This window comes from Perca fluviatilis, chromosome 6 (assembly GCF_010015445.1).
Source record: "Perca fluviatilis chromosome 6, GENO_Pfluv_1.0, whole genome shotgun sequence".
Lineage (NCBI taxonomy): Eukaryota > Metazoa > Chordata > Actinopteri > Perciformes > Percidae > Perca > Perca fluviatilis.
The window spans coordinates 1,329,668-1,473,846 of record NC_053117.1 but is presented as its reverse complement, the minus strand read 5'-3'; the positions used below and the strand labels follow the sequence as shown (position 1 = coordinate 1,473,846).

The 144,179-nt window shown below is 42.0% G+C and overlaps 3 protein-coding genes across 5 annotated transcripts; 2 read left to right on the top strand and 1 right to left on the bottom strand.

Moving 5' to 3' along the window:
* Positions 1-42,890: 42,890 nt before the first annotated feature.
* Positions 42,891-77,128, top strand: LOC120561424 (transmembrane protein 132D). The gene is made up of 9 exons (XM_039804540.1): positions 42,891-43,573; positions 49,011-49,887; positions 58,595-58,732; positions 65,038-65,230; positions 67,361-67,504; positions 73,501-73,706; positions 73,981-74,245; positions 74,449-74,640; positions 75,273-77,128. Exons 1-9 carry the CDS (start codon positions 43,501-43,503, stop codon positions 76,587-76,589), a joined length of 3,405 nt encoding a protein of 1,134 aa, XP_039660474.1. The 5' UTR covers positions 42,891-43,500; the 3' UTR covers positions 76,590-77,128.
* Positions 77,129-77,651: 523 nt separating this feature from the next.
* glt1d1 (glycosyltransferase 1 domain containing 1) lies at positions 77,652-102,063 on the bottom strand. 2 transcript variants are annotated; one of them, XM_039804544.1, is made up of 12 exons: positions 101,690-102,063; positions 100,820-100,971; positions 100,562-100,667; positions 95,255-95,306; positions 94,340-94,376; positions 93,262-93,318; positions 85,453-85,551; positions 84,511-84,560; positions 81,692-81,735; positions 81,090-81,210; positions 80,374-80,472; positions 77,652-78,183 (listed from the first exon to the last, which is right to left on the bottom strand). In XM_039804544.1, exons 1-12 carry the CDS (start codon positions 101,755-101,757, stop codon positions 78,037-78,039), a joined length of 1,032 nt encoding a protein of 343 aa, XP_039660478.1. In that variant the 5' UTR covers positions 101,758-102,063; the 3' UTR covers positions 77,652-78,036. The 2 variants fall into 2 exon arrangements, with proteins under 2 accessions (XP_039660478.1, XP_039660479.1); XM_039804545.1 differs by having other exon boundaries at positions 78,051-78,183; positions 81,090-81,205.
* Positions 102,064-102,213: 150 nt separating this feature from the next.
* Positions 102,214-133,165, top strand: slc15a4 (solute carrier family 15 member 4). Of its 2 annotated transcripts, XM_039804542.1 has the most exons (10): positions 102,214-102,336; positions 102,477-102,526; positions 102,721-103,350; positions 105,522-105,814; positions 106,526-106,667; positions 106,920-107,000; positions 109,558-109,738; positions 115,563-115,721; positions 119,985-120,143; positions 132,608-132,759. In XM_039804542.1, the coding sequence occupies exons 3-10, from the start codon at positions 102,772-102,774 to the stop codon at positions 132,757-132,759; spliced, it is 1,746 nt and encodes a 581-aa protein (XP_039660476.1). In that variant the 5' UTR covers positions 102,214-102,336; positions 102,477-102,526; positions 102,721-102,771. The 2 variants fall into 2 exon arrangements, with proteins under 2 accessions (XP_039660476.1, XP_039660477.1); XM_039804543.1 differs by lacking the exon at positions 102,214-102,336 and having other exon boundaries at positions 102,343-102,526; positions 132,608-133,165.
* Positions 133,166-144,179: the final 11,014 nt, after the last annotated feature.

The window sequence follows — 144,179 nt, the reverse complement described above, 5'->3', positions numbered from 1 at the left end:
TTCATTCTTCACATCTTAATAAGCTCAAGTGTCTGTGGCACTGTGCTGCAGAGAATATTTTTGGGTGTGATTTACCATGTTGTGTAAGCTTGGTGATGAAACCTTCTCAGAGGAAGATGTTTTTAATTAATAAAATGAAGTAATTAATGATATTACTCAACAGCATTCATAAAGCAATGGGTCCAATCAGTGATGATTGTTCTCCCGCTGAGAAGAAAGGCACAAACAAACCGCCACCGTTGGTTGAACCGGGATAATTCACTTCAGCTTCCCCTCGAGAAAACTTTATTTTGAGCTCATTTGTTATGATTGCGCAGTGAATCAGTGGTTACTAATAAAGTGGAGTTGTTTTTTGTTTTTTTTTGCATTTTCACCAAGCGCTGCTTTCGTGAAACGAATGGTGAAATGACCGTCTCCCCATGAGTATGGATGTATTACACTTACTATATACTGTATGCGTTAGCCCTGTCCAGCAGATATCCTGTCTCTTGCATGGGATAGGCTCCAGCCCCCTGTGACCCTGGACAGGATAAGTGCTTTAGAAAATGAATGAATGGATGTGCTTTTATTAGCCTATTAAAGCGAAACAATTCCTGTAGAGAGCCGGGCCTGCATAAGACACAGCACAAAAGTCACAGTGTGTCATAAAATAAACCGCATACAACACATCGACACAGACCGCTGCAATAAACGGCGCACGTAAACCCTGATGGTGCATTGTTGTTACAGTGAGTAACAACAATGCAACTCCATCTTGGTTTTATATTGCGTCGGTCTGTTCGTGGAGGAGCTGGGTGGCGTGACAGAAGAACAGGTTATGAGGCCTTTTACCTTTTTTTTTATGTGTGTGAGATCCTCCAGACCTCACTCACATTACCTTGTAAAAAGTTTGTGGCGGTAAGATTTTGGCCGTGGTCTTCATCGGGGTGAAATACTGATCACAAGTAAACAGGGGGGCTTTTAGTAAGTTTTTACAAGAGTCACCAAAGTGCTTTTAGAAGTATTTCCGAAATGTGTTTGGACAAGATGAGAAACCTGGCACCAGCGTGCCTAAATGGTTTAAGCACAGCATATCTCAGTGGTGGCATTTCAGCTGTTAGCGCTCAGTGTGTGGAGCAGAAGCATAAATATAGGGTATGAGTACACTTATGAACACAATACCCTCCTCCTATGCAGCACATGTGCTTCTCAGATTCCACGTATCCAGCTGTTAACGTTTGAAGGGGCTTGGTCCGAAAAAATATCTCACATTCATCACTTCATTTCAAAATGGCAAATGCTAATATCTTCCCAGTTTGTAAGCAATGCTTTTAGCTGCCATGCTTACATTTTCCTGACGGATACCTAACCCAGTCTCATGGCAGTACGTCAAATGGTCACGTTATTTTAATCTATAGATACATGTTCACAGGGACGTTTTTGTCGTTTGTTTCGTGGTGGCCAGTAAACTAATGTATTTAAATGGGAAGCATATGTCCCAGCACGTCTACGGTAGCGAGTAGTAGCCTATTAAATGCCGAAAATCCGCGTAAGGAGGTTGGTTGGGGTGGTGAATGGGTCAAACAATTCCGGACTTTACCCAGGAGGCCGGGGATCACGTCCCGTGTGTGGCGTTTTGTTTCCCCGTTAACCGTCCCGTTATTGTCGCGTGTTCCCCGCGTCCGTCTCCCGGCGTGTGAGGCGTCCTCCCCCAGGGTGTGGCGTTTGCTTTCCCCGTTAATCTCCGTATAGACCATTTCGTGCTGGCCACCACAAAACAAAACAAACAAAAATGTCCCTGTGAACACGTATCAATAGATTAAAAATAATGTGACCATTACACAAACTGCCGTGAGACCGTGTTGGCATACCATACTGTTAACCTGGCAGTAATTTTGTGTTGTGTTAAAATCAGTTCAGTGGCAAATTCAGAATGATATGCAAAGCATTTTTCTTTGTCAAACAACAACAACAAAAAAAAGCCCAGATGTAGTAGCAGGCTGCATGTGACATATTCTGACCCCTCATAAAGACAAGGGCAACAGCTGACATGCGTGCTCTGTCCCTCCCTCTTCACTAGAGCTTTATCATGTAGCTGATGTGTAGAGGAAGAACAAAAAGACACAAAAAGTGTAGGAGAAGAAAAAAAAGACATGACCGCTTTAATGTGAAGAAGAATAATGTTAATAGCAATGTGTTTCCAGAGCCAGGGCCAGTTCTGCTCTCCATTGACTGATCGTTCAGCTTTTAGGAAACCCTGTCTGGCATATTTCAAAGCAAATATCTGCCCTTATTATCGCTGTCTTTGGTGTAATGAAGCCGACGAGATAATACTGTCACACAGTCTAATAAGAAGACACAGTCTACTGGTTTGTTGTAATTCATCGCCTTTGTTCTGTTCTCGCTCCTGTCTTTTCCTCCTGCCTCCCACTCCTTCATGATTGTTTTGGTCATGATGATATGTCTTTGAAAATGAGAAGAAAAGGGGAGGAATCAGGCCTGTTCAGTCTTTAGCATCTGTAGCCTCAGCAGCTACCGTCTCTTTTATAATTTTTTTTTCTCTCTCTGTCTACCACCCCGTTTCATATACAGCCCCCTTCTATAGCTAATTTCTACTCACACAAGTGCATAACACACACACACACACACACACACACACACACACACACACACACACACACACACACACACACACACACACACACACACACACACACACACACACACACACACACATATACTTTCACACACACAGCAACTTTATCTCATCTTTGCAACCACAACAGTACGATGAAGAAAAAGCAGCGCAGCTCCATCTCTGAGAAATCAGCAACTGTGAGATAATTCTGTAACTAATAAAGTGAAAGGGGGGGGCGGGAGGGGTGAGGGGGGGGGGGCTCTTTGATGGCTGAAGCTGAAAAGATATTTTATTTTTTTGTGTGTGGGATTTGCGATGTGTGATTCTATGGAGCGAGCTGGCTCCCCTGCTGCTCGGCTCTGGCTGGAAGCTGGCCCCCCTCTGGCTAATGTTATGGAGAATCGGAGGAATTTTATGGCTGTCTTTTCCCTCAGCCGCCTTTTTTCTTTTGTTCCCCTTTGAAGAATGACTTTAGACATTTTATTTACATATTTAACCATGGATGAAAGAAATGAAGGGGTGAGGAAGCAAACCTCCTTGGGATCTTTAGGGAATTTTGATCAGTAAAAATGAGTTGAAGCTAATACATTTTTCTCTGCGTAGCCCGAAATGAGATTGGTATCAAACACGCCACTGTGATGGGTACATTTCTGAACTTGACGGCATCGGTTCTTTGAGGGGAAAAACATAATCTGCTTACACCAACTCCGTATCAGTAAGAGTAATCATAGTTTTTTTTCTCTTAATTGCTGTGGTTAGATGCCTCGCATGCTGTTCCAACATGTGAGGTATGCTATGGGAGAAATGGGGGACGTTTTAGACATGTTTGGCATTGTTGTCGGCGCTGAAAGGGCATGTTGATTAAACGTACGGGTGGGGTAGGGCTATAATCTTCTTAACCAAGGCCCTCCTCTTCTCTTTCAGAGGGCACAAAGGGAAGAAACAACACACTCGGCTGGAGGTGAGACTATTTGTCCACATGCCCTGCACATTGTCCGAGGATCCTGTTCTCCCTCCTGATCGCACGCATTCAGCGTTTAGCTCAGGATGATCCTATTTATCAACATAATCTGTTATTTTCTCTCTTATTGCCACTCCACATTTTGTGAAGAGGTTGGTGCGAAAAAAGAAGAAGAAAAAAGTAAACTGGGTCCTATCCCAGTTTAAAAGAAACCTCCCCCCCCCCTTTTTTTCTTTTTGCAACTGCAAGCAAAGATAATTGTCTTTAATATCACACATGGTATTTTTTCTGTCCCGTTTGAAATGCAGGAGCTTTAATAAGAGCGCCAGTTTTAGTAAAGGGTCAGACGTTTTGAGGAAACGCATATGAATCAAGCAATTAATTATTGAAGAGCCCTGTCAACATCAAAGCAGCAGTATTCTTTGCTCATATGGTTTAAATGAAAGTTCAATGAAGTAACTTATTAATGAGGACTAATTTCTTTCACTCTTCTTTTCACTTTGCTGCATTAAAACCTGCTTTGTTTCACCCGCCGTTATTATGGGTAGAGTCCCACCTGACCTCATTCATTGCGTCTTGTGGTTGATAAGAGGATGTCACTGTGTCGTTGTAACCTTTCAAGTGCTTATAGAGTAGATTAGTATCGTTGTAAGGATGGTGGACCAATATAGGACTGGGAAAGCTGTCAGCCAATCTGCAATAAACAGCGTTGTGATGAATGTTGTTTGTTATGAAGCCCAATGACATCTGGGTTGAGGCTGCTTTGACACAGCAATATTAGTTTAGTGGGGCGTTCTTACATCATACTCTTTCATGTGGAGGCCGTTTAACAGCAAAGAGAAGAGGAAGGGAGGAAGAAGTGGTGGAAGAGGAGGATAGGAGGAGGAGGAGGAGGAGGAGGAGGGGGAGGAGGAGGGGGATTGCTGGAGTTCAGCGGCTTGAGACGAAGCAATGAACCAAAAACAGTTGCAGTCAAACACATTTTTTTTTGTTTTAGAAAGTCCCATAAGACCCAGCTGAGACGTGCGAGAGCTGGTTCTGCAAAGTTCTTTTAAAACATGGCGAGCAATTAGTAGACGTTCAAGACGAAGGAGAAGGGGAAGGGGGAATTTATTTTATTGCCTGGGTCGGTGAAGGACGCTGATGGCAATATTATTAGCCGAGGTCCTCGTGGGGGCACTTGAGTGTGAATTGCTAATCAGGAAGGCCTTCTTCTGGTCTAATCCCTCTTTGAGTGGCCGGCCTGGAATCAGCGCGGCTGGGGAGACTCCCCACTGCTTCTGGCTCTGGAGGTTCCATTCAATAGCACAGCCCTCCTGTTCCATTCCCACAGTCCCCTCACACTGTGCATTGCAGGCGTGCATGTGCACGCTCATACACGTACATGCACACACACACACACACACACACACACACACACACACACACACACACACACACACACACACACACACACACACACACACACACACACACACACACACGTCCTCCTCTAACCAAATTAGATTAGACCCTTCCCTTTCTCCCCAGCAAGGCACTGGTCTTTTCTCTGCCTGGTCATTTATCCTACCCTTTTGTCTCTGCTTTATAAAAGAGAAACAAATTCCCAAACAACTCCCCTCCCTAAGAATGCACCGGTTTGGAAAAGGATGAGGGAAGGGCAGACATCTTTAGCAGACCTGAGGTGATGCTATACTATCGCTAACCCTTTGGTGTGTCAGCTCTAATGATGTGTAAGGGAGAAGAGTGGTGTGGCAGAGCAGTGAGAACAACGCCAGCTGTGCATCATGTCAACCTGTTACCCCAAAACAACACTGAGCCCTTTCTGACAGCAACACTAAGGATCTCTTTATTGTGGCCCGCTCGCTAACATTGTCCAACATTTGCTCTGCTTGGCCGTAAATACTCCCTGACTAGAATAGATAAAGTGCAGTTGGCGAATTGTCTGCATGAGACGTGCACCATGTGTCTCCGAGTCCTGTAGTATTTGCTGTTTTGATTTTGTGTATCTTTATTCCTTGCAAACCAGTAATGGACACTGACGCATATAGGCAAAATAAAGGCCTCTTTTGAAAGGGTCTTTTGTAAGAAAGCCCTGGTGGAAGCTTATTCCTCCTGGTTCAGTGTGCAGCCAAGCTATCCCAAAAGCAGCAAATTGAGATCAAAGCTAAATTAAAGCTGACTCGTTCAAAGCAAGATAAAAATGTGTGAGCCTGCAGCAATATTTTCTCTATTGATTTCCTCCTTTCCTCGCGCTCCGTGGGACTGTGCTGTGCTCAGCGCCAGCGTCGGAGATTCTAAGGCTGCTGCGGGGAGAAAGGAAATGACTATCGATACAGACAGAAAAACACTGTCATAATGATCGGGGATAAATGGATTTCACACAGCGCTTGACATCTAAGCGATTGGGTAACTTTTCATTGCCGTCCAAGTCTGTTTTCACTTTGCATTAAGACACAGGGAAGAATAATGAGAACATCTAATGGCAAGCATGAGAGTGGCATGAACAGCGAGCATGGGAACGGCATTGTCTTCTTGTGCTGTTATTAGCTGTGATTCTCTGGATGGAAGCAGGCGCGTAGAGCCAAGTTTTGCCATTGTCTTCTCATCCAGTTGCACAGATCTCTTTTTTAAGGAACCACATGTGGAGTCTATCTCTCTGAAGTTTATTTAGATTGCCAGAACATTTGAAGAGCTTCTTTCACAGACATTTCTCTGGCCCGCTTTCTTTTTTTGCTTTTATGTTCAGCACTAAAACAAAGAATCCGGCAAAGATGAAGTTTTCTCAGTGCTGCACAGCAGATAACTGCACATCGGAAAGATGTCAGCTTTAATTAGTGAGAGCTAGCTCCAATGTGATGTTTCAACGATAACACAACAGCAAAGAACATGTCTTTGTTACGCTGATCTCAAATCTCGGTAATTATGGGTAATTTACAATCGCTCTGCTTGCGCTACAGGTTGCCGGCAAAGGTGTGAAGGCACGAGTGAAGGTAAAGGTGAAGAATTCAGTGCTGCGTTTGAAGTCCTGGGAGGGATTGACAAGCCTTGCAGTGAAACCTAAGCAGGTATGAAGACAAGCTGGAGCAATCATTGTCTGCACACATTGCAGACCAAGAGCCTTTCTGATGTAATTCTCATGTTGGATCTGCACACTGTCTTGCACATCAATCTTTATCTACAGCAGAACAATGTAGCAAAAGATGTCGGAAAGCCGATCAGAAATCCAAAATGTCTGTCAGTCGACACTGGAGCCTTCAACAACTGACAAAATGTGAACTCTTCTTTGTTTTCCGTGTCTAATGCAAGAGTGCATTTGCACATCTTTTATGCTCTCTTCACCTCTCTGTTGTGAGGTGTAACACCTGAGCGAGCTGAAAGGAACATGAATCAAGTTGAGGAAAATGTCTTTCAATCTGTTTCAGATATTGTTTCATAGCTGTAAGCAGTCTTACCTCATCTGTGAGGCTTTCTCTTCAGACAGAGGGATCACTGTATCTGTAAGCATTCCTCAGGCTCAAATATCAAAACAGCACTAAATAACCTGTCATTCTTATCCCCAGAACATAGGCGTTGCTGCGTGATCAAGCTTGTGGTCCATTTTTTAAGGGAAGAATTAACCCACAATGGTACAACCTATGAAGTTCAAAGGTTACACCATTGTGGGGGTGATTTACAGACAAAAAAACAGTAAAACACGTTCTAAAAAAATTGGGCCGTAATCTAAAAAATAAAGGGGTGTTGTTGTTTAAAAATTGCCTTGGAAATAATAGCAGCAGATAGTAGCAGTACATTTTTTTTTCCACACAGTTAAGGCCTTGTCAAAGAGACAGCTGTTGTTAACCCAGTTATGGAATGTGCCTATGGGCTCCCCCCCCCCCGACACACACACACACACACACACACACACACACACACACACACACACACACACACACACACACACACACACACACACACACACACTCTGAGCAAGTGCAATGGCTGTTTGACTTCTACACATTTGGTGTTCCAGAGATGTCCCTGATATTAAACATAATACCAAGTGAATTTCACCTCAGTGCCTTCTGAGTGATCAGTGTGCTTCTAAGCCCTGCTATGCCCTGCCTTGCCACGCAGTGCCCTGCCACGCCCTGCTACGTCCAGCTACGTCCAGCTACGCCCTGCAGTGCCCTGCTACGCCCGCTACGACCGGCTACGTCATGCCATGTCCTGCTACACCCTGCTATGCCTGCAGTGCTACACCATGAACTACTATTTCTAGTCATAGTTCCATTATCTTTATTGTGACTATAACTGCCACTGTTCATCACACCCCCAACCGCCACCGGTAGACAACCGTCCACCAAGAGCCTGGGTCTGTCCCAGGTTTCTCCCTAAAAGGAAGTTTTACTCACCACTCGAGGTTTCTGCCTAAAAGGGAGTTTTTCCTCGCTACTGTCGCACTAAATGCTTGCTCTTGTGGGAATTACTGGAATTGTTGGGTCTTTGTAAATTTGAGGGCGCATTCACACCTGCCTCGTTTAGTTCGGTTGAATCGACCTAGAGTTCGTTTGCCCCGCTGGTGCGGTTCATTTAGGCAGGTGAGAACGCAGCAATCGAACTCTGGTGCCCACCGAAAGCGGACCAAACAAGCGCACAGAGACCTGCTTGATACGCTTTCAATCGAACTCTGGAGCAGTTAATTTGTGTAGGAGAACGTGATCCATACTCGAACTGCACCAACTATATGCAATCCGCAAGTCTGAGCTAATGTCTCCTGTAGTCAGGTGTGTTTAGCAATCTGCCATGCGGCAGAGCAGCAAACTGTAGCAGCTTGCAGTGTTTCTATCACAGAAATAGACTCCGGTCAAGCTCACCGTCCGTCACTCGCATTTCCGTGGTGCCGCTAAATTTGGAGACAGACGCTGGCAGAGCAGAGCGGGCGACCAGAGCAGACGTAGCAACGTCTCTCGCGAAACAATGTCTGATCGTTTTAATGAAATGAGCTGGTTTGACCACTAGACCAGAACACAGGACCTTCTTCCTGTATTTGCTATCTTGCTCCCGCCCCCAGACACATCCGACCAATAAGAGGAGTGGACGTTCTTGTGTGATTTGTAATGATGCATTTTGGTAGGCTTGGATTTTTCCAGGTGTGAAACCAAACCAAACCAAACCGAACCCAGGGCAAATCGCTCCAAGTTTACAAACTCACCAACTGATTCGGACCAAAGCAAACGAACTACAGGTGTGAAAACGCCCTTAGTGTGGTCTAGACCTACTCTATTTGTAAAGGGATTTGAGATAACTCTTGTTATGATTTGATTCTATGAATAAAATTCAATTCAATTCAATTGATCGAACGGGGAACCTGCAACATAATCTAACACCGTCAAAAGAAAGAGCCACTACGACAGTGAAGACTAAACTCGTCCTGTTTGAAACTGTCTGACATGCCCTTTTAATACATCCTGTTTGATACGCTTCAGCTTTATCTCCAAAGTATTCGGGATGGTAAACAACACATTAAAACAATATGCATTCATGTCTTTCTACCACACATTTCTTTTTCTGCTTCATAGTTTGTGCAGACAAGGCCACTGCTGCCTCCCGTCACAGGAAAGGTTGTTGATGTGGAGGCTTTAGAGGAGGGATTTGAAAGCAGGTTTATTGGGGAGGGGGAGGGGTGTCTCCGATAAGAAGCCAGGGACTCAAGCAAAGACAAAGTGCACACTGAATGTTCAAAGATGGCTGATGTTACGATGTACAAGAGCCCGGTGCAGATTGGGTGTGACAGACTCAGGCCAGGTTTGAGCTCTTAAGCTCGTTAGTAAAAGCATTCGTGGACAAAAGCTTACAGCAGTTCTTTGTCTGCCTTTAAAGTCATCATTATTTCATTTAAAACAAAGTGTCTCATTACAAACAATCATGGGAACCCAGTCAAGAAGTTTTTTTTTTTGTTAGGTGTGTTCAGACTGAAGCAAATTTTCACTGGAATCTTCGCTTGATGTCTTAGCTTAACAATCCGTACTGTGACTGTCACTGTACTGACTTAAAGCAACAAATAAATGGATAATATGTTTTCTTGATAAGACTTAAGATGGACACCAATCTTATATCTGTCCCGTAAATATAACACTACAGCCAGCAGCCCATTAGCTTAACTACAGAGCAAAGAGGGGGAATGGCTCCGTTCAAAGGCCAGATGTCTACACCTGTTTGTTGTCGCTATGTTAAGCTAAGCCAAGCTGACTTGCTCTTAGCTATAGCTGTATATTTACCACAAAGACATGAAAGAGGTATCTTTTTATATAACTTTCTGCAAGAAAGTACTGTATATTGCGTATTTCCCAAAATGACACAATGTTCCTTAAAAGCTGTAGTGCGGAACTTTTAGATCTTATTGAACGTCTGTTGCGTGATCACGGAAGGCTTGTAACGCACGTGTGTGTGTGTGTTTGTGTGTGTGTGTGGAGTGTGTGTGTGTTTGTGTGTGTGTGTGTGTGTGTGTGTTTGTGTGTGTGTGTGTGTGTGTGTGTGTGTGTGTGGAGTGTGCCTGTCGGGTCAGTATACTTCCTGCAACACTTTATACAAAAGTGTTGCATGAAGTATGTTTAAGTACGTTTGTTTGAACCATGAACCCTTTCTTTATTTGTTTATTTGACTAAAGGTGTAATCCGACTGACCATGAAGCAGATTTCTTTCTCCGTTAATCCGACGTGATTTATTGGGTGACAACTGAGCATCTGACTGATCTCAGAACTCTTCAGTAATATCTTTTTTTCTGCTATCTCTAGACATTAGGGCTGTACCTGACTCAGAATGTTCTCAGTCGAGTCGGATTTAGCTGTTCAATAACAATTTTCATACTTTTTTTTCCCATATAGGCTATCAAGCTTTATTTTTGAACAGGGTTTGGTGGGACGTTCAGGGTGACAGCAATGTTCACGTAATATAGTAAACAAGCCAAGCCAACATGCATTCTAACTACGACAGATCGGAAATGTGCACCAAAGATTTTTGCCGACACTAACAAAAGCTATAGACTAAATCATATTACTGCAAGTTGCTGTGAGCTGTAAATTCGCCACTTCTAAGCAGCCTCAGACTCACCCTGGGTCCGAGTCAGCAGCTGCCTGTAGGCCAACCGGAGAGCAGCGTGGAAGCAAGGAGCACTCACTCTGTAGCTACTTCTGAAGAAGATGTCCCCAGAAGTGCACTGCACACTGACTGACAAATCAAAACAAAACAAAAAAGACTTCTCGACTGAGGGGTTCGATTGATGATTTGTATCTTCATCTTTCAGGGGGGAAGCCCTACTGTGGGCTACATTTATTATCTAAATAAGCCTATATTTTCCCATGAGGTTGACACATTTTCAACTCATGTGCGTGTCTTGGCTTCAGTTTGTGGCGCCCAGAGCCATTTCAAGTCTGTTTGCGCAATCGTTCTGCATCTAAAATTCGCTGTGTCTAGTCAGAACAACATGGAAAACCTAACTGGAACTTGACACACCTCTAAGGTTGATGCATTTTAATTGGTGCTCACGTTGTTACGTAATGGACAACATTTCACAATTGAGATGTGTTTGTGTCTGTTTGTGCAAGTTGCAACTTCTATTTGCTGTAACAACCCATCTAACTTCTAAATCCCTCCTTAATCATCTAAAAGGTGTTACTACAAAAAGGACGCACTCTGTGTGAACCTCACAAGGACAGCCGCCTTTTTAATGGTTGGCATCCAATTATTATTCTTTTTCATCCTCACTACAGATGTTGAGAAGATCTGTGCTTTCATTCATCTGACAGGAAGACCAAAAGGAGAGTAAACAAAACTTCTGTGTCTTAAGTGCCGTTCTTGAGTGTCAAGTGCTGTTGACAGTCTGGGTTCAGAGTGAGCCCAGTGTTAGCTGTCTGTCTCTAAACAGGGTGACAGAGGACGGCCCACTGTAGTGCAAACAGGTCAGCAGGAGTGAAAGAGGACACCGGCATCGACTGGCCCACTGTCCTCTGGGAGCTGACACAACCTTGTTGGTGCCCCCCCCACCACCACCCTCAAGCCCCCCAACTCTTCTCCCTGGTGACAACTGACACCCTTGTCCCCTATCCTCTAGCTATCGCCATAAAGAATAGGACATGCTGTCACCACCATGACCCTCTCTGTCTGGACAGACAAGTGTAGCCTCTCTACGTATCTGTGTCCGTTTCTCCCTCACTCTCTCACCTCCTCTCCCTCTGTGGTTTTGACAGAGAGGCTGGTGTTTCAGATTCAGGACGTTTCCATTAGCACCTTTTGGTGAAGTCCTTTCATCCAGCCGTCACGGCCCTTGTGATCTGACCACGGCCCGGGCTGTTAACCTGCCGCTGTGACAACGTCAAAGCAGACAGGGCCGACAACACCGGGAGGAAGTTCAGCAAAGACTCGTTCTGTTTGCTCCCTCTCTAATGATTGTTTGCTCCGCTGTCTGGAGGTGTTTGTTTATGCCTGTTGACATTTGGCTCAGTGTTGACATCTGATATGTGTTGGTGATATCTGTCATTCCTGAGTGCAGTACAGTCCATTGTGTGAGATGTGAAGTTTGACACTGTTGTTTTAGCTCAGAAGTAAGATAACATTTATGTTTTGGCATCCTGCCACGCATTTTAATGTATCATTTTACTTTGCATACATGTTCACACATAGTAATGAGAGCTGAAGTCAGGCTAGCCTGTGTTCCACTAGCTTCTGTCATTTCAATCTCTCATGCAGCATTTTTTTTAATTTATTTTTTTAGTTTATTTAAATAGGGACAGATACAAAAAACATAGATTATTACATAAATAACAATCCGATGCCTGTATCACAGTGTTTATAGCCATGGCTAATTTGCAACACCTGTCTTTCATCAGTCTTCATCAGAAAAGTTAAATTATCATCTACTATCGCAACTGCCATTAGAAGTTACATTTTCCTTATTTTAAAGCAACATTGCATAACTATTTTCCCTTAAAATAACAGCTTCAAAATCATTTTGATGCTACACACTTGTAATAGGAAGAATGGTGCCTCCGTCATTCTGGACGCCCCGATTGCCTGTTCTTGCAGAAGTACACTTTAGGCCGGTTACACACTGCCGGCGTGGCGTGAGCGTGGCGTGAGCGTGGCGTTTCTGTTGCGTGTCAGATGCGTGGATTTTTCTGTCTTTACACACCAGAAAGGTGTCTGACGCGGCGCTGCTGCTGCTAGCCTTGTCTGGACACATGTATGTTTCCCATTGATAAAATGAAATACCATTTTTTTTTATTAGATTAGATTTTTATAGATTTTTTAAATTAGATTTATATATCTGCATTTATATCAAAACCTAGAGACTATCAAACATCAACATGTCATTTATTAATATGTTTTCGTGTCTAAATGACATATAAACATATTTTCCTATTCTATTTTGCCTGGAAACGCTTCCAACACACTCGTGTCTCCCGTGAAAAATAGGCGTCGGTTCTATTTCTAGCAGGCACGCGTCTCACGCCAGCAGTGTGTAACCGGCCTTATGGCACAACCACTGATTTTGGTGAAACTGGATTATATCTTGTGGAGAAAATGTTTTCTGGTTTTGGTTCTGCCTCTTTTTTTTATTTAAATTTGTTTTTATTAGATAGTGCAGATAGACAGGAAAGGGGGAAGAGAGTGAGGGGATGACACGCAGCAAAGGGCTGCAGGTCGGATTCCAACCCGGGCCGCTGCCAAGGACTCTGACTACATGGGGTGCACACTCTACCGGGTGAGCTAGAGGACGCCCGACTCTGTAATTGATAGAGTTTCCTGATGGATAGAAAGATGTACTTGTTGCTTAAAGGAACACGCCGACTTATTGGGACTTTAGCTTATTCACCGTGACCCCCAGAATTAGACAAGTCGATACATACCCTTCTCATCTCCGTGCCTGTTGTAACTCTGTCTGACGCCCCAGCGCTAGCTAAGCCTAGCACAGATCCTGGAGGTAACCGGTTCCAACTAGCCTACTGCTCCGAATAAGAGACAAAATAACGGCAACATGTTCCTGTTTACATGTGATTTGTATAGTCACAGCGTGTACAAATAACAAGGCCACTATGCTTTTACTATGTAGTAATTGTTGACTCTATTATTCCAACTCTGAGCGAACTCTCTGCTCCTCACCACAGGGCTTCAGGTGCTGCTAGCAAATCACTCCGCCCAAGTAGCAGAAGTAGCAGTGTTTCGCCTTTCTGAGAATATAGTTCCCAGTTTGTATACGGTTAGAAGACGGCTGTGTCTCATATATTTGTACACGCTGTGAATTTACAAATCACAACATGTAAATAGGAAAATGTTGGCATTATTTTGTCACTTATTGGGAGCAGTAGGCTAGATGGAGCCGGTTACCTCCAGGATCTGTGCTAGGCTTAGCTAGCGCTGGGGGCGTTACAACAGGCACGGAGATGAGGAGGGTATGTATTGACTTGTCTAACTCTGGGGGTTACGGTGTATAAGCTAAAGTCCCAATAAACAGTGTTGCCACAGTTACTTTGAAAAAGTAACTTAGTTACTTTACAGATTACTTGATTATAAAAGTAATTTAGTTACTTTACAGATTACTTGATTTTAAAAGTAACGAAGTTAGATTACAAGTTACTTTATTAGTTACATTCAGCAGCTGCCGACAACCCCCCCCCAGCCTCAACATAAACATGACAACCGGTTTACTGTGAGGCAGCTCAGCGTCGCCAGTAGTAGGATCTGGTTTATTATGGCACGAAAGAGAGCGAGTCAACCGTGTTTAAAGGCAGCATTTCCTCTACAACATACTGCCCGACCAACTTCTCCAACTCTCCCCCACTTACTGGTTTTGCACCGATGTCCAGCTTTTGTTGTTTGGGTGGTGGGGGGCCTCCTGCTCTCTGCTTCGCACCACCTGCTGGGACTTTTTCTGTAAGTTTGACTGCATTGCTGCAACTCCAAATGTTTCTTCAAATTTGACGTAGTGTTTTCGTAGCTAGATAGCACTTTGTCGCCACCAGCACAGAGTGTACAACTAACCTTAATATTGCCATCTTTAGCTGACACAAACTCTAAATAGTGACTGTATTTCCAGCTAGAAAGCGCGCATCTCTCTCCTCCCTCCATTGTTGTTTACGTTTGTGTCGCTGCGTGGAACACGTGACCTGTCCTCGTGCTGAAAACGTGACTTGTCGCATACGTGACTTCACTCCCCGAGACGCAAGAAGAAAGCAAAAATATATATATTTTTATGACAAAAATAGTAACGCACAGTGACTTGGATAAGTAACTTTAATCTGATTACTGGTTTGAAAATAGTAACGCGTTAGATTACTCGTTACTGAAAAAAGTGGTCAGATTAGAGTAACGCGTTACAAGTAATGCGTTACGTGGCATCACTGCCAATAAGTCAGTGTGTTCCTTTAAGTGGTTAGTGCGCAGGCTAACCGCTAACTGTAGCTGTATAGCCAGAGCAGCACGCTGAGGGCTTGGCTGTGCTGGGGGATGCTGGCGGTTGGCGGCGCTGGTGTCTGGGGTCAGGTCGCCAGACGATAGCCGATGGGTTCAGAGCATAGACTGTATGATATTAATGGACCAAGATACCCATTGGTATGTGGAGATCTGCTATGAGTCATCGAGTTTGCCGTTACGGCCGCAGCCATCCTGGTTGCGGATGTGACGATTTTAGACGAGAGGGAGGAGTGAGGGAGGACCTCTACTATGTTACACAGATTTCACTGGCAATCACATCATAGCCATGCCCTAAAACACCCCCTGCTTTATCGCCGATTTTAAAATCAACGAGACCATAATTCAAAAAATTAACATCATTCTGTGTTGCAGAAGACTTAAAACTAGTGATTGAGACCATAAACTCATTATGAAAATGTTTACTGAGGTAATAAATCAAGTGAGAAGTGGGTCACTTTCTCATAGACTTCTACAGAAACCGAACTCCTTTTGCAACCGCACGTGTCGCCCCCTGCAGGAATTCAGATAGAATGCAGGTTTAAGGCACTTCCGCATTTGCAGCACTTTGGCGAACTGGATGCTTTGTCCATTAATATTATGCAGTTGATGATTAAGAGATTGCATTTCGGCCAATGCGTTCCGGCTCTTTTGCTCTACACACAGACTGTTTACATGTGTGCAACCAAAGGCCGATTAAACACAATACTACTCGGACTACAAACTGACTACAAACGGAAACCGGAACACTTCCGGTACCAAAATCTTGTCCCGCTGCCTACAGATTCTGCTTTTATATGCAAATATCAGTTTACAGTAGAACTGGATTAGCTGTCTTAAGCCTGGCCTCTGCATGGTAATGTGGGCTTCAACCAGTCATTTGTTCCTTGCCAGACATTTTATCTCTCCTCATTGGCATCCAATAAGTCAAACCATTAAAATGATTAATCAAGTTCTCACTGAATACCAAGGGACATACTTCAATTGATGGGGCAAACAATTAATGGCATCCTGTTTATTTGAAGTGATTATACTGGGTTTGTTCCCATCTGTCTCGTGGGAGGAAGTGGCGTCCCTGGTGCAGATGCTGTTTGTCAGAAGTCAGAACGGTGGAGCAGCGAGCCAGCATGCAACAGAGGAGATTCAAGCAAACTGAAATAGAACAATGGCTCTTCCAAACCTGTATCCTATTTCATAGGAAACAATGCCTAGTTTGTGGCACTTTTCCATACACATAAAAGGCAAGCCACGCATCTATAGCCGCACACTGTACGCATTTTTGTGATATTTTGGTTCAGTGTGTTTTGAAGTGTGTTAGGGGAAAGACAAGCCTCTGCATAGCATCAAATGCTTTACTCACTTTAAAGGATTTGTGATGCGGATATAATCATTTAGTTCCAGACTGTGTTTAAATGCGTATACGTTCAGTGTATTTATGATTGGCTGCTGCACCTCAGGCCTCTGTCTCGTAGGCCCAGGACTGTTTGAGAAGCAACTACAGTACATTTCTTTAGTTCTTTTTTATTCCCAAATTGTTGCAGTTCATACCATAGCTGTTTTTGTTATACAGTATATATGATTATATAACGCCATGCTGTCTTTGACAAATCTATCCCCAGGCAGGCCCCGAAGATAATTCCAGACCCCACCCATGTCCTCCACAATGAGTACCAGCTTCTCCCTTCAGGCAGACACTTCAGAGTCCCCCGGTGCAGACTCATCGGCTTTAAGAACTCATTTGGCCCGTCAGACACCGCCTACCAAGAGTCTGGGTCTGCCGAGGTTTCTTCCTAAAAGGGAGTTTTTCCTCTCCACTGTCGCAATAGCCACTGCTAATGCTTGCTCTTGAGGGAATTACTGTAATTGTTGGGGTTTTGGAATTTATAGAGTGTGGTCTAGACCTACTCTATCTGTAAAGTGTCTCGAGATAACTCTGTTATGATTTGATACTATAAATAAAATTGAATTGAATTGAATTGAATTCGTCCCCCTGTCCATCAAAGCCCTGAATGGCAAGCCAGCCTAACTCCTGAAACACACACATGTACATTTTTACTTCTCTTTTACCAGGATTTTATGTTGGCAGGTTACCCTTACTGCACATATTATGACGACTATTATGATTTGTTGAACAACGGGAACTGTACAATTTTGTTGGTTAGTGGCAGTCTCTGCATGCAACATGAGCATGTCCATGCAGAGTGTTGCAACAGTCTGTGTCTGTGTACATAATGTATGTGTGTATGTACTGTATGTATATGCACTATGTTGCGTTGTATTCTTTAAACAGCAGATATTGTTTGTTTGTCGAAGAAAAATTTCCTTCGGGACAATAAAATCTTATCTTATCTTTATCTTATTTTATTACAAAAGAGATTGAATTCAAGACATACAAAAGAGCAAGCACTAGAGAAGTTTAGTAACTGCCCTCTTCGTTGTGAGGACCCCCCTGGCCAAACTCTGGTTCCAGGCGACTCCTCCTCCACTTATTGTCCAATGGCATGATTGTTTGTTGTCACTGTGGTATTGTTTTCACTATCACTTTCTGATCTTGGTTTATGGTCACAGATGTTGGCAGAGGGGTGCAGTCCCACAGAAAAGACATTTCAGGGCTGCGTCTGATGTTCTCTGTGGTGTAGTGCTGCTAAAACAGCAAACACAGACTCTTGCTACAAAAACACCAAGCAGCCATAAAGAAATGTGGCTTGAGTCTGTGGCAACCTGTTTTGTTGACCAAGTGAATAGTTTTTTAAATTTTTTTTTATTGTTTTGCAATTAGAGATGTCCACCCAGATTCTGAGACACGGTAGATTTGTATCAACACACCATGTCGACTACCACTACGATTAGGCTTCAGCTACAGTACTACTGATAATACCTGTTTTTCTACAGTTTGTTTAGCAGCTGCTGTTGTTTCTACGTATAAATGCTCGGAGTCCTGCACCCGTTTCCTCTCTCTAGGTGACTCCCACCTCACTCCTCTTGTTGCTGTCTGATTGGTGTGAGGAGGCCACCCTGGTCTTTTTCTACTTCTGTAAAGGTTAGGAGATGTGAATGAATCAGTTCTGTGTGTGCCCAGGGAAGAGGCAGCACAAAAGCCTGTTTTGGGGTTGAGATGGCCCCAGTATAGCTTCTTACCACCAATCAGCAGTGATAAAAAAAAGAGGAGAGTGAGCCAGAGGCGGCAAGGGGAGTAGAGCTCCTCTGTAATTACAACATGGTCTTAAAAAGCAAATACCAAGCCCTAGCAACCTCAGCCGGGAGACAGAGAAAAAAAAAAGAGGGGGGGGGGACAGTGGAGAGGAGGGGTAGAAAATAAAATAGGCAAGGGGAGTTAAGAAGCGCCACAGAGAGCGACCCCGCAATGACCTCGGCTCTCCAACAATCGTCCCCTGCCAGCTGGAGCCAGGGTTAGGGGCGAGAGCGAGGGGCCGGGCAGGATCCCCTCCGATTTATGACTGACTATAAGGTCCCTGAAAGAAACCCAATCACCCAGGATTCCTGCGCAGCATGACTCTGGCTGGAGAGAATAGATAGCCCAGGAGAGTGTGGGACTGGGGCTTCGGCGGCAGAGCCAACAGCTCATACACAGGCACTGACACAGAGGGCCACTTTACCAAGGGGAGGGCCAGTGGGCACTGGCTCTATTATCTGCAGCTCTCCGCATTGAGCATGATATCATTACACTGTACTGACTCAGCTGCGCTCAACGACTGCCCAAACTCATCCTCTGAACTCTCTTTGTCCGACATATTTCACAACCTGGATTTACATGCACCCGGGCTAATTGCTCTATCTGTCTAATTAGTAGATATTTAATGATTATTCAATTTCAACCTGCTATCAATGTAGAGTGGGAAAGAGAGAGGCAGGCTGAGAGTAGGGCATGAAAAGAAAGCGAGAAGGCAGCTGTCTTTTAAAGCGGGGTAAGCCGCGCTTGGAGCTACCCCGCTGATCCATTAGCATATCTGAATGATCCTGTTCCTGCACAGCCACCACCACGCTGCAAGGTGGCACATCTGAGGAACGCGCCCTTTGAATGCGCTTGCAAGCTGGGGAAACTCTTATTTTTCAGCCCGTTTGAAAATCCGGAGACAACTTGATGTTTGAGAAGCCAACAAAAATAAAAGAGGGAGAGAAAAGTGGAGAGGGGAAGAAAAAAGTTTGAGGTTTTGAGGAGGACAGAGTTTTACAAGCTTTTTGAAGCTGGATACTTAATAATTCACTTGATGCTACAAGCAGCAGTGAGGCAGTATGGAAACGAACTCATGCATGACAACAGTTATCATCGCCTATGTGTTTAAAAAAAAAAAAAAGTGTGTCACAACCCCTGGTTCAGGCAACACAAATGTAGTATTTTGTAGGAAAGTGGTGTTTCAGGTATCCTCAAAAGCAAATCCATGTTCGAAAATGGATTTTAGTAATGGTGCTTGCAAAATGTAAAGAATCTTGAACGTCAACGTTTTCTTTTTAAATTCTAGCTCAATTTGTTTTTGATAGTATCTGTAATTATGTTATTGCCACCATCATAACTATTACCTCCACTTTATCCCCTCATAGACTTTCAGAAAACAACCACAATGGTTCTGTGACACCATGAACCGCCTGCCTCACGCTGCAAGAGAATTTGCAACATGTAAATAATTATTAACAAAATGTAAACAGGTTTGGCTGGATGCATCCCTTTGGTGAGACACACCCACTATCTGTTGCACGAGTTGTAGCCATTCTGAATTTTGAAATGTATAATATATCTGTGCGTTCTGATCCTGATCTTATTTGATAAATGTGTCAGAGCGTAGGCTTTTTTTTTTTCCTTTTTTTTTTTTTTTGGATCACCCTTGAAGTTGGTCTCCCCTCGGCCACAAAGCGGGCTTCTATTGACTGGTTCCAGGGAGCGTATTGATGGTTCCATAATTTGGGCACAGGAACACAAAAAGCCTGACCCCCGCTGGGCTCAGCACGACAGCCCAGTCAGCAGGGAGGCTTGCATTTATTAGCCTGGGAGAGGAGCTCCTGCAGAATTAAAGCACATTCACCCAGCCATTGATCTCTGTCATGAAAACAATACTCGCCTCCCGCTCTGGCAGCGAGGCACTGAGCGCTCTGAGGTAATTCGGCAGCCATAGAAAACCGGATGGCTCACACCCTCGGGCTCCAAGTAAACTATTTGAAAAGTGAGGGGAATAGGATAAAAAAACTATAGATTAGATTATCAATCCACCTGTCCAATTGTATTATGCCATGAATTGGGATGAATGGGGGAAGGGGGGGGGGGGTGAATATGAATGCAGCTGTTGTATGTGTGTGTGTGTGTGTGTGTGTGTGTGTGTGTGTGTGTGTGTGTGTGTGTGTGAGCGCAGAAACCAGTCTTTGTTTTTTTGGCTGTGTTGTGATATGTTGAATGCTACTTTATGTGCCTCTGGAGGATTCTGAGCCCAGGTTTTTCTCTATTTTAGTGAAAATCTGTCCGTGGATTGGAGCATGGATCAGCTTTACGCAGTTTACTGAACTTGCCTTTTACTTTTGGCTCTGGCATTATGGTCATATGAGAGGTGCAGCGCGTGGTTGCATAGCTTCCGTCTCTCCAAGGGATCTTATCTGCTGTCCAGTGGACAAGGGTAATAAATGGGATACAGGCGAGGGAGAATTAGGGCAGTATGTTCCAACACTGTGAGCCCCCACCATCTTAGTTTCTGTTAATCCACTGATAATGGCCTTCATCACCTCCAAAAATACCAGAGAGTCAGTCACAAGGCAGGAGCATGCCTTCCAGTATCTCCTATCTGATAGGGTGCACATGTGCGTGAAACATAGACCCTAAAATGGCTTTACAGTTGACCGGCACAGCCTCCCAAGAAGGATTCATGAGAATTGAGATATCAGTTGATGGTTTGGTCTGCAGGCCTTCCTCTCTGGACACAGAAGAAACAATCTTGAGGAAGCTACGAGGGGGAGGGCTGCACCAAAACTGTGTGTGTGTGTGTACACGGCCCTGACTGTTGACCTCAGGAACTCGCCGGGCTTTGATACTGCCCTCAGTGGCTAGTGTCCAAGGAGCGGGGGCTGTCTGGATTTTCCGGTCAACTCCTCACACACAGTGTCAACACAAGACACAAGAAGACAGAGAATGTCACACTTCACACATAGTTGAAAGGAGTGATGCGTCTCATTATGCCACCTAGAGCTGCTTTTGTCAGCTGGGGTTTGATGTGTGCAGGGGAAGAGCTCGGGGAGACGCCATGGCCTGGTATGGGGCCTGCTGCTGCCACCTTTGAAGTCACTTGTGGGACAAGGTCTTTCATATTTGCAGAAAAGAGAGGAAAACTCAAGGGACAGCCGTGATTGGCACACTGTTTTGTTAGCCCAATAAATGGCTTGAGCTAATCACCATTTGCACCCGCCCTGTTCATCAACCCTCTTGCAGCCCCAGGAGTTTTAAAAACAGTGCTTTGCAGGCACTTTTTTTTGGCTCCTCAAGCATGAAACTGCCTTTAATCTATTCTTACTCAAAAGCCATTCAAACATCTTACATAAATTATGCTCTTAGCATTAGAATCAAAGGCAAGCAACATCTCTCCTCATGCTGTCAGTGAACCTTTTGATGGACAGATATATTGAGGCTTGCTTGATGGGAGGCATATGCGTATTGTAATTCCAAAAGCAACATCGAAACTCGACTACATCCCTTGGTTACAGTGAGAATGACCTCCTAAACACCATCACAGTTTTCCTTTGTTCATTTCATGTCAGAAGAATAGTGGTAAAAATGTAAAGGGACACCAATTTGTGCAATATCTTCTGCTCTGTATATCAAACTAGTGCACCATGGAAATTGTTCACTTTACTACAAGACTGGGGAATACAATGCATCAATTGCTTGCTGCATTATCATCTAGATGTGATATATTAACCTCTACTGTAATTATCTGTTCTTGAAAATGTATATACCTCTGGATACACTGGTTAGTTAAACATAAGTCTCTAATATACACATGTACACACAGATACATATATAACATGCATTAGTCTCGCATTGCCAGACCTATCTCCAGGTCTCTGGTGCAACATTTGCACCCAGCAAAAGAAAACACCACATATTAAATGAAGTTAACTGTTCACACAACACAGTAACATGAGCTATTTCAATTTGCTGGATACATGGTTAAATGTAATTTGTTCTTACCAGTGTATCATTGTGTGCACTTCTTCAATAGCAATCCCCATCCAATCGGCCCCAAAACCTCCCAGTTAGAGAGGAAATGCCCTAAACATATTCTTTGTAAATCTTTACAATCATTCCCCGAAAAAATCAAGCAGACGTGTCTTGTTGCACGATCCAAATTCCCTTCAAAACTAGCCATTTTCAGCGTGTAGCTTGCTAGTACAGAGGTTTCCCGAAGCGAACCGAGTTTAAGAATGGCAACACACGCGCCGGATGTCAAGCTATTATCCTGGAAATGTACTTCTGTTGATCCAGACTACATATGCATGACTACTAAAGCAATGTACTGTATATGAACTATGGCCTACCTTAAATCATTACAGAGCATTCCTGTTACAGTAATACTATATCTTATCTACCAAACTAACAGATTGACAATGTGGGAAATACGCTGATAGGTTTCTTCTGAATCCTGCTTTCACTCTCATATCTGTCCATCAAATATGAAGCTACAGCCAGGAGACTGTTAGCTTAGCTTAACTTAAAGACAGGGGGAAACAGCTAGCTTCACTCTGTCAGAAGGTATGGCTAAGAAATCGTCCTGCACATAGTTTCGCATTGCCAGCTCTGTCTTCACAGAGCTGCGGAGTAGGGTCTGACTACTCCACACATACATTCTGGGATAGGAGAAAGAAATTGCTCTGGTTTGTTTGTATTTCTTTAAACCAATCACAATCGTCTTAGGCAGCACTAAGCAGCAACAGTGGCTCTGCAAAATAGTATGGGGAAGGAACTTTCCCGCACCCCACAAAAGAAAACATCATATGCAATATTATATGAAGTTAACTGTTCCACACAATACAGTAACACACTCCCCGTAAGAACCAAGCAGGCCTGCCTTGTTGCACGATCCAAATTTTCTTCATAACTTGTCATTTTTAGCGTCAGTTTCAGTTTGAGAACGGCAACACCGAGAGAGTGGAAGGTGAGGGACATCCAGCGTGTACTGTACTGAACTGTTCCAGACTATCCTGCACATAACCCCTGTGAAATCACAAATTGTCTTTGTTTTTCCCCCCAATAAGATATAACGTGTTAATAATAACTGAGCTTTAGCATTAGCTAACCTTTAGCTAGCCTGGCTTTATGCGTAGGTACCATAGACTGTATACAACTAGGTAGGTACAGGCTAGCTGTTTCCCCCCTGTTAAGCTAACAGGCTGCTGGATCCAGCTTCATATTGAACAAACAGATGTGAGAGAGGTATCGATCTTCTCATCAAACTCTTGGCAAGAAAGTCAATAAGAGTATTTGCCAAAAACTATTCATTTAATGTTAGTTTTGGGCATATTATTTACAATTATACCTAGTAGTAGTATCTAGCACTCTCACGTCTGATACATGGTGCGCTTCAAATTACTTTTCCCTCTTTATTTGGGCTTTATGCTGCACATAATTGGTGAGATTAAAGGCCTAAGTGTTCCTCCTCTTCCTGCTGTCCAAGTTAGTTCTTTGTACGTAATCTTTATAATAATGTTTAACAGGAAGAGCATCCATATGCTTTGTATTCAGAATAAAAAGTATGATCCTTCCTCTTTATTGCAAATGAGAGAAATATTTAGTGTTGTTGAGTAGTACACCGCAAACTGCCATGGAAGGTCATGGTCAGGGCCTCTCTTTGTAATAAACACAAGGCTTCTTTCACAAACAAAAGAGCGAGAAAAAATGAAGAGAGAGAGAGAGAGAGAGAGAGAGAGAGAGAGAGAGAGAGAGAGTGTGTGTGTGTGTCTGTGTGTGTGATGGGGTGGGGAGGGGAGGGGGGTGTAAATAGACTCTGCTCTTATCTTTGTTCAAATAGTGTGGAAAGGGAAAGTCAGGAAACACACAAAAGGGAGAAATGAGGGTGGAAACAAAGCAAGGTACAAGATAATGACAAGGTCAAGTGTGCGCTCAATGGCTCAGTTCAGTGGGAGAGAGATAAGGCCCAACCTGCTGACAAGGTGTGTGTGGCAGAGGGGAATGGGAGGTCAGGTAAAACTCTGGGGATAGTTCCCTCTTCTACACACACACACACACACACACACACACACACACACACACACACACACACACACACACACACACACACACACACACACACACACACACACACACACAGTCTCCAACTTCATTTGAGGGCTTGTCTGTGGGAACACCAGCTCTCTAGCACCACCTGCTGGCCAAGTTAGCCATCACAGCAGATAAGTGCACAATGTGAATGACCGCAATTTGAGCTCAAATGATAAAGCAAAGCAGAAACCAAAAAAAAGAAGAAAAAAAGTCTGATCTTCAGCTTCGTAGTGTATCAGTAGTCAGATTAACCTGTGAAGGTGTTCTTATGGATGCTCCCGAGATGGATACAGGAGAAAGTTTAATTTTATTCATGGTGGCCTTGCGTGGATCATTCCCTGCTGTCTGGAGTCCAGTGTTGTATAATGACAGCAGTGTGGGAAGCTTTCAAAACCATAAAACAATGCCGCCTTGACAGGCACGCTGCCAATGCATTCACCAACCATTTCCTGGAGCAACTCCAACAATAACCAACAGTTTGACTGGAAGAATTCTTGTCTCGCTTTGATGTTTAAGTTTCTTCTGTTCCTGAGGGGCACATCACTGGCTGAGTGAATTTTAAAAAGGCACAGAGCTCCCATCTGACGTCGAGCATGACATTAAGTATGATTTCAAACGACAACAAATAAAGTGCGAAAAAAAGGGGCACAGGCTCACAACTTACTTTCACTAAGCATAAAGGATCGGATTAGTTGAAGGCTATCTCTGATGTGTCACTCATCTCCAGGAGAGAGAAGAAGAGGTTCACAAGATAAAACGTCTTTTTGGTGGACCAGCAAAGCCAGAGAAGAGAAAAAGGGATGGATAGATATGCTTCAATAGATATCTGATACAACTGATCCAGACACTGACCCTAATCCTGATCTGGAATTCTGATCTCATGCCTGGATAAAGGGATATACAGCCGTTGGTGGGTTTCAGGCGAAAAGGGGAGGCCTTGGACACGTACTCAGAGGTGGGCTGGGTCAGTGGGACGTCAGGCAACACTTTGACCGCACAGAGCCTTGAAGATGCGAGGGGCCCTCATCTAAGTCTCATCCAACACAGCCAGGCACAGGGTGAGCACTGAGAGAAAGCACCAGGAGAGTGGGATTGAAGTGAACTACAGGGAGCAGGCTGGCTGTGCTGTTGTGACTGATAAAGCTGTGAGTCTGAAGCTCTTTGCTCTTCTTCATTTGACTATGGAGTAGTGTTGCGGAAGCAGGGATTAAGGGGAATAAAACAACTATGAAAAAAAATATATAATTTCCCATTTAAAATCATTTCAAATGAACATGGCAGGTGGTGCCAATGAAGGAGTAGCCTACATGAGTTTGTCTGACAGGACTGTAGCAGTATGTCTGAAGCAAAAGCTGTGGGGAACAACTTAAATGTTTTTCTCTTAAATGTTGTCATCCAGGCTTTACATAACCGGTCGAGGCAGATGGCCGCCCACCCAGAGCCGTCTGGTTCTATTCAAGGTTTCTAAGCGTTAAAGAGGAAAAAAAAGTCTTGCCCCTGTTGCTCATGGCGGAATGTTGTGTCTCTGTGAATTATAGAGTTCTAGACCTTTGGATATTTAAAGATTCTCCTAGCCTTTTTCTTGCAGTGCCTGGTGTAAATGTCCTTTAGGCAGGGTAGGGCACCGCCTATTGTATGTTCAGCCTTGCGGCCCTGTTCGGTGCTGTGTCCGTACCAGGCAGTGATGTTCCCCGTCAGGATGCTCTCAATGATGCAGAAGTATAAATTCTTCAGTATTAAATATATGTAAAGTGTTCTGAGATAACTTCAGTTATGATTTGACACTATAAATAAAATGTAATTGAACATACAGTCACATTAAATTCATAAAGACAGAGCATGATTGAACTAATCTGTTTTACTGTCATTTAAAAATGACCACATTTGTTTTAGCTGATATTGCCATCTAGTGGTGACACCAACGTTTATGATTATAGCAGGTAATAGAGGACTCCAGATCATTTTCTTGGCTTTATATCATGGGAAGGCACCCATGCCAACATGAACCATGACAGCTTGCTTCCAGGAGGAGGCAGTCTTAGGTCAGAGTTGGAGGCTTACCCAAACACACACACACACAAAATCCCTGGCAGAGCCTCTACTCCGTGTGCCGAGGATTAATCGGCCAAAGCAGGGGCCCTGATTGAGGGGGAGCTGAGCATAGAGAACATGGCTGGCTCTCACTCTATCAATCAGACAACTCTTTTTCAACCCAAACCAAATTGACCTGCCGATGCACTGGCCACGTCCGAGCTCTGTGTGGAAATAAATCACATTGAATCAGAGGTAGGTACCTGTCAGCTCCAGTGAATGCACCATTCCTCCCTGTGCTCTTCCCGGATGGAAAGCTGTGTCTGCCTGCTTGGCTTGTACCTCACACAAGGCAGATTGAACAGTTGACTGAACTGCACATGCAGACAATTATTGAAAGAGCTTTGTTAACGTATGATGGGCTTTGGCTGGGTCAGTGATCATGTGTACATCTATTTTGACGCAGACGTGGGATAAAGGAGTTACAATGCATTTTTTTAATCCCGTCGAATGTTCCATTGGCTCAAACACAGCTGTTCGAAACATCTGCAGCAAAAACTATCTGTGTGAAGTAGAAGTTTTGTAATCAAACTGTAACCCCTCCACCCCCCACACCCCCTCTCTATACTGAACTTTGTCTAGCTGGCACTGGTGCAGAGTTGTCGATATGTCCTTGCATCAGTGCTGACAAGACAAATTCCCCGACACTCATTGTACTTGATGAATACAGTGATTTGGAGTCAAATTCTCATTAGAAATACAACCACAACCACGTCGCATGCCTCCCGTCATCCTTCAGCTGTCCTTTTATTCCACCGGTTGTAAAAATGTGTTCCAGTGGCTCTTAGCGCCAGGAAGTTTCATAACATGAGCAATGGTGTGAGGGGAGATAATGTGAGGAAGGCCAGGCTCTAAATCTCAGTTCTGCTCATCTCCTCTCATCCTCCGGTTCACCTACGCGGCCGGCTGACAGATGACACAGTGTGCGGCCCAGGCTGCATCTCTGTTCCTCGGTCATCCATTGCTTCTGGAGTGATAAGTGGCTCTGTCCTGGTGTGGCTCATCCTGCTGCATACACAATCAATCACAGGGCAGAGTCACAGTACAACAGCAGCCTGTGGAGGACAGCAGAGCAATAACAAAACTCGAGGTGACGTCTGTATCACCTGAAGTGACAAACAGATTTGCTACTGTAGGTCCAATAAAGGACTAGTTGTGCTACTTCTAATTCTACCACCATAATTGCTAAATGACACAGCTAGTTTCTAGTTCTGTTGATGTCGTCTTGTTAAATGAGATGAAAGGGGAACGCTACCTAAATAAAAAAAAAAAATTCAAATATGTTAAAGTTCAATCAATATTTGGGAACATGAACTATCTCTCTTTCAAAGCACGAAACCAGAGAAGTAAGTCACAAACGTGTGATGTCATCAAGTATTGGAGCTGCTCCAGAGACAATGGGCGTTTCTCAATACCAAGAATGCAAAGTACGGACTTGTGTTCTTGGGGAGAACGTTCTTGCTGGTTGTTCTTGGAAGAATGAACTCGCAAGTTCACAAGCACAGAAAACACTGTTAACAGTTTGAGACGATGCGTTCTTCCTGTTATTGCTCAACACCCCCCAGCACAGAGGCTACCTGCAAGGCTCCAAAATATCAGCTAGAAATAAAAACCACAACAATATAACCACTTTGTATTAAAACAATCTCCGGACAAGAAAACCTCATAATGCTAGAACTATTGCAATAATATTGAAAAATAAAACTAATTGAGCTTTAATTTTATTGTTTATGGTTTAGCTCAAACACCCCTTACTCATTCAAAAGTGGAACGTGATCCCTACTATTATTAGCATATAATTTTAAATCAGTTTAAATTAAACAAATAAATAAGCATATGCACTGGTGTGTCCTATGTGTTCCTATTAGTGTTATGTGGAATTATCATTCCTATATTATTGTAGTGCACTGTATATGCCCAGGGAGATGGAAATTAGAAATTCAAATTATAAAGGTTGGTGTCTCCCCTTTAGTCTACATAACATGTCATAGTATGTTACCACTTTATGTACAACTGTTCATTTATCATAAAGACTGAAACTCAACTTCTAATAAATCAGAAAACAAATACACCAAAAATATGAACTAAATACAAAATATAATGTAGGCTATATCCTATGGCATAATTTAAACAAGTCTCCCGAAAAGAAACGGGTATATCTCATAGACTAATAATATACAGTCTATGGTATATCTCTCTGCTCTGCTGGCTGTGTGTGTGTGTGTGTGTGTGTGTGTGTGTGTGTGTGTGTGTGTGTGTGTGTGTGTGTGTGTGTGTGTGTGCTTGTTGAGTTTAACTCCGAAAAGACAGTTAACCAGATGTGTTGTGATATTTAAACAAACGATCCGAAACGGCGAAATAAAAGCCTCTTATTTACGGGACCGGTCTTAAAGACCTCCGTCTTACAGTGTAGAGAGTGACTGTCCGAGCGCCGAGCAAGCGGCCCCGGCAGGCGCAAGATGGCGGCCGCGTCATTTTATGGAGCTCCGAAAACTCCGAAAACTTTGGAGCAAATTGTCAATTCGGCAAAGATTTTCGCAAGACTGTCTATATTCGAAATATAAACCGTTCATTTCTCGCCTAAAATGTTCTCAGAAGTGAATTGTTTTTGGGCTGTCTACGTACTGGAAATCCAACCATCATTGAATGCCGAAATGAATGTTGGGATACAGGTGCTGCGAAGTTCATATATATATAATACAAGTTACCACCCGATGTATCCTCGGTAAATGGGCGTGTCAAGAATACATCCGGGAATTTTAACTGTTCTTGGCGAAATGCAAACTTGTGTATTGGGACAGTTTCAGACGTTTCACAGGGACACAAGCACACAAGTCAATAGAAGAACACATATTGGGAAACGCCCACAGAATGGGAGACAGATTTTTTCTTTATTCTATTGTAGTATTCTCAGGTTGGTCCCATAAACATGGTGCTCTTTGGATCCTTTTATATAGGCCTTAGTGGTCCCCTAATACTGTATCTGAAGTCTCTTTTATATAGACCTTAGTGGTCCCCTAATACTGTATCTGAAGTCTCTTTTATATAGACCTTACTGGTCTCCTAATACTGTATCTGAAGTCTCTTTTATATAGACCTTAGTGGTCTCCTAATACTGTATCTGAAGTCTCTTTTATATAGACCTTACTGGTCTCCTAATACTGTATCTGAAGTCTCTTTTATATAGACCTTAGTGGTCCCCTAATACTGTATCTGAAGTCTCTCTTATATAGGCCTTAGAGGTCCCCTAATACTGTATCTGAAGTCTCTTTTATATAGACCATAGTGGTCCCCTAATACTGTATCTGAAGTCTCTTTTATATAGACCTCAGTGGTCCCCTAATACTGTATCTGAAGTCTCTTTTATATAGACCTCAGTGGTCCCCTAATACTGTATCTGAAGTCTCTTTTATATAGACCTCAGTGGTCCCCTAATACTGTATCTGAAGTCTCTTTCCCGGAATTCAGCCTTGGTGCAGAATTACAGCCACTAGAGCCAGTCCCACAATGAGCTTTCCTTAGGATGTGCCATTTCTGTGTCTGTAGCTATTGAGGAGGAGAGAGAGGGAGGGGGGAAAGCGATGATGAAGGCCATGATGTCTCTCTCTCATGGGTGGGCCAAATTCTTTGGGTGGGCAAAGCAGAGAAAGGGGAGGTAACCTTTCCCTTTATGACCTCATAAGGAGAAGATTCCAGATCGGCCCATCTGAGCTTTCATTTTCTCAAAGGCAGAGCAGGATACCCAGGGCTCTGTTTACACCTATCATCATTTCTAGCCACTGGGGGACCATAGGCAGGCTGGGGGAACTCATATTAATGTAAAAAAAAAACTCATAAAGTGAAATGTTCCCATATACTCAGAACATTACCCTGGGGGCTCTCAGTGTCATATAACAATTCATTATCTATGGAGCAGTTCTTTATACTTGATCATCAAAAATTTGAGCACACTCATTTTTGGATTTGGGAGTGTTGTTTATGTTAACTAATATTTTTGGAATGTGCTAGATCATAGGAATAACATGTATTTCGCGAATGGACGTTAAAGTTATGAGGATGTTAAGCAAGTAAGAATACACATTGAGTTACCACATTTGGGACAATGCTTGTAGACCATATAGGGTATGCTAACACATAAACATAGATTAAGAGATCAGTTAGAGGGAGATTTGCTTGTTTGTTGACCAACACACTAATTAGTGCCTAATGTATTTCTTTAAAGGGTTGGTTCACTCAAGATAGAAAAAAAATTATGTTTTCTAAGGTATGACCCGTATGCAGCCATTCACATAGTGTTTGGCCCAGGTTTTGAGATTAATTTCACCATCGCAATACAATGGAGGTGAAGCTAACTTCATTTGTGGTAGTCAAACCAAACCACATAAAAAGGCTGCAGTAACTTGTCCATCCAGAAAATGCCCTATTACTGAATATCCACAGAATACATTGTGGATTTTTTTCAGTTCATAGCAAGTATTAGTTCAGTAGAAAGTTGTTTCAAAGTTGACTTTTAAAAAAAAATTTAACATTCATGTATTGGGGATGTGCCAAACATCTCAGAGACTAATGTTTGAAAAACGAGGCAAATAAAACCCCAAACAACACTATCTGCATGGTTAGATAGCACTAGAGGTATGTCAGATTTTTTTATTTAATTTAATTTATTTTTTGTGATGTGGGTGAACTGCAAACCATCAATGTCAAACGTGTGGGTACATAAATGCACTGTGAAGGTAAATGGATAGAGCATGGCAATAACACTGCCAGGACTGTGGCTTTGATTCCCTCTGGGATTACCCTTGCTGGAGACGTGTGCACTCCTGGCACTGTAAAATGCTCTGAAAAAAAGTGTGTGCAAAGGCGCAATCCCAACACACACACACACACACACACACACACACACACACACACACACACACACACACACACACACACACTCACACACACACACACACACACACACACACACACACACACACACACACACACACACACACACACACACACACACACACACACACACACACACACACACACACACACACACACACACACACACACACACACACACACACACACTCACACACACACACACACACAACACACACACACTCACACCCACCACACAACACACACACACACACACACACACACCACACACACTCACACACACACACACACACACACACACACACCACACACACACACACACACACACACACACACACACACACACACACACACACAACACACACACACACACACACACACACACACAAAAACACACACACACACACACACACACACACACACACACACACACACACACACTGCTTCACAGCAGATAAATGAAAAGAAAATGAATGCAGTCCAGAGCTGAATTCATTTTACATCCCATTGGAAGCTGCCCGACAAGCAGCGAGGTGCAGCCTTAAAGCACTAGATGGCAGCACAGCTGCACTTCTGATTCCTAATTGAATATTTAGACATTCACCTGATCATTTCTATGACATAACATGATTACATACAGTGCCGTATTTGTCCATTCACCTGCTGTTAGATTGACACGTTGCCTGCCCTAAAACTCCTCATGTGTGCACCATCCTCTCTGGTAAGAAAAAAAAAAAAATCTAATAACATGGCTGGCTAACTGCTCAGCCTACAAGTCATGCTGTTGTGAGCTTGCACGAAAAGAAATATACATAAATTAAAGTTGAGCTCTGACATCAACTCATTGGCCTTTTCCTAAACCGCCCTCTGGAGATGAAAAAAAAAAAAAGAACACAGTCTGACTTTTGGAAGAGAATATTGCTGTTAATCCTCTGGACCTGATCGCAGTTTGCCAGGTAATTCCTGGAACTTGGCACTCTATCAGTGAAAGGGAAATTGGGCTTAAGATGTAGAGCCCCTCAGGTCTTGCAGAGAGTCTTTAAGAATGCTGAAGGGGAAGACTTGGAAGTTTGATGTTTACAGTCTGCACTACTTACCGCTTTACTACTTAGGCTGCTGTTTCTGTTCGTGTGCAGAAATTGCAAAACTGAATGCTGTTTTTTTCAGCATTAATTAAAGAGTAGCTCCCAGTAAATGACAACAGATGACAAATTGCATCCATACCGTGCATATTCTTGATACATAATTAGACTTCAGGAACTCCATGCATCCAGGACTGCAAGAACCCAATGGACATGTTCGATTACAGACCATGGGCTGTCCTTATTGTGTTTGTGAATGCATCATGTGGTGTATATACTAATCTGACTCTGAGATTCCTGCCTGTCATGATTCCTTCCATCACGGCTGACTGTGTTCCCTAGAGCGTGAGGGAGAAGCTTATCATCTGTCTCCTCATTTCATGCCCTGTAGCAGGCTGCCTTCAGCAATGGAACAAACTCAGGATGTAGCCATCATTGACACACCCTCCATTGCTACACAGGAGAAATATAAGGGAAGCAGCAGGCACAAATTTAATCATCATATTCAAAAGGAGTTTCAGGTGTGATATTCTCACAAAAATGTAACCTTTCCGCTGCAGCGTTTTCAGGATAAGGTGAGCTGGCTACAACCTTAAAATGTGCTGTAAGCTGAGATAACCTATCCAATATCAGCAACTAATGAGGCAGAAAGAGGAGCTGGCGCAGACAGACACTATCATTTCGGCTCCATACGTTTTCTTGTGCAAGATAAGCTTTGTCAGAGGTCAGATCCTGTGTGATATTTGACCAATTTTCAGCACTATTTCTGGCAACGGCTGTCGATTTGAAGGCAGCTTGGATTGCCAGCCATGGTGAACGAGCAGCTGCAGTGCTTTTAGCTCACAGGGGAAATCTGTTTTGGGCTGCCTGGAGTTGAACTGCCGAGCACTTTTACTCCTGGTGAGAAGATTGCTCTCATGTTTTATTGAACGTTGCCACCGGCACCTCTCATCCTTGACAATCTGATTCTACCAAGGTCCACCTCGTGACCTTAATGTTCAACCAATGGGGTGTTGCAATTCACTCGCTCTGACCCTTCCATCAACCTCATCAGACTCATAGGTCCTTTGGGTAGCATTTATAGGCCACTCTCAAAGTGGATTGATATCTTTGCTGCCTGCCCGCATCGTACTTAACTGTCCTTGCACTTAAATAACCTGTCATCTTTGCCCCTTTAGTTCACATGTCTGATTACAGACAAGGCTAGACTTCACCTTATCATTTATTCTTGGTTCTCTTTCACTGTTAAGGTGCGCAGCAAACAACCTCCTCATACTGAGTATATACATGTCCTTTGGGCGAACTTATTAAATTTGGGTCAAGGCCTCTCAGCTTGCCAACAACTGAAATAAGAGTCTGTCTAGTCTCCTTGTCTGGCCTCTAGAACTGTCACCCAAACTGTATTGTAGTAGATTTAATCCACTATAGCTGTCATGGAGCAAGTGCCATTAAACCATAAAACACAGTCATCTACTGTATTTTCCATTTTACCATGTCTCTACAAAGTTTCAACAACAGAGGGAATAAGAAGGTTATTCTTAGAGATATTCCTTTACCCAACAAGAGAAACTTCTTCGCAGGCATCGGTATTACAAGACCACAGTAAGACTCTACAGCCGTGCTAGCAGCTAATTGAAGCTGTACTTTTGGCACAGCAGAGCTAAATGCTAATGCCAGCATGCTAACATGCTGCAACACAGTCTCACGGCGGTTCGTGAAATAGCATCTTCACAATGACAATGCTAATATGCCGTTGTAAACAGGTACAATGTTTACCATGTTCACCATCTTAGTTTAGCAGGTTAGCATGCTAATTAGCACAAAACACAAATTAGAGCTGAGGCTGATGGGAATGTGGTTAGTTTTGCAGGTATTTGGTCATAAACCAAAGTATACATGGAAATATAAAAATGTGGAACTCACCAAAGTGATTACAATTAATCCTGAGGGAGGTATCAATGTGTGTACAAAGTGTGGACCGACCAACTGACATTTCCATCCATACAGCAATGCTGCCAGCATGACTGAAAATGTAGAAATAAATGATAGATGAATGAGATAGATAAGGGGATTATAATGAATCTTCCATGAGATACCTATGCTTAATTAAATTACCCCTACAACCTCATTACGATAACTAAACTGGAAATGAATGAGAGGATTGTTAAAACATGAGGATTCTGTGTGTAACCGATGATCTTGGTGGGGGAGGAACTAACTGTTTGATAATTGCCTTAAATATATTATTTTCTTCTTCTGGCGTGGTGAGGAAACAAATCTTTAGATGTCGAGATCTTATTATTGCTTTATGTCACTGTTGTTAACATATTTCTTGGATAATTGTCAAGACGGCAGCCTCCAGTAAGAATTATTTGTCTCTCAGAGACATCAAAGCTTCCTCATAAGGCAAAAAAGAAAACATGAGAAAGGAGAAATGTTTGTATCAAAGAGTAAGAAGCAGCTTTTTACGCAGCAACCAAACATCTGCTTTTCACCCAGTCAGATCCCATCTGGTTTCTGCTTTTTGAAACAGCTGTGAAACGACACAGGGAGGTGACATCAGATGTGTTGTCTTTTACATTTTTTTCCTCGCCTCAATGATCTTTTAGATGCTACACTTTCACAACCACCATTGATGACATCTCTAGTAAGAACATTTCTCCTCGTTCTTTGTATTGGAGACATCATTTATTAACTAACAGTATTTATGTGAGATTTCGGCGTGGACTTCTTAAGAAGTCGTACAAAAACAAGGCAACACCGGCAAATGTCACAAATCTTAATCACGCATGTCATTTTTCTTTACCCCAGAAGTTATTCAGTTTCACTCAAAATGCAAACAATCCACAGCTGCTTCATGCATTTTGGTTATTTGTCCAGACATGTAAACATCGATTCAGTCGTCAATCAACCGTGAGAGCCAATTTTGCTGTAAAGTGGCTGTTGTTGCTGTGTTAACAGTGTGTGCTTGTGTGTGTACACTACGGAATGTATTGGCTGTGCAGTGGGCTGCAGAACGCTGTCCTGCCTGCCTTGGTGTGTCTGATTTCTCTGTTGTGGTGGTGGGATTACTCCGGGGATTAGCAGGATACTGGCAGCACCCATCGATGGGACAGAGATGACAGTTCCCATCATGTAGTCTCCCGCTTCAACCCCTTCACTACTCCCCGGACTTAAAGCGGCACAAACAGCAGATTACATGAGTACGACAGCAGGGGAAGAAGTCACACATCGCACAGTGGAGATTAGGCTGAACAAACTCTTCTTCGGCTGCCTGAGGGCATTCAACCCAAACATGGAGAGCTGTCTCTCATGGCCCAGTTTGGGCTGGATTAGGAAGTTGTAGAGAGCATTTCTCTGCACAAGAGTTTGGGGAAAAAAAACTATTGGTATGCTATTCCAATAAAATAGTGAACTAATAAGTACATTTGCAGTTGTAAGCATCCCTCTTCCCATCTCTGTTTGTGTGGCTATCACTACATGAAATGATGCCAATGCATATTCTGCACTTTAAAGACTGTACAGGATCTATAATCAGAATCACCTGTGTGTTTTGGTTAAAGCATGTTTGCCTGACTACCTCTGGATGAAATTGGTGCTGAGCTAACCTGTACATACCTGTCAAGTTTTGGATTTGAAAATAAGGGAAATTTTCCGGCGCCCACCGCGAGCAGTCCCCCAACCCCAACCAAGCTCCAGTATCCCTTACATTTTAAGACAGGTGTACAAGAAAGCTAAAATCACCACTTGATGCAGAATGCTGAAAACATTTACAATTTATAACATTGCTTGTCTTTACATTTACATTTTATTTTCATTCCACACATTCTTTTCATTTCATATTGCTTTTCTTTTAAAGTTTTTCTTTTCATTTCACATAACTTTTCTTTACTCTTTTAGTGAGTTATTGTACAAATTTGTTGCAGACTTTGCATTCTTTAAGACTGTTTTAGGAGTGTATTTGTGGGCTGAGCCAGAGCGGTTACAGTTTTTTCCAATTGCTAACACACAAAAATGATATGCACAGCACAATTATTTAAACTGACACACAGAGAGCAAAACCTCTTCTCAAGTCTCCAAAAGTCTAAACACATTTTCTGCTTTACACACATTTTGCAATTCGAAATGGCCCTTTTTAAATGCACTGAACACGGTTCTCTGCATAAGACACAACAATCTGACATAAAGTCACATGTCTGCCATTTCAAAACACTGCCATTCAAAATGACACTACATGAGCTGATTGGCCAACATATGCGTCACCTGGCCAAACACCTCAGTGCTTTATTGTTACCACTTCAATCAGGAAGTAAGCACTATAAAAAGACCACATGTGAGCACCTCTTTTTTTTCTATATATTTGTTCTGCAATTTTCTTTTTCAGTTTACTGTTTGTTGTGAGCATATTTCTGTTCAGTCCCATGTAAATATATCTGCTGTGCATATCTTACACTGACTTGTTTGGTGAAAAATAAAAACATAAATGTTTCAACATCATGTGTGTGTATCTGCAGATAGATAGATAGATAGATAGATACTTTATTAATCCCGAATGAAATTTTAGGATCCAGTAGCTTAGACAACCTTACAGTAACACAACAAACACATATACACACATATATCACACATACATAAGAATAAAAATAAAAATGAAAATCACACACAGAAATGCAATGACATGATAAGGTCTGCGCAATGACCATGATAAGGTCTGTGCATGTGAACAATCTGACGAATTTTCTACAATTTGAACTATTTTAGTATTATGGCAAAGCATTCTAAGAGTGCTTTTCATTATGCCCAACAGTGTGTAGTTGGTTAGACAAAAATCTGGTAATATGAATGAAGTGTGTGCCATGGGGTGCAAAAGTTTGATTTTGATAATGCTATATGTAGTTTAGGTTGCAGTGCTTCATTTTGCAGGATATATGAGGTATTTTGCAGTTTGGGTGTGTGGTTTTGTGAATTGTGTTAAGTATTTTGATAAAACCACACTAGTTTGCAAAATTGTGTTTTAGCAATTGGAAAAACTGTAATTTTACATGAGAGTAGAGCACAAACAGTTCTGTGGTCTAACGTCATTCTCTGTAACAATCTTTCATACCATGCTAAACACCCTTTCTCAACTTGCATTGCTATGGGGAATGCATAGTAAAGCCTTCAGAAGTTTTGGCAGCGCACCGTCTCTGTTTTTTTTTCTTTTTTTTCCCTGCGTTGTCACTCATCATCTCACCTCACACACTAAACTCGCGACAACAGCCACCTACAGTACCTGTAGTAGGCTACTGCCTACTGCAGGTGGAAGTTATCGCGAGGCTAGTGACAGAGCTCAGATTGGGAATGTTTTTTTTTTTTTACTCCGCTCGGGCCCGGGCTATTATTATTTTTTAATAATGCAGGTTAAAATATGGGAGATTTACAGGAAAATACTAATACGGGAGGACGAGAAAGAAGGGCTAAATACGGGACTTTCCTGGCCAAAACGGGATACTTCACAGGTATGAACCTGTATGCCACTAAGAGACTGGGGAATAAAGAGAAATCCGGCTCCTGTATTTCAGCCATTTGAGCTTGTGTTTGCTCAGGTCTCTGCTTTCAAGTTTTACAGACTTGCAATTAATGTTTGGAGAGCAGCGTGCGTGGGAGTGCAGTGGATTTCTGTGTAGGCATGTAATATGAAAAAAAGTCTTCAGACGCCTCCCTCCTATTAAGGACACAGAAACCATTTTCACTGTTATTTCATAAGATGCTTTCAGCATATCAAAGATTTGTCTTTTGCAGTCTTATCCGCTGTAGAATATAATGGAAAAGCAGAAGGATTGTTATGCATTGAAGTTTGAACAATGGACATGGTTATTGGGTGATAAAGGATAGACGGAGCCTACTGCAGGTGGAAGCTTCCCGAGCTGTAATTGCATGTAGTGTCTGTGTATTGAAATGTTTTTATGATCTGAAGCGTTAGTGGTTGTAGTTACACTTGTCAGATTTTCGACCTATTTGTTTGTTCCTGTGTTTGGTCATAGCCACCATAGTCTATATTCACGACCTTCCACTGCCAGGATTGCTCTGTTCTCTCTGGAAATTTCGGCGGATGTCCTTTTTTTCCGCCGGATGTTCGTTACCTTATGCTTTCTTTGTGTTGGAATTTTAAACTCTAAACTTATGAGGACTATGGTTAACTGCTCCTCAGATCTCTGCAGGGTAAATCCAGACAGCTTGCTAGACTACCTGTCCAATCTGAGTTTTCTGTTGCACGACTAAAACTACTTTGAACGTACACGTTCCACCAAAACGAGTTTCTTCCCGAGGCTATTTTGCAGAGGCACCGTGGCTCCGTGTGGTGTCTGGCGACACACATGATGATTGTGATTGGTTTAAAGAAATGCCCGCTGCGCTGTGGAGGAAAGTCTGGCAATGCGTAGTCTTTATTTTTGATGTTCCAATTCCGCCGGATGCATGTATTTTCGCGGATGTCCGTTTCCTTGCGCTTTCTTTGTGTTGGAATTTTAAACTCCGGTGGATTTGTGAGGACTATGGTTAACCGCTCCTCAGATCTCTGCAGGGTAAATCCAGACAGCTAGCTAGACTATCTGTCCAATCGGAGTTTTCTCTCGCACAAATATTTTACAGCGGCTCCGTGCGGAGTTTAGCACCACCCATGACGATTGTGATTGGTTTAAAGAAATGCCAATAAACCGGAGCACGTTTTTCTCCCATTCCCAGAATGCTGTGTGGAGTAGCAAGACCCTCTTCTGCTCCGCAGTGTGTGGATAGTCTGGCACAGCGACACTAGGCAATGCGAGACTATAGCCACCACTACCTAAAAAACACCTTCCCCTGTTCTTCCTGTAGGCCACAAAGCTCATATCACTTTAGTAAGCTCTTCTGTGTACTACCGACTTTGCTGTTTATTCTGGACAATTGCCTGCAGAGTATTACCGAACCCCTGGCCTGCATTCGTTAGAGTGTTAGAAATCAACATAATGCCAGGGTTCTAATGAGTTATTTAAACACCTTCAGCAGATTTGAATACTGAGCCAGAGGTGTCGATTTATCTGGTAAGAAATGTCAACACTTGTTAACTCAAAATAACAATTCAAAAGGCAACAAAAGGTAACAACTTATCAACACAGTGCAACTCGCTGTGAACACAACTTTCAGGCAAAGATTCATGATTAATTATCGAGATCAGACCCAAGCCGCGCCGCACAGAAAACACTCACACAGTGTTGATTTTTAACACTCTCAGAGTTCAATAACAAGTTAGTTTTCCATGGTAGAAATTTAATTTTAGGGCTGCTAAAGTCTTTTAATTACAGAGAAATATGAAAAAGTTTTTATAATGTAACATACGGCTTTATCTGTAATAATCCATTAATAATAACATATTTTGGGTTGCTAGGCTATGCAGGGTGACCACCGCATAGCCAAAGCATCAATGATTCCAAACTGAGAAGAAATATCCGCACACTTAGATCTATGCAATGTTTCACTTAGCCAAGATATGAGCTGTTAAGTCTCAAAAGTGCTTTGTCTTTTTAGCTTGCATTTTTTTAGTCCTGAGAAAAAAAAACTCTCCTATAGACGGTTTGATCATGTTACATGTACCTTCTGCAAAAGTGCAGCAGAGCCTTTGGAAAGTACATTTATTTGCTAATTATTAAAGGAATTGTTTGCCACTTGGGGAAATGCATGGATTAAACAAATAGGCATCTCTTGTTACCTTTACCGAGTCAGGCTAGCTGTCAAGTCAAGTCTTTATATTAAGCTACGCAAAGCTAGCTGGGCAGCAGTAACACTAGTTCAGTCCGTAGGGACTTGGTTTGGGAACTGGAGAGTCGACGGTTCAAGTCCCCATACGGACCAAGTACGGAGTGTGGACTGATAGCTGGACGGGTGCCAGTTCACCTTGAGCAAGTCACCGAACCCCCAACTGCACGGGGCGCCTTCATTGGCAGCCCCTTCACTCTGCCATCTGTCCATTAATGCATATGTAAGGTCCTGATTGTGTATTTCGGGCCTGGGTGTAACGTGTAACTCCAACAGAGTGAAAAAATGTAATTTCCCCCCTGGGGATCAATAAAGTATATCTTCTTCTAACCAGCCCCTGGTTTATTTTAATATTAATTGATATAATTATTTAATGGAGAAGGCGAATAAGCGCAATTCCTTTAACAATATAACAGCACATTTAATGGCTTTTTAGACAGTGAGACACTCATACGTATTTATCAAAAGATTACTAACTTTTACAACAGCATTATTATCATGTATAATCAAAAAGCAAACGTATTAATACTAAAAATTATTTAATCCCACACACACACACACACACACACACACACACACACACACACACACACACACACACACACACACACACACACAAAAAACACACACACATAAATACTCAACATGACATATACTCAACCTTCAATGGTTAGTAAGAATGTTGTTGAAAAGATATGTAAATTTTCAGTGCACTCACTTTCTGAGTTTGCGATGAAAATGAGAATGGGAACATTAGAGCACCGTGTGTGGCTAAATGCACCTCAGCAGAAGAAGCTAGTACTATCTGTCAAACAGAAGGATGATGTACATTGAAAACACATTCCCTTCCTCGTGGCACTCGCATCTATCACCAGTTTATGGCCACTCTCCCCACTCCAGCACATCTCTGCTGTGACATCCATCTATGTCAACATCCTAACTTGCATATCCAGAGGCCTATGTTGTTTATCTGTCCTTTAAGTGTTCATAACATATTCTTGACAGGTTTCACCATATGTTGCCTCTGCATCTGCAAGCTACTGTGGACGCTTCTCATGGAGAGTCGCTGGAGGAAGGTCACAAAATTCAGATTTTTTTAAATTTGTTGCACAGATAAATGTCAGTGAATGTATGACACTTCTGACAAGTGATTCCCCAAATGTGCTACTTCAGGTGACCAAAAAGGCAGTTTCCTTACAAGAGCATGCCTCAACTATTTAAATAAAGATTGGGTTGGGAGATTACTCTAGCATACAGCTGCTGATTCCTCATGTCAAAACAGTTTCATTTACGTAGCAAAGAACATTGTGGTTCTGTTGACGTTGCGAGATTAAACAAAAGATCTTAATATACTTAAATACAAGACACAAAAGTATTTCACTGTAAAAAAGAAAAAGCAAGAATAAGCCAAATAAATGAATTAATAAACAAAATATGCATATGCGCCAAGTATCCATGTCCTCTTCATACAGTCTCCAGTTCTGCATTTGTGAGTATGAATGTGCATGCAACATATTGAGAGTGTATCTGTACCACTACAACTACTTCAGCACCAGTTTTTTGGGGGTAAATCTTCTCAGTACACAGTGTTGCTGTCGTTTCTCTGAGCCTGAGGAGCAGGTACATGGGAAAGGATCTAAATTATCCTAGGGCAGCACTATACAGCATACTGGAGCAACCCAAACACACAGATGCTGCTGCAGCTTATCACAGTGCTGCAGTGCTAGGGAGGAGCTCAAATAAACTTAGAGCAGCAGCTTGTGGCAACTTCCTCCTGTCTCCAGATACTGTGAGGTTTGGTTACACACTCTGTGTGTTGATATGTCACCTAATCCTCTTTATAAGTCAATAAAGCCCCATTACATTTACCACTACAAGTCTGCAAACAAGTAACATTTTTTGGTGTGGAAATGTGCACCAAGTTCAACCATTAACATATTAACACTTGTGTTCTGTTTCTAAAGGACGGCTGTATTCCATCCTACTGAAATCTGCTCCCTGTTCTTGAAACATTAAAAAAAAAGCGTGTTGTACAAGTGTTAGCATCTCTTTAACGCAACACCTGCACGTAAAAATATAATGAGGGTACATACATGAATATACATTCTATCTATCAGTTAAGAAAATGAGCCAAAATGAGTTGAAAACCAAATAATTTTCTGATGCAACTGGGCTGCAAGCAAGCAATCAGTCAGCCAGTCACTCACCTTTGCTTTACTGACATAGCAACTCCATCAGAGGGCACTAAAAATCCACCTGTGCTCTCAACCATTCAGAGACCATTAGCATCTATCTGTGTAGAAAATCCTCCATAATTATGGGGGAAGAATAATAAACGTATACATTAAATAAGCGGAATTTTTCTGTAGAGAATTATGGAAATTCAGGGGAAGCTAGAGTTACTTTTTTTAATCTCCAAATGGTGGATGCAGTGTGTCTATTTCAGTAGGCAGTGGCCTCCATCATAAGAGAACAATCATAAGGTAAAACAAAAAAAAGATAATACTTTCAGAAAAGTATTAATTTCTATATATAAAGCAAAGGTATTTTACTGCTAAAAAGACAATATATTTTAGTTTGATCCTACTTTTGAGGACATCTTACAACTCCATAAAGACTGAGAGGTGGGTAAAGTAACTTCCACTACATGCTTCCAAATTCTACTGTAAATCTGAACATGTATCCGCCACAATGGCTATTGACTGTAGGTTTCACTCTGGGTCAGCACACAGTGAAGTCAGCAGATTCGGTGTTCAACAATCAGTAGACAGAGAAGCCTAAAATCTCACGTTTAATAATTTGACGTGACAGTCAAAGCAACGCAGGGTTAATCCTACCAGTTGGTTACTGGACGTGGCTTCCTGAGCGGATGAACAGTGACAGATGATGAGTTTAGTGCCCTGAGGATTGCGCACAAGACAGTCAGTGATCTGCTAACAGCCGTTTAACTCCGCCGAGTACCAGCCGCGGCGGCAGACTGCGAGACCGACGCAATCTGGAGGACTTGTTCAGATAATTCGCTTAGAGGGGTAATAATTGGTCGAAACGGAACATTCTCCGTGACACAGCCTCAGCTCAAGACTCCCACATCTTCTGACCGGGAACAAAGTGTCAGGAGAGACATCTCCAGGGATCGTTACGCGCAACTTTTACGCAACCGGGGAACCTGCCGTTGATCAGATCTCGATGCGCTGTCACCTGCAGCACGGACTACACTACAATCTACACTCACACAGGTGTGATTATGTTGATTGTGCGAACTGCAGGAATGGATGAAACGATCCGCTTCATGCTTTGCTGAAACTAGACCAAACCACAGACACTGGGAACTTGTCTTGAACAGCTTGCCGCGCCGGGTGCCAAAATGAGCTTTTACTACCAGAGCTGGAGGATCTTACAGATATTCTTTGCAACAATAACCGCAGTTCTCACACAAGGTAAGTGACCTGGAAGTTTGCGTGTTGTGGTGTAGCCTATTGCAATCTGAACTGCCCACCAGGGATGAAAACAAGATCAGCTTCTGCCAAAGTCACTGTCACTGTTTAGGCATTCATACTGCTACAGCCTTCTCTAGAGGTCTAAATAATATATAAATGTCCTCATTTGTGCCACAAACTTACATCTTATACTCCACAGTGATACAGAGTTCCAGTGAGCCAAACATGGACATTTATGTATCATGGCAAAGGGGTATGACAGCAGTGAGTGGGATTTATTAAAACATTTAGAATGAAATCAATGAGGAGTGAAATACTTCATGGGTTTATATTACAACTTGAGCCATGCCTTAATGCTCAGTACTTTGCTTCTCTTGGGGAGTATTGCTTTCCCTTATTGATGTCTGTAAGAAAACCGTGTTACCCAATTTTCACAGGACAAACACGAAGCAGACAATCTAAATTCCCAACTTTGATAATAAAGAAAAGCATATCACAAAGGAATTTACTGTAAAGCCTATAACTGCCTCATACTGTAGATGGCTATTTCCAGGGAATGTAGGCTGGCTGATCTATGTGGATAAAATCTTGATTTTATGTTTTTTTAAATCAGCTTTTAGAGCCTCATTGGACATAGCAATCCCTACCAATCACTGCAAAAGCTTAAGCCTCCCCCCTCTCTCTCCCTCCCTCCCTCTCTCTCTCTCTCTCTCTCTCTCTGCCTATCTTCTCCACCCTCTCACTCCCAGGCCCTCAGGGCATTACATATAAGATCACAACATTATCTCTGTATGTTTCTATGTGTAAGATGAGAATATTATGGTCTACTTGATGGAGTACTTTGACCAGACCATGAGATTTTTATGATAATAAGTGTTGTCATCTAACTTTTCTCCTGGAAAGTGCGTAAGACCAGGCCTGTTTCCCAGCTCCACTGTTGCCAGCACATAATTCACCGTCATGACATAAAGTAAATGGCACAACAACAAATCAGCAAAAGAGACTTTACAACAGAACATAAATAAACTACCACCGGATAGTTTTCAACTCACTATATTTCATAATTTTTGGTTAATATTCTCATTGTAACGACCCTAACATTTGAGTTCAGAACAGGCAAGTGAAGTCAAAATCTTTGTGACTTTTCATTTAATTAGGAACGCTTTAATTACCAGCCCTAATTACAGTAGGTGCTTGGAGCAGTCACCACGTTGTGCTTATGTTTCTAACACTCCTTTTTGGATCCCCTTCTCTTTCTAGATGCCCTTTGAGAATTAACCACAATGCTGAAAGATACTTTGCAACTTAAAAAAAAAAAAAAAGTCCCTGGAGTACTAACAGGTTCAACCGCTGTTTACTTCCCAAGGTGGGAAAATGTCTCCCAAAAGACTCAAACCTTTGTACTCACACGGATCTTTATCAGCAAGCTGTCAGACCCGTATGAGGGTTTTGGTGCTTTCTTAAAAGTGCATGTATTGGAAAGGTCAGCCAGTCAAAAGATAAAAAAAACACATAGTTTTAACATCAGCTGACAATAGGGACTGTAGTCTGAGGTGGCCTCTAGCTCACCCAGTAAGAGCATTCGCCCCATGTTGGCTCAGTTGACGGCGCAGGTTCTAATTCGACCTGCTGTCCTTTGCTGGGTGTCGTCCCCCATCTCTCTCCCCTTCAATTCTATCCACTGTCACTTTATAATAAAAGGGAAAAGCCCCCAAAAAGAAAATATAAAAAAATAAATAAATAAATAAATAGAGAATGTAGTCTGCTACAGGTGCTTAATTAGTGTAATTTGCATCTGGTCGATTGCCAACACTTAAAGTATTCGTCATCAGCGTATTGCTAGATATGTCACCCATAACGCTAACATAAAGAAATGATCAAAAACCTTTAAAACACAGCATGAAAGAGAAACTTTATCACACAAAGAGCACTTTTATTCTCTCAATTACTGATTAAAAAGTAGACATCCATTGTTGTCCTCTGTGATGCATTGGGAACCAACTTACTTCTGCAAGCTGTTTTGCACATATGGCAAAAGTCATTACTGCACATTAGAATTCACAGTGGTTCCTCAGCATTTTAATAGAATAATACAAAGATTGATTACAATTGGAGGAACAATGCTAAAAGACAAGCGTGCTGAAAAGAAGCTGACATGCCTATGAACATATTTTAATATAGAGCCTTGAGACAAACCGCAGGGCAAAATGTAGCTCATTAGAAACAGCTGTGTTTTTATTAAAACTGGTGATGAGGAACATTACTTTGAAATGGATCTGTATTAATCCCTAGGTAAACGGTGCAGTTAGATACAGCACAGAAAAAATGTCAGCTAACTTACTACACTTCTTAAAGTTAAGTACCATGTTTACTTTCCATTTGAATGCATGGCAGTAAAGCCTTTAATGGAGTGTATTGGCTTTATACATGTGGCCAAGCTAAAAACACAGAATACCTGAGGGATGTTGTACACATGAAAAGTCACATATCCATTTTGAAGCGTTTTTCTGCTCTTCGCTCAGAGGTACGGTAGTGTTAGTTTCATATGAACAACTCTGCATTTGGACACAGAGAGGGATTAACAAGACTTGATCAACAACATATGATTTGAACATTGGTATTTCTTCTTCTGCCCCCCCCTCCTCCTCATAGAAAGCACTAAGCCTACATACTGTGGATACATTTTTAAAGTAAAGCAACAATGCAAGGCATTGGAAATGAGCAGTCTTGGAGAGGTGGCTTTTAAAGGCAGTTGTAGCATCTGGCAACACATGTTGTACATGTACATGTTGTAACATGGCAACACTGATGCTTTCTGACTCAGCCAAGGAGGAAGTGGAGCTCAGGGTATTCAAAATGAGTGATTTGAGAGGCTGGAACAGCTGGTGCAGCGGATTTAAAAAAAAAAAAAATTTTATTAAATATCCAAACTATTGGCGAAGGAGAAGGATGCACCATAAACAGTGCCTGCAAAGCCTGCTACAAAATAGCCTTATGCTATGTATGCTTCATTTAAATGGTCTCCTGTGGGTTTTCTGGAATGAAAAGCATGTGAAATAACAAGCAGAGCACAGATGACCCATCTAGCCCAACTGTAAAGAGATGAGCCTGCATGTGAAGTACTTTGTTGCCACACTGGCAGTGCATTCTCCCGTCAGGAGACAGTGAGCCAGTTTATTTTCACTCCAGCCGAAGCTGCTGCCAGCTCCGGTATTAAACAGCACATCTGTCACTGTGGCCACTGCTAGGCAAAGCCTGGACTGCCATGTTCCCAGACCCAGTGCCTGCCTCATGCAGTGTGTCAGCAAACATGACTGACACTCTTGTCTGTCTGTGGAGGAGAAAGAAAAAAAAGATGCTGTTGTCTTCCTCCGAGGGCTGTTGGGTTGACATGATCTTGACACATGCTGTATATTCAACGCTGTGTGAAGTGTCAGACCATGATGACAGGCTCTTTGCCGGCGTGGATGAGTGAGGATGAAAAGCAGAACGGGCCTTGATAGACATACCTGTCAAATGCCAGCAACCACGAGGGACATTTCGACTGATATCGACGTAGAAAAGCTTCAAGCCTTCCTCGATGGATAAATAACAATTAATAATTCACTGACAGACATGTTTGTGTCCGCCAACTTTTGTTATACTTTCACAAATGCATCTTATACAAGTCTATAGATCTAGAGATATTATCTCTTTTTGTAGGACATTGTTCACGTTGGTATACCATTGGGATGGTGATTTGTTTAGGTCTCAGATGCCATACCAAAGCTGTTTTTCCAACCATGCTAATGCAGCTTCATCAATTTGATTATAATCTGCCCAAGTAAACCCCAGTGTATTTGTCCTTAATTCACCAAGTAGGGCAATTAGCCACCAGATAAACAGCGCACACTCAGGTCAGCAGCTATAATCTTCATAATTCTATCAAAATGGACGTTTAATGAGGACACATGATGGCCGAGTGACCCCTGCCCATGTCCACTGAGACACTTAACATTAAGCTCTTAAACCAGATCAGAGAATGTTTATGCTGTTGGTTTGTTTTCACTCACTCGCCTTAAAAGGTCATTCTATGCACTTGTGATCGGTATTTAACAGTCAGACAGTAATCCTTGTGATCAATGTACGGCTCTATACTGTCCAACACAAAGCTTCTTACTTACTTACTTACTTTATCTTACTGAATAACATACAGATGCATTTTCAGATGTATTTCTGTTTTAGTTAGATTAATATATAATTTCACGTGGTGATGCTCTACCATTCTTGTTTTTTTTCATGGAGGATCTGCTGGGTATTCCGAGGCCTGCTGACAATCTGAAAAGCCATTTTAAGCCCAGTTTTTGATGGCTGATTTCAACCTTGTGCCAGATGTATCAGGTCCCACCTTTCCTCCCCATATAGAGAAAGCTGATCATCCATGAGAGAGGTGAAAATGGGGCAGTTGAAGGGTATTATTGAAATAATGCAATGACAGGCAATCATTTTTAAGTCAATTTTAAATTTGGAATAAGTAGCAGTAAACAAACAGCTCATAAAAAGGAACTTCTATAGGAAATGAAGAATTCATATTTAGTATATTATCTTTCTGTGACATTATTAGTTACATGGATGATATTAGGGACTGTACGGAAATTATAAGGGGTAAAAAATAAATGTATTTTTCTTTTGGCTTAAGGTAGGACTTTTTATAATCTTTTCTCTAATCTAAAACTTTATTTTAGCTTTCCTTTGCAACAGTTTGGTAGACAGTCAGAAAGACAACTTTAACTTGTTCATTAAGGTGCACTTTACCATATGCAGAGGACAACAATTCTGTCTCTACATCAGGGGTTTACTAACGTTTCAATTGTGGTGCACATAAGAAGTTCCATTAAGATTATAGATTTAAATTGGGGTACACAATTAAACAAGTTGTACCAATGTAATACTGTTATATTATTTTGATATGTTGTGGGGAGAGTGTTGCAGTCACGAGGAGGGTTCAAAGAAACTATTAATATCCCTGCGGAGGGCTTTGCTTTTTGTGTGAAAGTAAACATAAGGTTCGGCCCTCCTCACACAGTACAGTCTCTTAGCAAAGCTGGAGTTCAACCGCTGCTTTTTCCCAGCCTCAGAAACTAAAACAACCATCCCTTGTTGTAATTTACATTATTTTACCTATGTGCTCTGTTACAGGAATTGTTCAGGTTAAGCTCAGAGGCCTTTTAGTGTAATACATTGATGCTCCACTCAGTTGATCAGTTGGCCTTGGATGACTTTTGGTGCTCAAGTGTTTTATGCTGGTATTTTTCACAGTATTTCATTCTCAAATGTCGAGGAGAAATCAATTCCTTAGCTCTGTTTTAGTTTCAACTAGAATTCTAGTTGCTGAGAAATGTGGTATGACATATTCCTGTATCTTTTAACAAGCCTATTTGCTATTTTTACCTCACAGATTTGAGCAGTAAAGAGCTAACTGACTGTAAGAGCCCGGTGCCTTTCCCTGTCTTCTTGCCTGTCAACTACGAGGTGCGAGATGCTGACTTCTTCTTCCTGAAGGAGGCTGGGCAGGACTTCATGAGGAACTCCAGCATGCAGAGCCACACGCAGCCCTTTGTTATCTTGCGGGCCATCCGGCAGCCAGCTGTCAACGCCAGCTACGGCACTATGTCCACAGAGCAGCTTGTGCCTGGAGATTTGGTCCAGACTGTGCAGCATTTCAACGCGCCAGACGTCTTCACCTTTAACTGGAAAATCCAGGCCTTCGTGCTGACGCCTCGGGTTTTCTCCTCCAAGCCCAAAGTGCGGGTGCTCTTCTATGTGGCAGGGAGGGACTGGGGCAGGGGGGAAGGAACTGTGGATGAGCTACCGTGTGTGACAGTGTATGCTTTCTGGCAGACCCAGGAAGTGAGGGGTTCTTGTGCCATGGGAGGTGAGAGAGGAACCTGCATGGCTGAGCTAGCTCCAGCACCTAGCTGGTTTGCTCCGGGGTCAGAGGGCACCAGCAGGGAGAGGCAGGACCCATCTACTGGGAACCCTGTGGAGCTGTACTACCAGACGCAACCCAAAGTCAATGGGAAGTGTGATTCTGTGGACGGAAGTCGTTGGGCTGGCTCAGAGCAGCAGCCAGAGTTTGTTCCTGTCACGCCCATGCAGAGGATTGGCAGTGTGCGTCTTCTGCAGGTGCCTAAAGGAATGGCAACGCTTTCTCGGCTCAAGCTCGGCAATGCCATTGTCATACGGACGTCCTCCAAACCGCTGAAGAAGACTGATATCGCCACCTTCTACATACTCATGGCCAGCTCTGCTCAGCTGACTAACTTCACCCTCAGGTAAGGCTGTGATTTCTGTTTGTTGTGGCTGTATTGCAGACATGCATTACCATACACTGAGTTGAAATATTGAATTTTATTTTATTTGATGGGGACGATGCCAGTCCAAATTAATTGGTCAATAAGAATTCAATACGGGGAATCGTTCGCTCACAGCATGAGCGCTCTTCTCTACTTTTTGCACAAATGCTGTGCCATCAAAAATATGGCAATATTGGAGGAAAATGAGATTCAGCATGGATCATGGCATTTTCTCTGAAAACATGACAGGGGGGCTAACTGTCTCTCTGGGAACTGTGGTAGATTATTCGAGTCAAATTATAAAAATACATGTTTGACTCAGTGAGCACAGCCTGACGACATTAAGGGCTGCGTCAAGCGTGGTAGTCATCAAGGTTGGCGTGGATCAAATAAGATCACGTGTAGCTTGTGACTCATTATTGCTCTGCTGTAAAGGGTACACTCGGGATCTGTGGTATATCAATGCACTGTTATTGAATATGCAAAGATCATGGGGATTACCGGCATAGCTCAATTACATTTCTTCATTTCTCTATGTTCTTATTCGACTGGAGATGAGAGCATTTGTAGTTCCATCTTAAAGTTAATCCTCCGGAGGTCTCTGTGACCTTCTAGGTACTAGAGGCTAATATTATACAGATATTCTTTTTTTTTTTCTCAAAGAAATGTGCTGCCTCAAACTCCTGACGTATTATCCTCTGGAGGACGAAAATACAAACAAACAAAGGAAAAAGAACAACAAAACTGAGTCTGTTCTCAGCATGTCAGTTTGTTACTCCCCTTTTCAAGGTGAAATGATGCAACATGGGAGACTGGCACTTCAAAACTGGATTTGAATTAAATGCCTCCATCTCGCGATGCGTTTTATTGATAGTTTTCATGGTCATCTGCGGCATGATGCCTTTTATTATTATCATCCAGACGGAGATCAAAGAGAACCACGTTGCGTTGCAGCATATCTACATTTGTCGAGGTTAGCTGTCAGAGCAGGCAAGTAGAGATTTACGCTAACTTGATAAAGACAGATTTTTTATTAGTATTCTACACTATCTGCTTTATTTAAAGCCAGCGAGTAATTGGCTGCCAGGAGATGTGAAATACGTTCTCTCAGTTATTCATTTGGGTCGTGTGTAGATTTAGATCATGGGTAAAGTATGTCATAAATTCGTCCTTTACATTGTGTATTAATGATAATTTATGTTGCTGTTTGCAGCGCTGTTGGATGATGCCCAGTGAGGTGTCCTGACTTAAGAACTGGCTCAACAATAAAGTCCTTGAAGGCAGCTTATCTATGTGTTAGTTCCTGCCTGGGAAGTAGTTACAGCCTTTCCTCGTAGATTGGAAAACTCTGTGGTGCACAATCAATACCTCCTGGAAAATAAATATTGTAATTTCATAGTTAGTTCCGACTTGACTTGCAAATGCATGCTTCGGTGGAGGCGAGCAGGTGAGGGGACAGTCATGGATTAATCATTTTTCACCTAGTCCTGGATTCATTCACTTAGACAGTCCCTTGCTCAGATCAATTGTGAATGCTGGAATAGGGCAATATTGATCGAGCCAACAGCTGTGCATGGACGCACATGTACTCGTCAGGTTTCAGAGTTGAGTCTCTCAACATTTCTCTCGGGTCATTCACTTCTTTTCTGGTGTGCCAAAAGTGAAACAAAGAAACAGGAGGCTGAAAGAGCTCTTCATCCTACGTTTCATGGGCTGTCTGGATTTTCCTGCAGAATCTGAGAATCGTTAAATTGCATTACAGACCTTGGCTTTGCATGACTGTATTTTAAAGAGGCTAGACAATGTATTTGCATTATTTAGCTGGGGTTCCTTTTCCTTCTGTCTCTTGATTTTCACTGAAGCAATGAAGCCAAACAAGAAATCCTGATTTCCCCCCCTCTTCATTTTGTCAATTTTAATCATCGCTGCTTTAATTCATTTACTCAGTCACACATGTTTCTGAACACAAAGCAGAGAGCAGAAATGTCGCCTCCACCTCGTCTTGTCTCCTTGTTTTTCCTTTCTTCTTTCTCTCCCCTCACCTCCTATCTCCTCTCCTCTCCTCTCCTCTCCTCTCCTCTCCTCTCCTCTCCTCTCCTCTCCTCTCCTCTCCTCTCCTCTCCTCTCCTCTCCTCTCCTCTCCTCTCCTTTCAGGGCTGCACGGATATGAGGAAAATATCTAATTGTGTTTAGTTTGACTGATATTGCAATTGTGATATGATTCATGATATTGAAGGGACTGATCATTTTGGTATACATTTTTGCATTTCTATTGAAAAATATTAAAATTAAAAGGATTATAGTGTGATTTTTGCGAGGATTTAGTCTGTTGGATACGATTTGTAGGCCGGGATGTCTCAGCACCACAATACTTACAACTCAGAACGGGTTGACACCCCCCCTGCAATTTGGATATTGCACCAGAACATATTTGGATTTCAATAAAATTGTGATTCATTATGCAGCCCTATCTCCTCTCCTCTCCTCTCCTCTCCTCTCCTCTCCTCTCCTCTCCCTAAAACAGTGCCCAGTCTGCCAGGGGTACTTGAGTGGGGGAAGGAAGGGTCAAGTGTTTTGGGGTTCTGAGGGGTTTGTTTAGAAGAACTGGGAGGGAGTGAGGGAGAAGGTGTGTGCTTGGTTGTCTAAATGGCAATGGTTGCTACCCCAGCTGTCATATAGGGGAAGAGTTCTGGTTGCCAACAATTTGGTTGCCTCGACCCTTTGGCATAGGCTCATTGCTATCGTGCCAAATAAAAATAAAATTGCCTCTTTTAGACTCCAGACAGCTCAAAGGATATTATATAACTGTGGCCCCAGCTGGCTAGAGACGGCTGCTGAGGAGAGCTGCGCGGTTGGGCTACGACAAGCAGCTTTTCCTCCTACAAACTGAGGTTATGGACCTCACTGGGCTGACCTTCTACAATTCTGTGCTGCAGGCGTGGCAGATACTAAAATCTTCTCACGATGCAAATGAAACTCCGGGAATGTGGCTGTTTAAAGAACCTTTGTTCTTCAACAACTTTTTAAAGACTCGAACATTACAGTCTGCCAGCCTGCGGGCCAGTCTCAGAGAGGCTGGGTGTACCAAGCTGGGTCACCTGATGAAGATGACTGCCGCATCTGTTGACGTCCCACGAGCGAGTAGCAACATCACCTCCATCAGGCTGATCAACAGGGTGGTGAATGAAGTTTGTGCTGCCCTAGAGCGACCTCAGCGAACTGTGGTAGAGAATCGGACTCTGTGTGGTCAACGGAGTGAGGGGTGGGAGTACAGTCTCCCCTCTCTGACCATCACCCCCAGCTGTGGGGGAGTGGCGGGGGAAGCAGGCCATCTACTGTCTTTTTCAACCTGCATGAAAGTCCTGAACCTGCGGTATTTGGCTGAGCTGAAGGAGTCGAGGTGGACTGAGTTTTTTGGTCCAGACGTTTCCCCGTAAGGCAGTTGGCGTTCCCTGTACAAACTGCCCGTTGAAAAGCGGGCAGCAGACCTTCAATGGAGGATTGTACATGTGGCTATAGCGATGAACAGATACAGAGCACTCTAGTATCAGAGCGCACTCCTGTTATTGATGTCTGTAGCTGGAGTCAAGGGACATACAAATTTGAGGTCGATTGACAGAAAGACAAGCCACACCTGTCGGTTTCTGCGAAATGAACCTGCCACTCTCAGGGAGAGTTTGATAAAGGTCAAAGATAAAGTGTTGTTATTCCATCATCACACACCCATGTGAAGGGTAATTAGATGATCCCTTTAGTGTACGCTCAGAAAGGTGAGTAGAAGAAGTATGAGCTCACAGTTTAACTTTTTGTCTTCTTCTTAACGGCTATAAAAAGATGAAGCACAATAGTTTGGCTTGTTCTATGGGTTTTATTTAAAGGCAGCAGTGTGGCGATAAATAAACCGGAGCTTTTGTATTAACAGGCCACCGTGTCAGTGAGCTCTGCAACCAGGGAGTCTAATCAGTCATCTGTAGGACTTTTCACATCCATTTTTAGTGCTGTGCTGCCTGCCATCTGGCAGACGTGTTGGCATGAACGTCTCTCCAACTCCCTAAACGGCTCCATAAGTACGATAAGCACGTTTCCGATGGCTGGCCATCAGACTGGCTAAACGGTGGACATTTGCCTGCATAATAAACGATTGCATCTGTTTCCGATTGCGCTGGGGTTCACCGGTGGTACCGTGGCCCTGCAGTGATGGATTCACAAAGCCAAGGATGGTAACACAAATTATATCAGGGAAGCAATTATAAACCTTATGTACTGTAGCATCTCGATAGCAGCCATGGTGATGAAATGCAACTGTGCCTGGATGTGTAGCCCACACAGAGATTACAATCTATCTTGCACCGTAGGTCTTTGATCAGACTCAGTCTCTGTTTTCCTGAATTATGTATTTTGCTTTTTGGAATAGTGCTATTGTTTTACTTTCCTTTGTTGGTCACGGCTCTGTGATCTTTCAAATAAGTTTAAAGAAAACAGCATTCTACAAATACATATGGGGAAAGGAACTGACTGATGAAGGCCAAGTTTGCATGTCCGTACCAGTTTGCATGTGTGTGTGTGTGTGTGTGTGTGTGGTAGCATTTTTTCATGCATGCATGTGTGCGGGAGTGGATGAAGAGTATGTAAAAGGTAAAAGAATAGTGCCACTCATGCCGTGCCTGGTCAGAAGTGAGATGGATGGCAGGTGCAGCACATGAGAGTTGCTTTTCTCACACACTGTCAGCTTCAGTCTCCACAGCCATCCATCTTCCCTGCCCGGTGCCTCCCTCTGCCCACTGCCTCCTCAGGACCAGCTAACCAAAGCCATGGACACTGTTTGCTGCTTTCAACCACTGAGAAGAAAAACGCCTCTTCCAGTCGCAATGGATTTTATTAATGTGGGTGGAGGGCTTAGAGAGAAAAAGAGCTTCAGATAAGTCTTCTTGTTACTGCCACTTTTTATTAGTTAAACTCTGCTCCACGCAGCTCAATACACAGGTGTTTGATCACAGCAGGGTATGTTACACAAGTCATTACTAGATTAACAGTCCTCCTAGGTTTTCTAATTAATACACTGCATGCCATCCTGCTTAGTACCTCATTGATTATGCCGGATTACATTGCACTTACAATTCTCTTCAGTCAGCATCAGTGGTGCTATTTATATTATACAGAAATAGGAAATGCCAGTTGGGGGAGGCAGCACTTTTTAAAATCATATTGCAATTCTTTGATAGATTTTGCATGTGCAATATTCAATGCATAACATGTGAATGACGTTTTCAGCCACGCTAGCACCATGGCTCCAGACTGAAATACCTAAAAAAAAAAAATATTGGATAGATTGTAATGAAATTTGGTACAGACATTTATGGTTTGCAGAGGATGAATCCTAATTGCTTTAGTGATCCTCTGCCTTTTCCTCTAGTGCCACCATGAAGTTCACATTCACAGTGAAATATCTACACTAATTTGATGGGATGCCATAGCATTTGGGTCAGACGTTCATGTCCCCTCTTCAGGAAAAAACAGCAATAACCAGATAATAATAATAATAATAATAATAATAATAATAATAATAATAATAATAATAATCCAATACTGTTAACACTTTTGGTTTATGCAAAATGACATGACCATGACATTTCATCAGCCTCGGGTGGACTTTGAGTTTAGTGGTACTTAATTAGCAAATGTTAGCATGCTAACACGCTAAATTAGGATGGTAACCTGGTAAACATTATACCTGCTAAATATCAGCAGGTTAGCATGTTAGCATGCTGCTGTTAGCATTTAGCTCATAGCACCGCTGTGCTTCATTCCAGCATGGTGCTTTGAGGACGGGCCCAGGTTGCTGCCAGATTTTATCATATCATATCACTACTTATTGTGCGTTTTTAATAAACAATAAATAAAGTTTTACCACATTTAAAAAAATCTGCAACATTTATATTAACTATGTTTTTTGTTATGTATTCCAAACATATCAAAAAAGAAGAAAAAAAGCACTAAATATCAAAATCTCCATATAAAAAACTCAGTTATGCTGAGGCGTATATGGTTGCTGGTTGTCATAGTAACACAACTCGCTTTCTGGCGGAAGAGATTTTCAGGAGCTGAGCAGTCAGAAAAACAGTGACTGTCAGAGCAAGTGATGGAAAGATGTGACACGGTAAACAGAGCTTAAAGAAATGCTGGGGCATCTCAACCCTCAACACAGTCTCACAGGCAGAGACGAGTGAATCTGAGCCGCAGCAAAAACCGAAATCACACAGAACACTACCAGGCTTACTAAAGGCTTAATGCAAAGGTTTTAGCTGCTTGCGGAAGATGGACATCCATCATTGTCAGGCGATAGTAGCGCTGTGGTATTTTACGTTCCCAACATTATATATGTGTGATGTAGCTCTTGTTTTGTCTGCACAAGGTCTGGGTATACTGCACAGCAGGTCTGGGTATACTGCACAGCAGGTCTGGGTATACTGCACAGCAGGTCTGGGTATACTGCACAGCAGGTCTGGGTATACTGCACAGCAGAAGAAAACAGGTCTGAAAACCTTCCCCTTCCATGCCTTTTGGGAAATTGTAATAGTCACAATCATAAGATAAATACTTCATCTGAGACTGCACATTGTGTGGCAGTGTGACTTTAATTAAAAGTTGGTTTGAAAAGTAATTGTAGAAACAGAAATAATTAACATGGGCCATTCTGTTACCTCTTTTGTTTTGCAATTAACAGGGTAACAAGGTGCACCCTGCTTCTTGTTATCACCTCATCTTTCATCTTCCCTAACCAGAAAGTTCATAGCTTTTAAATCAACACTGCACGTATTTCTCTTTACTCATTTAGTACTGTTGGCCACCCCTTTCTGTTCACTACTGTAATTCAATCTAATGCAGAGTACACAGAGAAGCTACTTTAATTTACTATACTAACACAGAGCACATGCAGCCCTACAATATTTGGCTCATTTTTGCACTTTCTTTGATGAGAACTGCTCACAGCCAGAGTTGGAATTCTCAATTTGTTAGTTCAGTGTGTTTCCTAAGACACTCTGCTGCAGCAACCTCTGTTGCCAGAGACTGAGAGGTAAGAGGCTACTTCATGGTAAAAAATATGGCCATTACATGTCCACTGACTCTAAAATTGAGGCATTCAGCAGTGTGCAATCATGACCCAAAGACTTACAGGTTTTTTATTTTCCAGCACCAGATGATTATGCCTTTTAGCCCTCTGCTGCTCCCTGGTTTTACCTGTGTTAATCAGATGAATCGGCTGCTGTTGTGTGCAGCTGGAATGGAAACCGGCAGTCTCCGGAGGTCATGATGGCCCAAGATTAACACCATGATTGAAAAAAACACTGCACAATCATCCCTTTTTAATTGTGACCTTTAACCTGTGAGCTCTTTGTCTGTTTGAACCTTTAGTGGTGTCACAAATGCCACAAGATGAGACAAATCCAATCTTTCTGACAAAGAGACAGAGGGAAAAACGGGAGACCTTTCTATCTTGCACTCCTGTGGTTAAGGCATTGGATCAGACATTGCGGCTCTACAGCAAGGACTTTCCATGCTGAGATCAGTGGCCACTTAAGACCTTCCTTCCAGATTACATGTGCAGATGTTGGCACGGACAAGGGTTCACACACAGAGCTCACCACAAATCCATTAAGAGGTCATCTTAAATATTTCAATTAAGGTAATGCACGTTGGTAGACTGATTTGTTTCATTGTGCTGAACAGGCCAGCAATGTCTCCTTTTCTTTCAGTTGAACTCCCAGCCCAAAGCAGGAGAAGTGTATAGATTGCTGTTGCTCCTATCTTAGATTACACCGCCTCAGAAATTCATAATGTGCTTAACACTTTGTGTTAATCTCAAAGATTCAGAGATAAACCCCACAGCTTTGCATGCAGATGAAAACCAAAGAATTATACGAGGATGTTCTGAACTATTTCAGACAGCTTTTCTGAGTCTCATTATTAGTACAGAATAATAAAGGAGCTATACTTTGTGAGAAAAGTTGTCAATATGGATTATTAGTATTGTTGCAGCAGAGGGCTGGAGTTTTACATGTGTGCCTCGCCTGGACTTACTTGATTGCAGTTCTTGTAGATGAATATCTCATTAACATTTTACCTACTGCAAGCTGGCCAGGCCCACTGGGAAGGTGTACATGTTTGGCTGCATAATGCGGATCATTTACAAATTAGAGGCCAAGAAAACGAATGGTCATTAGTACAGTTTAAATAATGAGCACAGAAAAGGATGAACACAAAGAACAATGCTTTCTTCCAAATGCAAGAGGTTAGGTAGGTGGGTGGCAGTAAATCACTGATTTTTAGTCTAATAAACATTCAGTTGCATTACTGTTCCAAGTGAAATATGAAATGTATGAGGCTGCCTTCTTGTAAGAGAAATCCTGGTCAGGTAGTTTGAATGAATGAATAAATCAAATATATTCTATGTCAGGAATTGTATACCATACACTGGGAATGGAAACTGTAATAATAATTTGTCACAAGCAAATCCAAAAAAAAAAAGAAAATAAGGTATAAATATGTTTGGTTAATTGTTCACATTATTTGTCACTTAAACTTTGGAAAAATAAACATTCACTGCCCCGGATTCCATTGGTTGTTAGTACGGGACATTCCACATTTACCACATTCTTGACCTTTTTCGTTTTTTGACTTTCCACAGAGCGACAGTAAAGAAAGGTGTGACCTTTCGAACAGCGACACCCAGTAACTCTTTACTGTGGGACATCACTCTGGATATGGGTGCAGATGGAGCCATCGCGGTTATTTGTCAGAGGAAGGCTCCTATACCTGGGAAAAGGCAAGTCGCTTCTCTTTACATCACTCTGTTTGCCACTGTATGCTATCAATGTGTATCTAGTGTGTTGTCGCTGGGAGTTTATACATATTCATAGGCTTCAATTGCTATTTTTGAATGGACAAATAACAAAGGTCCAAAGGGAATTTTTCATGTACTGTTGGTTGCCAGTATCTTTTGCTGATAAAAGTGGCATTTTTGTAATGTACCGTATGTCCTGCAAAGAATATCAGTATTTGTCTCAGCACCTGTGGAGTAAAAGACAAACTACCTGCGCTGTACAAGCCTGACAACGGCTTACTGCAGAAGTATACTGTGCTGCATCCTGGGAGGACGTCTCTTATACTAAGCACAGGTTTGCTGCAGGTGCTCCTGTAAAGTTGCCCCTTGTAAACAGCTCTTGCTTTTCCCCTCTTTATTGTCCACTTCTCATCTGTGCTTTAATCCTTTCTAAACATTTACCAGCTGTGCACATCCATGCATTCCTAGTATGCAGTAAAACATATTTTAACCTATGACTTAAAGGCTTCAAGCAGGGAAGGTTGTTATAGAAAAACTGAGCCATTTTCAAACTAAAACTAAAACACTAAAAATATTTACAAGACATGTGCAGCTTGGTCTGATCCAACTTATCTCATTGGGCTTCTAAGAAGTACTTAACTTGCCCCTTAACCTCATTAAAAAGAGCTACATCCTAGCAGCCTCTCAGATGTCCTTTTTATTTTCAGCTGAGTGCATTTCATTGAAACGAGGTGAGGTGAGGTCATTCCAGAGTTAAGTCATATACCGGTAAGCGTGGCCAATGCCTCCTGAGATTACAGGACACCTTTTATAAAAAGGGCAGAGAAAACACAGGGTAAAAGGTTTGTCATGCCCTCTTAAGCCTTATCTGTCTTGCCTTGTTGCCACAACAGTAGCCTTAATTTAAACCTCTAATTCAGTTCATATTGTATAGGCTATAACCTTCAGGAAAATGTAATGCAGAAAAAAATGAGTTTATTTAACAGCCATGCTAGTGGCTGTAGGCCAGCGGTACTTGCTAAATGCTAACATCAGCATGCTCACAATGTTTATCTGTGTTTTAAGCCCCCAACGTCTCTAGGATTAGGCACTAGGATTAGGCAATGGTTATGGTTATGATTATGGTTAGGGTTAGGGTTAAGGTTAGGTGCCTTGAAGTCAACGGTCGCAGCGCTGCCTTGAAGTCGATTAGGCAATGTTTATGCTTAGGTTATGGTTATGGTTATGGTTAAGGTTAAGGTTAGGGTTAGGTGCCTTGAAGTCAACGGTCGCAGCGCTGCCTGGAAGGAGAAGTTGGGGGCTGAAAACACCATTGAGCGCTCACAATGACAATGCTAGCCCGCTGATGTGTAGCAATTATAATGTTTACCAAGTTGACCATTTTAGTTTTGCGTGTTAGCATGCTTATACCACCACAGACCACCATTGGAAACATATGTATGGTAGTGAATGGGGGAAAAACAAATGATTTTTTGATCCTGTTTGAATTGAGCCATGAATTACACATATGATGTTCGTCAATTTAAAAGATCATTTTGCAAGTCAAGAAAGTCTCTGTTTGTTGAAAAACAGTTGAAGTATAAGACTGTGAAAATACATAATTAGAAAGACTAGTCACCTCAAAGTCGCATAAGTGACTACTCGCTGAGGCTACGATGCCCGTGTGTTTTGGACCGGGATGTAACGTTACTCACACGAGCAGCGCATCTTGCTCGTTCTTTGTTCTCGGCTGATAAAAAGACGCTGTATAAAACACATCAGTGTATTTCATCACATGCAATTCACGGCTCAATTCAAATGGGATCAAAAAAATGATCAGTCTCTTCTCATTCACTACCGTACATATTTTTTTCCGAAATAAGGTCCTATGAGGTCTACCGGAAGGGGAGGGACTTCGGAGGGATGTCATTAGTTTTGCAAGTATTTGGTTAGAAACCAAAAGTACTGGGCAAATTAAAATGTTGACTTGATGATGGTACAAGATGAAAAGTAAAGGGATTACCAAAGTTCATCCTGAAGGAGAAAGTGTGGAGACATTTCACTTAACAACCAGAAATGCAAGCCCCACTCACCCACCCTAGACCAATGGTCCCAAAGAGTCAAAGCTGTCAACTGTATGGAAAATATAACAGCAAAACTACAGTTCAGGGTGGACTTTTATTTAGAGAGGTGGTCACCTGTTATACCAGTATACAGCAAACAGCAAATAGAGTGTACAATTTTAACAGGTCACTTATAATTTGGAAAGTAACTTTTCACCTGTGTATGTAACTTCATGTAAATAATATCTGTATCTGTACCATGTTCAGTCCTTCCAGAAAAATGCGGAGTTTTTTTGTGATTGTTGCGGGCAAAAATCCTTGATTATGTGGCACGTTTTCTTAAAAAATGTGATGGAATATGCGGGATATTTACGCAATTTTATGCAATGAAATTGCAGGAACTTGCAAAAACTGCGGTTTGATGAAAAAGAGAAAAAAAGTGATTCCCCCAACATCCTGCTTTTCGATAATGTACATGTCGCGTAATTATGTCACTTCATATCGTTCCCATGGCAACAGGGGAAAATGGCTGCTCTTGTGTGAAGTAAACGCAACATTTTTCAACTTTCTGCTAAGATATACAGTATAGGCCAAAAGTTTGGACACACCTTCTCATTCAATGTGTTTCCTTTTTATTTTCATGACTATTTACATTTTAGATTCTCACTGAAGGCATCAAAACTATGAATGAACACATATGGAATTATGTACTTAACAAAAAAGTGTGAAATAACTGAAAACATGTCTTATATTTTAGATTCCTCAAAGTAGCCACCCTTTGCTTTTTTTATTAATAAGGGAAAAAAATTCCACTAATTAACCCTGACAAAGCACACCTGTGAAGGTAAAACCATTTCAGGTGACTACCTCATGAAGCTCATTGAGAGAACACCAAGGGTTTGCAGAGTTATCAAAAAAAGCAAAGGGTGGCTACTTTGAAGAATCTAAAATATAAGACATGTTTTCAGTTATTTCACACTTTTTTGTTAAGTACATAATTCCATATGTGTTCATTCATAGTTTTGATGCCTTCAGTGAGAATCTACAATGTAAATAGTCATGAAAATAAAGAAACACATTGAATGAGAAGGTGTGTCCAAACTTTTGGCCTGTACTGTATGTGACTTTTTTTGCAACGAAAATGCGGGGATTACGATATCATGAAAGCCCCGCATATTTTGCGCGGAAATCGGCAATTTATGCGGCAAAAGTGCGGTGTATTTGAAAAAAAATATATATAAATATGCAGACTTTGGCTGATTATGCATTGAATTATGTGATCGCATAATTGCGTTTTTCTGGAGGGACTGCATGTTGCGTATGACTCTTTGTCAAGGATCTTGTTTTAATAAATGTTAAAAAAAATGCCAACCTAACGGTAGCACTAAAGGAAAAGTCAGGGGATCACCAAAGTCAATAGGATTTATCCTCTGCGGACCATGAATGGATATGGATAGATATTTGTGTCTGGATGTAAGTTGTGGGCCGACAGATTGACCGCTAGCGTGGCCGAGAAGTCATCTTACGTTAGGTGAGCTAACTGTTCTAACTGACCATCCAGCTGTCTTGAATACTATTTATGTTGTTGTTGTGCACTTGCCTTTAATTCTTTATTTTTTCTTTTTGCCATTCATGTTTGCCAATGCTCCAAAAAACGGATCCATTGAGATTGAACTCAAACAGTAAGATTATTTCTGCCTCTAGAGCAGCTCCAAGAAACACTTGTAAAACTAAAGCTCTAAGCTGTGTGTGAATGGTTGGCATAGCTGGTAAAGTACAAGTGTATGCTGCCAACTTTCCCAGGATGAAAAAAATAAGTACTAATAAAATTAGACAAAGAAAAACCTTTTTAAATTGAACTTTGCTTCAATATAAACTAAAAAAAGATTGATTTACTCCCCGTACAGGATAGGTTTATACTTTTAGGAGCTAAACATGTGGGTTTGTCTGACTTGTGAAAGGTCATACAACAATAGACAGACACAGCTTGCTTTAAACAGAGACAAAACACTGACCTGGTGTGCTTGTCATAATGTGTTTGACCTCATTAAGTTGTTTTCCCCATTTGGCATGGATTATGACATTGTTTATCACAACCTCTTTATGGGTTAACATATTCTTTCACTCAGTCATTCTGGCTTATCCTCTCCAAAATGTCATGAAACTAACACAACCCCTGCAGAGAGTGTCCACTGTCATGCCACTGTGGGGATTGCTCTGACTTTTTGTCTTCCTGGCTTTAGTGAGCACTAAACGTATTTGCTGTACCAGTACATTAAAGCTTGTGTTATCCTCTGTCACAGCAGCTTGGTTTAAATCTTAACATTAAAGCACTACTACTCACAGACAGACTGTAAACAAGTTGTCGAAGCATCATCACGCTGCAAGCTTCACAAGAGTAACTGAGGGCGTAAATAGCACGGCGTCATCCCCATATCTTACAGATATTTGTGTTAATGCACGCTTAAGAGGATATATACATGCTTATGGAAGTCAAGCATATCTTGTTTTGATACTTGAGCAGAATGCCATTATTATCTTTTAATCTCAGGTCTCGGAGCAATATGCTGAGATTATTCAATTACACTAAATCTCTGTCTTGCCCTTAATAAGTGCACGTATAGTGGAGCACCGAGTGAGATGGGGGATACTGTGAAGGACTTTTGTGTGCTTTGTTGTTGAGTTTGGAACTTAATGGAGGATTAACAAAATATGATTTTCAGTTTCTCCAATTGTTGCCTTAATGCAGAAAGGCAGCTGGTATTCAGCCCTTTAGAGGTCATTTCCACGCAGTACACAGGACTTATTGTCTGTCTGTACAGCCCTGACACAGATATTTATAGCATTTACACACATATGCGCTGTGGGTCTGATAATGTCCATGTGGGTATGTGTATGCTTATTGTGTTTTTGTCCACCAATATATCTTTTCTAGAGTTCAATAATAAAATAAAACCCAGGATACAAACTCGGGCCATGGAAGAAAATTGAATCCATGGCGAGGACACTCTGTTCTAGCTGGCATCACTGAGAGGCCATTATAAGTTACAAAGGCTTATACTTTGTTCTGTATGCAGGATGCCGCTGTCCTCGTACCACCTTTTATTCAGTTCACATTTAGCAGTACCGGCAGCTCAAGGATAGGGCCAGCACAGGGAAATTCAGCTCCATTTTTTATTTTTTTTAAGTTTACATTGTGAAAATGCCTAGAGATGCAAAGCCCTCTGCAAAAAAAAAAAAAAAAAATAAAGAGCACAGGGTATTGTCGCAACTACTGGGATCACATCTAAAAATGTCTACACTTTCTTTCCACAGGGCCGAATTCATAACATTACTTTGGAATTTTGAGCTTTTGATCACCAGAAAGTCTCAATCTTCATCTGTTTTTCTTTTAGGGCTGGGCAACAATTAAAAGTTTTAATTGCGATTAATCGCATGATTTTCCTGATTAATCGCGATAATAACGTGTTAACTTGCCCAGCCCTAGTTTTTTTTTCTTTCAACAGTCCCAACAATTTCCTAAACATGAAATAACTGCAGCCTGGTAACAGACATTAAAGTAATGACTGAATCCATGCAGCCTAATACATAATGCCTTTGCATCATACAGTGAAGTGTTATTGATGCATTCTGAGCTGTATGTCACAGCAGCAATGTCACCACATCATATTTCTATACCTCTGGCTATAGTGATTCTGTGACTATGAGGATAACTAAAGCTTGGCTCTGCTCACACTGGCTGATAATGCGTCCATTCAGTTATCTGTTTCACATTTGAATCAAACGGATTTGGATTCCCACTGACTCGTCCTGTACCGAGAGCAACGAGCCACAGTCTGAAGTGCAGGATACACACTGCGGTACAATCACTGCACCTTTACTCAGACATGATTATCTCTACAGGAATTTAATGTGCCGAGAACGAATTGCAGACCCCGACGGTGACATAATCCTATTAAGTATCAGTGGCTGTGATGGAAAGATTCTGACTTTCTGGTGCTAATTTGCATTACGCCAGAAGTTGAAAGAATTAGATCCTTCAAACAAATGTAGCACTTCCTGCACCAAATGATTATAGCATAATATGGCAATGGAACGCTGCAGTAACACCTATTTTATAGGGTGTTGTTTTGCATATCAACCTTTGCACATTTATTTTCAAGAAAACCACATTTGCTGTACTGGAATTATAGACAGGTACGAATACACGTACGGTATGTCTAACTCATCCTGCTTCCTACTCAGGCTTGACAGCAGTCTGCTGGAGGTGCTTCAGATGGATTTTGAAGTGGAGGAGCTGAGCATTCCTCTCGACAGTCAGGTCATCGTATGGAGGCTGGAAATACCATCCGCGTCCAAAAACGTAGCCAAGACCGAAGGAGCCATGAGGATCTATACTACTCAGAGAGACTTTGTTGGCCTGGCCCCTCTTGTAATGGTGAGTCAGCTGACAACTTCCATGTCACATCTAATAACGATTAAAATCGACATCGACGTTAGTGACAGCAGCGTTTCCATTAATGCCAACACTTGGACTGCATTCTTTGAACGTGGGTGCATGGAAATATTATAACATGCACTTTGCTCTAATCCATTCCTGTCTGGTTTGCATACACAGACGGCATTGTTTGTAAATGGGATCTATTTTGAGCATCGAGTGACCTTGTGTCGTTCACTGTCAGCTAGCTGATGTCTCTCTTCTGTGTTGTTCTGCTCTGTTCTGCCGTGCAGCATGTGGTCATCCTCTCCTCCGAACAGCTGCTTCATGTGATTCTATTTTGGTGCCGCGGGCCTCTTTATCATGCTACCTCTATAATTAATCCGTGATATAATCTCCACCACTAAATACAGAACATTACACAGGAGTTTACAACACTTTGAATAACAATATTGAATCCGAGTGTACAGTGTCTTTTTTGTACGCCATTGTTTGCAGGAATGACATGCCAATGACAACCTGTCACATACTAACTACACTCGCCCCGCCTTTTTTCTTAGAATTTATTTATTAAATGTACAATTAAAAGTTAATAGTTATTATATTTTATGCTGTACATTTGGGCGGCAGGTTTCACAGTGCTGTCTGCTGCATTTCCATCATAGAGTTATGAGGATATGCTACAGTATCCCGATTCGTGAATTTGACATGGTTCATCTCTCCTGTGGATTAGAAGCTGACCTCAGGCAGTGGGCCAAACATGAGGAGATTTGATGGTTGGCTCGAGGGATCATTAGCACTGACTGATCACTCCGAGCCATGCTCTGTGAACTCCATCTAGTGCTGCAGCTCAATACTTCTATATAATGGCGGAAGCCTCACTGACACAGGCTTCAGATATGTATTTTTTTTAAATATATTGTAATGACAGCTAAAAAAAAAAAACTAAATAGATGTTCGGTTATTTCGGCTTCATTTAAACCAGTTTTACAGTCGAGGGACACGTATCCATCTGCTTCATGTTCATACTCTGAGTGGCCAAGTGTCTCTTTAAATTTGATTCAAATGATCAGTCACAGAAGTTGACCGGGCTGCGCTCCACTGCTCTCATACTAATTCACACACACAGTATTCAATTATTTCAACTTCATTTAAAGCAGTGTTTTTCCAGAGGATGACACATATCCATCTGTTTCGTTTTCATGCTTTGATCATCCATGCATGCATTCAAATACATGGACGCATGCACGCAGGCACACACAGTGAAGCAGACAGATACCATTCTTACAGTACTTATAATAATCATATTCATATCAATTTGTTTCAACAAAACGCCTCACCATTTCATTTATACATGTACATAGAAACAAGGAAAAACACTTATGGAATATTAAATGGACTGTATTTATAGAGTTTAAGCGTTTTACAACTCTCCTCTCATTCACCCATCCACAGACACAGTGTACTCACAGACCAGTTGGAGCCACTTACCATGCAAGTCGCTGGCCTAACCATCCTGAGCAATTAGGGCTCAGTGTCTTGCTCAAGGACACTTGGACAAAGGGACCCAGGGATTGAGAAACCGACCCTGCGATTGGTGGACGACTCTGCTCTACCTGCCACAGCCGCATTATTGAATAATACATTGAGCGTGAAAGCACAGGCTGCGCTGTAGATGTGCAGAGATTATTTTTAGTCCACGTCCGTGGCTGTAGTTATTTGGTCATGTCTGAGTGGGTATGGCATCGCTCTGAGGGACATGCCTGCGCAGAGAAGTCCCAAGATTAGCTCTCCCTTCCATACGGTGACCTGACCATCACCCAGCCTTAACTCTACCTACTCCCCCCCACCCACCCCTTCCCGTCCACCTGGCTTCCCAAAGGGGGTCCAGCCTTCTCACCTCATCATCAGGACTGCTGAGTCACTGAGTCGCACTTCATCGCCTCCATCTTTCCTACCTTCCTCCTCGTCTTGCATTCCACAGCATTTCAATCCCAAAACCCTTTTTGCACTTCATGAAAACGAATGTCTAAAATGTGAAATGAAAACAAATTATAGTACGCGATTTGTTATTTCATGAGACTAAGCAACATGTAATGACTTTGGCTGATTTGCCCGGCCTCTCTGCAGGACACAGAGATCCTGAACACAGCGGTTCTGACTGGAAAGAAGGTGGTGATGCCTGTGAGGACAGTAGCGGTGGAAGAAGACGGAGTGATCACCGATGTGTCTGTCTACACAGACTGTAGCTCCACTGATGAAGATGTACTCAAGGTAGGATTTACCGCCTCCTGCTCCTTCTAACATGCCTGCACATACTGCGGAGGGAACAATAACCTTCTGATACATCATTTTTAGTTTCTTTGGTTTCACACATTCAAAGAAAATTATTTTACTGTAGCGTAAATGGCTTTTTCATTATGGGGACAATTTCTTTTACATCTTTGTAGTCAACCTTAATCACTTTCGCTACAGAAAGTTCAACCACCACTTGCAAATGGTTACCTGAGAACAAAACATTTATTAGCAGCAATAAATGAAAGAATGAGATGTTTATGTCTTGTCTGTCTGCCCAGAGGCTAAGGGGCAGGAGGGCAATTTAGAGTGGCTGTTAAAAGAAGGGACAAGGTTGATGTCACGTGTGATGGTAAGGACAGATGCGGACACATAAGTTGTACCAAAGTCACCGCTCTTTTCCACACAGTAAAACTATCAACTGCACTCCGACAACATCGTCCCATCAATCTCCCCGACGATGAACGACCACTGGGCGGAATCGCTCACCACAAATGACCTCACGGTCTGCCAGCGCCACTGCGCTACCATCCTGTGAACCTGAGCACGGCCGACTGCCAAAAGCTGGCTTTGTTTACTTATGAAATTGAAAGTCAGGCCCCGGCCCCTGAGGTAAGAGGCTGTGAATGTGCTTGCTCAAGGGTAAAGTGGCATTGTAAACATAAAAAGACATGCAGTGGACTGCAACCATCTAATAATTTTTTTTTATTGCTGGACAGATGTCTCAGCTAATAAATAAATTTGCATTAGTGTATACAGTAAATGCCATCCATCAATCTTCTTCCGCTTATCCGGTGTCGGGTCGCGGGGGGAGCAGCTCCAGCAGGGGACCCAAACTTCCCTTTCCCGAGCCACATTAACCAGCTCTGACTGGGGGATCCCAAGGCGTTCCCAGGCCAGGTTGGAGATATAATCCCTCCACCTAGTCCTGGGTCTTCCCCGAGGCCTCCTCCCAGCTGGACGTGCCTGGAACACCTCCCTAGGAAGGTGCCCAGGGGGCATCCTTACCAGATGCCCGAACCACCTCAACTGGCTCCTTTCGACACGAAGGAGCAGCGGCTCTACTCCTCACTCCTCACGGATGACTGAGCTTCTCACCCTATCTCTAAGGGAGACGCCAGCCACCCTCCTGAGGAAACCCATTTCGGCCGCTTGTACCCTGGATCTCATTCTTTCGGTCATGACCCAGCCTTCATGACCATAGGTGAGGGTAGGAACGAAAACTGACCGGTAGATCGAGAGCTTTGCCTTCTGGCTCAGCTCTCTTTTCGTCACAACGGTGCGATAGATTGAATGTAATACTGCACCCGCTGCGCCGATTCTCCATTGTCCCCTCACTCGCGAACAAAACCCCAAGGTACTTGAACTCCTTCACTTGGGGTAAGGACTCATTCCCTACCTGGAGAAGGCATTCCATCGGTTTCCTGTTGAGAACCATGGCCTCAGATTTAGAGGTGCTGATCCTCATCCCAACCGCTTCACACTCGGCTGCGAACCGATCCAGTGAGTGCTGAAGGTCACAGGCCGATGATGCCATCAGGACCACGTCATCTGCAAAGAGCAGCGATGAGATCCCCAGCCCACCGAACTGCAACCCCTCCCCACCCTGACTACACTTTGATATCCTGTCCATAAATATTACAAACAGGATTGGTGACAAAGCGCAGCCCTGGCGGAGGCCAACCCTCACCTGAAACGAGTCCGACTTACTGCCGAGAACCCGGACACAGCTCTCACTTTGGTCGTACAGAGATTGGATGGCCCTGAGAAGAGACCCCCCTCACCCCATACTCCCGCAGCACCTCCCACAGTATCTCCCGGGAGACCCGGTCATACGCCTTCTCCAGATCCACAAAACACATGTAGACTGGTTGGGCCGCCTCCCAGGCTCCCTCCAGGATCCTTGCGAGAGTAAAGAGCTGGTCCGTTGTTCCCACCGCCGGGCACGGAATCCGGTTTGTTCCTCCTCAACCTGAGGATCGACTATCGCCCGAACCCTCCTTTCCAGCACCTTGGAGTAGACTTTACCAGGGAGGCTGAGGAGTGTGATACCTCTGTATTGGCACACACCCTCTGGTCCCCTTTTTTAAAAAGGGGAACCACCACCCCAGTCTGCCACTCCTTTGGCACTGTCCCAGACTTCCACGCAATGTTGAAGAGACATGTCAACCAGGACAGCCCCTCCACACCCAGAGCCTTGAGCATTTCTGGACGGATCTCATCAATCCCAGGGGCTTTGCCACTGTGGAGTTGTTTGACTACATCAGTGACTTCCGCCTGGGAAATTGATGACAATCACCCATCATCCTCCAGCTCTGCCTCCAATATAGAGGGCGTATAAGTCGGATTCAGGAGTTCCTCAAAGTGCTCCTTCCACCGCCCTATTACCTCCTCAGTTGAGGTCAACAGTGTCCCCTCCTTACTGTACACAGCTTGGATGGTTCCCCGCTTCCCCCTCCTGAGGTGGCGAACAGTTTTCCAGAAGCACTTTGATGCCGACCGAAAGTCCTTCATGTCTTCTCCAAACTTCTCCCACACCCGCTGCTTTGCCTCTTTCACGGCAGAGGCTGCAGCCCTTCGGGCCCTTCGGTACCCTGCAACTGCCTCCGGAGTCCTCTGGGATAACATATCCCGGAAAGACTCCTTCAGTCTGACGGCTTCCCTGACCACCTGTGTCCACCATGGTGTTCGTGGGTTACCGCCCCTTGAGGCACCTAAGACCCTAAGACCACAGCTCCTCACCGCAGCTTCAGCAATGGAAACTTTGAACATTGTCCACTCGGGTTCAATGCCCCCAGCCTCCACAGGGATGCACGAAAAGCTCCGCCGGAGGTGTGAGTTGAAAATCTGTCAGACAGGGGCCTCCTCCAGACGTTCCCAATTTACCCACACTACCCGTTTGGGCTTACCAGGTCTGTCCAGAGTCTTCCCCCACCCCTGACCCAACTCACCACCAGATGGTGATCGGTTGACAGCTCCGCCCCTCTCTTAACCTGAGTGTCCAAAACATACGGCCTCAGATCAGATGAAACGATTATAAAAATCGATCATTGACCGTTGGCCTAGGGTGCTCTGGTACCAAGTACACTTATGAGCATCCCTATGTTTGAACATTGTTTTGTTATAGACAATCCATGACTAGCACAGAAGTCCAACAACAAACAACCACTCTGGTTTAGATCAGGGAGGCCGTTCCTCCCAATCATGCCTCTCCATGTGTCTCCATCATTGCCCACGTGCGCGTTGAAGTCCCCCAGCAGAACAATGGAGTCCCCCACTGGAGCCCCATGCAGGACTCCACTCAAGGTCTCCAAGAAGGCCGAATACTCCGAACTCCTGTTTGGTGCATATGCACAAACAACAGTCAGAGTTTTCCCCCCCACCACCCGCAGGCGTAGGGAGGCGACCCTCTCGTCCACCGGGGTAAACTCCAACGTAGCGGCGCTCAGCCGGGGGCTTGTGAGTATCCCCACACCCGCCCGGCGCCTCACACCCTGGGCAACTCCGGAGAAGAAAAGAGTCCAACCCCTATCCAGGAGTATGGTTCCAGAAGCGAGACTGTGCGTAGAGGTAAGCCCCACCAGATCTAATTGGTAGCGCTCCACCTCCCGCACCAGTTCCAGCTCCTTCCCCCACAGAGAGGTGACGTTCCACGTCCCCAGAGCCAGCATCTGCTGCCCGGGTCTGGTCCGTCGAGGCCCCTGACCTTCACTGCCCCCCGTGTGGCAGCGCACCCGACCCCAGCGGTTCCTCTCACAGGTGGTGGGCCCATGGGCTGGAGAGATGGGGGCCACGTAGCTTTTTCGGGCTGTGCCCGACCGGGCTCCGAGGCAAACCTGGCCACCAGACGCTCGCTGACGAACCCGCCATCTGGGCCTGGCTCCAGACAGGGGCCCCGGGCTTCCTCCAGGCAGCGTCACTTCACCTCTTCCTCGTTGTTTCATAGGGTTTTTGAAAATGCACATGTATTAAAACGCAGATGGGTGTCAGTTACAGTATAAAACAAGTTGGATTATGTGAGGATGTCTAGAGGCCCGATGTGGACTAAACCATTATTTTCAACCCTGTAACGTAGCCGTCTTTGCTGTTGTTCTAAGCTTACAGTAGCTCTCAGTGTATTTGCTGACCCTAGAGCAACTTCAGTCACAAATATTCCCTTTAATCTTCTTAGTCTAACAGCTTGACTCTGATATCTTTTCTCTTCTGGTGTGCCTGAAGAGTATCAAATCTGCTTGTGATAGATGGGGAAGGATTTATCTAGAATGGATCGCTCATGTGACAAAACAAAAGCAAAACAAAGTCTAATCTGCCGTGATGGAAAGGTTTTCCAAATGTGCATGAATGATGGAGAGACTTGCATAGGCATTCTGTTTGTCAGTTCAGGATTCAATGATTGACAGCTGAACATTACAGGGACATATTGAGCATAGATGTCTACCTAGTTGATTAATCAGGACTTTTTAATGGCGTGGTATAGCAATTTGACTAAATGATTTACATCAAGCCGGAACTCAGTGTATCGCTTAAACTTAATTTGCCCCATTGCAATAATTCATTTTGCATACTCATTTAAACTTATTTAATTTGTTTTCTTTGCACAAGGAAACTATTGTCACCGTTGTGTCAGTCAAACGTTCTTGTCAAACATTGCAGTATTTTCTTTTCTGCTTATATTTAAAACTCTACTCAGTGATGAAAGTCAAATCCCATTTTAAACAAATATCTATTTTGACACCAAAAAAAAAAGGGATATTCTTGGCTGCAGAATGAGATTGTGAATAGGATGAGTGGGTGGATGGCACATTAAAATGGCATTCCCTTTTAAGCAATGCTTCAAAGTATTATTTGAACACGGCTCGTGGAAGTTCAGTGCAAGACGCTTCTGTGAAAAAGTAGAAATAAGCAAAGTGTCTTAGATCACGGATGACTGGTTGACTGCCTCCACACCGAATTAAAAACATGAGAACTCTAGATAACTTCACTGGAACTAAATCAATCCTTGTCTATTGTTCCATGCTTGCATTATAAATTTTTTTTTTCAACCGTTCAAGGGCTTCAACGCCACATGTTTTAAATCTGCTGTTTGGATATAAATCAAGCATAGGATTATTCGCAGGGAAGAGGCCAGGGCATGTCGGCTAACAGCAAAGGATGACACGTAGTGATGTGGTCATTCTAAAGCTTAAGCTCTGGTCATGGGTGCAGGATGACTGATGCACTGATGACACAAGATCCTCTCAAAAATAGCGTGTCCCTGTGTGACAGCACATCCTCTAACAAACTGTCGGGTTCACGCGAATGACAGCGGGAATCTATGTGTGTATTTGTATTCCTCCTTAGGCTATCTGTTAAAGTCACAGTGGTTTTTCTTTTTTTTCCCTCCACTTCCCTGTGCACTTCCAGAGGGCTGGTGACTGAATCGTAATGCTGCGTTAATTATCCAATTTGTTTAAAGCAGTGGCTGTTGAGAGGACCAAGGCAAACCTCCCGACTCGTGTCTCAAAATGTCCATGAGATCTTTGAGCAGCCACCCAAACTTGCCGAGGTCACCTTTGAAATCACGGGGTAATGAATGCATTTGGCTGTGAAGGACTGATGTTCAGCACTGAACCACATGATATTTTGATTAACATAAAATTGCAATGCTGCCTCTCCCAAACGCTTCGGACCGGTGATCATCGCAGTAGTTTATTACAGCCAGCTGACATTACTATGGTAACACATGCAGTGCAGAACTGCCGCAAGGCCATTCGTTGTTGTAAGAATGGCCCATTTGTTAAAACTGTGACTTTTATGAGAATATTTGATTATTTTTTGTCATTCGTTTGATGACAACACTCACATTCTGAGTTTGATATAGATTGTTTACACAAGCGTACTTACACAAACTCTTTGATGTAATCAGGGAAATTAAAATGATAACACATTCATGGGCTGATGGATTGTTCTCTTATATATTATCTTTTCCCATCCAGGTGTCGGACAGGTGCGACTATGTTTTCGTGAATGGCAAAGAGACGAAGGGCAAGGTGAAGTTGGTGGTGAACTTTACCTACAGCTACTTGAGTGCTCAGCTCGAACTGAACGTGTGGATGCCTCGACTCCCCCTCCAGATCGAGGTATCAGACACGGAGCTGAGCCAGATCAAAAGCTGGAGGGTACCCATACTAACCTCAAAAAGGTGGGACACACAAACAAACCATTTGCTTTACATAAAGACTCCCCTTATTTGGTTTCTACATGAGATTTCTAGAAGTGCCCTTTAGGCCATACAAATCCAAATCATATCTCTCCGAGGGCTTAGGGTTCGACTACATTACGTAATGTACTGCAATATCTCAACGTGATCCAATCAAGCAAAGAGACAGGGTTGAGTGATTGGAGTATAGCAGGTCAAAGCATTTACCATGTGACAGGTGTGACTTGCAGTGTGTGTTTTTGTACTGATTTCCCAGACCTGGCTGGACGAGTGAGGAAGACGACAGGAAGGGGAAAGGCTGCATGCTGCAGTTTCAGCACGCCCTGGTGCGGGTGCTAACTCACTTCTCGGCAGAGCAGGCGGACCCTCGGGACCCTAAGGCCTATTTCCTGGGCTCGGATTGGCAGGTGGATGTCACAAGGCTGGTTCGATACTTCATGAAGGTGGAGGACCCTCGAGTGGCAAAGCTGCAGGCGGGAAGGGTGCTGTCAGGACGGGACCTCGGGACCACCACCATCCAGGTAATGAACTGAACTACTGTTTGGATTAACCATGCTACGAACAGCCTGTTACCAACGCCATAGCAAGAAGCAGCTAGACTCTGGACTGGATGGGGAAGTTTCCTTTGTTTTACTTTGAACCTGATGAACAGAACTGGTCCTGGCAAGGAAATAATCTGAGGCACCCTCACTAATTTACTGTATTTGATGATGTTCTGTGACAGGTGTTTTCGCCACTGTCTGATGCTATCTTGGCTAAGACGACTATCAAAGTCGTGGATGACAAAGTGACCATCACAGAGTTGGGGGTCCAGCTGGTTACAGGCCTCTCTATGACTTTACAGCTCAGTACTGGAAGCAATAGGGCAATCCTGGCTACAACGACCACACAGGAGGTCCTACAGAGCCCCAAACAGGTAACAGTCTGAATCCATTTAAATGTCTTGAAAGATAAAACAGTCTGGCTATCACCAGACCAAGCTCAATCTTTTAAGATTGAACATTAGTCTGGGGAGTCTGCTCTGTAATTTCTACTGCACAAGAGGCGTGATCAACGAGCATAGTTCAAATGACTCTGTACGCAATTGAATAGTCCTTCAACCAATCAGACCAATGATCCGGGTGACGTCAAAGCCAGTCGGTAGTAAGGCAAACACATCCTTCTTTTGTAGGAATTGTTCCAGGGCAAGTTTATGTTCCGTTGTCAGAGAAAACTTGCCTTGAAATCTTTTAAAACAGCAGTGACAGCGACATCAACAGGTTGCTGCACCTTGGTGGCCGCCATGTTGAATGTAAACAAAAAGCTGCTTGCCGTCGCTTCTCTACCGCCATCGTGTTAAACCCGCCAATAGCGCGCCAGGTGGATAAGCCAGTTTGTGTTTGGTCCCCGCAGATTTGTAATGGAAGCAGGATAGAAAAACTTACAGGTTTCCAGCCTGAGCTGCAGGGCGAAATCAAATCGCCTGCAGATCAGGCTGGGTTTAACCAGTCTAATAAAACAGTAGATTAAAAGCACAATAACAATTTGTCCTATTTTCTGTTCTTCCAGGAAGCTTTGGTGAGTGCCTGGCTGCAGTTCAGTGATGGCAACCAGACGCCTCTTGACATTTATGACCCTGCTTACTACAGAGTGACAGTGACTTCTCTTGATCTGGGGGTGGTGTCAGTGCAGGGCACTCCTCCCGCTGTGGTGGCAGAGGGTGAGGGGGAGGGAGTCCTGGTCAGAGTAGAGATGTCCATCTGCGAGTCCTGCCAGAAGTCCAAACGCAAAAGCACAGTGGCTGTGGGCAACGGCAGCCTCAAAGTCAAGTTTCAAGTGAAGAGTTGGCGCCCAGACGGCAATACCAACAATACCGACAGCAGCAAGGACAACGGCAGTGACTATGGGAACAAAGGGGAAGAGGTGGACAGGGAGAGGAAGCAGAGGAAGCCGTCCCAGGATCCTCCACCGCGCAGCTCAGCCTCAGATAGAGAGGAGAGTGCCAGGCAGAAGATCACAACGACGATGAAATCTACAGAGCGAACCTTCATCACCAGCGGCAGCCTCGGAGGAGTGGGGAGGAACAGCAATTCGGGGAACACTGGCAGCCCTACCAGCGTGGTGAATATCAGCATGATGAACAGCCCCAGTGACAGCAGCAGAGCATACGGCTCAGACAATATGATAGTAGAGGATATGAGCAGTGTTAGCTTTACCAGCACTGTGAAGGCCCCTGGCAACTTGGTGAACTATAACAACTTCCCCACCAAGGTGGTGGTACCTGGGCAGGAGACAGGAGAGGTAGAAACTGGTGGCGAAGAAATCTTGGGCAACAGGCCGCTCACAGACTTAGAGATTGGCATGTACGCTCTGTTGGGCGTCTTTTGCCTGGCCATCCTGGTTTTTCTGGTTAATTGTATCTCATATGTTGTTAAGTTCAGGCACAAGAAGCCTCCCTGTCATGGCCAGGAGCCCACAGGGCACAGGCATGACTGGGTATGGCTCGGCACAGACGCCGAGCTGGTGATGAGCGTGCCAGGCAGTCCTGTCCAGCAAGACTCCGAGACTACAACCACCGTCATAGACATTGGGCCCGATAAGACTGCCTCTCTGTCCAGAAGGCCCAGTTGTCTGGCCTCCGTTACAGACTCGCCCCTCAGCTGCGTGGGCTCCCTCAGGAGCAAACCTATGCATACCGAGTCCCTCCACTCGCCCACCAGCAAGAGAAAGAGAGTCCAGTTCACCACCTTCTCCACTCTGGAGCGCCAGCATTCGCCACATCTCCCGCCCAGAGAGAACGGCCATGGCATCCACTGGGTTGGGAAGGAGGACAGTTGTGAGGAGGAACCCCAAGTGCCCATTACACAGCCTGGGGACCAGTTATAATAAAGACTGTGATCAGACCTCACATGTACAGTAGATGTGGCTTTGATCACCTCAATGCCTTTGTTAAGTCCAATAACTGTCTAGAAAATGTGATTTTGGAATTGCCCTCTTCATACATTTCATTACCTATGAATGCCTTTTACATGTGTACTGTATATTATTGTTAATATTGAAGTGTGGATGTGTGTTAGATGGTTGACCAGATGGACTCTTATTTACACAATGTTAAAAGCCAAACCCGATTGTTAATGCTGCATGTGGATAATATTTGCACTCACATGCTGGTATACACAGTACCAAGACACACTGAAAAAGTATCCCACATAACAAAAACAATATATTGATTACCAGTTATAATACAGAGCTCTACAGAGCAACAGAGGTCCGATAGATATCTGTTTCACCAAAAATGTGGCTTTGATTAAACATAATTCTAGCTGAAATGGGTGTTTTCTATTATGCAATATCCAAGATCCCTTTCTTTGTAAATTTAAGTTAATTTTCATTGATTTTTTTCATTAAAACACTATGAACTTAAATATTGCCTCTTAACTTGATTTTCTATGTTAAGCACCTACCAGAGGCATCTAATCTCTAGTAGAAGTATGCAGGTTAGTTATTGATGTTATCTACTGTATATTTTGTGTAATGCTCATTTTACAGTTCAACATCAAAAACGTGGCAGAACTTTCATGGTTTCCTAACCAGCCCGTGCTCCAGCGTGTTGCCAAAGTTAACCTTTGTAATGGCAAATTACAAGAACCCTTTGTGCCCCTCTGCCCTTTAAACAAATTGAGTTCTTGCAGGGCCCTTGAATGTGTGCAACCCAACCGTTGCACTTCATAAAAAAATGAATGTGGTAGCATACAGATTGGAAGGAAAGGAATTATTGGAACAGTTTTTTTTAGCAAGAGTAGAATAGCTGATCCACTACATTTGAAGAGAAATCGAGATTTAATGGCACTTTCAGAATTTTGTCAAGTATTATAAAACAGCTATTTTTGTCTCAATAGAGGGAATGAAAATACATTTTCAGATCACCAACCACTCCAAATCAACCAGTGTAGTTGTTTGCCTCTTTTATTTAATAGAATGAATGAATAGAGAAAAGAGAACTCATGCAGTTTCTATATTCATACCAAATCATAAATAACAGTAAATCATCAATTTCAAATACATAAAATACATTAACCAGACAAACAACCGTTTCTACTCTAGGTCTTTGGTTCAAAGTGCTCTGCAGCATTATTTCAATCTGGCAGTGCAGATAAACATGGACTAGTTTGTACAGTATGTGTGTAGCCTCATTTCTTAAAAGACTGGGAATAAAGACATCGGTGATAGTTCTACCTATGCAAGGTAAATGCACCGGTGTAATGCCCTGCTGTCTGGCCCGGCAGTTCCTGAATAAGTATACAGAGTGCGGTTGAACGCCGTGACCTTACGCTCAGAGCAGAGTGTCCACCAGCCGCTGGTAGGTTTCTCTCTCCTGTTTCAGGCCGTGATGTTCTTCCACGTAAAGTTTTCCATTCCTCACCACTCTCTCTCTCAGCTCCTGATCTGACAACAGCCTCTGAGATTGATGCACAAATTCCTGGCAGGGATAAAAGCAAAACAGGTCTCACTCACTGCCAAATGCCACTTAAAGCTTGCCATTGAAGTTGCCTGAAGATATGTTTTTAAAGCATAAAAGATAATCCAAGGCGCAAAAACAGACCTCAGATAAGAGCCTGTGCAGTGATCAGTAAATACTTCAAAAATGTCTGTACATTGCCAAAGGATAGAGATATTTGTGGCTCCAGATCAAAACACGGCTGTCCAAAAGACCTGTTCGTTCTATCCTAATAGCCACCTCTAATTTTATAACAAAAAGGGAAAAGCAAACTAAGTGACTGCTACAGTTAAACAATACTACCACACCAGCTGTCATGGGGACATGGGGAGGGGAAGATGAGGATAAAATGAGACAATTAAGAAATGAGTAATGGTGTCATCGCTGAGCACTGAATGAGATATGATGCTTCCACACAGCGTTCTGAATCCTAGCTGCTCATCTGTTCGCCCAGCAGACTGAAAGAAGCCTCCAAATAAATGAAGTGAAAGTGTCTTAAAAGGTTTCCTGCAACATGGCAGCCAACGTTTGCTGAAGCCGAAAGCCAATGGGCACAAAGTTTTAGCCACTGCCAGTCAGCAGGCCAATTCACTTCATTCAAGTGATGTGATTATGTCTGGAGAGAATCTTGGTAGAAAACGGCTCTTCAGTATGGCCATATGAGAGCTATAAATCCTCAGCAACAGGATTAAAGCTCAATTTATGAGCAGCACGCTTATAATCACTACACTCTTAAATTATAGAGCCAGGCAGGAAGCGCCATTTTTCTCTTTAAAGCATTCAAGTGCTTTTTCGTTTGTTTGTTTTTGACACATTTCTTGATACCTACACTCCTCATGTAATTACTTTGAAGGCTTAAAGAACCAGAAACACTGTCAATCAAAAATATGAGGGGGTTTTAAAGCATGTAGAAAAAGTCTTGAGTGTGATCCACTGCAGGGAAAGTTTTTGGCTCAAAGACGAGCACTCGCTGCCCATCGGTCCTGGCTGAGGTCGTGGTTTATCCAGCCCAAGTCGCTGCCACCATCTGTGAGAGCTTCCTCCTGGCAGCTGAGCAGAGCACACGTGACCCCCCCTGGAGAGGACTTATCTCCGCCGTTAGAACAACATCACGCAAGAGCATGGTGTCTTGACAGCACCGCGCTCAAGCCCTCTGTCGACTTGCCTTAACCTATGATATTCTCCTTTTGCATCAAACCTCATTATATATCAGAGTGAAAAGCTCTCATGAGAGTTCCCCACTTTGCACTTCTCCTGATATGTGTTGCATCACTAAATGGTAATGTGGTATCTTTGCTCTGTCCCTTAAGGCTGCACTTTTTGATACTAATCTTAGCACTGGGAAAACATCAGCTCTGTTTGTTATATTTTATCTCCTTAGATTGGACTAATGATGAGAATTTAAAGTACAAAGTTTGACAGCATGATCTAAAGTTTTCCTTCTTAAAATTCTAAGACATTTTTTAGATATATCTATCTATACAGTATGAGCAGTAAGGAACTGTTTTGGGTCAGTTGAGAATAAGATAAGATAAGCGTTTACTGTCCTAAAGGGAACTTGTCTTGGACACATACAGCATCCGCTGTTAGGAAAATACAAATTAACAAAACATAGTGCATACATACAGCATACACACAGACTGCCACCAACCCATAAAATGCACACTGCCCGTTGTACGGCACAATATGTGCGGTAAGAGTAAAGCAGCCACATCAACATAGAATGTACATTAAAATTACGTTAAAATAAAAAGCAGCGTTACAGGGGTTAGGCTCTGGCTGGCTAGTCATTTAGCTTTGATGGACAAGGGGAGCAAAAAGTCTGCACTGGGACTCTGAAGCGTCTGCCTGAGGGAAGAAGCTGCTACTCAGGGTGGAGGACATAGGTGGGGTCTGAAATTATCTTCTGGGCCCGATAATATGATCAAAGACGGCCTGGAGTGTGGGATGCTGCCTGAATCTCAAGATTTTCATGGCTCCTTGTATTAGCCATGTAATCTGGGCTTTCTAGTATACACTGAGGTTGCCAAACCTGGCTGAGGTGACAGGAGTAGCTGTTGGCTACAGTGTCTATGCAGTATATCCTCTGTGTAGTCCATCAACACGGTCAGCGTTAAAGCTTAATGGGGCACAACGAATGTAGCGACCTGGTCAGTGTATGCCACTTTATACCTGAGGAGACGAGTACAGCAGGCCAGTGAACTCATGCTGCACTAGGGCCGCGTTTCCTGGAATGTCCCTGGCCAACACGGGTACCCCGAGATCCATGGCCTGTTGGGGCAGAGAGATGAAACGCTTTAAAAGTCGCTGACATTCTCAATGTCACAGACAAAAGTTACTCATTCACAGACTCATTCATTCTATCATTATCGTGATAAAAAAAGCGCCGAAGCACCTTAGACGTTGTACAGCTCAGCCATTCTGCTCTTCAGTGCCTTAGTTCACTAACAGAATTAACAATCTGTATCAGCTAATACCTTCAGCAGATTGTTGAGTGAAACATGCTAACATACTAATCAGACTTTAAGCCCACTGTGGATTGTCTTAATCGACTGGGTTTAAAAAAGATTAAGTGGATTTGCAGGTCTTGCTCACTCAGGAATGGGAAGATTGGAGTCAAGCAATTAATTTGGGTAATTGTCCCTGAAGTGGTCAGATAACATTGTAGCTGAGCAAGAAGCAGCGAGATAAGGACTCCTGTAAATATTCAGTTTCAATGTTTCAAGGGCTTTCGATGGCAAATTCTAGTAAGTAAAAAAAGAAAAGTCATTGCCAAAATATTATTCAGCACCATAATGCGTGAGCTATAAAAATATACTTTTGTGTTTAGCAGCTGAATTGTTGAAGCCAGAACATGCTATTGTCCAGTTAGCCCTTGAGATGTTTACCTCCAAAATGGCGGCGGACATGCCCTCTGAGACGGAGCTGTTCACCACGGAGAAGCACCTTTTCATAGCAGCATGGAGCTCCTGTTGGCTCCTCTCCTGGGCCAAGAAGACCCCTGCTGTTCTGCAGAAGCAGTGGCAAAGCTCAGTTCTGCATGACTCAGGGCTAACGGAGGCGTGAATGATGCTAAAGAGCAGTGACAAGCTCAGGGTAGGAAACACAGCTGCACTGTGTGTGACATGCACGGACAGTCAAGGTAAAGTCCCAACCGGAGAAGGGCAGTTTCCTGCCACAAAGAGCTTGCTGTGGTAAAGGCCCTCGGCGAAAAACTGAAAGATCAGCCAAGACTTGAGAGTGGGAGGACAGATAAAGAGAGGATCCTGGCTCTCCCTTCAGATTTTTATATTCTGTTCACATTATGTCAAGATAAAAGTAAGCTAAATTTGCTTGGATATTTTCTTGTGCCACATGGGATAAATAGACGGATAAGTAGTCTTCAAATTTCACACAGCAGAAAAGTGTTGCCGATTAGACTGTCAGATCTCAAGTTGCCTTTTATGAGAAGTAACTGGTAAAGAAAAGAAAACAAGAGAAGAAGGCTTACCTTTTAACAACAGCTTCCACTTCAACAGTAAATACAGGATCGATCTAAGACAGACAGAAACCATTACGCAGAAAATTGAAACCTGCTCGTCTTCATCCAGCAATGAGTTAATCTGAAGGAAGTACTGTAATAAACAATGACACAATTAATCATTTCTATCATGAGCAAATCATTCTCTGAAAAGCCTGTATTTTCAGAGATTGGGGTCAGGGTGGGGTGGGTGGCCAATCTGATTAATTGCAATGTGGGATTTGCGTGCATTAGCATGCCCACAGAAAAGTAAAAGCATAGCAATTTAGGTCAAAGATGCTGCCAAGCAAGCTGGTACTTTTTTTTTCCTCGCTTTCATTTTATAGCTCATGGAATTTCTAAATGGAATCTGCTTTAAAGCATGTGTGCATTAAAAATCAAAGAATCTGAACTGAGAACCTTTTTGTATCCTGGTGTAATCTGGGATTTAGCAGTCATTGTGAAACCAGCAGGGGATAGATCACAAATCACGATCATAAAGGCTGCATTAACAAACACAAATGATTTAAGCACTGCACTGATTCTGTACTGCTCTATGCGGAATTAAAAGGAAGTGGCCAGTGACAAGGGAGAGACAGACGCCGTGTCAGTGTTTACATTCTCCCAAGTGAATCAGTCATACATTCCGTTCTGTGATGACGCCCCAATATTTAACCTCACATTTTTAGAATAATCTTTACATTTCGTTGTGGTGCTTGATAAAGCCCAGTTACAGAGGAGCGGGATGTGTCATCGCTAACAGCCGGACCTGAATATTCCTCTTAATGACAGATGCTGTGCAGCCAGAATGCTTATTACTTGAATGAACTGTAGCTGTGGGTTTATAGTATGTCATGACAGCCTCAGCAAAGCACGTCTCATTCTAACATCAATCTGTATTTTTAGAATTTACGGTCACTTCATTAAATCTGTTCAATACCGTTTATGTCCTACCAAAAAGCGGAATCCTATAATTAGCAAGGAGGGAATCTGGCAGTCATACATATACATGTTTATGATAACAATAATATATGGCTTTTGATTTCTCAGACAAACAAACAAACAAACGCACTAACTGTGTGTCGGGGGTGTCGAGATGAATCACACGTGTGCGCTTCCACTGAACCATTTCATCAAACAACAACAAAGCGTAGCGGAGCAAGAAGCGGCAGGCAGACAGTGTATAAGCCCTGGGCCATGTCTAATTGAGTTGTTTTTGAGCAAATCTAAAGCAGAACATACCTTTTGCCTGACACCACTGCTTGAAAGAAAGAACAGACACTAAAATACTGTACATTGGTGTCATATCAAAGCAAGTTGGGGGGAGAAAAGGTGAAGACAAACATATAGAGAAATCAATGATTGAGAGATTGGAAATGAAAAGGAGGGGAGAACAGTTGTAAAGCACTGATGCTGCTGCTGTTGGCCAGGATATTATTCGACTCTAACATAAAGGTGCAATCAGAACAAAAACGTTTACGGTAAATGTATAAAATCTCCCTGCTCTGATTTCACTATCTGGCTGACTGGTTGATTTATGAATATTGTAAATCATGGCAGGCTGTAAGATTTCAATTGCTTTTCTTCCCCCCCAATTATTTGACGTGCCTTGACATGTAAATGGACCGTATTTATATAGCGCTTTTCTAGTCCTAATGACTACTCAAAGCGCTTATACAGAGTACAGGAACCATTCACCATTCACACACACATTCTTACACTGGTGGCCGAGGCTGCCGTACAAGGTGCCATTCACACGCATTCACACACCGATGGCACAGCATCGGCAGAAATTCGGGGTTCAGTGTCTTGTCCAAGGACACTTAGACAGGAGACTGCAGGGCCAGGAATCGAACCACCAACCACCTTTCAATTGGTAGGCGACCACTCCACCACCTGAGCCACAGCCACCCCCACGACATGAAGCAACACCTCTTCTGTATGTGTGCACTTAAAGTGATGGTTCGGAGTAATTTCACCCTAGGGTCCTTTGCACCATGACCTCGAGCCAAACACCCCCCAGAAGCTTTTTTCACCTGGGTCAAACATTGGGAGAGTTAGCGTAGAGTAGCGTTATCAGCTGAATAGCTTAGCACAGGGGCTAATGGATCCGAAGTGTCTCTTAACATTACCCCACTAATAATGCCCAAAATGATACCAAACATCTACACTAGTACAAATAGGTTATGCACTCATAAAACGATGGATTGGAAAGTCTGTAAGTACGCCAGAAGTTTATGTAAATAACACTTGCCTGCCCTCTTCAGCTCTCTGCTGCTGTTGTCGACCCAGGTGAAAAAAGCTTCTGGAGGAGTGTTTGGCTCGAAGTCATGGTACAAAGGACCCTAGGGTGAATTACTCCGAACCATCACTTTAATGTCTTAAGGAATCATACACAGGACAGAAACATGAAACATGCAAAAAATTGCTTTGGCTGTAATTTATACCAGGACAAGTCCTGATACATGCCCCTCCTTGAGTATTAAAGTGAGGCAGCTCTTTACAGGTCTCTATAAAGGCAAGTACTCATCTGGAGTAGGCATTGGATCAGTAATGTATATCAAGCAGTCAGCCAGTGAGACACAAAAGGAAACAGGACCACTACAGCATGTCTGCTGCTGCTGACCCTGTCATTGTCATTTCCTCCCAGCGCTGCCCGTTAATTCCAGCTAAACAGCTAAAGCCAGTATCTCTGCTACATCCAATTAGGGACCCGCTTGACTTCCCAGGCAAGGTTTCTGCGTAATGTCAACAGCACAGAGAGTCTCGGTACAGAGGGAGACAAATGGCATTTTATAATGAGCACCTACCTTCGGGCCGATAATGACCAACACGTTCAGCGGATTCTCACAATGCCACTCTGAAAGACGCAAACATAAACAGTGTTCATGCAAACATTAACAGTAAAGATGTGTTCTGCAATTCTTACAGCTATACTTGCTAGTGACCATAATGTATGTTTTTAGCATGTGTGGATAGCACAATTTAATGCCAAGAAATGCCATGTGAAAATCCTCACATCTAGTTCTCCCATCTGGCTGAAACATCAATATACAATTTGACCCCTCTAGTGCTGTCTTATTACCATAACTGTGTGCTATCAAAGTCACATACAATAAAAGAGGATTTCAAAAAGAACAACACTGATGTTGCTAATCAGTGGGAATTCTGAATATATGAGACCCATTTAAGATATATACGATAGTCATAAAAAGAAACCGCATAAAGGCAAGGCAGAAAGATATAGTCTCTCATTGCGCTTTCACATGAATTTCTTAATTAGCGGAAACTTCATTCCTAATTGATGACGACGTTGCCATTGCCTCTACCACAGGCTAGTACAGAAATGCAGTCAGAAAGGTTTGTAACTTCAGGGATTCAATTGATATTAAGGTCAAAAACATGCCACCAAGAAAAACCATCCCAGTTGTACATTTTTGCTCCCCAACTTGCACATTAAGTTTATCTATATCTGTTGAAACAGCTGTACATTTTATTTTCAAAATTTTATATATTTTAAATATTGCTCGTGTAGTATTCAATTATTATCAATCAATAAAAATCAATCTATCTATCTATCTATCTATCTATCTATCTATCTATCTATCTATCTATCTCTCTATCTATCTATCTCTCACTTTTAGTTGAGCTACTTTCTATAGTACTGTCCCATGTGATTGCTAAAGGTTTTTAATTACCCGTACACACATTATATTAAATAGATGGTAAACAGAACGAATTGCACGGTATACCTGAAAAAACCTCGACCAGATAGAGGGGATCCTTGACTCTTCTGAGGCCACAGACCAACAGGAAGACACGCAGCTCATCCACGTGCTCCCTGCTTACACCTGGGGAGAAGCCAGACACACAGAAAGATGGCATCACAATATCAAAACCCTGCATAATGATCATCCCGAGTACATCGGCACATAATGAAAGCAATACATCACCCAAGGTCACGAGGAAAATAAGACAGCAGTGACTAATGTGCTCGCACAATTCTCTGATCAGAGTTGTAACGCTCAGCGGGGAAATAGACTGCTGAAAACGTTGGAAGGTTGCAGCCTAATCAGTGTGTAATACGGCATCCTAACTACACAGCCACAGTGTTCGGATGACAGTTTGCTCACTGAACAGCCCTCGTTTAAATTAGCTAACCCAACATCATGCTAACAACATCAAACGTTTTTTTCAGAAAGAACCTCGCTCTAATTGAGAGGCAGTGCCGCTAAATCGTCTCTTTTCTTTTCTTTTTTTCGATCATCCAACTTTCAGGATCAATCCAGAGAATGGTCAGGAACTGGCAGGCATACAACTGTGCTCACTGTCAACAACTACTCTTCTGGCCCTGACCGTCCAAAAGCAACAGATAAGTCCTGACCCGCACAATACAACACAGCCCTGCACCCTCCTGATGGAAACACACGCACACACGCACACACACACACACGCACACACACACACACACACACACACACACACACACACACACACACACACACACACACACACACACACACACACACACACACACACACACACACACACACACACACACACACACACACACACACACACACACAGGTCTGTACGTCTCTCACTTCTCACTAATTAGCAGAAGCTGAACTTTCAAAAGATAATTCTAAAGACTCTGTAGTGGAGGTGGACTGGATGTACCTTCACAACTGCCTAGTGGACAGAGATTATGCTAATAATGACAATGATAACATGCTGATCAGAAAAAAATATATACCACAGAGACCGCAGCGCACACTCACTCAACCCGCAAAAATATAATCAAAGATCTTTTATTAACACTGACGAGAGCAGCGCGTTCATCAGACTCATGTTCACGCTGAGCTTTTTCGCTAACATGCTGATGTTTAATGTTTACCATGTTCACCATCTTAGTTTGGGGTTAGTATGCTATGATTTGCAAAATTTGCACCCAACCCTACAGCTGATGGGAATATCATTAGCTTTGCAGGCATTTGGTCATTAACCAACATTAAGTAAAGTATAGACCAAATTAAATGTTGACCTGATGAAAGCACTACATTCAAAGTTAAAGGTCCCATGACGTGGTGCTCTTTGGATGCTTTTATATAGACCTTAGTGGTCCCCTAACACTGTATCTGAAGTCTCTTTTATATAGACCTTAGTGGTCCCCTAACACTGTATCTGAAGTCTCTTTTATATAGACCTTAGTGGTCCCCTAACACTGTATCTGAAGTCTCTTTTATATAGGCCTTAGTGGTCCCCTAATACTGTATCTGAAGTCTCTTTTATATAGACCTTAGTGGTCCCCTAATACTGTATCTGAAGTCTCTTTTATATAGACCTTAGTGGTCCCCTAATACTGTATCTGAAGTCTCTTTTATATAGACCTTAGTGGTCCCCTAATACTGTATCTGAAGTCTCTTTTATATAGACCTTAGTGGTCCCCTAATACTGTATCTGAAGTCTCTTTTATATAGACCTTAGTGGTCCCCTAACACTGTATCTGAAGTCTCTTTTATATAGGCCTTAGTGGTCCCCTAATACTGTATCTGAAGTCTCTTTTATATAGGCCTTAGTGGTCCCCTAACACTGTATCTGAAGTCTCTTTTATATAGACCTTAGTGGTCCCCTAACACTGTATCTGAAGTCTCTTTCCCAAAATTCAGCCTTGATGCAGAATTACAGCCAAGGTGGAGGGTGGGGGTTTGGCCTTGACCAACTGCCACTTTGCTCGTTTGAAAGCCATGATGTCTCGCTCTCATGGGTGGGCTAAATTCTCTTTAATTGTAATTAGGACACTGGATGAGTGAAAGTTTTGACTTGCTGGTGCACTAGAGGAAAAGTCAGGGGATGACCAATATCAGTAAGTTGGATTTCTGGGTTACTGTTTTACCGAAATGCTGCTGCCCTGACGAGACTTCTCCAATTCACAAAAATGGATTAAAGTGAAATCGGTCAAAAGCGTTAGCTTGGTAAGACCATAGAGTATGTGTTACATAAATGCCATGACGAAATTCAAAGTGTAAATATACGCAATGTATGTCGAAAGCCTGTGGAGCCCCACTGGCTGCCGATATCTCTGTGCCCGAGTAGCAGTGCTTCGGCTGTAGTCTACTTCCACCCAATATAGTCCCAAGTCAACATCTGCCTAGGAAATCATCTAGTCTTAATCTGCATTGCTATTTTTACTTGTTGTGAATACGCAGGCCACAAGAAGTAATTAGGTTTTGTTTTTGTTGTTGTTGGGTCACTTTTACTCACGACATGCTAACGGCAACAAAGGATTCCATTCATTACGCTAAGGTAAGCTAGCAGCGGCACCGCCGGACTAAGACAATGCATGCACTGAGACAAAAATGCGTTTGCCCACCTATATAAATATAGAGGAGACGGTGAATAACACTATTTAAACAAACGGTGGCGTATTCCTTTAAAGTGAGGTTGGTGTAAAGGCAACACTTTAAGGTCGAGCTCTGCTGGCTAAGTAGGAGAGCATTTATTTATACCAAAACAAGCAGATATAGAAGGATATTATTATCCTATTATATTTACTTTTATTTAGGTTTAGAAAAGGGTCAGAAGATACATTTTGAATCCCTAACCTTTTTACGCGCGACAATGACCCAAAAGGATAAATTATGAATGTTGACATGGTGTTGTTGAGTTGCCCCAACATTTAAGTGAAGTACAAAATAAGCCCATAGTAAAATTTATTTCTGAAAGTGTCTATGAGAAAACCGAGAACTGTTTAAAAAAAATCAAACAAAAGCACGTGCTTAGAGCACAGTGACAGTGGCGTGAAATCCCCTGCTGCCAGATAAGTCCAGATCAGGAGGCTGAGGCAGCTCTTTTAATGCTATTAAAGAGCATCTTCAAATGACAGCGTGGAGTCTGGGCATTGAACCTGATCCTTGGAACCGATTGTCAAAAAAGCTTTTCATCTGCGGGGTGTATTGAACTTCCTCGCGTTGATTCACAGGATGAGAAAGCACGTCAGCTGAGGGAAACAAACATCTCGCTACCTCAGAACAAGGAGCAGGGAGATGGAAGGATAGCTGGAATCATAACAGAGCACAGACGTGTCAAAATGAGCAAGAAATTCAAAGAAATAATAAAAGAGATGCAATTCATCTTTCCTCAGGGAAGAAAAACAAAATTGTACAAATCATTTGTTGTGCCAGCAGCACTCTTTGCTTTCTCTTTGCAGTTCATTGCAAAACACATTTTTGTTCATTTGCCTTTGATTTCAGAAGGGCATTCTGAACACTACTGCTTTAATCAGTATGTGTACGTGTGTATGTGTGTGTGTGTGGGGGGGGGGGATATGGGAGCACATATCTATCTGAACAGCTCCTATTAATCTGTTGAGTGGAACAGGGTGATACAGAGACAACGCCATAAAAAAAAAAAAAGAACTTAACTGAGAAAATTACATATACTTACAAAGCTACACAGGCGAGATATATCTTGCTATTAAAGAGGTTTGATAATAAACCATCTGACTGTATATGTGAGGTTTTTAAAGCAGCTAACAAGTTACAAAGATATAATAGTTTGTGCTCAGATTCCAGGTGCTTGTCACAAACTTTGCTACTTTCCTTCTCTTCACACCGGGACTGCACTTACATATAAGCATCAGAGGTTAGAGCAGCATTTTGGTCGGCCAAGACGATTTTACATAAATAAATGTAACACTTCCTTTAGTAGGAAGTGTTACATTTATTTTCAAACTACTGCAGTTGGTCAATTTAATACAAAAAAAACTGACTGTATTAGTTATTGTACAAATAAATACAAATAACCAATACAGATCACAACAACAGCTGACTATTGAGCGTGAGCAATTGAGTCTGCTGTGACTGAACACTTTGGGATGAGCCAAGTTTTTAGAAAATACGAGTTTAAAGTATCTTTAGCCGGAAAAAGACGTGTATTTTAAATGTCCATACATTCAACCATTTGTTTGTTCATCCAAGGAACACGAGGCCATTTTTAAGCATGACACGTCCCCTATGGCACAAACACTGTTCCCTGATCATATCCCCACACTATGAGATGATAATAGGCGTAACACTCAACATCTAAACTTCCCTCATCCTTCGATTTGTTAATTCAATTGAATCAATCACCGAGAGCTTCCTGTGTTATTTACTCAATAATCAGGCTATGCCTTGAGGATCAAGTAGCTGGACAAGGTACCAACAGACCCTCTGCTAGTTTTCCTCTCATCCTTCAGTGATTCAACGCATCGCTGCTCACAGAAGAGGCCACAATCAACATACACCAAGTGGCTTTAATTTAATGGACTGACAGCTTCTGGATCCCAGTGCTGAAGTCTGTGCCTTTGGAGGGTACATGACACCCAAAGGATAACACAGACACACAAACGGTATAGTCATGCATCTTCAGTCAGCTTTTATATTCACCGGCAGAGGTCTTTTTACAGTGTGCCACTGCAACACTGGCCCACAAAGTATAGATTTATTCCAAACACTCAAACCTCCACACCTTTATTAAGCTAGCCTATATACAGTATTCTCTATCTTTCCTTTTAATAATGATTCAACTAAGCCACACCAGAATACAGATTGCTGCAGGAGTCACTTCTGTCAGACTGCGTTGTGATGTTTGAGGAGAACCAAAACATGATGTCATTTATTATTAAAGGTCGAGAAAGCAGGTCAAGGTTCAAAACAAGGCCATGGAACATCTGAGAACTAAGCAACAATGCTTAAAAGGTTTTTAGCTTTATCACAATGCTATGACAAAAGCACATTTACAAAAATTAAGGATACACTGCGGGATCCGTTATTTTATTTGAATGTAGCTCTCTGCCTTGGGGCTCGTCGTCATTATATACAAACACAAGTCAAAATCCAGGGGCCTGTTGCACAAAAGTAGAATGAAGAAATCCAGGATAAATGAAAAAGCGCAGCTTGACTTAGTGTGATCCAATCATCGCAGCTCAATCGGTTGCACGTTTGCCGAGCCAGGATCAGTAGGTGAAGCTATGTCAAGCCAGGAGTAGATAGCTGGGATAAGTGCACGTTCACGGATTTCTTAAATAGACCACGGTATCGATCACAGATTTACTGATGCAGAAATGGAAAAGACGAGTGCAGCACGTTTCACCCGTTGAGCAGCAGCTTCTAATGGAAATTTAGGAGGAGGTGAAACATATAATATGCAAAAAGGGAAATACGGCTGTTATCAAACGGGAAAAAAAGCCCGACAGACAATAGCGGACCGACTGAATACGTATGGATTTAAAAAAAATCTACTTAGTCACTCCACGTTTTAATTGCTTTAATATGCTTGTTTTATGTGTTGGTTTTAATGCTGTATCTGTTTTTATGCGCTAAATGTGCTGGTTTTAGTGTAAAGTGTCTTTGAGTAGCCTGTAAAGCACTAATAAAAAAATAATAATTCTTGTTCCTGGGAAATTTATAAGGACTAGGCTTAATTTCAAAGCTTATTCATAATGCCAGAATATGTTTTACAACCATATGCACAGATCTCCATAAGCTATGTCTAATTCTAAATATCTTTCTACAATTAATGTTCATACAGAACAAGCATGACTGGACAAAAACTAGAAAAAGAAGTGACTTCAATACACACTGTAAGCATCTGTAAAACAATGTAGCCTGTTATTATTCATGTTTTTTTTTTCTCACTCCCAAGCTCGAAGATGACAAGTGACAGCACCAAAATAAAATGATTAAGAAGCTTTGTGGCATTCCAACACATTCTCACTCCCATTTGGTAAAAAAGGACGTTTGATCAGGTGCCATTGTCATCGTTATTGATGCTAAAAGTCCGCTTTTAGAGTCCGCTGCACGGTGTGGGAGGATCCCCCTGCCCCCCCCGCCAACGCGTACACGGAGCGGGGGCACATTTCACCGGGACAGCAGCGGAGGAAAAGCCCATTTCCTCCGTATCGTCCCACTTTTTACCATTACCATCTCAACAACTGCAGTAGTAGGATTTAAATCAAACTCGTGACAGCAATAGTGACAAGTAATGCATGTTAATACAAATAAAGCAGAACACATTCAGAAGACAACAGAATAACTGTTAAACACGTTTATTTCGGATCAGAGCGGCAGCTGATTTAACACATCAGACTCCAGGATTAATCTTAGCCTGCCTGTTAGCCTGCTCTGGACCAGGCTAGCTGCAAAGAATAAATCGCCATGGTTACTTGGCTGGGTTTAATTCAACCTGCTTTTGTGCAACCAAGTCAAAGCTAAATTCATCCAGGATAACCTGAATATCCCAGCTTAATCCCTTATCCTGGTTTTGTGCAATACCCCTCAGAATGTGCATTGTCTTGTCACTGTGCAAGAACTGTGGCGATAACACTGTGGCGAGGAAAACACACACCTTGCTGGTATTGAACGCATCTGACCCACATCCACGAAAAAATGACTCAAATTAACAACAGCACATACACAGAAACTGGAACAATGTTTAGAGCTTTCAAAGCAGATTACAGTGCTTTCATCACATCACTGAGGAAGAGCACAATGGCAGTGACTCCTATTTCAAGTACAACAAATGGAGAAGTGACTGTGGTGCAATTAGTATTACTTGCACCGGTTGTGAAGTGCAGTGACAAATGGCTCTGGGCCGGAGAGCTTTTAATCAATTGCTCTTCTCTGTACTCAACGGTGCTCTCTATGAGCACTAATGTACCTGGGATGGACATCATCTTGCAGTGTCCGATTTAAAGTCCGGGCTGTTTGTGGAAAACGCTGGATATTTACGGAGCTTTGAAAAGTTGGAAGACTGGAGGAGAGAAGGGAAAAGGGAATTCTGACTGCTACAAACTCTGGCCTGCCTCCCTGAACACCACATTGGTGCATCTAACGGGAGTAAATTTATGCTCTCTGATGGTACATTTCAGGTTGGGGGTGTATCCCAGTGGTGGCTCCACCGCAGTGCACTAAGCAGTCTATGACTCATAGTGGAGGAAAGGTGAGAAGGATGCAGTCTAGAACGTATGTACAATATTGCAAACAGCTTCAAATATGTGGCACGCCCGTGTATGTGTCTATTTTACAAGGGAGCTTAAATTTCAGTGTGCAGGTACCTCTCCATTTTATTGCATCTACCACTGTATCCAGCACATGTCACACTAATGATGTGCACATCCACAAAACACAACTACCGCGGCTATAGTTTGAGACACAGACTTAATGATTAGGTGAGATACACGACTGTCAGATAGGATTATATTGCTTAGACCAGACCGACTCAGTGCCTAAACATGTCACTTGTCAATACCAAGTTGTTGTTAAAGAGCATAAAATATCAAGCTAAAATACAGTATATCCAAAGTATGACAACTACTTTCAAAATGTATGATTATGCCCTGCTATCAAAGTGTCAGAAAACAGACCTTGAGTTATTTCAAAACCGTTTTATTTGCTTACTCTGGACGACCCACGGACCTCCCTTTAGAACAGCTTTCATTGGGTAATATTTTCTACAACAAACCAAGTCTTAAATTAGACAGTAGCTGGAATAACAACCAACTGAAGCAGTGACAGTACCTGAGCTCCTCAAGAATTCAGTCCAGCAGAATTTCTCACTCACATCCGTTTGGATACCTTTAAAATAACACAGACAAAAAAAGGCACAATCAAATCATATCAATGAAACCCCCACAAAAAAAAGAAAAAAATAGCAATGTGTTTTTAGTTAAATAGATAAATGAGTTCAGAATTGTTTTTCTGATCTTCAACTTTATGTGACACACTAAAGAATTGGAAACATCACATCAAACATTCTTCATGACCTTTATTTGTATTGGACACATAGTATAAAAGAAATTATTTTACTCCAACCTGTATGCAACTCCAACCTGTATATAGATTTCATGTATTTCAAAAACATTATCGTAAGCACTGCAATAGCAGTGTTTCCTTTAGGATTTTTATTTTAGCAGTGGGGGCAGGTCCGAACACCCCCCCTCATGAAATGGAACTTTCACTTCACTGCAACACAAACAAATATATTTATTCACCTCTATTAACACACACAATGAGGCATATTTTCAGAACTGTATTTTTCTAGTTAGTATATAGGCCAACTTTGATCTTGACATATAGGCTAAGCATTCTGTAGCAAATAACAATAAGCCCACTATTAATTACATTATCTTAATGCAGTGTAACTACTTCAGCATGTAAATAATGCACCTAAAATACAAACGTTCTCTGACATACACTCTAACAATGCAGCCCTATTTCTGATACCGTGGGGGGCAGAAATGTTGCCGTGGGGGGCCGCCACGGTCAAATCAACATAGAGGAAACACTGGATAGTGAGAATGCAACTAAAAAAGATAAGCTCTCATTGGTCAGGCCTCATCCACGCAGCTGGCCCAGGGCTCTCCTCTAATCTATGAAGGGGCACTATTTGCTTAAAAAGGCTACTGCTGGGAAACAACATGGAAGAGTGATTTGGGCTGTCCTAAATGGCACGGTGGCCAATGGCAAGAGCAAATACAACTCTGCACTGCCGACAGCACGATAATGGAGGTAAAAAATGTCAGAGCTGTTTAATGCAATCAATGGCGAGTCAGGGATGCACAGCATCAGGCGAGGAGATTCATCCTGCAGAGCTTACCTTGGGGCTGGACATAGATTTTACTGCTCTGGGACAGCTTCAGGGAAACAAAACAAAACATAGGAACATGATGGTTAAAACATGTACCAAAACATAATTACGTAAGTGTTTTAAATCAATCAGTAATTATTGGTCGGGTTTGTTTATACAAATTACATTTGATTATTACTAACTGTGCTTCTTTCTCTTTATGTTAAGACAACAGAAACAGACAATTAATGCTTGCTGTGCTCCAAACAGATTTAAATCAAAATCCAAACTTGAAAAGAGAGTCAGGAAAGCAATAGCTAAGATAATGGGGGTGCTACTAAATAAATCAGATGGGATGGAAAGGAAATTGACTGGATGTTATCACACAAGATTCATCCCCTATGTGTGTTTTCTGTCACAATAAAAAAGCGTGGTGATGCCTCTCAGTGCCTGTCCTGTCTGCCTGCTGTCAGCACTAAATGGCAGAGATAAAGCATGCCACTCGCCTCAATCTGCAGGCTGCGCCTGGAATCTAATCTGAAAATAAAACACGATAATATTGTTTTAATGCCAAACTATTAAGGGGGCAGGGCAGGATATTGTGTTTGTGTAGTTAAAGCCTTTCTGCTGTATTTATTGAAGCTGTCAGGCTACTGCTGTCTGTTAATGTGTAATACAGGGGTCAATATTTTTTTCATGTTAAAAAACAAAATCCAAAAAAACTCACTTTGACACTCTGAGTTAAATTTATGTGGGGGGTGAAGCATAGCAGGCAATCATAACCTTACTAATGAAAAGTAATATAATAGAAAATAGTAAAACCCAACTGTTTAAAACTGCTAACAACAATATGCCACATGATACACAGACTTGCATCAAGCATCAGTGCTTATTAGATACAAACTACTGCAGTTGGTCTATTAAAATAAAAGAGTGTAATCATACCAAAAATAACTCTGCCTCTTCTTTCAGTTTGTCAGTAAATGCAACCGCGAACCTGATGAAAACAAAAACACTTCATTATCACCCCTGTGAAAGCCATTTCAGTAAAACGAATTTTCATGGCTGACAGTCAGTTTTAGCTTATTGCAAGCAATGACAATTTTGACAACACTAGAGATAGAAGCGGTGGTAACAACAGTAAAGTCTCCAGGCTAAGGCTGAATATGTGAGAGGAGAAATAGGCCTAGTGCTTGGGGTTTGAAGGCAAAGGATTTAAGGAAAAATACAGCAGGAATAAAAAGAGAAAAACAAAGGGAATGTAGAACAAAGAACAGTGGGGAGATATTAATTTGCGCGTGTGAGAGCGTGCATTATTAAATGTGCCAGCGGGCACAGAGTGGTGACAGAATTTCATGATCAAGGTTTGTGTGAGAAGGCACAAGCAGCGGGAGGTTTGTGGAATCACATTTTTGAAGCCATGAGACCTGAATCTCCCCAGTTCTCCCATACGGCAATTATCCCCTTAGATTTACTGGATGGATGCCCTACACTCTATTTTCATCATAACAGAGACATCTGGGTCTGACGTTAGTGCCCAGGACAAGATATTGATAAGCCTGTGTGCACATTTACTTTTAATGTTAAACTAGGGGAGAAGAGAACACACAGCCTGCACAGCTGGAGTTGGCCTGCATGTGTTCACCCTCATTCTTTCATGCCACTACTTCCAGGCACTGGAGGATCTTGTGGGGATCCAGTCCTTTTTTTACCCCCACCCCAAATAACTGATACCCCAGACTATAGCCTAGGATTAAAATGCTTTGTAACAATTCAAGTAATAGTGAAATTTGTCTCTAATATTTTGAGCTGCCATGTCATTGCGATAGTAATATCTGCAACAGGATCAATGTCATCCCTACATTTAAATAGGCCACATATGCAGTGATTTATGGCAATAGATCGGCCTATTTGCTCCCACTGGTTACAACTGTTTTGTGCTTGTAAAGCTGTACACAATTTGTAATTATGTCCAAGAGTAAACATCACATGATTAATACAATTAGAGGATTAATACAATTAGAGGTGGTTTTGATTTTACATGAACAATTTTAGTTGAGAAGTGTAAATGGTCGCATTTACTTCCTGTTCGCACTTCAGGATGGTGACATTTACATCAAACCTGTTGGGGACCAAGAGTTGGTTAAACAGCGTTTTGGCTCAACTTGAGTTGACTGCAGGACAAAGGATCTTGGCCTACATGTGAATTCCAAAGCCAGTTTCACGAAACTCCTATAGGCTGCTACTTGGAAGCACTTCGCAAGATGGAGAAAGTGCATTTAACACGTGTGGGACAAGGCAGACTGGTGGTGAGACAAAGAACTGCTTCACACCTGTGACCAGGTTGGAGCTTTCCCATTGGCCGTCGGGTCTTTGAATCGCACCACCCCGCACTAGGAGGCGGGGAACGATAAAAGCGTTCGGCGTGTTTGTGCTTTTTTTTTTTCCACCGTGGACTCACGCCGCGAAAGGAAGCACACTAGTCCGAACTAGCAAACTAGCATCACCTCGCTGGCCGAGTTTCGAGCTGGTACAAAGTATATTGGCCTGATATACAAAGGGGATCCGAGGAAATACTTTGTCGAAGTATTCCTTCATCTGCAGCGGGCTTAATCAGCCTGGATTTAAGAAAAGGACTGTTCTTTTTCTTGTTTGGTCGACCTGGAACTGCTTTTCGGCTCTTTTGCTCCGGATCGAAACGGATTGTTAAGCTCTGGTCAAGAGACTTAACTGACAGACAACGCACAGTAAGGGAGGCTTTTACACAGTTCTGGGCAGAATAATAGAACTGGTGCGTTGTTTTTTTACTAATGAGCAAAGGGTTAGCTACCGCTGTTGCCATTAATGTGATCTGATTGTAATCATGTATGGGCCATATCTGGTTATTAATCTGTTCTGTGAATGTATAAATTGATCATTATACGTCGTGATTTATGTTGTGTTAAGTGGCTGCGTATAACTGTAATCGCTACCTCGCTAATTCATTCCTTTCATGGAATTTAGTTACTGTCTGCGATAGAATCGCGAAAATCAGCTGCTAGCTACTGGAGTGGTTATAGTGACGTTTCCCTCAGCAAAACCAAAAGTCTCAGTCTGTAGGACAGTGGCTGAGGAGAACTAGGTCATTATCAATATCTTAAGATCAGAAGTGCCTCTTTTCTTTACTCTCCTTCTCTTTCGTCCTTTACTAACACACACACACACTACCGCACACAGGCTAGCCGCCACAATTACCAAGCTAACGCTGTAGCGCTTCCAACGCTGGGATCTCCCTACGTTGTACACAGAGCTAAAACAGGGACTAGCTACCAGATTTTTCTGGCTAAAGCGGCTCCGCCTGCCAAACCCGCCTCGTTCAGTACCACTACCGCCCCACCCTCTTGGGGCGCAAATAGTTTTGTGCAGCCCCCAGGAGTAGCCATCTTTGGAGTTGTTTTGTTGTTTAGAACTACACCGGCCACCCCCTCCTTTGTCACTCACTCTCTCTCACACACACTCACACACACACAGACGTGTCCATGACACATGCTGCTTTGTTTTTGCTTTGTTTTTGGTTGTGATATTATAAAAAGGTATATGAGTTTATTATTGAAGGATTATTGTTTAGCTACTGATAATTGTGAAGTTAATAAATCTTATTATACTTAATTAGCAGTTGCTTGTGATTATTTGTGTACTTGTTGTAATAATTGCTGGTCAATCAGGTCCGTGCTTGGATTCACCCCTTCCTTTATTTCCTTTTTAAAGGATTACCACAGAAATGAGACTGTTCCACAGTTTGATTATTGGTCCCTGACTAGCAGGGTGGTGCCCCGTTTTGATTGTTTGTCGATTTGATAAAGTTATTAATAACCATATTCATAACTTTATTAATATTGATAAAACATCTTTGATAATTTGCCAATGGTCAAATCTGTACCCTAAGGGAATCCTACAAACCTCAACAAAAGGAAGTAAACAAAACACATTGTGATACATTACTGGCATATTGGGTACTACTAATCTATATTCTATAAATTAACATCAGTATAAAATACAAGATGTAAACATGCCGGAGTTAGCAAGAATGCTAATTTACATCCGTAGTCCCTAGGAAGGTAACAGAACATCAGTAACAATATATAGATACAAGTATACTATACACAAGTAGAAAAGGACAAAATACATTATGCAACATGTCAAGTTAAAAGTGATCACATTTCTGGTTTGCCTTAAGCCATTGTTTGGGATGTGTGTATCACACTCACTACTGATAAATTGTTCAAACAGACTAAAATGATAACAACTCTCATGGAATGTTGTTAGTTGCACCTGTGCTTTTCCAGCTATGAGATGTTAAAGAGTGTGAATCATAAGGTAAGTCTAAAATGGTTACTAGTTACTAGCAATAGTTATATATTACTAAACAGATGGGACAAAAAAACATATTCTTCATCATACATATTATGCAAATTGTGTCCGCAGTTCTCCACAGACAGAACACCACACATACAGTACAGGCCAAAAGTTTGGACACACCTTCTCATTCAATGCGTTTCCTTTATTTTCATGACTATTTACATTGTAGATTCTCACTGAAGGCATCAAAACTATGAATGAACACATGTCGAATTATGTACTTAACAAAAAAGTGTGAAATAACTGAAAACATGTCTTATATTCTAGTTTCTTCAAAGTAGCCACCCTTTGCTCTGATTACTGCTTTGCACACTCTTGGCATTCTCTTGATGAGCTTCAAGAGGTAGTCACCTGAAATGGTTTTCCAACAGTCTTGAAGGAGTTCCCAGAGATGCTTAGCACTTGTTGGCCCTTTTGCCTTCACTCTGCGGTCCGGCTTCACCCCCAAAACCATCTCGATTGGGTTCAGGTCTGGTGACTGTGGAGGCCAGGTCATCTGGCGCGAGCACTCCATCACTCTCCTTCTTGGTCAAATAGCCCTTACACAGCCTGGAGGTGTGTTTGGGGTCATTGTCCTGGCTAAAAAATAAATGATGGTCCAACTAAACGCAAACCGGATGGGATGGCATGTCGCTGCAGGATGCTGTGGTAGCCATGCTGGTTCAGTATGCCTTCAATTTTGAATAAATCCCCAACAGTGTCACCAGCAAAGCACCCCCACACCATCACACCTCCTCCTCCATGCTTCACGGTGGGAACCAGGCATGTAGAATCCATCCGTTCACCTTTTCTGCGTCGCACAGACACGGCGGTTGGAACCAAAGATCTCAAATTTGGACTCATCAGACCAAAGCACAGATTTCCACTGGTCTAATGTCCATTCCTTGTGTTTCTTGGCCCAAACAAATGTCTTCTGCTTGTTGCCTCTCCTTAGCAGTGGCTTCCTAGCAGCTATTTGACCATGAAGGCCTGATTCGTGCAGTCTCCTCTTAACAGTTGTTCTAGAGATGTGTCTGCTGCTAGAACTCTGTGTGGTATTCATCTGGTCTCAAATCTGAGCTGCTGTTAACTTGCGATTTCTGAGGCTGGTGACTCAGATGAACTTATCCTCAGTAGCAGAGGTGACTCTTGGTCTTCCTTTCCTGGGGTGGTCCTCATGTGAGCCAGTTTCGTTGTAGCGCTTGATGGTTTTTGCGACTGCACTTGGGGACACATTCAAAGTTTTCGCAATTTTCCGGACTGATTGACCTTCATTTGTTAAAGTAATGATGGCCACTCGTTTCTCTTTACCTAGCTGATTGGTTCTTGCCATAATTGTCCAATAGGGCTGTCGGCTGTGCATCAACCTGACTTCTGCACAACACAACTGATGGTCCCAACCCCATTAATAAGGGAAAAAATTCCACTAATTAACCCTGACAAGGCACACCTGTGAAGTGAAAACCATTTCAGGTGACTACCTCATGAAGCTCATTGAGAGAACACCAAGGGTTTGCAGCGCTATCAAAAAAGCAAATGGTGGCTACTTTGAAGAATCTAAAATATAAGACATGTTTTCAGTTATTACACTTTTTTGTTAAGTACATAATTCCATATGTGTTCATTCATAGTTTTGATGCCTTCAGTGAGAATCTACAATGTAAATAGTCATGAAAATAAAGAAAACACATTGAATGAGAAGGTGTGTCCAAACTTTTGGCCTGTACTGTATGTCCACAAACCTTTTCAAACACATTTTAGAAAAGGTGTATACTGTCTGTGTGATATGTTGAATTAAGGAGTCTAACTAAATGTCCTTAATTTGGAGCTTTTTGGAATTAAATGGGTTAAAACAGTAGTATGCATCAACATCACCTGGCTTTCAGTAGCACCTGCTCCATAACCACACGCTTCTGCTCAACTTTCACATCTTCATTTATATCTGTTCCGCCAAAGATAACGCCAAAGGGTACGTGGATGTCTGGTGTAAAGGTTAGACATAAAAAAGAAAGGTGCTGACATTTGTGGGAGAGGAAGCAGTGTATACTTGTAGGTCTAATATTATGTTAACAGAAATTACTTAATGAGGTATGGAGATGAGTAAATAGATTACATAAGAGCAAGGATGTTTACCTAAGAGAAGTCTGCCTGCCCTGAACAGATGAATGGCCAGTGCACCCTCAAATGGAGGAATTTGAGATATCAGGTTTGCCACGTCAGCAGGAGACTGGAAGTCTGCTGCATCTCTGAGCTCACAAGTGTGTCCTGCTGATTCAATGTGAGACCTAAAATAAAAGGAGCACATGCCTGTGGATGGCTGGTAGGAAGGGAGGATGGTTAAGAAAAATTACAAACATGAAAATGAACTTTATTGTTAGTTTCGTGCTGTTGTCTAACGTTACATTGCTTTCTACCCTGAGCCTTATCTCCCTGAATCACGTTAGCAGACTAAAGCCACTGTGCAATAAGGTAGGCAGTTGAATCAAGTGAGCGGATTTACTAAAGCCATTGTGCAATAGTCCTGCGATAATTTACTGTTGATGTGTAACTGTGCTAATGTCTTGCTGCTTCCTGTAGCTTTGCATGGCTTATTGAGAAAGCTTATCTGTTGCTCTAGCTGTCTGTATGGTGTCTTGTTGACTTCTGTCTGTATAGTTTAACCTGTACTAATGTTGTTGACTTCTGTCTATAGTTTAACCTGTACTAATGTTGTTGACTTCTGTCTGTATAGTTTAACCTGTACTAATGTTGTTGACTTCTGTCTGTATAGTTTAACCTGTACTAATGTTGTTGACTTTTGTCTGTATAGTTTAACCTGTACTAATGTCTTGCTGTTTCCTGTTGCTCTGGTCTAAAAGCATCTGGCCAAAGGACTACAGTTGAAAATTAGCCGGTTGGCTAACACTGGCACATTTACAGAAATGTTAATTAATGTGTGTTGTCCTTTATAAAATAAAGAATAATAATAATAAAAAAAAAAAACTTAGCAACAACGAAAATTACCTTATTCTCTCAGCTGTGGTGTGGTTTCCTGTTTTGGGGCTGAGGCAAGCTAGAAAGAGTAATTTCATATCTCCACTAAAGACTGGTCTGACGAGCGAACTAGCTACCTAACATGTAAACATTAGTTAGTGAAAACCAGGTGGAATAAAGCAGCAATCAGAGCTTCTATGTGCTGTTTCAGTAGGCTGTCACATTCCCTAAACCCATGCCAATACATGTATACCAGAGCTATACGCGAGTGCCACAGCACAAGGCTGCATTACTGGTTGGCAGACCCACGCCTGAAATGTTTACAAGTCCGTCCCCTATATGATCCCCTGGAAACACATGACGGCAGCACATACTGTGCGCGGCTGTTGACCCATTCCAGTCATACTGTCTATGATTCCAGTATTTTTTTTTTTCGAAACCGTCATTTAAAAACGAACCAGAGCTCACTCCTGTCTCCTGACAAGTTTTTCTCAAAGTCAGAATCAATTGTAACAAAAAATGAAGGGAAAAAAAAACGCACCACCACTTCCTCCCTCGATGGTGCGACGTCTGCGTAACAGGATGAAGTTACAAATCACATGGATCGGCGACTCCTGCTTAACTTTACCGGGCACAACGGCTATTTTCACTTAGAGATCGTCTCCAAAGCGGCGCAGGTATGTTTGTTGACTGTGAGCATATGTGTCACGCGATAGTAGCTACTGATACTGCTTTTTGTTGACTTCCAGTTCTCCTTTGACAAAGAATTGATTTAAGACGAGACAAAGTTAACACTTGTGCCGTAAATATTATCTAGGTTTATGGAGATACTTGAAGACCACTGGGACGTGTTTCAATAATTAAAAGGTAACGTAAAACCAAACTATTGCCAAGCCATCGTTATGCTAAAGCTAGCTTACTTACAAAGTGTCTGTATTGTCGTATGTGACGAGGAAGGGGGCTCTTGGACATCAGATGTAAGTTCTGTAAGCTAACGTTAGCTGTTTTTTCTGTGTAAACAGTGATGACAACGTTTGTTTTTCTCTGCATTTTCTTTACAGGCTTAAACTCTTACTAATCAAGAAGAACCTAAACCATTAAGTTGGCTGAGAATGGCTAACAACAAGGATGCCAGTGAGAGCACCCCTCTACTGGACTCAGGTTCTGTGAGCAGACCTTCACCACCTTCAGTTTTCCAGGGAAGAAGACTAGCATGTGCAGCCGTCCTACTGGCTGAATCGTTAGAAAGGATTGCGTTCTACGGCATCACATCCAATCTGGTCCTTTTTCTCAATAGTAATCCCTTTTATTGGGAGGGCACTCAGGCGAGCCAGGCACCCCTGATGTTCATGGGAGTTACTTACCTAATTTCACCATTTGGAGGCTGGTTGGCGGATGCATACCTTGGAAAATTCTGGACAATAGTTTCAAGTTTGATCCTATATTTTCTTGGCATGCTATTTTTCCCTTTTATTTCGAATGAAGACACCAGGATACAAATGTGTGGAGATGAGGTGGCGTTTCCTGTGCAACCTGCTGAGTGTCTGAGCACAAACAGTACCCCTCCAAGCAATGTAACCTGCCCCATCCGTAACCCATATTGTGGCCCAGTAGTCTACAGTGGACTTTTTTTAATTGCATTAGGCGTGGGTACTGTGAAGTCCAACATCACTCCCTTTGGGGCAGATCAGGTAGAGTATGAACAATATTGCTTTCAGATCTCAAAGTCTGTCAATAAGGAATGCTGAAAGTAGACATGGAGATTTGTCTTCTGACATAGGCCCATGTATAAGATTGGGTATGCAGTGTGACATCATGGAGGTCAGACATGTCATGGGATTTGTGTTGCACCATGGCAGTTCACTTAGACATGGCCTTCATCGTCATGGCCACTTATAAGTATTGCCATTATAAAGTTGACATTTTAGAGCATAATGTAGAGACTTTGACAACCCCTCTTTCTCTCATTCAGTAATGTACACAAACGCTTAAGAACAATGCCTTGAATTATACTTGGGTGGTAATAAGAAGTGAAACACAACACATCTGTTGGTTTGGTGACAAAATAATGTCAGCCCCTTTACAAGAAGCAGTCGTAGTCATGGGGAAAGTTCATTAATGGGGTTATTGTTTTTGAAAATAATCTAACCATGAGAGGATAAAACCTTTTCAAAGGGGACTGGCGGGCTGAATATGATTAGTTCTTGAGCTTACTACGCTCATTACAAGATTTTCACCTTTCCTTCAATGCCCCCTTTTGATCACAAACACAATACACAACATCAAGCAAAATCCATACATTGTGGGGAAACAAAAGAGAAGCACAGAAATGGGTACATGTTATAGCGACACACAACAATCTATGGAATAAATCAGCTACATGTAGCCAGTGCCAGAGATTGTCAAGCAAAAAGTCATTATACAAGTTGACAAAACATGTTACTTTCTTTGCTAAAGATGTAATATGAACTGCATTTTCAGTGGCAGTGGGAGCTGTTAACACTTGAAATTAGCTCGGCTTCTGTCAATGTGGCTTGATCTCTGTCAAAAAAGCAGTTGCGCACCGTTACAGTGTGAAAATTAACATGCAATGTGATCATAGTAATCATGAAGTTACAGTATTACCGGGGGTGCTAAAGCATCTGTGTAGGTAGCTGGTGGTGGATGGAGGAAATTAAAGTAGAGGGTAGGCAACTGTTTTGCCACAGTCACCCTTTTTTGTCCTTTTTATGAGTCACTGCAGAATGTAATGTCTATCAGCCTATGAGCAATACTTCCTGATCATATTCTGTATTTGATGGAGGGTCAACACTGAAACAAGATAGTAAATTAGATGTTTGTCTTGTCTTGACATGAGTAAAGGCCGGAGGGAACACAACCACTTACTCTGATTGATCTTGTGTCAAAACTAAATGTAGAAGCTATAAAAGTACCCTGCTTTTTGTACGCATTATTTTAAAAGGTATTAAAATGGAGTTTTTGGTATCACATGGCAATCAAGTGGTCAGTTTGAGCTTGATGCTTCTTTTTTTTTTTTCATTCGGCAAAGAGGAACCCCAGAAAGATTTATTCTCAGCATTGGCTTGGGTACGCCGTGACATTATCTCCCCAATAGTTAATTGTGGCTGTACCACTGCATCTTTTGTTCTTATATATAAAAGACATATCCACTTCATCACGCATTGATAAAATCTTTTCCTCCACAGGGATAACTGCATCTGCACTGCATCAGTGCCATTAGGGGAGAATAATATTATTTGCTTGCATAGAATTCATTGCAGTTTTGGTAAGCTAATGGTGTAGACTTTCATAGCAAATTCTGTATACAAATAAAGAATAAACAAGTTGCTGTTTATTTTAGTTAACCTTCACCTACGTTATATAAAAGAATCCTCCCTCTCTTGTCTTCTACCAATTTCATATGGCTCTCTTGAGCCATTCCATGCAACCATAGGGCTGCAAAAAGATTTCACAAATAATTATTATCACACTAAATACAGTAATTTTCATGTGATGTCTAATCCCTGTCAGTTTCAGCGTGTGACCATTGTTCCTCTTTATCAGTGCAGTTTATGGAATACATTTAGTCTGGTTGCCTAAGGCAACTGCCTTTTAAATACAAGCTTTGGTCTTCCTGGAGTTATTTCCCTCATGTGACTTTAAAAACATGAATATGAGTACACTTCCTGTATAGCTGACCAATGCGGCTAGTTGACAACTGGTATGAAATACAGCTGTAGCGATGTTCTGAGTTCAAGGTCTTTTCTATGAGACAAATCTTTTTTTTTTAACATTCTCCCTGCATGTGTGACCAACATACAATGACGCGATTTTTTGCTGTCGTCCTGTCCTGTGATCTTAGGTCAAAGACCGAGGACCAGAGGCCACGCGCAGATTCTTCAACTGGTTCTACTGGTGCATCAACTTAGGAGCCATCCTGTCTCTGGGAGGCGTGGCCTACATCCAGCAAAACGTCGGCTTTGAAATCGGCTACATTGTTCCCACTGTGTGCCTCGGGGTGTCCTTCCTGGTCTTTCTCCTTGGACGTACTGTGTTCATCACCAAGCCTGCCGATGGCAGCGCCTTCACAGATATGTTCAAGATCCTGGGCTTCGCCTGCTGTTCCAAGAAACCAAAGGAGCCTAATCTGCTCCGGTGAGAGCGCCATGTCACTTATGTGTGACAGTCATTTTAGAGCATTTATTGTTGTGATGGGAAAAAGATGACATAAAACTGTATTGTCAGGCAGTAAAAGTGGTAAAGTAATTTCCTCAATGACAAACGGCACACTCACAGTAACTGTGGTGTAGCAAAGCAATCATCAATTTCAATGGGAAGGCTCTTTCCAACAGCGAAGCCAGTATTTTTGTTCAAGGCAAAGTGTAGTGGGATGAAGAAGGTGTTGTTGGTAGACCTTTATGTTAAAGCTGCCCTTGAGCCCCCTGATTAGTTCTTTCCTTTCCACTGGTCCGAGCATTCATCTTCATTCCCTGTGGTGAAAAGTTATTCTCAAGTGCTGTTACTTGACTTTGAACCAAAGCAGCGCAATTGGTTCAGAAACTTGACATTGAATATTTTAAGTTGGCCAATCGTGCAGCCTTTCAAGAATTCCATATTAAGACATTTTCTCCAGAGATGTGGATTATAGGCTTTAGAATAAAGTTTCTTTCCTACCTCTAGAAGTGCTGTTATTTAAGAGTAAGATGTTCACAAAAGAGGCTGATTAAGTCTCGCACTTCAAGAGTTTAGAATAATTCTAGTGTATTCTGTTTTTGTTTATTTATGTACGTGTTTATTTCATGTCATCAGTCATACTGTAGCTTTAGATGATGATGATGGTGATTTTTCTCTTTTATTCCCCTGAAGCAATAAACCAACGCTGCTAGACAGTGCCAAAGTGACCTATGGAGGCAAATATCCAGAAGAGAAAGTAGAGGAAGTGAAATCCCTGGTGAAAATCCTCCCAGTGTTTTTCGCCCTTATCCCATACTGGACTGTGTACTTCCAGGTAAGGTCAACCGATTTTAAATTTGAATCACAATTTATGAGCCATGTTTCACACAAGAGGAAAATATGAAGGACTTAAATGTGGAAATAGCTTTCTGGATGCAGATATGCACGTGTGTTGTTTTTTTAATACGAGGGGATGCTTTTTTCCTTTTCAACATTGGAGAAGAACGGTTTTGCACCAGGCACCCTGGTGGTCTTAAAGTGGAGAATTACCTCATGCTGAGACTCTAATCTCTTTATTGTGTCGCAGATGCAGACGACGTACATCCTGCAGGGCCTCCATCTGAGGATTCCTAATAGTCCTTCGAACATCACTGATGACCCCCAAAAGGTAATAGAAAGTGGAGACACTCTCGCTCCAAGTACGTGTTTCTTGTTTAATAAAAAAACAAACATATATTTGCAGTGTGGTGACATGCAGCTACTGTATAATTCCATTGAGTTAAACATACCCGTTCAGAGCTCTAACCTGTCTCCACATCAGTAGGTTTGAACTAGATTTTTTTTTTTCATGCTAAAACTAAAGGAGTCAGTAGGTCACTGACACACAATGGTAGGCAACAGCTAGAGGCATCAGCAACGGTTGGTAATGCTGTGGGGATTAAGTCAGAACTTTACGTCGCAGACTAATACCTCGCAGATTAGCAACCTGGCTGTGACTGCACCTCTCCACAGCAGCGCCTCCAACTGATTCTTCCTGATTAGTGTTTCTTCTCTACCTGTGTCTCCCTCTGACAGATTGTATGTTATGTCCTGGGTGGAGTTGACGACTGAATCCCCCTCAGTTCCACCACTGATATACGACTCCTCAAAAATCAAAGGTTTAAAAGTGATTGGGAATGTCTAGAATGTTTAGTAGTACGCCAGTTCTTTTTGAGCAGGCAGGCTCGAGGTGATAGTGAAGTACACTGACTTCATGGAAATGTGAAGTGATACACTTGAATGTAAACCACACAATCCAACCTAGTGCTGTATATGTGGCACACATACACACACAACATACTGTATACATACTTTATGTATATTTTTACATTTCACTATAATATGTACAGTCATGTGAAAAAATTAGGACACCCATGCTAAAGTTGACTAAAAAGAAGGATAAAAAAATCTATTTGCAAAAATGATTTTTTTAGTATCCTGGATCATGAAATAACTGGCCTTTAAAAATAAAAATCTGCTTATGCCCCCTGTATTTTAAGGAAGAACATTTATTTATTTATGATACATTATTCATTCACAAAGAAAATTGGTGTCCTTAAAGGTTGGATTTTTCCTCCTTTTTTTTTTTATTTATTAAGGCATTAAGATCAATTTCCAAAAGATAATTTTTTTTATTCCTCTTTTTAGTCAACTTTAGCATGGGTGTCCTAATTTTTTCACATGACTGTATGAGACCTGTGACACTGAAATGGTCTGACATAGTTCTGTTTACTCATATCCTTCTGCGGTTAACTGTGTTTAAAAACTGTATTGGAATTTTTTTCACATACTGTTTATGTAGCATCCAAAAAACGAAACTAAGCCTTTTCAGCTACCAGCCTCGACACTTCTCCACATCAAAAGGGAAGTGAGATTAGATGCCTCCGTGATTTGCTCCCCAACCTCACCTGACATATTTGCAAAGCTGAACAAATACTGTCTCTTCCCTCAAACAGAGCCCATACTAATTACAATGCCTGGCAATGGGTGGCAGAAGTGAATGAATGTGTTGTAATTAGATCCTGACATTACTCCTCTAATGTACTGGCATGTGTTTCGTGTCTCCGTGAACGTGCTATGTATCATTTGCATTCGTAATGGGTTGAACGACATTTTGTGAGGTATTTGTACACGTAATTAACTTTAAATTTAAAACTACCCTTTCATTTATCTTTATGGTATCATATATGATGCATATAGAGAAGTGGCTGCCAACCTCTATGAGTAGTATATGCATACAGGATGTATGTGGTCCAGTAGAAAAAGGGGAAGTAGAAAAAGCAGAACATCATGCCCACCACAGGCCTGATGTCTGCTGGGACACCACCGTCATTCATACCAGGCTTTCCTTGGCAAAAAAGAAAGTCTCCCTTAGCACTTTCTATCATTTTGAATATGATAATACACACATAAGGGAGGAAAACAATCTCTAAGGAGCTGAGTATAGATTGCCAGCGGTTATTCCGAGAAACGGAAATTCAGTTTGAGAATAAATGATGCTATCAGAAGTGTTAAACCAGAGACACATCAGGAGCTCAGATGGCACTTGGAATTTGAATTGCAAAAAACACATCTCCAGCAGTTTGCAGTCTTTCATTGCTCACTCAACCAGATATCACCTTAACTTGTGGGTACTTTGTGTGCGCACAATGGATTTCCTTTCTGATTTATATTTCATCCAGTCTGATTGCACAGTGTAATTATTCCTTTCATAAATTACACTTTATGGTACTATATGTTTTGAATTTCTGCTGAAAACGTTTATTTTGATTTCAGTCAGGTACACTTAGTCCTATATGCCACTACACATTTCATGTATAAGCATGTAACAAAACAATACTACTACTTATGATAATAGAAATAACAACAACAAAAATAACTCTATTAATTACAACTATTTACTTACTACTATTTTACTTACTTTTAATGTATTGATTTGTATTGTATTGATTTACTGTGTGCTTTCTTTACTGGGAACTGAATAAATATTTTTCATTTCACAATTTTTGGTTTTGACCACCTGGGGGTGCCAAAGCAATATCAAGCCATATCAAGTACACACACTCACACACATGCACACTCATGTGCACACAAACACTTGTGATCTGTGTTGGAATGCACTGACATTCTCCGTAGTTTGTCATGCTTTGTTGTTTTACCTCATCTTTCTCCTCTGGATCCCCCAGATGACGTTCCACTTCCCTGCCGCCTGGCTCACCATGTTTGACGCAGTGCTCATCCTTATGCTGATTCCCCTGAAGGACAAAGTGGTGGACCCCATCCTGAAACGCCGCGGCCTGCTGCCTTCCTCTCTGAAGAGGATCGCAGTGGGGATGTTCTTTGTTATGTGGTCAGCCGTGGCAGCGGGTGAGTGCATACAAAAACAGACACGTTCTCTATGCTGTCACATAAGTAGGCCAAACGAACACAAATGAAATAACAAAGTTAGCGCTCGTGGTAAATGCCACATGCAATCGGTGCTTCCAAGACAACGAGCAATGCAGCTGTAGTGCCACAGCTACATCATGTAATTTGATTCGAAATACTATTTTTGTAGAAGCTTTTGAAACATAATACTAATATGTCAGCTCCTGTCCAACAGCGAGGATACAATATTGTTGCTGATCTGCTCTAAGTATGATTTACAGGTATTTTTTTTTTTTTAACTAATGATTGCCTTTACTCTATTTCATTTTTTGTGAGACTCAGCAGATGGTCTGTCACAGATGTATTAAAGGTCCCATGGCATGAAAATTTCACTTTATGAGGTTTTTTAACATTAATATGCGTTCCCCCAGCCTGCCTATTAGGGGTGTGCATTGGTGCCTGCCCTCACAATTCAATTCGATTACGATTCACCAGGTAACGATTCGATTCAATTCGATTTTACGATGCATTGCGATGCATCAAAATTCTACTGCACACAACAAGGCAAATGTTTCATCAGTCATGAGGCAATCAGTCAGATATCCTGTTAAGATTCGGCTGAAATTTCATGCTTTTTGGTCTAAACGACATACCCAAATTAAAAGTGGTACAGCTCCCACATACTTTGACACTCTGGGGTGTGCCTGACATCATTGGAAAGGAAACACTCTAAAAATATTTGTTACAAGTGTCAGGGTGATTCTAGGCCTTACTGACACAGAGTTACAGAGGCTAGAATGGAGGTTTTTTATTTCCGTCCAAGTCATACATCTGTAAAATGATCAAAATAAAATACTGTAAACACATGTGGTGATATACAGATACACCCAGGCCATAGCAACATGTCTCAGGTTATTATAGAAAAAATCCAGATGCCAAAATACTCAAAAATTAATTTTTCTACAGAAATGTCTGTCCGTTTTGCTGTCATTGGCTTGTCCGCTTTCATTGGCCATATCAGAGGCAAACCTGAACGGATTGGCTCATATGAGAGGTCTATCAAAAGCTTAGAAGCAAGGGAATTCGATGACGCCCACTTTGAGCATGTAGCAAGCTGGGCAGAGAAGCTAGCGGCGATAACAAGTGCGTAAATGGAAAATTGTTTCGCGTTTTTCCCTTTGTGATTCAGCCAGAAACTTCAACATTGTGAGGCAAACAGATCGTTTTGGAATATAAAGCTTGGATATTACATTTCCTTGGACTCTTGGGGATTTATGAAAATCAAGTTTTGGGCAACATACCACTTTGTTGCTGAAAGGACAACGAAAACAGTTATGGATGCACTCTCAACAGCTGCGCAGATTATGGCTGAATTGTTTTAGAGGCTAAGCTTTCAATTGGTGTGTATATTTGGAAGATTTAATGCTTTAAAGTTATAAAAACGCTCATGAGTGGAAGTTTTATTGAGGTTACAGCGACGCAGTGTCCCTTCAACGGGACAGTGATCCTTGAGAGGATATTGAACAACAGATTTTATTGGCTGCTATGTGTGTATTATCACTCTCCTGTATCTTTGATACAGAAGTAATTGAAACTTTACAACTTTATTGTCCACTCAAGGCCAGAAAATAAACAGTGACATAATCGATTATGGCACTTTGCCACATCGATGTTGAATCGTGCATGCCCCGCATTGCTATGCATCGCCGAATTGATTATTGTTGACACCACTACTGCCTATGGTCCCCAATTGGCTTGAAATGGTGATAGGTGTAAACCGAGCCCTGACTCTCCTGCTCTGCCTTTGAGAAAATGAAAGCTCAGATGAGCCGTTCTGGAATCTTCTCCTTATGAGGTCATAACAAGCAAGGTTACCTCCCCTTTCTCTGCTTTGCCCGCCCAGAGAATTTGGCCCACCCATGGGAGAGAGACATCATGGCTTTCAAACGAGCAAAGTGGCAGTTGGTCAAGGCCACACCCCCACCCTCCACCTTGCCCCCCCCTCTCTCCTCCTCAATAGCTAGAGACATAAAAATGGCACATACTAAGGAAAGCTCATTGTGGGACTGGCTCTAGTGGCTGTAATTCTGCACCAAGGCTGAATTTCGGGAAAGAGACTTCAGATACAGTATTAGGGGACCACTAAGGTCTATATAAAAGCATCCAAAGAGCAGCATGTCATAGGACCTTTAATGGTCCCTGAATCAAAACAGAGTTTTGCCTTTTTTTCCCCCCTCTCCCTGTAGAGCACAGGGGGAGTTGTGGCATCTTACTGCTCAGGAGCAGAGTGCTGCTTAGTCGTATTCACTTCTACACTGTGACTTATTTCGGAAATAAAGTCTCAGCCAGGCCGGTCAGGCAGGTGCTGCTGTATTGATACATGCAGACTGAAATGCTGTGAGAGAGACAAGCCTGGAGGCAGGAAGAAAGCAAATCAGTAACACTCCTGAGAATCAATGCACATTATATTTTCCACAACCCCTGCCCTTTGTCAGATGCACAATACATCCGTCACATAGAATATGAACATGTTCTCTTGTTAGTGACCTTCTAGATATTGACTGGTGCGCTTCAACCAGATTGCCAATTGACTGTTAACGATGCACTGAATCACATTTGACAACAATTGTGAGTGATAATTACATTCTATTGTGAGTTTAATAAATATTGTCTTTTATACAAATTGAAATGAAGATAAATTGGGGACTAACAAATCTACAGAAGTTCAACATTTTAAATACAGCAAATGATATGTTGTGATTAGCTGTGTCATTATTGAAATGAACCCTTAAAGCAGCTATTAGAGGTCTGGGCAGCCCTGTTCATTGTTTCAAATGATTTTACTAAGTGCTTATTGAGTCCACATCGGAAGTGTGTGTGTGTGTGTGTGTGTGTGTGTGTGTGTGTGTGTGTGTGTGTGTGTGTGTGTGTGTGTGTGTGTGTGTGTGTGTGTGTGTGTGTGTGTGTGTGTGTGTGTGTGTGTGTGTGTGTGTGTGTGTGTGGTGTGTGACACGGATCGTATCAAGTTTCTTTGCAACAAGAACACTGGAGCCGCCAAATAAGATCTTAAAGATAGTTCTCTGAATCCTCATCTGCATAATAAAGTTAGTAATTATTGTCTCTTTACAGTCATCTGGCATGAGAATGTGTAAAAGGCAACATGGTCAACAGACCAATACTATACATCTTAAACACGGTATTTAAATGTCAATCTTAAAAAGAAGCATTAAATTTTTTCATATATGTTAAAAGCTCACCTTATGACACCCAATAGCCTTTTTAATCGGCTCAAATCCAAGTTCACATATTACTAGTGGCATTAAGTGGTGAGTATGATATGTAGACCGAATGTATGATTCATAGTTTACCCACCTAAAAATCTGTGTGGGGTCTCTTTTGTAGGGCTGCACAATTAATCGCAATTTTATCAAAATCGCAATATGAACTAGTGCGATATCCAAATTGCGGGGGGGGCGCGCAATATTTGTTAAAGGCAAAATATGTGTCAAAACATTCTAAAATAAAGTTTTGTGGTGCTGCAGAGACATCCCGGCCTACCGATCGTATCCTACAGACTAAAGAAAAAAATCTCGCAAAAACACTTCACACTTCAATCATTTTTTTTTTTTCTTCAAAGAAAATGAGAATAATGATACAAAAATGGTCATTCCCTCCAATATTGTGAATCATATCGCAATATCAGTCAAAAATAATCGCAATTAGATAGTTTCCTAATATCGTGCCGCCCTATCTCTTGTGTGTTTTATGTGTAAGAGAGAGGAAAGGGTGCTGGACTCAACTCTCCTCTGTACATGGAGAAGAAGAGATGAGTAAGTTTTTCGAGAAAAAGTCTTCCTAAATTCTAGCATGTTAATAAAGCCTGACTTCGCCCATCAAAAACATCCTTTTCAATCAGAGACATATGTTAAAAGGTCTTTTAACTAAATCTAATGCGTCTACGTTTTCGGTTTAAAGTAACAATTTCTTTTCAGAGGACATGAGCATTCCTGGAAGGAAAGGTGCTCTAACATGTTCATTTTCTGATGTTCCAAAGCTATTTAGGTATTTACTTTTCCATTTGGCATTTTGAAAGAAAGTGCAATCCCTGCATTTGAATTCAGGCAATGAATTCTGAATATTGCAGAAAGCAATTTTGAGTCCTGGGAGTGGAGAGAAAGGGTTTATGATGGTGCAGTGGTGTGGCCATTGGTCACAGAACAGTAGGTGAATACACAACTGCTGTGCAACAAAGTTCTGACCAGGATTTTAGGAGACAAATCAGACGAGTGGATCAAACATGTACAGCAGTGTACTTTGTAAAATGAGTTATTGAGATACATTATTACTGTTATTGTATCTGCACCTAATTTAAACAATTATTCATCCAAGAATAATTTGAGTTGAGCCTGTGTGCAGTTTATCCCCAGCATTGCCTTGCTTCACATTAATTCAGTTACACACATTGACTCCTGGGAGCTGCCTTACACTGTTATTACATTTTTGAATTGCATTTCCCTCAGCTGGCTTTCTGTGTGTCCTCAGTGCTTATCTGCATCTGTCCACTAGCTGAACTCATGTTGTGTTCACAGACTGACAGATGGGATTGTTGCGAATGACCGAGTGTGGCATCCTTTGCCCAGAGAATAGCCAGTCCGACACATTGCGCTGTCAGCCCGCCACTCTGTGTCCCCAACGTTGGCCACACCACTGCTGTTCAGAGTTAGAATCACTTTCATCATCCCCATGTGCAACAAACGGGCAGTTTCTTCATGATGTCATTGGTGCAGCGATATTTCACGGGGTTTCATTGTGCTCACTGACACGCGTCACACAAGGACAGCTAGACTTCCCATGTAGTGCAAAGGGACAGCTGAAGACATGCTATCAAGCGGACACTGTTTCTGAGCTGCTTTTCATCCGTGTACAACAGTCCCAGACTTCAACCATATACCGGGGCCAGCTCTGAAAAGCTGCACTGACATTGCTTTTGAAGCTTTTTTCTTTTTCTTTTTTAGAGCATGTTTTATCACATTATTTTAACTTTATATACTAATCTGCTTTGGTTAAAGCTCAATGGCTTTTAGGTGTCCAAAAGCATCTTTATTTTTTCTGCAAAAAGCTGGAGCAGTGTTGCCAGGGATCACACTGTCTGATGTGATGTTTAGCAAGGAGGGGAAAAAAAGCAGGGGTGTGTGTTTATAGTGTGACTCTTGCTCTTGGCAGCCCAGTGGCCACACTGCCCGAGATGGACGGCTGGTATTATAGGATAGCCGGATTACAAGGCTTCAACTCCTCTCAAACACAGCATTAAATGTAGTTATGATAGGAGGCTGTCTCTGGTAGTTATCTGGAAATAGCCGCTGGTTACATGATAATAGCTCTATCGAATAAAGCTTTTAGGAGGAGGCAGCCATTGATGACAACTGCTTGGCTCTTATTATTGAACCGTCTTCACTGTTCCATTACTAACTGCCATAATATGGAAGCGTGCAGATGTGATCTTAATGAAGTGGTAGGGTAGCCTTAAACCTAGTTAAATGCTTAATGGACTGTCACTGAATCCTCTTACTCTGACAGTGTTAGGCTGTTTGTTGGTGTCATGGACTTGTAATACTTAAACAAGCGTTTCTCCATCCTGACTGAAATATACAAGCCTTTAAGTTCACCCGCTGCCCTGTTTGCTTTTTGTCTTTATTTTAGTATGTTGCAGAGTTTTAGCTGATGTACATATGTGTGGTTGTGTGTGTGTAGTGTTTCTAATATTTTTAACATTTACCCTCAGCTAACTGCACTCATGTGCATTTCTTTCTGTCTGCCCTTTCAGGTATTTTGGAGACCAAACGCCTGGAGATCATCAAATCAAATGGTACCATTGACCAGGTGCTTGGCAAAGTTATCTACTACGCGGCAGATTTACCCATATGGTGGCAAGTGCCTCAATATGTGCTGATAGGAATCAGCGAAATCTTTGCCAGCATTGCAGGTACAGTCGTTTGACATCTCCTGTGTCTCATTTAGCCCAGCGGTCAGGTAGACATGATGATTCAGACTTACAGTGAAATACAGTATCCTTCAGTGATTATCCTCGTGGTTTGAGCTAGTGTAATCCACACTTCTCTTTTTGAACACTTTGTTTGATCCATTGCCTGCACCGGCTTCATGTGTTTGTGGCTTGTAGTCCAGTAAATAGCCTAAGAAGTCGATCGGTAATTGCAGGGTTTTCCCTACCATTATAAGGCTTAGGCACGCCACCCAAGCCGTTTTTGTGGACCACTTAAGCATGAACGTAAAATCAATGTGACGTTAAAACTAACTAAATTACTTTTCTCAGATCTAATGATTGTAGTTGTAGTCCCCAGTGAACTTCTTTCGTGAACTGTTGTCTTTGAGCTTTTTAAGTGTTATTTATTAGAGATCTGCTCTAGCTTTTCCAGTGTTCAGACACATATATGGTAATAATAATGGTCCAAGATTATGTAAAATTGCATATTTCTTTTATTGAAAACGTAACATTTTCTTGAGGGAGGACCCCTAAACCTAAAACCCCAAATATGTGCACGTAAGTCTTCCACAAAGCTAGGGAAAACGCTGTAATTGATTAACCTAATCTTTTCACACTGCTGCAAGACATTGTTCAGTAATGGGACATTTTTTAAATATGGTGTGGATAAAGTAGCCTTTCAAAAATTGAAGTGATGATGAAAGCTATGACTTCGCCCCAGCCAATGACCATCCGCACAGCTTCCTCTGCTTGTTGTCTGAACAAATACAGTACAGTAGACACACACGTATGCACCTTTACACTGTACCATGTATCCCTGAAGGTATAATCACATTGGCAACACAATTAACGTAACATCAACTTTTAACCTCTGTGTTCAGCCGGTCAGTGTGTGTTGACATTTACCACACACAATCACAAAAAAAAAAAAGAGAGAGAGAAAAAAGAGAGAGAGAGAGAGAGAGAGAGAGAGAACTGACAAATTGTACTCACAAAGTTCTACTCTTAATTATCATATCAGCGCCCTACCCAAGCTGACACACTGTTCACAGAGACATATTACACTTGAATACACAGAATATGACTCATCAGTACACCATATTGAGGGTGCATCATTGATTTGCAAGATCACTCACAATGGTCCAGTACAACCAGAGATATTGCATGATGTAAAGGGTATTAAAAAAAACTCCAGGTTGGCATATATCTCACTGTAGAGCACAGACACAATATGATTCATCTCCATTGGTGTGTTGGCAGCCAAAGTTCCAAAGGCAGATAGCTTAAAACCTTGGCATAATAAGCCAAAACTATCTGCATGACTCACCTAGAGTGTGACTTGGGTAAATTCATTCATTCTTTTTGGAATCCCCTGAGTTTTGTAATAATTATTTTGTGACCTTAGAAGCTGTCTCAATGGTTAAACTCCTTTTGTGAACAGCTTTAATCTTATATCTACTTACAGAATATATGATAAATTATTAGAAAATGTCACAATTGTAAGCACTTGGACCAACTTTTTTCACGAGGAAGCTTGTGAATATGGTACCAGTTTTTTTTTTGTGTGTGTGTGATCACTGTTGCTGCTCACACGATTCACCCCAGTAAAAATCATTCAAAGAGACATGCTCATCAATATGAGGCCACCCATAATCCTTCACTGGAAATGTAGCAGTGTTTGCTTTCCCCCGGAGAAATAGATTCCCGATTCTTCTCCAGAAAATGATTAAAAATAAAAGCATTGAATCAAAGCAGGTCAGAATAGTTCATGCTGGAAGTGACAGCTGCAGACTTCTTTTTGATACTTTCAGGGTATCAGCTGAAAACGGCTGCAAGCCAGCTTTGTTCTTCTTCTTTTGTTGTGTGTGTCTGTGTGTCTGTGTGTCTGTGCCCTGACCTAAACAGGAAATGCCATTTCATTAAATGCTTTGAGAAGTAAGGCCACATTGCCCCGGTAATACAATAATGTGACAAAGTGAGAAATTGCTCTAATGTTATATGAAATAGTGGCAGCAAAATCTGAGCCAAGAATGCAAGCAACAGCAACAATATTCTCCTTTTATTAAAAGAGGGGAAGTTTGTGTCTGTGAGAAATGCACTGAACGTGATAAAGAAGCATCAGAAATCTGCCTTGCATTGTGTTTATCGCTCTGTTGTGTGTCTATAGTTTTTGCTTTTCTCCTTTTTTATATCTTTTCTTCTAGAGTCATGAACATGGCTTCAGGCTTCAGGCCTCACTTATCTTAGTGATTGGAGTTTGTTAAGACCTGCAGCCATGATTGAGTCACTCTCCTATTACTACGGGTCATGCTGTTGTAGGCTCTTCTATATAGCACTCGCTTTATTTCTACATCAAGAGTGAAGATTGAACCATTAATATGTAAGACTGTTGTTTTTTTCCTCCTCACCACAGTGGAAAGATTATCAAGCCGATCCAGTCACTGCAGGGTGTTTGTACGAATGAACCTTCACATTTGTCATCTTTTGGTTTAAAATCCATGGATACTGAAATGTGTTTAATAATCCTGGGTATTATAAAGCCCTTAAACAGAACTCTATAAGGCTCCTTTAAAACACTGGAATTTGCACAAAAACTATCAGGGTCCCTATGAAAGTCAAATCCAGACATAACAAAGCTATAGGGATCCTTAAAATAAACTTACTCTCCTCTCTCTCTCTCTCTCTCTCTCTCTCTCTCTCTCTCTCTCTCTCTCTCTCTCTCTCTCTCTCTCTCTCTCTCTCTCTCTCTCTCTCTCTCTCTCTCTCTCTCTCTCCATACTATCCCACAAGGCTTACTTCAAGGAAAATTGGCTGACGGAATTGTGACATATGTCTGGTTAAGAGGAGTATTTTCCCTTCGTCTTCTTCTGTTTGAATAAATTTGTGTAAAACCTCCGGTGCCATCAAACCTCCTTGCTGCAATCCCCCATCTTGTAGGACGATGGGTAATTCTTTGCTTGTACACCACCCAAGTTTGTCTGCTTTCAGGCATTAAGAATATGCAAAATACGTTTGCGAAATGATTCCCTACTACATTTTAGTTATGTATTGCACTTTTGAAAATGTTAAAGGATACATGTATTTTCTGAGCCTTTCCAACAATGCCCTTGGGTAGAAAGAATTATATATACATTTCAAAATCCATCCCTTTCTTCTTTTTTTTTTCTCAAATACTTCTGCCTCTATGGTCAAGAAAGGTCAAGCTCACTTTGATTCTTCCTTAAATTATTGTTGACACAGACAGACAAGAGCTGGATATATATACATAAAGTCTGAATATACTGTCCTCTTTACTGGGCAGAGCTGTATCTGAGGATCCTCACAAACCTTTGCAGTAGCTTGTGATTTGCATAGCTACTGACCAGTGTTTTTTTTTGCTATCGAAAGGTTAGCTTTGGATATAAACAAATGTATCGTAACTTTTTGAAAGGTCATTCATGGTCTCCACTGTGTAATAACCTTATGTTTGCCATGCTCTTATCTTAGTCCTTTTCTTCTGAAGCTCTTTTCTCTTTTTTTTGCACGACTAGCGCAGGTATCTAACTGCTCGGCACATTAATTTGTGCAATGTCCCCCCCCAAGGAAGGCCTTAAAAGGAAAATATATTTAACTGCAGCTCCATAATCTCTCCAGACAGATGTAGCTATAGGGCCTCATTTGAAAAATCACATGTTTGAGGTGCCATGAAATGAGCAATGTCAGCTTGCTGGCAGACAGATCTCTCGGCCAATAAGACCCATATTTGATGTTTCTTTCCTCCTCATCTTTCTTCCTCTGAGGTCCCTTGCCCATTTTCTCAGTCCCTTTCTTTCTTTCATGACACAGAACATATTTAGTGATGTGTTCTCCAGATTTTATTCTGAGACCAGTAACAAGCCGAGTAGATACCCAACCAACAATGTCACCACAGACCAGTGCCACGTTGGAAAATTAGCTGCCATGCAGCTGCCGAGGAAGCCTTTTTGGTCTGAAACACAATATACTAAAAAGAAAACAGTCACTGTCAACAAAACCCCATCATGTAACATAAATGCATAAAGACGGATATTATACCTGAGTAGTGTTACCTTGTTTGCACCACTGTCACAGACATGAAATCGACAGTATGTGTAATGACTAAAGGGCATGATATTGCCGGCTACATTATACTATCAGTGGCTTTAGCATGTACAGTTAATAGCATGAACTATCTTTATTCCCTACATATTCCAAAACAAATATCTGTTTTTTAACTCTTTGTTGCAGGTCTGGAGTTTGCCTATTCTGCAGCCCCCAAGTCCATGCAGAGTGCCATCATGGGGCTCTTCTTTTTCTTCTCTGGGATTGGCTCCTTCGTGGGCTCCGGTTTGTTGGCTATTGTCTCCCTCAAGGAGATTGGCTGGATGTCATCCCACAAAGACTTTGGTAAGAGAATACAGTAGCTTATACACTTATACAGAAATGTCTGCAAGCCACACAAGAGGTAAAGAATGAAAGCAGCTATAATCAATATTTTTATAATAAAAAAATGAGTCAAATGGTGTTTGTAATGTGAAAGGGTTCGCTTGTATTGCTGACCCCGCTGAGAATTATCACCTGACTGCTGTTTCTGCCAGCTCGATGGAGCTTTATAGCTTCTTTCAGCCAATCGTTTTTTTTTTTTTCGGCCTACAACTACTTACTGTTTTAGTTTGAGTCTCACTGCTCTCACAGCATCATTTTCGGCCTCACCAGACATCTGTTTTGAACGCTCTAAAAACCCACTAACCGCTACCTGCTCAGCATCAAACAGACAAAGTTAGCAACTAGCTGGTGAATATAATGAAACTGTTAGCCGCTAAAGAGCCAGATATTTCCCCCGGAGATGGTGGAGACCAAGCAGAGCTAAAAGGAGAGTGAATATTTAACTTATAATCACTAGGTGGTCAGAACCACAACTTCACATGAATGCAAACAAAAACGTGATAATATTTCAGTGTTTACAGTTAGGTTCAGCCACCCAAACAATCACTTATTACAGGTTTAAAGCTCAACATGTTTTTTATTTGATCAATCATCATTCTATACCACTTCCATAATGGGAATTGTGACTTTCCACGTAGGAGAGACATGAGATGGTTTTGTATGTACTTAAACTTAAAGAATGATGCTCTCTTCAAAAAATCTCCAGCACACAGAGGTGATTGATCTTTACCCATACAGTTTTCTCAGGGCTGTCCATAATCCCCCTGAATTAAGCATTACAGTTTCAAGCCTGCTGTTAGATGCTCAGTGCATGTGAAGTGCACTATTGACTTCGCACATCGACAGACCGTATGTATGGACTCGTAGTAGAATTGTTGGTATTGATTTAGAATGCAGTAAGTTTTTTTTTTTTTTCAGGGACGTACCTTAAGAAGGCTTATAGCTTGTGCTGATTTTAAATCCACTTAAAAGGTTTGTAAATTAGATGCAGAGAGGGTAGGACAACACCCTGTGCAGTTCTTTTGTGTTAAAAGTGTTTCCCATAATAAATAGACACGTCAGACTAACGACAAAAGGTTTGTGTAAATCTGTCCAAGTGGTAGAAGGAATAGTGTGGTGTTGGCAGCAGATGGATGGGCTCCCTAACGTGAGGAGCCTCCCAACCCAGATGCACTTTTCCCTGAGCATGCGGTAAATAAGCCAACACTGTAAATTGTTTACCCACGAACACCTAATAGCTCATTAATACAGCGTTCCGACAGGTAGGAAGGTATTTTTGATGATGTTAGCACTGGAAGATGCTTGGCACGCTTCATAAATCCATCCTTTGCTCAGCCTTGCTTCACTTGAGGGACAGTTAAACTAGAGCCGGATTGCCTGTAAGACTTTTTTTGCTTTCTAAAACATGTCATTTAAAAGGTGAGCTGCAGAAATGGAACAAAACATCCTCCTGGCACGGCACAAAGGCTTAGGCATTAAGTACAGTCAGGAATCATGCAGTCTGTTTTTCACAGTTTGTTGGATGTTAGCTTCTTCCACATCTCACGGCTCTCTAGGTGGAATGGATTCAACTTATTTCCATGGCTGCGGGCAAAATAGTGTGCAGTAAACAGCATCTTGGGTGAGCTGTGCTAAGTTGTACCGAGCTGTATGGGCCTGAAGACAGATGAGCAACATTAATCACAGGCTGGGGGTCTGATTACATAGCCCTGGATCTCTTAAGTAAAGCTGTCCCTGGAGCATTACATGGAGATGGCACTGCTAGTCTGGCATCACACTGGTGGATGCTCAGCTCCCCTGTCGCGCTTTTGCTCCGTCTCTCCCTGCTTTGCACTTACTTATGTTATTTAGAATGAGGAAAGTGTCACATGACGAGGCCGTCAAGTCTGTCCTTTGTTACGGTATTACAAGCTGGTTTGTTAAAGACGGCAGTGAAGATCGACCCAAGGGATTTTTCCTTTTTAATTTCAACCGTGTACATGTTATAGTGAATAGTGTGGTTGTTTCAGTTTAGGCCAATGTTTGCACATGATGTGTGTGATTTTATATACTTAGTGTGTCTTTTTGTGACAATTTGAACGATGGTCCTAATAAGAAGAAAACGTTCCCATTGCAGCTACGTTGCCTATTGGCCCAACTATTCTGTCATCTTTTTGTTCATAATGAGACACTATAAAAGCAAGCGACTTCAAGGATTTTTTTATATGAAATATTCAACATAATGTTTGCAGTTAATCCTCAATTTACACCCCATGCAAAAGAAACATTAATTAATTAAGAGATTAAAGAATAATGTTAGTTGCAGCCCTATACAGGCATTCATCAACAGAGAATTGAAGTACAACTATATGAAATGTATATAGCATAATCCCAATTGTGTCAGGTATACATGTTTGTGAATGTTATTTGTTTAACAAACTCCTATTGCAAGAACATTGCCAAAGAAAAAGTAGCCTCTTCATATGCTCTCATGCCAGCCTCTTGTTCTAGGAGTTCATAATCTCCATAAACGAATGACTTTCCCGTGTGGTGTGTCGGCGTGCAAAACCACATGTACGACTTAAAGCCCATGGCATTAGTCTGCAAAGCAGTGGTGAAAATGCTTATACAATATTTCAGCCACATCTGCCTAAGCTCATGTGTTGAAATGATTGATCCTTCAGATCCCACGGCACATTGTTTTCCCACTATGGTTACATCTGGTTGAGTAGTCATCCATCACACTCTCACTTTTTTTGTGGTATTTTGTATAGGCCTTTTATACATCATCTCATCCTTTACGGTTTGGAGCGATTTTTTTTTCCCTCATCAGCCAAGTCGATCAAAGATCAACCTTTATTTCCTTTACTAGCGTTATCCTTTACACAAGTGGAGCTTTTTGTTTCTAGAAAATTTCTTTTGTTGTATTGAAATTGTTCAGCTTTTGTGAGAGTATTATTCACTCAACATTGTTTTTGTGAACCGATATGGTCACGTGACAGGAAACGGCCTTTTTCTTTGACCAGCGTTCAAGTCCTGACTGATCTTACATTCTATTTCTGGGATGTGTTCAGACACTGAGAGCAAGCTGACATTAGCACATCCTGCTCCTGAAGATCACACATAGTGAAATGTCAATGTTTTAATGGACGCCTTTAATGTCAGCCCTGGGAAATTTCACATGAACTCTTATTCTGTCTGAAAGGGCTCTATTTGAAAATGTCATTTTTGGTTTGAGTGTAAGACATGCCAGAGGCAACAGAGGGCAAACAGAAATAGTTAGCATGTTATGGCCATGTACAAAATTCCGGCATCAATCATAAAGTTTTTTATCAGCAATAAAAGCTGCAGAAAATAACTATATTTATAGCTGAAACAAACATGCATCGAATCCCCTCTGATTTCATTCTGAAGATGGCATTGAATGCATTGAAGCATTAAAATGTTGGGTCATTGCGCTAAAGGTCTGGATAAATTAATCAATTCTTCAAACATTAAATTGATATTGACCCATTTCATCTGGACTCACATGGTCTGCTCAAACTCACTTGCAGGTAGATTGTTCTGCAAGTTTATATCACTCAGATATATGGTTGAGCACTTCTGTTGGTGCATTTAGTGTAATCACAATCATCATTTACTAACTCACAGCTGTAGTACAGCACCACGTGGAAATCCCAAAAAAAAAGTCTAACAACTCTTGCTCCAAAATACTCACTACATCACTTTTCTCCCCCATTCTATCATTTTATTTTATATATAGTCCAAGGGCCCAGATCCAAAATTTAACATACCGGTACCATCTGAGTGGGCAAATTCTAGTTATGATTTTTTAATTGCTATACAGCTATAGATTATATTTTGATATGCTAGACCTTACTGACTAGCAGCTTATTAGTGGTTGTCACCTCTTAAAGTAATGGACTGCTGTGGTTCAAAACCGGGAAAGTGCCTTCCCTGAAAATGATCTTTCTCTTATTATATCCTCTCCATTGGGTGTCTGAACTGCTGACCAACCATAGCTACTTGTAATAAGCTTCTAAGTAGTGTTTGAAGTAAGTATTATCTAATACACAGCAACTTTTATCTCTCTGTTGATGATAATATTTTGCCGTTTGGACTCACGTTTTTTGAATTAAAGAACGAAATTCAGAGGTATAATCATCATTAAATGGACATTTTTGAGCTGTCAAACATACGGTCTCCCCCTCCCTCCTGTACTCCTTCACTGCGAAAATCACTTTAGCAACACATACTGCCACAGGAGAAGAAGAAAAGGAGAGGATGAGAAGAGGAGGAGAAGAGAGGTCATTTGTCAGCTAACATGATGTCATGATGGACTAACTGACCAACTGACTGACTTCTAAAGGCCTTTTTATGTGTCGAATCGACGGCGTACCCCCGCAGACCCCTCTGTGTCTACACTGGACCCTACATCGCAGCCTGACGTGCCCCTCTCGAAAAATTTAACTACACGTCGCAGCGACGCACGTCGCCCGGCCGTGGCTTGGTAGCGCTGCGTTTCCCCCGACTCGTTTCCTGGTTCTCCTTCTCCATAACCAACATGAAATCAAGGAGAGGGTTAACTTTTCTTGCTACAGATTTCCCACCTTGGTCAGAAAACACAGGGGAGACACGTTTGCTCCGAAGCTAATCGCCGTCACGCTCTCACTTCTCCCTCGCTCTACCACACACTCCCCACACACACATGCCGGCTCGACGCACACAGCAGCGCACTAGTATAAACATCAGACCACTTACGTCGGCTATGGCGAAAGCTCTTTGTGGAGCCTGCGCAGGACCATAAAACGGCCTTAACTGACTTCAGGCCTCAACACCAACCGCTGTTTTCACGGAGACAAGGCTCTAGCGCACCTTGGATAGTCCTGCTTCTAGCTCAGAAACCCTAACTCCTATTGCTTAATGTTTAATACTGTGAGAGATATGACACCCTGCTGAACATCCTGTGCAAGAATGGTGTGTGTTGTGTAAGAAATGTGAGGACAGTAGTTGTCCGAAAAGAACCTGTTTCTGTTCTCCTGGTATTTCTGGTATGATTTAATACAGGAGGCAGTGTGGCAGTTGGTGGACACTGCTTCACTTGGAAGCTCACTGGGCCTCATGTGAAAGTCTGTTTGCCTCCCTAAGAAAGGGCACAACGTTGTGCATTTTTCTCCCTACAGTTTTTTGACCAAAATGTAGGAACATTTGTGCTGGTCGCAGACTTGTAACCATGGAATCCACCGGACCTAAACTTTTGGCTCTGTTCACACCAACTGCCGATAGAAACAATGAAAAGAAATATCTGGAAAGACGCAAACGGTTCCCTGATTGTTACCTGCTCTGTGCCGTGTATATTTGACACCACAAACCACATCAATGCGTTTGCCAGACTTTTATCTCTATTGTGATGATAATATTTTTGCCATTTGGACCCACGGTTTTTGAATTACAGAACAAATTTGCCACCAGCATAACTGTAAACTGTTTGGGCTCTGTTTTTGTGGTGGTGCAAAAACCAGCACAAGCAGCGCTTTGACTTTAAAATTCACTTTGCTCCTCTTTGTGGTATTTTAGTGCCTGTGAGAGGAAAGGCCTAAACAGGTTGGAGTTTCATTCAGATGAGGCAGTGGAAAGCAAGTTGTTGGTATTTTGGTAGAAAATGGGTCTGAGACATTACCCTGATGTCTCAAAGTCAAAGTCAAGTTTATTTCATCCATAAAAATGGAAATTACAGTGCTCACACCCGCCTAATACAATACAATATAATACAATACAATACAAAATTTATAAAAATGTACGTTTAAAGTGCTTGTTGTGCTGTCTGATAGACTGAGGTATAAAAGAGAGCGCATACCGCTTAGTTCGTGTCACGGAAGGCCTTAGCCTACCACTACGTTCCATAACTCTACCAGTCAGATTATCATGAAGAGGGTCGACCCGGTCCTCGTTATTTTCTGTGTCATTTTCCCAGACGCGCTCATCATATACTTGATCCACTGTATTTAACTCTCCTACCATTTTTCCAGCCCTTTTAGTCACTCTATCAATCCTGGCCTTCTCGGTTATCCCAGCATTCCCCCCCCAACCCACCACACAATAGCTCCAAACACTACATATCACTGACATAAAAAACATTCTCACCACATCTGTATTCACCTTGAAGGACTGCAACTTCCTCATACAGTATACCCGTGGACTTAATTTTTTCATCAGTAAGTCAACATGATCTGACCATGTTAACCTATCATTAAAAACAATGCCCAAATACTTGTATGTGTTCACTCTTTCTATTACTGAACCTTTAATTTCCACTGCCTCAGTTGTCATCTTATTTCTTCTGTAATCAATTACTAATTCTTTAGTTTTCTTAACATTGAGTTCTAGGAAATGAGTATCACAAAAATCAACAAAAGCTTTTATCTCATTTTGATAGTGACTATGGTCATCAAAACCACGTTTGTTTCTAGCTGCAATCTGATGATTTTATCAATAACAGCAGATCAAATACTTGGAGCAAATGCACAGCAATAACGGAATAATGCTTAAAATGTAAATGAAACACTACCCAGCCAGTAGATACATTTGAATAGGTGTCAAGAAATGCGTTCAATGCAAAAAAGTTCAATGTGGTTCAAGTAAATCCATCTGCACTGATCTATAAATTAATATGAGTGATTCTTACAGTATCTGTTGTCCACTGCTGCTTTATACTGTATGAAAAGCTTCTCCTTCAGTTCATTAAGTCCCTGCAGCTGTCCGAAGTAGTGATAGATCGATTTTATCGGCCGGCCGATATACCAGGCTGAGATGATTGAGTCCCGACTATAGATGTATTTTCATTTCCACATAACCGATTTGAGAGGTATTTTTTATCACAGTCCATCAGATATGTAGATACCTTATCCGTCCATCACTAACATCAACCATCGTGGACAGGCTTTAACATCCCAGCAGATTCTTTGTGTCGCATTACGTTTTTTGCAAACGGCAGTTTTCTTTAGAACAGTGTAGCGGATCATACTGTAATAGTAAAGCCACTGTATGCAGAGCCGTCAGAAAAGTGTGACTCACTCTGAAACATTTTTTAAACGTTTTTGTAGTGTTCAAACAAGTGAGAGCATTAAAAAGAAATAAATGATTATACATTTACGTTTTTGCCCGCAGGATTGCACCTAAATGAAATTATAGGTGTAATACAATTCCAGTTTTCACCAGTAATATTATAAGTTAACTGTGATTAAATATGAAATTAAAACACTGTTAATGCTTACGCATTGACTCGAGCAGCAATTTTCTCCCACATCAGTTCTCTCTCTTTTGCAGCAGCAACCGTTGTCTTGCTTTTTTAACGAAATATATGTTCAAACTCGCTGTTTGTGCGCATGAGTATTTCCGCCAATCCGTTTGTTGTGGTTGTTACCATGGTGAATCGTGAAGAGTCATGGCTCCATTCATGCTGCCTTTTTATTGTGGTGGTTCACGCGCGTGAACATACTCCGAGTTGATTGAACCAAATCAATCAAATCAACTCAGAGATTAGAGTTACACTCCGAGTTTGTTAAACCTCCTTCCTGAAACGGACCCCAGAAGTGACACTGATCTGTGTTTTTGTTTTTTATTTTTAAAGAAATGGCAGAGCGGGGCCCTGTTTCACAAAAGCAGAATATATAAATCCAGGATAACCGATAAAGCGAGGCTTGACCTAGTCTAACCTGTGCAGCCTGGCTTGGTGCGTTTCACGAAGGCCGAGCCAGGCTGAGGAGGAGCGACTAGGTTGAGCCAGGCTGAAGTCATTCAGATAAGACCGCGTGGTCGATCACAGATTTACTGATGCCAAAATGGAGAATACGCATTGTACATACTTTATACAGAGTGAGCATCAGCTTCTTGTGGAAGTATGATGGCGTGAAACACATTATTTGTATAAAAAGAAAAGAAACATGGCCACTGTAATGAAACAGCGAGAGAAAGCAAGGCAGATGATTGCGGACTGACTGAATGCGTAAGTAGTTTAAATATATACACCACGGCTCTGAACTGAAGCAGTCATAATCCTACCATTCAAAGATTAGGCTACTAATCATTTGCACAAATTAACAGTTGTACTGTTTGCCTTAAAAGTAAGCAGAAGATAATGTTACTCAGGAAATTTACCATGAAGATCAATTTTCTACAATGCTAGAATATGATGCGTAAATATGTCTTTAACTCTATTCCTCTCTCTCATGAGCTAAAATATAAATGTCCTAAGTCATATTAACTTCCACTGCTCGCTTTTAATGCAAAGTGTACAACTGTTCGTTTTTGCCAATAACAGTGACCCATGGAATGGTTTCAGTTAAGAGCAGTAGTTCATAAATGTATAATTTTAGACTATCATTCAGTCGGTCCGCTATTATCTGCCACGCGTTTTTTTTTTTTAAGTTTCCTTCTTTACATATTCTATGCCTTGCTCCCTCGTGTATATATGGACATAGAAAATATGACACTGAAGAAATTGAACTCTAAAATCTACAAACTATAAAGATAATTAAGTGATAAATTCCATGCACACTGTAAACATGAATGCAATGGAGTATATTCATCAGTTACTTCCCCCCCCAGCCAAATATAAGGTCAAAAACCATTGAGGTGTCTTCTCCCTGTTGTTACATGAATGTACAGTAGCCTACATCACTAGATAGTTAGTGGTCCAGTGAACTAAGACTATCATTTGGGAGGATTGTACAATTAGGATATGTTCTTAAAATTGAACAATCCTCCCAAATTATAGTCCCAGTTTACTGGAATGAATGCCAAATACAATGCAAACATGGAAGCGGAACAAACATGATCCTTTATTGTTAAAGAATTTTTTTTTAAATGTATCCACTAAAATAATTCAAGGTGCATTGGTCCACTATAGAAATGTACAGCATTGTATGTATTGCCCTTAGTAACAGACTTCATTTAAAACACATTTGAAATGTTATCAGCCTTTTCTAATTATCTCAACAACTGCCATAATATATTCATCAAACTTGTAACAACAATATGAACAGCAGTCTTCATTCAGCAATATTAACAGTAACAATGTCACATGAATAATTATAAAAAATAACGGTCACAACTTTGAATAATAACACTAGTTAACTGAACAGCAATATGCACCGTTGTATTTTAATGCAGGCTGACAACAATAGGGTAAAACCAGTGCTGAGTGAACAGAAAAGGCTCCAGGATTAATAAATCCTGGCTGTTAGCCTGGTCGGGAGCAGGCTAGCTGCACAGGATAAATCTCCATGGTGATTTATGTGCCTCCGCTTTCGTGAAACAGAGTCTAGGCTAAATTCATCCAGGATAACGGGGAAATCCCGGCTTAATCCCTTATCTTGGTTTTGTGAAACAGGCCCCAGATTCCGAAAACAAATCCAGTGAGGCAGGGTTTATGATGTAAATTGAGGGAGCAAATGCAGTATCGGCTCAAGACAATCGGCAGCCCGTATCGGTCATCGGCTAAGGCTGATGAAAAAAAATCTGTATCGCCATCGGCACTAAAAAATCCATATCGGTCGATCCCTAGTACGAAGGCATTAGGACAGATATGCTGATAAATCTACAGCCTCCAAAAAGAGAAGTGCCATTACGCACAACCGTTCACCGTGTTAACTTCCAAATGACACCAGGCTGCTACATCCTGTAATAACCCCATACACCTCTACACTCATCATACAGGAGGCTTATAACTCCACATTCCGCTGTTTATGTGGGATCAGAGCTCACTGATCCTGTGCAGGATAGACTACTTTCCATCTCGTTAATAAAATTTAAAAGAAATCCGCATGTCATGTTTTATTCTTGAAATGCATTACGAAGCAAATGCGGTACGGTGTAACCATTTGCGAACATGAAATACAGTGATTGAAATGGTGACTGGATTGATGTGATCATATAAGTTGCTTCATCATCTTATATGACAAATGATGTGAGCTTTTTAATTATTAATTTCTATCATCGTTGTACTAATTTCACTGTAAACAAAAAATCCCACACCACTGACTGCAGATATTTGGGCCTGTGTGTTCACGTCGCGCTGCTCTGCACCATACAGACAACATGATTTCCTGAAAAAGAGTCTTTCCATTAGTTGAGCTATTGATGTCATACTTCGCTCTGATTAGAACAGCTGTGTCAGAGCGATAAGACCAGTGATGTGACTGGCTGAGAGTGTAGTTATTCATATAATCATCACACCCTCTAAACTATATTTAACTTCAGCCAAACTTTTTGCACTTTGCGCTGCACATACGTGAACTAAAATAGCAGGTATGCTTGGAGATGCCCACGCAGTTCATGCCCCCCCAAGACTTACCGCTTTGCACTTCTTTGGGTTCGTTTACAACATCATTCAGCTGCTCAAAGCCTGGTTTTGTTAGTGCAAAGGGTGACGACTTCAAGTGTACTGTATATTTGAACTTTTTCACGTTCTCTCCAAAAGTAATAAGTAAAGAAACTGCAAAAAAAAAAAAGGTTGCAAAGTATCGAGTTTCTGCTGTGCTTGTATACCTGCATAACATTGAACACATTCCAAAATTATTCAGTGAAATAGCCAAAAATGTGAAATACATCCTGCTAGTCTATAAGCACCACCTTGGCCCAGGGGCCAGGTATAATTAAGACACACACAAACACAAACACACACACACACACACACACACACACACACACAGGAAAAACTCTTCCTCCTCACACACTGTGAATAGGCAGAACTTAAGTTGAGAATTTCCCCCATGTATAATTAAAATCAAGCCTACTTCTCTTTCCCTGGCTCTTTATTGGGTGTGACAGCTCCACATGAAGAAGCTAATGGGAGCTCTCTGAGACGGCTGATTGCTCCAGGGCTTCACATGACGATAATCTAGGGTGTAAGCTATAGGTATCTGTCCACTGGTGTAACTGTGCCTTACATGGAGCCTGTTAATTAAAAAAAACATGTTCTTGAATATGCTGTAGCAGGGGGAAAAACCAGAATTCCTCCTTTGCTCAGCATAAGGCAACCCTTAACACCCCCAAAATGTCTCCTCGTCCAGCAAAGTAGTAAACAGCCTCCTCTCACGCTGTTGGCTACAAAGTCAATTGGTCTGGCCTGACGTGGTCAAGAGGACAAAAGCTGCTCTAATGACAATCCAATTGTCTCCATACTTGAACAGGGGAGACAATTGTTGTTTTGCCCTTCATGTGAAACCCTAGCAGTAGCAAGGCGGAAACAGGATTTGTGTAGCGCTTTGACTCTTGAGCTTTGTTGCTGAATGAGGACGGTTTAAAAGCTGCTGGCTAGGGCTGGGTACCGAATTCAACACTTTTTAGGCACCGACCCAATTGCCTCTAGAGTATTGAAAAATACTTTATTCTATACGCAATTTCAATACCTAAGGAGTACATCTCATCAGCCTCGGTGAGCCAATAAGCACGCAGCATGCTTCAAACCAAGATCTAATTATTTTTGCGATTGGCTGTCTAACGTTACACGTCGTAGAGACATGCAGGAAACCCTCTTTACACAGAGACTGGCTCACATAGTAGGAGCTGAAAAATCGATAAAAAGATTTGTGCCGGAATGTGTAATGTTGTAATTTCTTTTTGTTTTATAAAATTGTCATTGGAAAAAGTATCGTTTAGGAACCGCTATCGGTACCGGTATCGGAAATGTTTGAACGATACCCAGCCCTGCTGCTGGCTGAAGTCTCTAGGCCCAGTAGGAAAAGAAATGGGTATCTTGAAACTTATTGTGTGTCCTCAGTTCTTTCTTTCAGTCTCTTTGTCTTCCCCTCCCTCATAATACAGCAAATCTCAGCGGAGGCATCAGTTTATTTTTTCCCTCCCTTTTATTGCATCGCATTCCCATGAGGAAACAAACCGTCCTTTAATACAGATGAAAGACTCCCTGGCTCGAATCACAGCGGAGGGCCCATATAGCGCTGTTATTTCTCATGCTTCAGTCCCACATCATCAATACCGCCTCTCTGTATCGCTGCAGAAGGGGTCAACCGTCTTCACTTTCAGAAGGTTTCACTGTGGTGAGATGAGAAGTAACGAGCCCCATCCACTGAATCCTAATGTCCCGACAGCATCGCGTTTCTCTGCCATGCTCACTTCAAACCTGCCTTTTTATGTCTAGCAAAAATGCCGCAACCTGCCATACTTGCGAGCTTGTGGCCGTTTACCTTTTGCCTTTGGTATTCCTTTAACAAGTTGCAGTACTTTGTGATTTAAAAAAAAAAAGAACCCTCCTGCTGTGGCCCTTTGAATATGCCGTGACTGACTCTTTTGTTCTCCAGATTACCATATTTGTCGTTTTTGCCGTGCAGCTCGCAATTTTGAGTCTCGTGTCTAGGCCGTGTGGAGTCTCAGCTAAGGTGCTACATGTTCCATTATAATAATGTCCTTGTTTTCTCTCGTTCCAGGTAATATCAACGACTGCTCCCTGCACTACTACTTCTTCCTCCTGGCAGGGATCCAGGGCGTCACCTTGCTGGTCTTCCTTATTGTCTCTTTCAAGTATGAAAGGCAGAGGGGCAAAACAGGAAGCCAACGGCAGAGACACACCTCCTCTTGACCTACACATGTTCCCATACCCCACCTCACCATACCTGCCTTCTCCAGTCATATCGCTCAGTGCCCAAAGACCCGGTCGAATAGCTTCTTAATCAAATCCTACAGAAGTTTGGTTTACCTCCTTTCAGTCACAAATGATCTTGACTATATATATATTTCGTATTTATGTTTATTCTAGCTTTATAGCTAAATATCTGACTCTTATCTTTTTTTTTTTTGTACAACAATAATGGTTTTAGGTCACTGGATGAATGCACAGGTACCACTGAAAATATAGAGATTGATGCAGGAGCCATGTTTGGATCATTTCTACTGCGCTCCCTTACTCCCGCGTGTTTACTCTTGTTGCCTTTCTTTGATCATTTGCACTTGACTTGAGGAATGGTGCCATAAAACAAACAATGATATACAGGTTTTCTAATTTCTAATCATAAAGAACGCTCTGTTGTTTTTATAGTTAGATTTTTACTGCTATGTCTTATTTTTGGGTTTAGTCTTTACTGACACTGGTGTGATACATCAATATTTAAATGATCTGGACTAACATCCACAGTCTGACATTAGTGCGTTAAATGTACTTGGCATTATTTGTTGATTACGTTTACCACTGCGTGGGCTTATGGAGAGTTTGAAATACCTATGCAATAACAATGGTGATCACATTGAATGGGAAATTAGTTTGAACTCAGAGGGTACTTTTACGTTGTTGCGGATTCCCATAAGTCATTGCTACTAATGACGGAATAGGGCTTTTGTTTGAGGAGATTCCAAATAACGCACTTAGAGTTGACTAATTTAATATTCAAATCTAATATATTGAGAGAAAAAAATCGCCAAAATTTGATTACGCTGCCTGGGATTACATACTATAAATCCATCCTATAAATGTGCTATAAATCCTTAAACGGAACCATACATTAATGAAGACTAATGATAACTCCTCGTGTTAAAAAAATACTCCGGGACTCCTATGAAGCTTCACAGCAGTTTTTCATTTCTGGTCAAGCTGCAAAACCACATGTCCACATGACAAACAACTAATTATAAACTAACATTTAGCTTAAAAGTCAACGTTGACTGTAGCTCTTAAAATAATAACTGCATTACTGTAATGCAGGGACCGCGATAAAAAGAGGTGTGGACTTCAAATCGGCATCTTTCTATTTAAACTTTCATAGCGAAACAAAGCACAACTTGTCATGCTGTCGTGGCTTTGCAGCTTTGGCAGGACATGTTGAAAAAGAAGCTTCTGTTTTGTTGTATTTATCAGACTGACGCATTTGTTTTAGCTTTATACCGTTAAAGGTCCCATGGCATGAAAATTTCACTTTATGAAGTTTTTTTAACATTAATATGCATCCCCCCCCCCTCCCCCCCAGCCTGCCTATGGTCCCCCAGTGGCTAGAAATGGTGATAAGTATAAACCGAGCCCTGGGTATCCTGCTCTGCCTTTGAGAAAATGAAAGCTCAGATGGCCCGATCTGGAATCTTCTCCTTATGAGGTCATGAGGAGCACTCCTTTCTCTGTTTTGCCCGCCCAGAGAATTTGGCCCACCCATGAGAGAGAGAGACACATCATGGCTTGAAAACGAGCGAAGCATGGCAGTTGGTCAAGGCCAAATTGTTCCTTCAATTCTAAGAATAGGTATAGCACAAGGTACTCTCAGGACTCGAGGAATATTGTCCACTCTCCAGGAAATGTGAAACTGCCTTTGGGAGCTCAGAACAGTGTTTACCCTGTGGTGTAAATAAAGTTACATTTGTAACGGCACATAAAAAGTATGACTCCTGTTGAGTGATTTTACTTTATGTTTAATTGGTCGGATAAATGCTGTTCCTTGTTTTATTGCATATTTTATGTTTACTTGCTTTGTCATATTAGTCATCTTCAGATTTATTATGTTTATTTTTGAATTATCTTCTGTTTTCATAATGCTACAGAACTGGAATATTGTTTTGTGTTTATATTTGTTGCCATTAAAGTATATTACATTGGGAATTGGCGTTTGTGATTTTAAGGCACGACTTGCAAAGCTAGTTCAGACGTCTGTCACATCACTTTACCAGCTGTTTTCTTTTTACTACTCTTTCATTATGCATATTTCTTATTTTTTCTAGTTACAGGTTGTGCAGTCAGACTTTATAACAACTGAAAGTATTCCTTAAAAAAATCTATACGTTTACTCCTGTGTTCACAAATATTACTGATATGCAAACAAGACAAATATTTTAAGCATCCAAAAACAATGGTTTAGAATGACCACGTTTTAAATTCAGGCGGCAGGATGGCCCTGTTGTTTAACTGTAAATTACGGATTGTGCCTTTAAAGCCTGCCAGAATGCTTTTGTGATTAGAGCTGCGGTTTGTTGCTCCTAAGGGAAACCCAAAGTAGATTGTGTAAATGATTTATATTAGAAAAAGGACACCCTGTGGCAGGCTGTTTGGAAAAAGGTTGCAAACGCTGAGCTTCATTTTGCGTTCCCATTGGGGAAGGCGGTGTATTTCTTCTTAGTTTCGTCAGACGCGTATTGAAATCAACACGTCATCACAGATCATTTTTTGCAATGCTAAGCCCTCGCAGTCACGAGGTTCACAACGGGCCGTTTCTGGTTTGATTTGGTCAGAGCGCCCATATAGCCATGACTGAGCAGACAGCTTGATGTTCGAAACCAACGCAATGCCTCCGGGTCATATTTTAGTGTGGCGCCTTGTTTCTCATGTTGAGAGGAATTTCTGACACATAGAGGTGGTTATGAAGGCGGAATTGCAAGGCAATAATACTGAGATAGATAGTTTTGGTACTGACCTCCCAATATTTTAAGTTGATTTATTGGCCAGGATTTAAGCAAACAACAGTGAACAGCGGAGGGAGCACCTCCAGCACATTTATACCTGCTTTACTTGTTTTTGTATTTTTGTGCATGTTCGAGAAGCCAATGTAAATGCATTGCCTCTGAAGTTTATAGAGTTGTAAATGTATTTTTAAACCATCTTAGTAGCATGGGTTAGGGTTTATGGCAACGTTGGTCTGTATGTCAAATTCTTTTTTAGTGTCACAAAGCTGCAGCATGGCCTATGACTCTTCATCTTATTTGTTAATCCCTACCAATTACATGCCTTCCACTACTCAGTAAGATAAAAAAAAAGAAAAATATATATATATATCTACATCTACTGAAAGGCTGCCCACATAGTGTAACAATCAATTAAGATGGATTAAGTAAAGGTTACAGATTTCAGTCAGTGGCATCCACTTTCTTCAGATATCTTTAGTTCTAGGTAGAAGTGTATCAACATGATGTGAAGTAAAAAAAAGTTTTATAAGAAGGAATTAAGAAAAAATGAAGTCGGTGTGTGTATCTCCATGTCCATTATGTTTATTGCTTAATATAAGACGTCATCTACTCTAAATGACTCTTTGGGGGCATGTGTCAGTCTAAAACAATCTACAAAATGCTAAGCTGCTTTTAATTGTAGTACTGACTCTTACCTGTGTAATGAGCGACCGGCAGAAGCTCCAGAAGATGTTCCTCCAGTAATTGGAGGATTAGGAGGTATCATCACATGTTAATTAAGATAAGCTAATTCAGACATAATGTTTAAGAAAACGGCCAAGCAGACAAATTGCCTATCTCTAAAGTACTAATCATCCGCATTTACACACACCTAATTATCTTTCCCGAGCTGTCTTTTTTGGTCGGCATCCTGGAGCTCTTTCTGTGCGATATTCCAAACGGGACAGTGTTGGACAAGAGACAAGTTGTTTAACTCAGGGTCGACCTCGCTATATGAATTCATGCTGAAAATATAAGCAATGGAAAAGAAAAAAATATGTAGAGCCTCTCACAATCTACTTTTCCAGAAAGTGTGCTAGTCTTGTCATTTGAAAGACTGTTTTCTGTAGGACTGAGCACGGCGGCAGGTTAAGGATGTTCATTCAGACGGATGAGCTGTGAAATAAGCAACCGTAAAATATGTTTAACAGCGTACATCCATCTGGATTTACGGCATCAACCTTGGTTATTATGTGCAGGCCCTGTGGTTTGGAGTGTCTTAGTTGTACAGAATGGGGCTTGACTCCCGTGTAACAGTACAGGTATCAAGATAAATTTTTCTCATCCCCAATCTCACTGAGGAATAGCATCCGTGCTAGGCGTATCTTGGTATCTCTCTGACCTTTATTGTTTCCCGTTAGGCAGTAGAACGCCCCGGCCTGTCTCGAGGCGCTGGCTGATATGTCGCTCTCTGTGCACGGTGCTCGGCTGGCCCTCCTGGGCCGATATATCTAAATGACATGGTTGGGTACTCACATCAGGCCACTGAAGGGCTTCACCTGCTACTGTTGTTGTTTATTGCCTTTGGGTTTTTGAGTCATTTTTGTAGTGCACATATTTATACTGTTATGTGTGAGTTTGTATTTATATCACATTGTTTGAATCAGAACATGACTGTCCACTGATTTTGTTGGGAAGCACCGCCATTGTGGGGACCAACAGACTGCTCTCCACAAACAGTTTATTTGAGGGACTTGGATTAGGGTTTCAGCTTCAGTGGGTAACTTTTTTATAATAACGAACGTCCGTTACATTCAAGCCGTTGCCAAAATGAGTTGCTACAAAGTTAATTAAGACTATCAGCTCCACACAACTCTCTCTGGATTTCTCAGCATGGCTATGTTCAGAAGATTGTGACTTTCCCGCGCAGAAACTCGAGTGAAGATAATGACCTCTTCTGAAGAGTCCATCATGTTCTATTTAATCCTCCGTGTCCTCCTTGGCTACGTAGGAAATGCGGAGGAGGTGTTGGGGTGAAGCGCGGTCACCGAAGGCTTGTATCATGTGGACGCGCTGTTGTCGTTACTTAGAATTCCTCATGGGGGGGCGACACTAGATATACACTATAGCTTTAAAGGTTGGCTGGTGGTATAATATACATCTGACTGCTAACAAATCTGAAACCAAGAAAACCAACAATGAATTGATGTATTGACTTGATTTAGAAATTACCCCCACGTCTGTTTCCTGCAGCGCATTCACACGACATTGGTGATGTCAAAACATTTGTTCACAGGCTGCCTGGGTAGCTCAACTGGTAGAGTGTGCGCCCCATGTACAGAGGCTCAGTCCTCGCGGCAGCAGCAGCAGGTTCAATTCTGATCAGCGGCCCTTTGCTACATGTCAATTTTTTACTTTTTTTTTTACAAATTACGGACATGTAATTTGTAAAGGTTCGCATGGGATTAAGATCACAGGCAATTTCCGCATTTACAGTATTACAAATTACTAGAGGTCCCCAAATAATACTAGTGCAGTGTGAATAGGGCTAAAGTCTGATATGGCTTATTCCTCTCTGCCATAGTGTCTGTATTAATCCACAGCTAAATATAATCCCCAACAAATGCTCATTTTTGCTAAAAAAAAACCCACAGTGACCAGCTGTTTTCAGACATTACTTGAATTAAAGTATACATTTTTTTTTAATAGATTCTGTTTATTAACATCTTCTGCTGCCACTGAGTATGGAAGTCATAAAGTAGCCTATTGAGCGATGGACATTATAGGTTTGTATGTTTTGTGGGATTTGTTGACAATAAGAAAACTATAGATTAATGCCATCCTAGTCCTGTAAAGTTATAATTATCTCCAGGTCCAGGCTGAGGTAAGGGGCTGTAGGCTCAATGTTGTCAATAAAGAGCTCTTACAAGGCTAGTGAGACCCAGTGTGTGTGTGTGTTTGTGTGTGTGTGTGTATGTTCTCTGGTATTTGTCTTCCCACTATGGTGCACTGGTCAGGTGGGAGATTGTGTTTACAAGACACAGATCTAGCACCAGGGTGTTGTTTATGAGCGCTGTTGTCTTTGGTTTCCTGCGGCTCCATCTGTAAAAATCGGTCAGACGGAATGTCAAACTGACCTTGTCAGCTGCTCCTTCGTTCCTCTGCGACAGCGTGTTTGTGAACGTTTACTTTTCTGTAAAACTACTGCAAACTGATTTCCAAACAAATTCAAAGGAAGCAACATAAATCAAGCAGCAAATAATCATTTGGAAATTGCAAACACAGACCCCACACATTAGGACCACAGGGAGCACAGCCAACCATTAGTGTGTGTATGTTGGTCTCACATCATCAATTTAATTAAAAATCCATTTAAGATGGAGGCCTGGGGAAGGCTTTTTCCCTTTCCTTTCAGGGAAGTCAAGACGTCAAGGCCAACGGAAAGGAGTCTTGAGTTACCGTGCTCTAAGAATGGAAGTGAATACAATCATTAAATCTCCTGCACCACATCCCAGCAGGTGTGAACACTCCGAAACCAGAGCCCAAGGGGGTAGAGACGGTGGGGCTTTAATGGGCTGCGCTGTTCTGCTCCTACCTACAAAGGCTGAAGCCACCGACGACGGTCACGGGAAGAGAGTCGCAGTGGTGTTTTAATTACACAGCGCCCTCCATCAATCACACCCCTTGTTGCTAACAGTTAAATCCATCCCAGACCTGCACTGGCTCTCCTCGCCCTTCACAGTCCACAGGCTGAGCACAGCAGCCGAGCTCCCAGCACACAACACACGCCGCACATGGACCCCGCTTCAATCCCCTGCAGCCACCGATGGAGCCACGGAGACAGGGAAATCACACAGGAGACAGCAGATCGCACCGGAGACAAAGAAACAAAGATGACAACAAACAGGGTCGAACAGAAACAGAGACCAAAGAGTGAGGAGGAAGAGTTTTTCCTGTGTGTGTGTGTGTGTGTGTGTGTGTGTGTGTGTGTGTGTGTGTGTGTGTGTGTGTAAGCCATTTGCTAATATAAATAAATAAAAAAGTAGAATGGCTAAACTGAGGTATTTTTATTCACTTTTGCTAACATGCAGGTTTTTGAAAAATAAAATAACTCTAACACCAGAAAATATTAGTTTTGACATTTTTGTAAATACGCTTCTGTGCTTTCTCGCCCTGAGTTCGATGAGAGGGGTGTTACCACGCTCATGTTCGTATGCAAGATATGAACAAAGAATTTCTAATATAGGAAGAAGTTCCACTCCCTCGTTACTTCCGGCTTCTGAACTGGTTGCAGTTCCACCAGAGTTCCATATAGGGGGCGCTCACAGGCCAGTGCAGAATGAATGGGACTCTATGGAGCTATACAAAATCCACTTTTCTCAGGATATAATTTTTTATCTAGTAATTTGAATGTTGCATTCGACCGGGGAGGCTAAAAAAATACACACTGCTGGGTGTTAGATTTTTTTAAAGTCACTTTTTTGTTCTAAAAAGCCTTTTAAAATGTCAATGACGTCATACACATATACGGCCGGAGATACTGCTTTACGGCAAGCTCTGAGTCGCTTCCTTTGTTCTCTCGAGGCATCGACAACACAGCTGATAGGTTAGTCTCTCTGTTAATACAACACAGCTGATAGGTTAGTCTCTCTGTTAATACAACACAGCTGATAGGTTAGTCTCCCTGTTAATACAACACAGCTGATAGGTTAGACTCTCTGTTAATACAACACAGCTGATAGGTTAGTCTCTCTGTTAATACAACACAGCTGATAGGTTAGACTCTCTGTTAATACAACACAGCTGATAGGTTAGACTCTCTGTTAATACAACACAGCTGATAGGTTAGACTCTCTGTTAATACAACACAGCTGATAGGTTAGACTCTCTGTTAATACAACACAGCTGATAGGTTAGACTCTCTGTTAATACAACACAGCTGATAGGTTAGTCTCCCTGTTAATACAACACAGCTGATAGGTTAGTCTCCCTGTTAATACAACACAGCTGATAGGTTAGTCTCTCTGTTAATACAACACAGCTGATAGGTTAGTCTCCCTGTTAATACAACACAGCTGATAGGTTAGTGTCTGTTAATACAACACAGCTGATAGGTTAGTCTCCTGTTAATACAACACAGCTGATAGGTTAGTCTCCCTGTTAATACAACACAGCTGATAGGTTAGTCTCCCTGTTAATACAACACAGCTGATAGGTTAGTCTCCCTGTTAATACAACACAGCTGATAGGTTAGTCTCCCTGTTAATACAACACAGCTGATAGGTTAGACTCTCTGTTAATACAACACAGCTGATAGGTTAGTCTCTCTCTGTTAATACAACACAGCTGATAGGTTAGTCTCTCTGTTAATACAACACAGCTGATAGGTTAGTCTCTCTGTTAATACAACACAGCTGATAGGTTAGTCTCTCTCTGTTAATACAACACAGCTGATAGGTTAGTCTCTCTGTTAATACAACACAGCTGATAGGTTAGACTCTCTGTTAATACAACACAGCTGATAGGTTAGACTCTCTGTTAATACAACACAGCTGATAGGTTAGACTCTCTGTTAATACAACACAGCTGATAGGTTAGACTCTCTGTTAATACAACACAGCTGATAGGTTAGTCTCCTGTTAATACAACACAGCTGATAGGTTAGTCTCCCTGTTAATACAACACAGCTGATAGGTTAGACTCTCTGTTAATACAACACAGCTGATAGGTTAGTCTCCCTGTTAATACAACACAGCTGATAGGTTAGTGTCTGTTAATACAACACAGCTGATAGGTTAGTCTCCCTGTTAATACAACACAGCTGATAGGTTAGTCTCACCCTGTTAATACAACACAGCTGATAGGTTAGTCTCCCTGTTAATACAACACAGCTGATAGGTTAGTCTCTCTGTTAATACAACACAGCTGATAGGTTAGTCTCTCTGTTAATACAACACAGCTGATAGGTTAGACTCTCTGTTAATACAACACAGCTGATAGGTTAGTCTCTCTGTTAATACAACACAGCTGATAGGTTAGTCTCTCTCTGTTAATACAACACAGCTGATAGGTTAGTCTCTCTCTGTTAATACAACACAGCTGATAGGTTAGTCTCTCTGTTAATACAACACAGCTGATAGGTTAGTCTCTCTGTTAATACAACACAGCTGATAGGTTAGTCTCTCTGTTATACAACACAGCTGATAGGTTAGTCTCTCTGTTAATACAACACAGCTGATAGGTTAGTCTCTGTTAATACAACACAGCTGATAGGTTAGTCTCTCTGTTAATACAACACAGCTGATAGGTTAGTCTCTCTCTGTTAATACACGTGCTAGAAAGAGGTTTGCTGATGTTTTAAAGACCACGCCGAAATATTCACTCTGATATTCAGGCTCCGCTTCGGATGCCGTCAAGCGGGATCTCCGATCGTAATCACTCCTTCACTGACCAATCAGCATTCATTAGCAGAATGCTAGCGTGTTATGGGCTACAACGACTCACCTTGTAAGAAATCCAAAGGACATAAGTACTCGTTCATTCAACTTTCGACCTATAACCCATGTTGAACTTGCAAAAACTACAATCAAATCTGAGGTTTCTCAACGACAATCAGGCGAAAGAGACACATTTAGCCGTCTAGCTCCATAGAGTCCCATTCATTCTGCACTGGACCGCGATCACCCCCAGTGGAACTCTGGTGGAACTGCAACCAAAATCCGGTACAATGGGGCTGAATAGGGAGTGGAACGGCTTTCCGTAGACCGGCTTTGATATGAAGCTAGCAGGAGCAGCCGGTTAGCTCAGGTTAGCACATAGACCGGAAAAGAGGAAATAGCTAGCCTGGCTCTGTTCTAATGTTCAAATACACCTACCAGCACCTGTAAAACTCACTGATTAACATATTATACTGTATATACTGTTGAGATTCCAGGAAGTAACCACGCCAACCAGGAATTAGTCCAACACCTAATCCCCCTGTAAAACCTTTTTACGCTTTGGCTTTTGTACAGTTCAATAAACAAGATATAGTATTAATTGGTAAATTTTTAGTAGAGGTGTTGAAATTAATCAAATAATCGATGCATCGAATCGTGGACGTGGACGATGCTGCATCGATAATCGGCCGGGCCATAATCGATTATTTCTGTTTACAATTTAATGTAGGCCTAACAACATTTCTGTTTACATATTCTGGTATGTTTTGCACATTCAGGAAGTGCCATGTGCTCAGTGCTGTAGTTTTATGTATCCAATTTATTTAGTATCAGAGCACTGCAGAATGTTTGGTTTTTGAAGCTTTAAAAGCTATGAATTAAATATCCTACATAGCTTTAATAGTAGAAATGTATTTGACGCATCGTGATGCATCGAGATATCGAATCAAATTGAATCGCTGACATGATACTCGGAATCGAATCGGGAGATCAGTGAAGATTCACACCTCAAATTTAGAGATACTGAGCGGCTGATTTAAAAAAAAAAGTTTTGACCTTGAACAAAACCAGGCTAGCTATTTCCTCTTGTTTCCTGTCTTTATGCTAAGCTAATCATCTGCTGGTTGTAGCTTCATATTTATTGTACAGTAAAGTGAGGGGTATCAATCTCATTAACTCTCATCTACATCTCGTCGTGAAGACAAATAAGCTTATTTCCTCAAATGCAGAACTCCCCATTTAATTATCTTAATACCTATCAAGGCTTGTTATCTTTCTCTTTGATATCCATATTATTTTTTGTTGAGTTAAGTCGGTGTCCTGGATCAGCATGCAGTGGATCAACAGCAGCACCGAATCAGTTACAAGCTACTTGAACTAATTAAATAAAAGTAGAAAGGCCACTAAACTTTTATACAGGCGTCTGGAGGGGCTCCATTCAGTGCTGACTGTTGACATAACTGAGCCAAACTAAATGGCATCCCCTAATTACACTCGAGGTAGTGCTACCGTTTGCCTGAGTGTCTCACCTCCTTTCTGCCAAGCTAATACTGTGAGCGTCGCTGATTAACAATCTGATCCACACTGCAGCAACAGTTAACATAATGTGAACATTTCTCTGCTTGATGGAAAATAATAACGCAAAAAAAAGGAATCAGCCAACACCACTGTGATGGTAATAACATTCACTGACCTACCTTTGTTTAGGATGTTTCCAGGCTGATTATTATTTGTGCAATTATCTGAATGATAAAAGATCCATTTCAAAAAAAGAAAACACTTCCCACCTTGCCTGTAATTATCCCTCTTTGTATCCACACTCCGCCCAAGAGGTGGAGAGCACATTTCATCCCTAGTTTGTCCATCAGTATGCTTTTCCCAGACGCCATGGGACAGAGGTTAACGAGACCTTAATTTGCTGACAAAACATTAAACTTGGGGCTGGCAGTAGGAAATGTCACATTACCATGCAGTCCAGCCATTTAGTTTAAAAGCCCCTTACATAGATACACTGGCTGTCATGTTAGGGTACTGAGTTCTAATGCACGAGATGAGAGTATTAATTGACACCAGCATTAAAGTAGAGCAGAATGTGTTGTGGCTTGTGGGTAAATTACATCTCATGGAATACTCTTGATACAAGGATGAATGTGTAAGTGGGTCCCCTTTCCTCAAACACATTCGTCAGCTGTACTTAGGACTTGAGAAA

What these genes read in the sequence shown, in the direction of transcription:
- slc15a4 (XM_039804543.1), top strand. Translation starts at nt 102,772, where the DNA reads ATGGCTAACAACAAGGATGCCAGTGAGAGCACCCCTCTACTGGACTCA. An exon ending in TCACTGATGACCCCCAAAAG is followed by an intron (nt 107,001 to 109,557) that starts GTAATAGAAAGT and finishes TGGATCCCCCAG; the next exon opens with ATGACGTTCCACTTCCCTGC. An exon ending in AATCTTTGCCAGCATTGCAG is followed by an intron (nt 115,722 to 119,984) that starts GTACAGTCGTTT and finishes TCTTTGTTGCAG; the next exon opens with GTCTGGAGTTTGCCTATTCT.
- glt1d1 (XM_039804544.1), bottom strand. Translation starts at nt 101,757, where the DNA reads ATGAAATTACTCTTTCTAGCTTGCCTCAGCCCCAAAACAGGAAACCAC. An exon ending in AAGAGGCAGAGTTATTTTTG is followed by an intron (nt 94,377 to 95,254) that starts GTATGATTACAC and finishes GTTTCCCTGAAG; the next exon opens with CTGTCCCAGAGCAGTAAAAT. An exon ending in TGTCCGCCGCCATTTTGGAG is followed by an intron (nt 80,473 to 81,089) that starts GTAAACATCTCA and finishes CTGCCCCAACAG; the next exon opens with GCCATGGATCTCGGGGTACC.
- LOC120561424 (XM_039804540.1), top strand. Translation starts at nt 43,501, where the DNA reads ATGAGCTTTTACTACCAGAGCTGGAGGATCTTACAGATATTCTTTGCA. An exon ending in AACCGCAGTTCTCACACAAG is followed by an intron (nt 43,574 to 49,010) that starts GTAAGTGACCTG and finishes TTTACCTCACAG; the next exon opens with ATTTGAGCAGTAAAGAGCTA. An exon ending in TCGGGACCACCACCATCCAG is followed by an intron (nt 74,246 to 74,448) that starts GTAATGAACTGA and finishes GTTCTGTGACAG; the next exon opens with GTGTTTTCGCCACTGTCTGA.